The sequence below is a fragment of the Salmo trutta genome, chromosome 36, assembly GCF_901001165.1.
Source record: "Salmo trutta chromosome 36, fSalTru1.1, whole genome shotgun sequence".
In the NCBI taxonomy this organism is placed as follows: domain Eukaryota; kingdom Metazoa; phylum Chordata; class Actinopteri; order Salmoniformes; family Salmonidae; genus Salmo; species Salmo trutta.
The window spans coordinates 20,917,160-21,061,338 of NC_042992.1; the positions used below are offsets into that span (position 1 = coordinate 20,917,160).

Here is a 144,179-nt window from a genome sequence, read left to right on the forward strand (position 1 = left end):
GGATGGTGACTGGGATTCCCAATGCTGGATGGTGACTGGATTCCCAATGCTGGATGATGACTGGGATTCCCAATGCTGGATGGTGACTGGGATACCCAATGCTGGATGGTGACTGGGATACCCAATGCTGGATGGTGACTGGGATATCGCAGAGTCAGGCAAACATAATGACAGATGAGGCCAGCTATGACCAGCTGAGGCCATCTCTTGCCAAAAATCACATTTGATTCAATCTGTTGAAGAAGTGTCAACACTTAAGGTGAATGCACCAATTTGTTAGTCATCTTCCATTCTTAATGATTTTCCAATGGCTGGATGGTGACTGTAAAAGTATTGTTATATGAGTGAATCAAACCCTACTCCTCTCATTTGCCCCTCCTCTCAAACCCTACTCCTCTCTGCTCTAAATAACATCACAATGTGTTCAAATCCATTCAAAGATGACATGTGACACACTTTTCCCCTTGTTGTACATAACACTCTAATCTGTTTATTCAAAATCTTTCAAAAGATGCTGCTTGACACACTTTCCAACCTTTGCCAAATTTCTGTTTGTTTTGTTTCTCTATTGACCTTTTCTCACAACACACCAGGGCCCATATTCATCAAGAGTATCTGAGTAGGAGTGCTGATAAAAGATCCGTTTAGCCTTTTAAATCATAATAAGTAATATTATATGGACAGGGGGACCTCTGATTCTAGATCGGTACTCCTACTCTGAGATGCTTTGTGAAAACAGGCCCAGTTATCAAGTTCCATGGAATCAGCCAGCCAATATCTAGTATGTTTGCTTTCCCTGTGAAATGTTAGCTTTGGATTGTACAGAGGATTGAAAAGAACCCACAAGATGTGTTTGCTACATGAAACATATTAGTTCCCTCAAGATATAAGATGACTAACTCGTCAAACATTGAAATGTTTCAATAAAAAACACATTTTTATTTCGATGCAATTCCATGGAATGAACAAGACTGAGGTAAAAGATACACCAATGTAACAAGTCTTACTAACCTCCAAGTATCTGCATGCTTTAATGATTACAATAACAAATGGCCTGTGAGCGATACTGTTTGTTCAAATTCATGGATTCAACACCAGGGCAGGGAAGCTGTATTGCGTCAATGTTCGTCCCGAATTGCACCCTATTCCATATTTAGTGCACTAGGGCCCTTGGTCTAAAGTAGTGCATTAAATAGGGAATAGGGTGCCATTTTGGACATAACCACTATTATTATTATTATTTTTTTTTTTTTTCTTCTTTCTTTTACCCCCTTTTTCACCCCAATTTCTATGTTGAGTGATGATCCATGGCACAAAGCCTCCAGTGATGATCCATGGCGCGGAACCTGTAGTGATGATCCATGGCACGGAGCCTGCAGCGACGGTCCCCGGTCCGGAACCTACAGCGACGGTCCCCTGTCCGGAGCCTCCAACAACGCTCCCCAGTCCGGAGCCTCCAGCGACGGTCCCCAGTCCGGAGCATCCAGCGACGGTCCCCAGTCCGGAGCCTGCAGCGATGGTCCCCAGTCCGGAGCCTTCAGCGACGCTGTCCAGTCCGGAGCCTCCAGTGACGCTCCCCAGTCCAGAGCCTCCAACGACGCTCCCTAGTACGGAACCTCCTGAGACGGCCTGCAGCCCGGAACCTCCTGAGACGGCCTGCAGCCCGGAACCTCCTGAGACGGCCTGCAGCCCGGAACCTCCTGAGATGGCCTGCAGCCCGGAACCTTCAGTGACGGCCTGCAGCCCAGAACCTTCAGCGACGGCCTGCAGCCCAGAACCTCCAGCGGCGGTCTGCAGCCCAGAACCTCCAGCGGCGGTCTACAGCCCAGAACCTCCAGTGGCGGCCTGCAGCCCAGAACCTCCAGCGGCGGTCTGCAGCCCAGAACCTCCAGCGGCAGTCTGCAGCCCAGAACCTCCAGCGGCGGTCTGCGGCACAGAGCCTCCAGGGATGATCTACTGTCCGGTTCCTCCGATGACGATCCACGGTCCGGTGGTACTGAAGCAGAGGGATCAGCGGGTGGAGCGGTGGTTACGCCCCGAACCGGAGCCGCCTCCTCTGCTGGAGGATCCGCTGGAGGATAAGGTTATGTGGACTGCACTAGAGCCACCATAGACAGGAGTTACCCACCCTACCCTCCCTTTTGTGTTTTGTTTTTTTGGGGGGGGTTTGTTGTTGTGTTTAGGTACGGTCGGAGTCCGCACCTTTGGGGTCAGGACATACTGTCACGTCCTGACCATAGTAAGATGTTATTTTCTATGGTAGAGTAGGTCAGGGCGTGACAGGGGGTGTTTTGTGTTTTTCTATGTTTTGTATTTCTATGTTTGGGTTCTAGTTTTCTATTTCTATGTTGTTGTTTTTTGGGATGATCTCCAATTAGAGGCAGCTGGTCCTCGTTGTCTCTAATTGGAGATCATACTTAAGTAGGGTTTTTTTCCACCTGTGTTTGGTGGGTAGTTGTCTTCTGTTTAGTTTTCTGTACCTGACAGAACTGTGCGCTTTCGTTTTCTCTTTGTTATTTTTTCTTTAGTGTTCTGAGTTAAAATAAATATTTATCATGAGCAATCAACACGCTGCGCTTTGGTCACCTCTCTACGACAGCCGTTACACCTTCAAAACATGACCTGCCAAACTGCGCTTCTTAACTCCCGCCCGCTTAAACCGGAAACCAGCCACATCAATGTGTCAGAGGAAACACAGTTCAACTGACGACCGTTGTCAGCCTGCAGGCGCCCGGCCTGCCACAAGGAGTCACTATAGCGGCATGAGCCAAGTAAAGCCCCCTCCAGCCAAACCCTCCCCTAACCTGGACGACGCTGGACCAATTGTGTGCCGCCCTACGGGACTCCCGATCACGGACGGTTGTGACACAGTCCGGGAATGAACCTGGGTCTGTAGTGACACCTCACACACTGAGATGCAGTGCCTTAGACCGCTGCGCCACTCGGGACATAACCACCATTGCCTCGATATCAATACAGCAGAAATGAATGAATGGGTTGTAGAATGCGTCAAGGCATAGAACAGAAGCATCAGATAATGTGGATTGAACAGCCATGGAGTCCATTGTACTACATGACCTGTTTAATCACCAAAAAGGCAGCCATGATTGTTTTCTGAATGGCATGGAACGGCACATCTTATTTCCATATAGGCTGAGAATGGGTTTGTGTCCCAAATGCTACCCTATATAGTGCACACATTTTGACCAGAGGGTCAAAAGTAGTGCATAGGGTGCCATTTGGGATGTAAAATGGACCTCTATTACAGCAAGGACATAAAATAAAACAATTGCTATCCCTGGGATATAAATGCTTTCTCTTTCCAGGGTTATAGTAGTAATATGCATTTCAATTTTCTTTCACAAAGTGGATGAGAAATCTATTCGGTTATCAGCGGTGGGGCAGCTTTGCCATTCTCATTTGCAAAGTGGAAGGCAAATCAATTGCGCAGAAAAGTCCAAAAGGGACAGACAGATCCTGGTTTAAAGTAGGGGAAACAGTGCCACCGTCTGCTCCACGGTCATTGTTATTGTTTTGTTGATGAAGCAGAGTTAGGGAGCGTTGCGCATTCAAGGGAGAAAATAATTGCAGTACTTATACTGTTCTTCTATCGTGCGTGCAATGATGACTGAGACAGTGTTCGCTGTTCGCAGTAACTTCTTTGTTGCTGTAATGTCGCAAACTGACCTGGCAGTTTAACCATTAAGGACTCCAACTTTCACAGAGGATTTGGTGAACAGAAAGACTAAAAGTCAGCAACATCCATGTGTGAACTCAACTTTTTAAATGATTCTCTAATGGCCAGTTTTCCAGGCACAGATTAAGCCTAATCTTAGACTAAGAAGAACTTTCAATGGTGACTCTCCTTTGAACATGATTTTTAGGCTTAATATATGTGTCCGGGAAACTGGACCTAATAGTTTTAGCCAGGACTTGTATTGGACACAGTGTTACATTCTGTTACAAGAGCCCACTCAACGAAGCTATTTATATCCACCATGGTCAAATACTATGTACTATATTCAGTACATTAAATAATGCAAACATTTACATTTCATATTTTTGTTATGTTCTTAACCGCAGGGCTACCTACCGCCTGCATACGCTTGTATATCACATTTCACAACACGTTTACAATGATTTCACATATTCAGTGTCTTAGATCAGCACTAACAAAGAAACATAATTATTTACCAATGAGGTTTTCCTCATTGAATAGGGCCTTACCGCATCAATGACCCAGTTGCATAGAACTCACCATAGAACTACAGTGAATGGCAGCCAGGTGTGCCCACAGACCTAAGTCTGTGTCCCAAAAGGCACTCTATTCCCTACATAGTGCACTACTTTTGACCAGTGCATGGTCCAAAAGTAGTGTCGTATGAAGGGAATAGGCTGCCATTTGGGAAGCAGACCTCGTTTCCTGACCAACATTCATTGTCCTACTGTATCTATTCACGTACAACCTCAGGCAGTAAAATATATCAGAACTGTAACAGTGTTCTTAAATAGATCACTTTACTTCCTGGATTACTTCAGAGACTTTAAATAGAAAGACTATACTATACTATAGGGGGATGGAGACACCATCATCATCACCATCATTAGCGTAATATCCCCCAATTAAAGGTGGACTTAAAATCCTGGTGTTGTACTGCTCAGGTGACTCAGGTGCGCTCTAGTGTCATAGAGACCAGGCCTGAGTCCCAAATGGCCCCCTATTTCCTATATAGTGCACTACTTTTGACCTGGGCCCTGGTAAAAAAAAATAGTGCACTGTGATGGGAATAGGGTGCATTTAGGATGCAGACTAGGTTCCCTCGGGCAGGACTCCCATACTCACGGGAACCGTATCCTGACACCTGCTATTGTTTTGTTTGTGGCTCTCTGGTAGATAAAGGAACAGGTGAAGGGGGGTTGAGAGGGGGACAGGTGCGTCACACTTCTCTGGTTTCGCCTCTTTGGTTTCATCAGTTCAGCCAATACTGCCTGGGAGAGAGGGAAACACAGAGAGAGAGAGAGCGAGAGAGAGAGAAAGATAGGGAAGTGCGATGAAGGAAAGGATTTGCTGGTCTTGTGAATTGCAGAGTCGAATTCTTTCAAACGGTGCTGCAGAGACATAGAGAGGGGGATATTACTGAGGGAGAGGAGCTGGAGACAAGATTACATCATTCATACGCACACAGAGACATACACTGGAATATTACTGCTTCAAACACACACACACAGAGAGACAGACACAAATACACAAAAAACACTGCACCTAAATAGAAGAGGACATGAAGACTGGCAAAAAATCCTTCATAGGTAGGAACCTTTTTCATTTCTTGTGTGATAATAAGCTTTATCTGGCAACGCCTATCCCAGGGGTGACATGTTTGAGGCCATTGTTGTAGGTCTAGAACAAGCGGAGTTTAAATTTGGTTAAATATAACTTTTCATGCTTATTGTCTTCATTCAACTGTTTGTTTCTCTCTTTCAGTCTGTTCCATCATCTCTTTCAGATTCTCTTTCCTTCCCTTTTTTTACGTGACTTACTTCTTATGGTGTCTCTCTAAATAATTTAGTCAGGGAGAGAGGCAGGATTTCATATCACCTCCTGCTCCATCTATCTATCAATCACACCTCTATCTGTCCCATCACAGGTGACATAATCCACTTTACTCTGTATAATCACTTATAATCATCACTCACCTGGGTGGTAGGGAGCAGCCAATAATCACTAAACAAGCTGAGATTATGTACGAGGGAAAAGAATGTGACAGGAAATATCAGACAGACAGAACACTTTGTTTAAACACACTCTGTTCTTTGAATGTAAGTGCATTCCAGCCAGCTACCCACTCATTCATTGCTTAATTCCCATTTACACATCTTTAATCATGATCCATCCATGTATGGATTAGTGAGCGAGAAACAGGGTCGTTCCACAAAAAGAGTGCCTTTTGCATCTCTTTGATATTTTAAGTAGAAATTGTCCACCAATATTGCATTTTAAAAGACTGTTATATTAAATTACTTGCCTTTTAATATAGACCGCATGGATTATTCAATAAATCAGATTTTTATGAAGGCTTGCTAAAGTGTCCATGCGGCAACCCTGTGTCACTTCTAGGAATATGTCAATTCCTTTAACCCCAACATTTCTCCAAGTTTCAACATCATTGTAAAGCCCAAGTTATTTCGTTTTTCTTGACAAAGTAATTTCTGAAGATTATTATTTATTTCATGTGATTAGTCTGTCCCTCATTGTAAGGTCAACACTGTTACGTGAACTGAACTCTCGTTATAATATGGTAAAACTGTTCATTTTTTTATATTTTTTTCAAAAGAAACAATGAATATCTAATAGTCAAATCATTATGCAAAGCAGATTAGCTGGTTCTACTCTTTTTGGCCATTTTCTGGTGTTTTTTGGAATACTTTTCGGGTCGAGTATAATACGCCAACGCTGTTACCCATAGATATACAGGTTAGAAATGCTTTAGGAATTTGATTATTTTTTGTGAAGCCTGCATTCAATTGCACCTCCCTGTTGCACAAAATGAGATTCCATTCCCCGTCATGAGGGGATTTATGGCTGCTACTGTTACAGTTAACCCTGTTACTTTCTCTGGCACTTAATATAGTATTGTTTTTATTTTACATCTTTTTTTATTAAGTTGAACATGTGCTCTTTATGCCAACATTTTTAAATTAGGTGAAATCACAAGGTTTTTTGACCAAGTTACATTTCTCAAAAGTCACCAAAATTGGTGGAACGACCCAACAAAGGAAGGGGGAAGCAGCATCTTGAAGAGAGAACTTGTCACAACACTCCCCATTGATTCATTTATTGATGCTTGTAAACATGAGTTGTGTTGTTATTTTGAATGAATGTGAGTGGTTGTTCTGTGGTAAAATCCCTAGCCGCTCCCCTGTACCATCCACTGAACTGTATTGAGCTAGGTAATGCTGTGGAAGTCAGTAGAGCGTGACAGGCCTGTTGTAGAGTAGTCACCTGGCTCTGGCTGCACCAGCGGGGTTGTATCTATTTCCCTTTTTAGTGCACTTCTTTTGACCAGGGCCCATGGGGCTCTGGTCAAAAGTAGTGCACTATGTATGAAATAGGGTGCCATTTGGAACAACCTAAGAGAACAGACTCAGGGGGGAATTTGGCTTTGCCCATAATACAATGGCTATTGGCATTGGTCAAATTAAATATTAATTTAGAACGAATAGTAGTAGCAGTAGCTAGTGAAAAGTACTAGTAATTATACTAGCGGGAGCAATATTTGAATGTGCAGTTGTGGTAGGCCTGGTACAGTAGGTTAAGTTAAAGTTATGTAACAGTTGGCTTAGACATCAATGTAGAAGCTTGAAGGATGTTGCTAGTAGAGTACTTGGTGATAGCGCCAGAATCGTTACATAAACTCTCACCTAAAGTGAGCTTCCGTGGCTCTTAGCCATTGAGTTGATGTTGAGTCATTGGGACTCAAAGGCACATATCCGTATCCCAGCTGACTGTGATTTGAATATCAGTCATCTCTGTTTCTGGGAATTGTAGAAGGAAATGGAGTTGTGCGTAATGCTGCCGTACAGATTGTGCTGGGATGATGAGTTAACCCTCCTACTCACTCGGACCTGAAGCTGCACTGCAGTGTTCATTGTTCAAGGACCCCAACACCTCCAGTACTCTAGTCTCTGTGGGTCGACGTTGAGTAATGCCAAAGTGCCCTGAGCATAGACAGAATGGACAGCACAGACGTGGATAGGTACAGAGACAGAGCAATAGAAGGGAAGAGGGAGGGGTGGGATGATTCTCTCGAGGAAATTGAGAAAAAGGGCAATCGAGAAGCAGTAGAAAAGGCAAAAATGACGGACGTGGAGAGAGATGGGATGTAGCAGGTGAGAAATTCTAGGGAATTACACTGGAGGTTCATTACTCAACCAGGCGACTCACACCAGGTGGAGGGGGGGAAATCAATGGAGCTGCTGGCTGCATAACTGTGGGGGCAGGACGTCAAAGCCCTGGGCTGCATCCCAAATGGAACCCTATTCCCTACATAGGGTAGTGCACTATGTAAAGAATAGAGTGCAATTTGGGATACAGTCCTGGACACTACCTCCCTCTCTTAGACAGTCAGAGTGAGAGGGAGAGGCTGGCTCCCCCACCCACTACCCACTCCTCCCCAGAGCCATGACCCACCTAGAGGGAGCGGTGCGGGGGAGGCCTGGATGTGCGCCCCCTCCCCTGGTGGTTCCTTCAGCCCAGCAGTAGCAGCAGATTAACCAGCCAGGTGGGGGTCTAGCTGATTGTGTGACTCATCACTGCACAGCAGGCCCTGCCTTCCCACCAGATCCATCCAAAACAGATGCAAATGGAACCCTACTCCCTTTGTGCACTGGGGGCCCTGGTCAAAAGTAGTGCACTACAAAGGGAATAGGGTGCCATTTGGGATGCAACCATGGGGACCTGAACCAGCAACACAATGCCTCGGATGTAAATACTAAACTCAAACATCCGTAGGAGCAGAACGTAGAGAGGTAGCCAAGACAACGCGAAGTAGTGACGTAAAAGAAGACAGTCAGGCTGGGGACTGGGTTTTATTACAGATAGTACTAACAGAGGCATTTATCAGCCGCTGCTGGCGAGGACAGGGGTCCTTGGTGAGTAGTGACTCATCATGGGTAGTATTCACCAGTGGAAATGTTGCCTATACTACCACCTGTCTGCTTGGCATTAATCAGACAAAGAGATGGTGGCAAATTAAGGGGCTTTTTTTTAGGATTGGGAGGATGCTAAATATAAGCGTTAAAGCAGTTATGTGGCAATGCTGGCACTGAAGTGTTGTTTAATGAAATAGAGAAAGGTCATTTTCGACTGTTAAACATGCAAAGCTTTTAAACTGTAGATTCAGCACCTCTGATTCACCACACATTGCCTTAAAGCATCTCCAAAAGCAGACTGAACACAAGACGCAGGCTTTGAATGACTAATTTGTCAGAAGGAGAAGGAACAGGATCGGATTGCAGCCAAACCTGGATGGAAGGGAGTTCCCCCATCTACACATTGTAATCCAGATACTCTCTTTTGGTCATTGTAATGATGTGCGTACACACTAGGAAACCTCGTGCTGGCATTATAGTAGATGACAGATGGGCAGGGTCTAAGCATTATTTGATTTTGGAAAATACATGGACATCAGAACTTTTGTGACACAACACAGTGGAAAAATATATGGCAATTAGAAATCCAAAATATACTGTTTCCGTAAAATGTATGTATAAACTGGAAGTAGAAGTCTAGGTGTTTTTGTCCATTAGTTTACTCTAATTAGGGGAGGGGTGGTAGGGTTAGGGAAAATAATAAAGGAAAATATATTTTAAATAATAAATATATATGTTGTAGACATACAGTACAAGTCAAAGGTTTGGACACACCTACTCATTCCAGGTTCTTTATTTTTTACTATTTTCTACATTGTAGAATAATAGTGAAGACATCAAAAATATGAAATAACAAATATTGAATCATGTAGGAACCAAAAAAGTGTTACAAAAATCTAAATACAGTATATATTATAATTGAGAGGTTCTTCAAAGTAGCCACCCTTTACCTTGATGACAGCTTTGCGCACTCTTGGCATTCTCTCAACCAGCTTCTGGAATGCTTTTACAACAGTCTTCAAGAGTTCCCACTCATGCTGAGCACTTGTTGGCTGCTGTTCCTTCACTCTGCGGTCCAACTCATCCCAAACCATCTCAATTGGGTTGAGGTCGGGTGATTGTGGAGGCCAGGTCATCTGATGCAGCACTCCATCACTCTCTTTCTTGGTCAAATAGCCCTTACACAGCCTGGAGGTGTGTTGGGTCATTGTCCTGTTGAAAAACAAATGACAAATGATCCCACTAAGTGCAAACCAGATGGGATGGCATGTTGCTGCAGAATGCTGTGGTAGCCATGCTGGTTAAGTGTTCCTTGAATTCTAAATAAAATCACTGACAGTGTCACTATCACACCTCCTCCTCCATGCTTTACAGTGGGAACCACACATGCGGAGATCATCCGTTCACCTACACTGCGTCTCACAAAGATACAGCAGTTGGAACCATAAATCTCAAATTTGAACTCATCAAACTAAAGGCCAGATTTCCACCGGTCTAATGTCCATTGTTCGTATTTCTTGGCCCAAGCAAGTCTCTTCTTATTATTGGTGTCCTTTAGTAGTGGTTTCTTTGCATCAATTTGACCATGAAGGCCTGATTTACGCAGTCTTCTCTGAACAGTTGATGTTGAGATGTGTCTGTTATTGAACTCTGTGAGGTGCAATCTGAGGTGCAGTTAATTGCCAAATTCTGAGGCTGGTAACTCGAATAAATGTATCCTCTGCAGCAGAGGTAACTCTGGGTCTTCCTTTCCTGTGGCGTTCCTCATTAGAGCCAGTTTCATCATAGTGCTTGATGGTTTTTGCGACTGCACTTGAAGAAACTTTCAAAGTTCTTGAAATTTTCCGGATTGACTAACCTTTGTGTCTTAAAGTAATGATGGACTTTCGTTTCTCTTTGCTTATTTGAGCTGTTCTTGCCATAATATGGACTTGGTCTTTTATCTTCTGTATACCAGGTGTGCCCAAACCTTTGACTGATACTGTATATATTGAACAAAAATATAAAATGCAACATGTAAAGTGTTGGTCCCACTTTCTATATGCACAAAAATCTTATTTCTCTCAAATTTTATGCACAACTTTGTTTACATCCCTGTTAGTGAGCATTTCTCCTTTGCCAAGATAATCCATCCACCTGACAGGTGTGGCATATCAAGAAGCTTATTAAATAGCATGATTATTACACAGGTGCACCTTGTGCGGGGGACAATAAAAGGCCACTAAAATGTGCAGTTGTCACAACACAATGCCACAGATATCTCAATTGGCATACTGGCATACTGCAGTTGACATATTCACTACAGGAATGTCCACCAGCGCTATTTCCAGAGAATTGAATGTTCATTTCTCTACCATAAGCCACCTCCAATGTACGTCCAACCGGCCTCACAACCACAGATCATGTGTATGGTGTTTGTGTGGGCGAGTGGTTTGCTGATGTTAACGTTGTGAAACGAGTGCCCCATTGTGGCGGTGGTGTTATGGTATGGGCTGGTATAAGCTATGGAGAACAAACACAACTGCATTTTATTGATGGCAATTTGAATGCACAAAAATACTGTGACGAGATCCTGAGGCCATTTTTTTTTATGGTATCTGTGACCAACAGATTCATATATGTACTCCCAGTCATGTGAAATCCATAGATTAATTTTATATTTAACCTTTATTTAACTAGGCAAGTCAGTTAACAACAAATACTTATTTACAATGACAACCTACTGTGGAACAGTAGGTTAACTGCCTTGTTCACGGGCAGAACAACATATTTTTATCTTGTCAGCTCAGAGATTCAATCCAGCAACCTTTCAGTTACAGGCCCAAAGCTCTAACCACCCAGCTACCTGTCTAGATTAGGCCCTAATGAATTTATTTCAATTGACTGATTTCCTCATATGAACCATAACTCAGTAAAATCAATGAAATTGTTGCATGTTGTATTTATATTTTTGTTCAGTTTATATATTACAAAAAAAATAAAAAAATACAACACGTGCACATGACAAAAGCGAGGTGTCTTTACTGCAGTACAAACACACAACCAGTTCTGCAGAGCCGGCATTTGTGCACAAAATAACTTGTGTTAAATTATTTTAAAGTCAAGCAAAACTGAAAAAGATTCAACTGTGCGTGGGAACTTGAATTTCCCTAGCTGTTTTCAATCGTTTGTGGTTACAAATGTTCCCTTTAAAGTGTTGATATCACACTAGCATGACAGAGATGAGGTTATGTGTGTGAATAAGGGCTTGATGAGGTCAGGAAATAGCCTCTACCTAAGCTCCTAACAAGGGTTATGTCCAAAATGAAACAGCATTTGAAAAGTATAACCTCCATAGGCAGTTTAAAGTTCTCACTGAAAAAACGGCTAAATAGTGGAATGTCTCAAAAGTGAGTCATAAGACTACTACAAGGGTGAGAAGAAAATGCCCGGGATAACATATGGTCTGCCTTTTGGTGCCTATTGGGATTGTCTTGTATATATATATATATATATATATATATATATATATATATATATATATATATATATATTAGGGATTGATTGTTTTATATATTAGAAATTGATTTATATATTAGGGGTATGTGAGACAAGGGAGATATACCTGTTCGTCGTTGTTTATTATGAAATGGAACTGTACTAATTAGCTCATTTTATGAAACAAACAACAATTGTCTGCCATTGTTTGTTGCCACTACAACTGCTACCTAACCCCCCCCCCCCCCCAGCCCCCCCCCAGCCCCCCCCCCCCCCCCCCCAAAAAAAAGGACTACAATGGAAATAGGCTTTTGAGCTTGGTGTTATCCATGATGATTTTCTTAAATTACATGTGGAGTCTTCACCAGCTGGAGCGCCCTTATGTATGTATTTTTTACAATTACATTAATGGCACCCTATTCCCTGTAGTGCACTACTTTTGACCAGTTGTGCACAATATAATGTAGGTAATAGGGCCCCATTTTGGACACAACCCAGGTGTCAATGTCGTGCCATCTGATCCTGACAGTGTGTAAATAGATCTTTGCTGGGAATGTATACTACCATAACCTGACATGACACGATTAGCTGTTGTCTTCACACCATTTTGCTTCTTCATGTACTTAGCTTGGCAGCATGCTTCCTCTTATATAGTAGGAACTATCGGTCAAATTCAGTCCCGAGATGGGACATCCTTCGAAGTATGCATGACTATCACATGCCATTGAGCAAGCAAAACATCCCAAATGGCACCCTATTCCTTACATAGTTCACTACATTTGACGAGAGCTCTATGGGCCCTGCTCAAAAGTAGTCTGCTCTGTGGGGAATAGGGTGTCATTTGGGACATAGCCTAGGAGTTACCCCTGACAGTTCTCTGTTTTGATCCTGCGGTTTGTTTTAATGTTTTGATCTGCACTGTCACTGTATGCATAGGTCCATAACTGGGCCTTATGTCAGGGAAATGGAGAGAAGCCATTTTGTAAACACCAGGGTTAGGATTTGATGGTGTATTGTAGAATATAATGTCTTGCAGAATATAAAAGAAAATCACTTTTTTGTTGGCATATTTTCACCTGCATTTGAATGTTCCTTGCATTGACTTGCTTCCATCCTTTCATAAGAACATATTGGATATTTGCTGATGATGCAAACAGGGAATTGGCTACAGAAGTTTAAAAAGTTTAATCTTGAAATGCCTTTCTCCAAAAATGGGCCTCAGGATCTCGTCACGGTATTTTTGTGCATTCAAATTGCCATCAATAAAATGCAATTGTGTTTGTTGTCCATAGTTTATACAAGCCCATACCATAACACCACCGCCACAATGGGGCACTCGTTTCACAACGTTGACATCAGCAAACCACTCACCCACACGACGCCATACACATGGTCTGCGGTTGTGAGGCCGGTTGGACGTACTGCCAAATACTCTAAAACTACGTTGGAGGCGGCTTATGGTAGAGAAATGAACATTCAATTATTTGGCAATAGCTCTGGTGGACATTCCTGCAGTCAGCCTACCAATTTCAGTGGTGTAAAGTACTTAAGTAGTACTTTAAAGTATTTTTACTTAAGTCATTTTTTGGGGAATCTGTACTTTACTATTTATATTTTTGCCAACTTTTACTTTACTACATTCCTAAAGAAAATAATGTACTTTTTACACCATACATTTTCTCTGACACCCAAAAGTACTCGTTACATTTTGAATGCTTAGCAGGACAGAAAATGCGCCAATTTGCACGCTTATCAAGAGAACCTCCCTGGTCATCCCTACTGCCTCGTATCTGGCGGACTCACTAAACACAAATGCTTTGTTTGTAAATTATGTGTTGGACTGTGCCCCTGGCTATCCTTCAATAAAAATCAAACAAATACAATTGTGCTGTCTGGTTTGCTTCATATAATGAATTTGCAATGGCATATTTTAGCAATTCCATTTACTTTTGATACTTAGGTATATTTAAAATCAAATACTTCTAGAGACTTTTACTCAAGTAATATTTTACTGGGCGACTTTCACTTTTACTTGAGTCATTTTATATTAAGGTATCTTTACTTTTACTCAAGTATGACAATTGAGTACTTTTTCCACCACTGGCCAATTGCACATTGTGTTGTGTGACAAAACTGCACATTTTAGAGTGGCCTTTTATTGTCCCCAGCACAGGTGCACCTGTGTAATGATCATGCTGTTTATTCAGCTTCTTGATACGCCACACCTGTCAGGTGGATGGATTATCTTGGCAAAGGAGAAATGCTCGCTAACAGGGATGTAAACAAATTTGTGCTCAACATATTTTGAGAAATAAACTTTTTGTGTGTGTGGAACATTTATGGGATCATTTATTTTAGCTCATGAAACATGATGTGTTTATATTTTTGTTCTGTGTGTTTATATTTTTGTTCTGTGTGTTTATATTTTTGTTCAGTGTGTTTATATTTTTGTTCAGTGTGTTTATATTTTTGTTCAGTGTGTTTATATTTTTGTTCAGTGTGTTTATATTTTTGTTCTGTGTGTTTATATTTTGGTTCTGTGTGTTTATATTTTTGTTCTGTGTGTTTATATTTTTGTTCAGTGTGTTTATATTTTTGTTCTGTGTGTTTATATTTTTGTTCTGTGTGTTTATATTTTTGTTCAGTGTGTTTATATTTTTGTTCTGTGTGTTTATATTTTTGTTCAGTGTGTTTATATTTTTGTTCTGTGTGCTTATATTTTTGTTCAGTGTGTTTATATTTTTGTTCTGTGTGTTTATATTTTTGTTCTGTGTGTTTATATTTTTGTTCTGTGTGCTTATATTTTTGTTCTGTGTGTTTATATTTTTGTTCTGTGTGTTTATATTTTTGTTCTGTGTGTTTATATTTTTGTTCAGTGTGTTTATATTTTTGTTCTGTGTGCTTATATTTTTGTTCAGTGTATTTTTGAGGCTGGTGACAGAAATCTGTGTAGGATCAATGCACCTGTTATTCAATTTTTCATTATAAATTATCCAGAGTGCCTTTAATGCTTTCGGTTCTAGCGAGATTGCAGCCATCCGTATCTTTCCATTGGTAGAAAAGGGGGTTGGAGGAGCGATGTTCAATCTAGCGTGCTCCGCCTATGCGCTGCTGCGCGCCTCCTGTCATTCCCCGCCTCCTGCAGGCAAGAGATTGAGCTGCGGAATCCCGTGACATCACTGCCTCTGACAGTTGCTTAGTAACCACGTGACGTCAGTATGCCGCTCCTCCTAAAATCACGTGCTCTGTATATAACGCCTTGCCGCCCAGCGCCCTGGATAGGTATTTTGAACTGATCGTGTTCGCAGGCAGGACTCTCTGTAGCTAGTGCGCATGAAGTGGAGAAATTGGTACTAGAGCGAACAGCGTGTCTTCTCCATAAAGGAGCTTTCTACTGGCGCTGTTTTACAAGTGGATACATATTTTTATTCACCATGGCTGTTACCAAGGCTCCATGTGACTTGTCTTATTGCAAAATGAGAGGAATTGTGTCAGTGCTCACTGGTAGGCATATTAAGCAGTTATTTCTGTTAATCTAAATTCAATTATTTTATTTTGAATTTAGCTTCTACATTGTGGTGTTTAATAGTATGCATCAATATTCTTTAGATTATGATTTGTAGATGGACTGTAGTCTATTGGTGTGTGGCTCCTTTACTCATGTCCATGTTTATGATATAGGCTTTGAGTGTTATTTTTCACTATGCGACGCGGGGGTTCGCCAAAGGAATAGTAATATTTTGTTGCATAACGACTAAATTTGGCACATAATGCGTTATAACGGGATCCATTCCAAATCATTTTTGAACGTCTGGAACATTTTAAAATGAAAGTTTTGAACAGATTTAGTATAGGCATACGGCTATAATTTCTAGACTGTTCACCGCACTGTGATGAAATGTAAACTGTTATCCCAGGCAGATAGTAGAGGCCTATCCATGGCCCTAGTTCTGCAATGGTGTAGCTTAGGTCTGATGAAGGGCTGTGTTAAATCTATGACGTTGTGTTCTCTGGGCGCCCGCTGACATAAATGCTTATTTCTGATTTGCAGCTTTCATCAAGGAGAGGAAAATTGGACTTAACGACTTCATATCGAGGCTGGTGTCAAACCCACATATGTGTCAACAGTAAGTATTATATGGAGCACTTGTATGGCCAAATGAGATATTTAGATACTATATATGAGCTACCAACTGCCAATGAAATATGATAATATTATGACAAATGACCTTTTCTGAAAGTATAGATATTTATCAAATAGTCGAGATATATGATAGGTGCGTACACAATAGGCCTCTGTGCTACATTTCATCTGCTTCCCATGGCATTAGATTAGGTCTATGTTTTTATTTATAATTGTATAGGTCTACCTAGGTCAGTGTAAGCTACTGTACGTTTCCAATCCAATCATCTGCACGTCACTATTCACATTCTGAGTCAAAGCAGTAATCTGGGGCCAAGCAGGCAAAGCCAGCACAAGAATAGTTATGTCATGTCAAGTGTGTTCCCGCCATGGTCTCTTCAGTTCTTAAGCACCTTTTCTGCAAATCCCCTGTGTCCCCTTGACTGGGATAACCGGGTAATTCAATTAAGCGCGCACCACACAATATGGTTTGTACGCAACAGCCTAAAAAGGGGCCAGGTGGGGGTCTAGCTCAGTGGAAAATTCCCAAACACCTTGGGCTCCCGAGTGGCACAGCGGTCTAAGGCACTGCATCTCAGTGCAAGAGGTGTCACTATAGTACCTGGTTTGAATCCAGGCTGTATCACATCCGGCCGTGATAGGGTGGCGCACAATTGGCCCAGCGTCATCCAGATTTGGCCGGAGTAGGCTGCCATTGTAAATAATAATTTGTTCTTAACTGATTTGCCTAGTTAAATAAAGGTTCAATAAAATATACAAAAATGAAATACCCTCTTCAGGTGCTAGGTTGTTACAGCAGTCAAATTCTGGGCTGTTTGTGCTAGTCATGTCTGATCCCCTGGCTTAGAACTGCTTTTCAAATGGTGCTGCAGGCTACATGGTGTATAGGTCAACAACAACTGAATAGTCTCTCAGGAGTTAGAGGAGAGACCCTTATTTAAAGTCTTGGCCGGTTTGTATCTCATTTGGGTCAGTTATGACAAATGGAACGTTCTCTATCTAATTACTCAATTAAATCACTGTAAAACTCACCATTTTACTGCAATGTCCAACTTTGAAAAATAGTATGAATCGTAATACTGGCCTGTGATGGCAATCTAAGTATTAGACTACTGTTATAATTTAAGCACTCTATAAAATACACTGTCAACTTTGAGAGGTCACTCATCCCTATAAAATCACAGTGGCAATGAGTGTATCATAAGTGAAGGAGGATTCCATTCTAACATTCTCTGTTCATTCCTCAGCTCTGAAGTTGACTTCCTCAAGATCGATGAGAACCAGAATGAGAAGCTGGACAATGCTGAGCTCTTAAATCCGGTGAGCATCAGCATAACACATGCCTTGGCCACTGGGACAGACTTAGCCAAAAGGAACCCTATTCCTTATATAGTGCACCAGTTTTTAAAAGAGCCCTATGGTAGTGCACTATATAGGGAATTGGGTGCCATTTGATTTACCAGTGTGAACTGAAAATAGATAATTTTATCCAGAGCCAAGATGGTCATTCTTAGCTCCTTCTCTCCTCCTCTGTTCTTAGATGTTACTGACCTCCCCCAGAAGCTCACTAGCTGAAGAGCTGGCGATCAAACCATGTGATTTCGACTACCTGAAAATCATTGGCAAAGGGAGCTTTGGGAAGGTGCTGCTGGCTCGACACAGGGAGAGCAACGAGTATTACGCCGTCAAGGTTCTACAGAAGAAAATCATCTTGAAGAAGAAAGAAGTGAGTCTTACTCTACTGATCTTCACCATAAAAACACACAGTCAATACTCCAAGCAAGCTGCAATAGCCACAAACACATACAACCACTCAGTTGCTCGCTCAGTTGCTCTAATTTAAGTATTGCACTGATGTCATTGTGAGTGGTATGCTCATCTTCCTCTTACTCCCTCATCTAGCAAAAGCATATAATGGCGGAGCGAAGTGTCCTGATGAAGAATATCAAACATCCTTTCCTGGTGGGGCTGCACTATTCTTTCCAGACTACTGACAAGCTGTACTTTGTGCTTGACTACGTGAACGGAGGAGAGCTGTTTTATCATCTTCAGAGAGAGAGGGTGTTCCTAGAACCCAGAGCCAGGTTCTACGCTGCAGAGATTGCCAGTGCTCTGGGATACCTCCACTCCCTGCATATTGTTTACAGGTATGAACTAAGATCCTATCATACACCACCATCTGGTGGTGACTATATGTCATAGCACATGACATATTTTTACATGTGTAGTCTGGTCCAGTGAATAAGGGCCAGTGGTTTAGAGGAAGGTAAACGCACGTAAACACTGTTTATCCACCTTTTGCGTAAAAATGCATTAAGTATAGGGAGAGTTGCACTTTCCTAACCCTCTCCCTTTCTCTTCTCCTTCACAGAGATCTGAAGCCTGAGAATATCCTGCTAGACTCTGCGGGCCACATTGTCCTGACAGACTTTGGCCTTTGCAAAGAGGGCCTGGCGCCCACTGGGACCACCACCACCTTCTGTGGAACCCCAGAGTACCTGGCCCCCGAGGTGCTGCAGAAGCAGGCGTACGACCGAACCGTGGATTGGTGGTGCCTGGGATCCGTGCTTTACGAGATGCTCTATGGACTGGTGAGGCATTACTGATCACTGCTCTTTTCAGCATCTCTTTCATGGTTCAGTTTTCACAATGCATTTACAATAGTTATGATAACCACTATCAATGCACCCCCAATGGCACCCAATTCCCTATATAGTGCACTTCATTTGACCAGAGCTCTATAGACTCTGGTGGGACACCGTATGTCACAATGTCAGTTATATATAAGGAATGTCAGTATGAATCACACAAGTACACTGACAATCATGGTGCGTGGTGTGTATGGAGTTTGGCCAAGTAGCATGTACTGATTTTAGCTATCTCTCTCCATAGCCCCCCTTCTACAGCCGCAACACAGCTGAGATGTACAACAATATCCTGAACAAGCCTCTCGTACTGAAGCCCAACGTGTCCAACGCAGGCAGAGAACTGTTGGAGGGGCTCCTGCAAAAGGACCGCACTAAGAGGCTGGGAGTGAAAGACGATTTTGTAAGTACCCACACACACAGACATAGACAGAAAGAGCAATCCATGTTCAACAAACAAATACATTATATGAATAACACACGAAAAAAATACTACTAAGGTGTCAGTATTGTTCTGTACCAATAGATTGATGTAGTGTTTTTATCTGCCTCTAGATGGAACTGAAGTTCCACACCTTCTTTTCACCTATCAACTGGGATGACCTGATGGCAAGGAACATCACACCACCCTACATTCCCTCAGTGGTAAGTACATCTACCAACAATGTATACATGTAGTCTTCCAGGTTAACATGTGAGAGAAGTACAAATGTACCTTTTCTTGTTCACTTCAAGTAGAATTTTTGTTTTACTGAAATGGTCACAAACTGGATCCCAAGGACAGCAATGTATATATTTAGAGGCTGTATGGGTGTGAAATGTGAATTTGATGCTTGTGTTTTAGAGCACGTCTCTAATATACTGCTTTGGTTGGCTTTCACAGAGCGGGCCTACGGACCTCAGGCACTTTGACCCAGAGTTCACCCACCTCCCTGTGACCTCATCTCTGTGCAACACGGACGGCCTGCTGGTGACTAGCAGCATCAAGGAGGCAGCTGGAGCCTTCCCAGGCTTCTCCTATGGACCCGCTGACAGCTTCATGTGAAGGACTCCTCTATCCACCTCGATCCTCATCCCCTCCACAGTCGAGAGGGGGAATAGGAACAGACAGACACTGCCTGGGACAATGACCACGCACTGTTAGAGCAGCTTAGGAGGTTTGCATGGCCTGCTAATGGAAATCCTGAGTGACATGCCTAAGAGGCATGAAAAGGGGGTCCAGAAACTCCAGATCTTGTTGGATTGTTGCATGAGGGGTGTAGATTGCATGGGACTCTTATCTTCAACACCAATGGCCCTACCTACTCACCCACCCCAAAACGGATCCAAAGTGTGCCAAGGTGGGAAACAGAGATTATGTTTTGTACTACAGGGAGAAAGGACATTTCTCTCAAATCGATGTGGACTACGACCACTGTCGGAGATAAGAGTGAAGTGCCTGAAGTTTCAAGGCAGTGAGAACAGTACTGTACCCACAGAGCTAGGCAAGAAGAGCCGGCTGCATCAAACCCACAGACTTTCCAGTCTGTTTGGACTTATGACCCTGGCGCTAGCTGTAGAGAGGTCCATGCCTTCCTAATCTTTCTGCATATATTGAAGATTTACATGTCTGTCCGAGTCACAATGCATTTGTTATCGGTTTGTTATGTGAATGGTCGATTGCACTTGAGGAAACAAGGGTAAAGAAAATATTTGCATTGCCTAAGCATCCACTCTGTCTCTTGGTTAGCTGCATATCTTTTCACCCACAAAATAATCTCAAACAAGTAGGAAAACACCAGAGTGGATAATGAAATTTCAACAATTTTGTTTGGACCAAATAGCGTACTATGGTACCATCTGAACCAAATTCTACTGGTGGATAATTATCGTCCACATACTGATAACAGAGCAAATGAATGCCACTGCATAGAAAGCAGACATGGAATATGTTATTTTACAAGAAATCTGCATATCATGTCATGGCATAGTAATTTAATTCAAATCTTACCAAATAATGCATTGGTTTACTATTTTAATGGTACTGTTCATTTTACTACAGTATTTCAGTTTGAGAAATTACAAAGTACTCCTTTTAAAAACACATTTTCCACTTGAATCTTTAACATAAACCATAGTAATATATTAGGAAGCTCTAAATGTTTAACTATTTATACTCCCTATGTGAACAAAATGTTCTTGCCTTTGTTCTTCTAATACCTGCACTTTTACCCCCCTGAGACTGTGTTGACATAAATGTTTGTAGATTCATTAATATATTTTTTATCATAAATACAGAAAATGGAGTATACAGTTTTACCAGCAATAATAGGTCTTCTGCAGTAATAACACATATCAATCATTGTTATTCTTGCGAGTGAAAGTGATTGCTGTTTTGCTGGCAAAACACTCTAGAGAATCCATTATATTGTTATGTATATCCATTTGCATTGTGTACAGAACTCCTGCTAGATTGATATAGAAAGGAACTGTACATGTATTTCGTTTTGTAAAGTGTGCCTGTCTGTTCCAGCCATGTTACAGTAGGATAGGTAGGCCTGATCCATTTGTATCTATTTCTTCTCTGTTATCCTCATGGTCTGGAGACCACGACCTGAAAAGCTGTGCTGCTGCAATGACGAGAGCTGACTGAAATGACTCTTTGTAAACAGCGCTAGCGCCGTTCATTTACTGATGGCCCTAAATAGCGCAATAACATCGCAGGCTTGGCAAGAATCACCTTTAATTGACCAGAGATATATTTTTCCATTAGTCATCATGCCTTAAAAAATCATCCTCTAAAATGACTGAGATTATGGAAGATCAGTGTTTACCAGATGTCAGAAGTCAAAATAGAAAGGCATGAACTGATTTTATTTTATTTGGCCTTAACAGATATGATAACCTTGTAATGGCTGACAGAACAAATATCTATTCATGATGAAAATCACGTACGTTGTTTTTTTATATAGTGTAAATTGATAAAGGACTGACACTTAATTTGATATGTCACTTAAACTTCCTTGATCCTGCCAAGTCTGGAAATGTTGGTCTGCAAAGAAGTGTTGACCCTGCAGTGAATATCTACAGACCATTCTGTGGTACTGCTTCCTTGTAGAAAATTACAAACAACGCAATACAGTTATAGGTGATTTTCTTCCATATTTGGAAGCTTTACATATGTTATTTGTTTTTGTATTTTATTTCTCCATATATATTTATTTACGTCATGACACATAATGTACTGTATGTATAAAGACCAGAGGACAAATTCCTAGTATTGAAAAATTTAAATATTGAATTGTAATCTCTGTTCAAAATGGTAAATAAAATGTATTGACCAAATTCAAATGGAAGTGTGAACCAAGTGATTTTCTGGAGGCCAGTTTGATACTGAATTGAGGAGTTTTAAGAAAATATATGTCTTGGTAAGTAGTATGCTAAAATAGTAAGTAGTCAGTTTTAGCTGACTACATTCTATTCCAAGGAACACGTTCCCGTACATTTTGATATCAATTTAAAAAATCACCACACACCTGGTACATTTTGATTATTGGTGCTGGTCTCCTGGAAATATAGGCTACATTCAATTTTATGCACTGAGTGTACAAAACATTAAGAAAACCTGCTCTTTCCATGACAGACTGACCAGGTGAATCCAGGTGCTATGATCCCTTATTGATGTCACTTGTTAAATCCACTTCAATAAGTGTAAATGAAGGGAGGAGACAGGTTAGGATTGTTAAGCCTTGAGACAATTGAGACATGCATTGTGTATGTGCGCCATTCAGAGGTTGAATGGGCAAGACAAACTATGTGCCTTTTAACGGGTATGGTAGTAGGTGCCAGGCACACTGGTTTGTGCCAAGAACTGCAAAGCTGCTGGGTTTTTCATGCTCAATAATTTCCCATGTGTATTAAGAATGGTCCACCTCCCAAAGGACATCCAGCCAATTTTACTCAACTGTGGAAAGCACTGGAGCCAACATGGGCCAGCATTCCTGTGGAACGCTTCGACACCTTATAGAGTCCATGCCCCGACAAAATGTGGCTGTTCTGAGGACAAAAGGGGAGGGGCAATTCTATTTTTTTCCACACTATTGGTCTGAACATTTTCTGATTTGAAACGATCTGATGTGATTGGTCAAAATACCAATTATTGGGGAAGGGGGATACGAATTCCGCTGCACGACACGCGTAGTTAGTGCAATCCGGGTTCCTTAGGACGTCCCTACCCTAACCACAAACCTTTCCTAACCCTATAGGGGTATTTTGGGATTTTGGCAATGATGCCCTTTCCCCCCAGAGTCAGATTAAGTTATGGATACCATTTTTATGTATCGGTGTCCAGTATGAAAGAAACTGAAATTCTCGGTGGAAATGATGTGCATATATATATATATATTGATATAATAACCATCATATCAAAATAAATGTAGAGTCATGCGATGATGTGTGGTCGTCCCACTATGACTCGTTGGGGAAGCATGCAGTTTATTAGGCTACAGATTAAATCAATTATGATGACGTTCACAGGGTGGTGAAAGTGTAAAATGATGATGCAGGTGCTTCTACACCTGCATTGCTTGCTGTTTGGGGTTTTAGGCTGGGTTTCTGTACAGCACTTTGTGACATCAGCTGATGTAAGAAGGGCTTTATAAATACATCTGAATGATTGATTGATGAGTTTGACGCTCCTTTCCAATAAATATCAAGGGTCTTATTCTGATGACATGATCATTGACGCTTGGCTACAGTTTGACAAATAACAATATAATCTCGCTCTTTTATCCATAATAATCTCATTGTGTAGGTTATATGTGCGCTCTAGCCGCACTGTTGGCTAGAGCGCACATGCCTATACCAGAGTGGGCAAACTTGCTATATAAAGCAACAACAAAAAGGAGAAAACCATTAGAGTTGAAAATGCGATGGAAACCCATTTAACTTGTCTTTTATTCGGTACATGGGAATTTAACCGCAAAGGGTATGTTTATGTGCCATACATCATCATCATGCACAGCCTTATCTGCGACAAGTCAGTCAATTTGATGGAAACATATCTAAAGTATCCCTTAACCAACATTTCAGCTTCAATGGTGGGTAGTGACGTCCCAAAGATCCCGGATTCCAAGGACCGTGCACACCGCTTACCATGAATAATCAAAACTTCCTGCTAAATAGTGGTCTAACAACAGACAAAGCGGTGTGGATTCAGTACGAAGACATTCGACTAAAGCAAAAATACATTACACCAATGGTAAGGTTAAGTTTGACTAACTCAAATATAGACCTATGGTCTACGGCGGTAACGATTTCAAACTTTGGAAGGGAAGTTCCAACACGTTGCGGTAATACTCCGTTAGCTAGCATAGCATCTCGAGAGAGTTGGCTAGCTAAAAACAATGAAGTTTGCTATGCGCTAGCTAACACGTTCTAGTAAGCAAGGTTCCCGTTACTCAGCTAATTGCAATATATAAAACCATATCTATAGCTTTCCAATGCCTCTTAGTTTGCTAAAATGAGAAGTCCGTTGGCTAAGTAACGTAGTAATTTGGCTAACTTAGCGGTTAGCTAGATATCTTATTTGCTAGCAATAACTGGACTTCACCTTCACAAGCTGTCCTTGACTCTACAAATGTAGAATGTTCTAGTAAGCGTGCCATCGCTAGCAACACTTAATCGTGTATACAGTTCCTGGATAAAGATGAATAGCAATTTGGAACCAGTGTTGGATTCAGTGTTGTGCGTGTAGTAGTTAACATTAGCACACCTGTTTTGGGCATGCTAATTACTTATTAGTCCCCCCACTCACTTGTATAGGATTTGCCTAGGAGGCAAAATTGGCTAGCTATTTTACTATCTGCACGCTTATCATTCAACATGTATTGAAATGACAGTCTAAAGTCAGCCTCAGACACCCACCACCATAGCTGCTTTTACAAGGCTAGTATTTACACACTAAAAACAGCTACCACCAGATGTCATAATTATCTTGTAAAAAAACGGAATAGTCCGCGGGAAGCCTGAAGTTAATTACGTTTAAATTTACTCTGCCGGTTGTCCGTAGTGTTGGTCCTTATGCAGGGGGATTGAGAAAAACTAATTAACTGGACATTCCTAACGTGGGTCTATTGTAGACCCACTTCCTCTCTGTTTACCTAGCTATATCTTAATATCTGTACGTTTTATGTGGATCTGGGGAAGAGTAGCTGCTGCATGTGCATTAGCTAATGGGGATTCTAATATACTAAACCTCATGTCAAAATCCTACACGTGCGCCATTCCTGCACACGTAAAAGCAAGAACTTGTGTGGTACTTTCTTATTTTGACATGCCCATGAGGTAAGCAAAGAGAAACTGCATGGGTCTACAACAGACTCACGTTTGTTCCATTTAGATATTTTTTCTCAAATTCCCTCGACAGAGTACGTTGAAATGTAATTTTCCGGCGGACTGTTTTTTTTGCAAGCTAATTCCCAGCAACGCTACTAGTAACGTTAGTGTGTAAATACTAGCGTTGTTAAAATCAGATAGCTACCACCACCACAGATAATGGCATGCTGCCAGCGTGTCATTGGTTTTTACCTGCGTTAGCTAGCTACTACTATGAAGGTCAAAGCTTATAATTGAGTAGCTTTTTATTAAAATAATTTTATTGAAACCATAGCAGGATGTTATCGCAATCCAGCTAGACATTAGGTTATTTGTTACCAATAGTCCACGAGTCACAAAGAAGCAAGAACAGAATCCAAAGGTACATCAGTTCTCAATGGGCTGGTTTCCTTGACACAGATTTAGCCTGGCCTTGAACTAAAAGCATGCTGAGCTTGCTTTTTTTGTTGTCCAGGACTCGTTTTAGGTTCAGGCCTAATCTGTGTCTGGGAAACGGGCCCTGTATGCTATCTTTAATATGAATCAAATCAAGCTCAATGAGCTACGTTATTCAGAAAAAACGCGGACAGTTCCTTCAGAAAGTATTCATGCGCCTTGACATATTCAAAAATGTGTTGTTACAGCCCGAATTCAACATGGGTTGAATATTTTTTTCTCTCGCCCATTTACACACAATGTGTCTTTAGAAATGTTTGTAAATGTATTGATAATGAAACACAGAAATATCTAATTTACATAAATATTCACACCCCTGCATCAATACATGTTAGAATCACGTTTGGCAGTGATTACAGCTGTAAGTCTTTCTAGGTAAACTTCTGAGCTTTGCATTCTTGGATTGTACAATATTTGCACATTATTCTTTAACAAATTCTTCAAACTCTGAAGTTGGTTGTTGATCATCGCTAGACGGCAGATATATATATTTTTAAAGTCTTGCCATAGATTTCAAGACTATTTAATAAAAAATTGTAACTAGGCCACTCAGGAACATTCAACGTTGTCTTGGTAAGCAACTCCATTGTAGATTTCGCCTTGTGTTTTAGGTTATTGTCCTGCTGAAAGGTGAATTTGTCTCCCAGTGTCTGGTGGAAAGCAGACTGAACCAGGTTTTCCTCTAGGATTTTGCCTGTGCTTAGCTCTAATCAGCATATTTTTTTTAAATCTTAAACTCCCTAGTTCTTGCCAATGACAAGCATACCCATAACAGGATGCAGCCACCACCATGCTTGAAAATATGAAGCGTGGTTCTCGTGCTGTGTTGAATTTATCCCAAAAATAACACTTTGTATTCAGGACGTAAATGTAATTTCTTTGCCACGTTTTTTAATTTTTCTTTTCATTTTTACTTTGGTTCCTTATTGCGAACAGAATGCATTTATTTATTTTTTTCTGTACAGGCTTCCATTTCACTTTGTAATTTAAGTTTGTATTGTGGAGTAACTACAATGTTGTTGATCCATCCTCAGTTTTTTCCTATCACAGCAATTAAACTCTGTTTTAAAGTCACCATTGGCCTCATGGTGAAATCCTTGTGGCTTCCTTCCTCTGGCAACTGAGAGGAAAGACCATTGTATTTTTGTAGTGACTGGGTGGATTGATACACCATCCAACGTGTAATTATTAACTTCACCATGCTCAAAGGGTTATTCAATGTTCAACTCCCTGGTCTGTGGTTGCATCAGTTTGAAATTCACAGCTCCACTGAGGGACCTTACGGAGATGAGTTAAACACTATTACACACAGTGAGTCCATGGAACTTATGTGACTTGTTAAGCAAATTTTTACTCCTGAACTTATTTAGGCTTGCCATAACAAAGGGGATGAATACTTATTGACTCTAGACATTTCAGCTTTTTATTTCTAATTAATTTGTAAAAATTCCTAATCATAATTCCACTTTGACATTATGGGTTATTGTGTGTAGGCCAGTGACACAAAATCTCAAATGTACATTGTAACACAACAAAATGTGGAACAAGTCAAGGGGTGTGAATACTTTCTGAAAGCACTGTAGGGCTGGTTTTCCTGGACAAAGATTAAGTCAAATCAGCACAGTGCTCCTGTAAATGTCACAATGTCTTATTAGAGGAGGCAATAATAGCAGTAAGATCATCATACACACAATGTTTGCTTCTCAAGACAATACTCATAGGCAGCACAGAGACATCCCAATTTTAATAAAATAATAAACTTACATTTTCATTGTTGGACATAAGCCTGTAAAAACACCAGGAAAACATGTATTTTAATTTAAGAAATCTGTTCCCAAGTATTGTATACAAATGTAAGCAAAGCTTGAAATTATTTTATTTTAGCCCAACATTTGTATTTGTAATTATGTTCTTGCCCCGCGACCATCTGCTCAACAAAAAAATCCACCCACAGCTGAATCTAGTTAATGATCCCTGAAGTAGACTACAGTATAGCCTATTTTAAAAATAATTATAAATAAAAAATTCATACCTCCGTGTCTGTGGAGCAGGTAGGCTTGCTTCATTGTTTTGCATAAAGCGTACTACAGCGCCTGTGTGTGTTGTGATTCAGATGGCTAGAAGTTTAGTGACGGTTCTGAGAACTGGAAACACCATAGGGTAACATCAGCTGATCACTGTGTACAGCACAGGTACAGCAGGTTACCTATGTCGACAGCAGGTGCAGTGAGTAGTTCGAGCTTTTGTATGGTTGTCAGGACAACCGAGATTGTATTGGGTTCACAATAGTCTCACAAGCCAGATCTTAACACTGTATTAGTTTATAGAGGCCAGATTCATAATATGCCTAAATTCAATAGAAAATGCCAGGGCTGTTTGCAAATCTTTAAACCATCAGATTAAATTCATATTTAAAAGAGGAATATTTTAGACTTTTTATTTAGTCAAAGGTGCCCTCATTTGAAATCTTCAGCTTTGCCTTTTGGTCTTAGTACTACTGGGCAATTTTAGCATTATGGACGTTACATTTGCATGCAATATCACAACTTTACTGTCTCAGAGAATGCACAAAATATAAAATTAAACTTTTAATGTGTGTCTATAGTACCCCTTGGGGGGAGTGTACAGTGCATTCAGAAAGTATTCAGACCCCTTGACTTCTACATTTTATGTTACAGCCTTATTTAGGGTTGCAAAGTGTCTGAAACTTTACGGTAAATTTCCAGAATTTCTCCATGGGAAGTTAAGCCTGGGAATTTTGCTTAAATTCATCAAAAAAGTTAGCTTAACAGTGAACCTTTTTTTGTGGGATACACAAGGCAATTCTAGGTCTTGTGGCATATTTTGGTTAAACTATCCCCAATTCAATGGAATTGCAACCCTATGCATGCACAGTGCATTCTTCCATCACATGTGCAACTGATTCTCAAGATTTTTCACACTAATGAGATTCTATTGAACCCACACTACTACAATGTCTGAGCCAAGGACTACATGCTTTCTGGTAAGTTTTGATTACAATACTGGGTGGGGTGAATATATTTTGTATAACATACATTATTTTTTTGTTAACTAGGAAATAGTAGCCTACAGCAAAGTGTTTAAATCATTTCTAACTTGTTTACAATTTCTGCTAGTTAGTTTTTGCTACCATGTGGGTTTTAGCTTGCTTGAGCCTGCTCACTGAGTGTTAATTCACCTGTTTCCATGTTTCATTTTAAAACATTTATCTTACAAAAGTTGTTTAATCTAACTATTTATCTGTACATGGAATTGTATTTTTAAAAAAACAACTTTTTCTCTCTCTTTTTCTAATCTTTACAGGAAAATGCCACGGGCACTATCTGATGTATGGAGACATTTCACTGCAGCTAATGTAGATGGAAAAGCTATATAAATGTGGAAATACTGTGCCAAATCCTATGTAAAGAATGCAACAAAAGTGCAGAATCCTCTGGCCAAGTGCATAAAGTTCCCCCAGCGCTCACAACAAGCAACCTCTGACAAAAGTCCCTCTACTTCTATTCAAGGTGAAAATGATTAATCAGACACCTTATCGATAGCAACAGCTCATGGTCCTCCTGGAATCAGAAGTTTTTTTGACTCGATGGAGGAACGTAGTTAGAGAAATGCTGATGAATGTCTTGCTCGAGCTGTATATGCAACTGATTCACCTCTGATGCTCACAGGCAATGTGTATTGGAAGAGATTTCTGAATGTTGTTCAACCAGCATGCACCTTCCAACCAGGCATGCTCTATCTACTCATTTGCTGGATGTTCAAGTGAAGGTCAAGCAAATCATAGAGAAAGCAGACTGTATTGCAATCATCTCTGATGGGTGGTCGAATGATCGTGGGCAAGGAACAATTAACTACATCTCCACCCCTCAACCAGTATTCTACAAGAGCACAGACACAAGGGACAACAGACACACCGGTCTCTACATTGCAGATGAGCTGAAGGCAGTCATCAATGACCTTGGACCATAGAAGGTATTTGCACTGGTGACAGACAATGCTGCGAACATGAAGGCTGCTTGGTCTGAAGTGGAGGAGACCTACCCTCATGTCACACCCATTGGCTGTGCTGCTCATGCATTGAATCTGCTCCTCAAGGACATCATGTTACTGAAAACAATAGAAACACTACAAGAGAGACAAGGAAATGGTTAGGTATGTGAAGGGTCATCAAGTTATAGCAGCAGCTTACCTCACCAAGCAAAGTGAGAAGAATAAGGGCATCACATTGGAGCTGCCCAGCAACACCCGTTGGGGTGGTGTTGTCGTCATGTTTGACAGTCTCCTAGATGGGAAGGAGTCTCTCCAAGAAATGGCCATATCACAGTCTGCCGATATGGACAGCCCCATCAAGAGGATCCTCCTGGATGATGTATTTTGGGAGAGAGTGGTAAGCAGCCTGAAACTCCTGAAACCTATAGCAGTAGCCATTGCACGGATTGAGGGAGACTGTCTGATGTTCAGACTCTGCTTGCAGATGTAAAAGAAGAAATCCGTACTGCCCTGCCCACTTCACTAACTGCAGTTCTGAAATAAATCAAAAAGCATGAAGACTTCTGCCTGAAGCCCATACACGCTGCAGCGTACATGTTGGACCCCAAGTATGCTGGTAAGTGCATCCTGTCTGGTGCAGAGATCAACAAGGCCTATGGTGTCATCACTACCGTGTCTCGCCACCTTGGCCTGGATGAGGGCAAGGTTCTTGGCAGTCTGGCGAGGTACACTTCCAAGCAAGGGCTTTGGGATGGAGATGCAATATGGCACCTGGTGGAAGGGACTTTGTGGATCAGAGGCTCTTTCCCCTGTTGCCTCCCTCATCCTCCAAATCTCACCGACATCAGCCGCCTCAGAGCGCAACTGGTCCTTGTTTGGGAACACACACACCAAAGCACGCAACAGGCTGACCAATACAAGGGTTGAAAAATTGGTGGCCATCCAGGGAGATTTGAGGCTTTTTGAGCCTGACAACGAGCCATCCTCAACAAGGTTGGACAGTGAAGATGAGGCCTCAGAGTCTGATGTTCAAGAGTTGGACATTGAGGAGGTCTAAAGAGAAGACATGGAAGCCTGAGAGGAAGACAACCAAAGCTTTAGTTTCTAGACTATTAGTTTACAGATGTATGTTGAAAACAGTTTTGGGAGATGCGCTGAATCATTGGGGATTGTTCAATATTTCCTTTCTTTTGTTCAGTGAAATCATCCCATGTGAAGAGTCAACTCATGTAAGGTTCAATTTGTAACTAAATAGATTTTTTTGTCTATTGGAAGGATTTAATAATTTACAATTGTCTACTTAGAAACATAAACCTGTCTCCATATGATATGGTAAATATAAAAAAAGAATTTAAATGGTATTAATATTAATTTGCATATATTCCCACGGAAAGTTTCCACCTCTGAATATTCCCAAAAATGTGCAATCCTAGCCTTATTAAATTGCTCATCCCCCTCCTCCTCAATTTGCACACACTACCCCATAAGGACAAAGTAAAAACTATTTTTTAGAAACGTTTCCAATTGTTGCATTTTTGTTACCCCCATTTTCTCCCCAATTTGATCTTCACATCGCTGCAACTCCCGAATGGGCTCAGGAGGCAAATGTCGAGTCATGCGTCCTCCGAAATATGACCTGCCAAACCGTGCTTCTTAACACCTGCCTGCTTAACCCGGAAGCTAGCCGTACCAATGTGTCGGAGAAAACACAGTTCAACTGATGACTGAGGTGCGCCCGGCACGCCACAAGGTGTTGCTAGAGCGCGATGAGCCAAGTAAAGTCCCCCCAGGCCAAACCCTTCCCTAACCTGGACGACATTGGGCCAATTGTGTGCCGCCCTATGGGACTCCCAATCAAGGCTAGTTGTGATACAGCCTGGGATTGAACCCGGGTCTGTAGTGACGCCTCTAGCACTGCAATATCACAACTTAGATCACTGTGCCACTCGGGAGGAAAATGTTTGCAAGTGTATATATAAAAAAAACGGAAATGTCACATTTACATAAGTATTCAGAACTTGACTCAGAACCTTTTGGCAGCGATTACAGCCTTGAGTATTCTTGGGTATGATGCTACAGCTTGGCACACCTGTATTATTTTCTCCATTCTTCTCTGCAGATTATCTCAAGCTCTGTCAGGTTGAATGGGGAACTTCGCTACACAACTATTTTCAGGTCTCTCCAAAGATGCTCTGGCTGGGCCACTCAAGGACACTGATACTTGTCCCGATGCCACTCCTGTGTTGTCTTGGCTGTGTGCCAAGGGTTGTTGTCCTGTTGGAAGGTGAACCTTTGCCCCAGTCCGAAGTCCTGAGTGTAGGGCTAGTGCCAGGTTTCCTCCAGACGTGAAGCTTGGAATTCAGGTCAAAGAGTTCAATCTTGGTTTAATCAGACCAGATAATCTTGTTTCTCATGGTCTGAGTCTTTAGGTGCCTTTTGGCAAACACCAAGTGAGGTGTCATGTGGCTTCTGTCTGGCCACTCTACCATAAAGGCTTGCTTGGTGGAGTGCTACAGAGATGGATTTCCATCTTGAAGGTTCTCCCATATCCACAGAGGAGCTCTGTCAGAGTGACCATCGGGTTCTTGGTCACCTCCCTGGCCAAGGCCCTTCTCCCTCAAATGCTCAGTTTTCCTGGGTGGCCAGCTCTAGGAAGAGTCTTGGTGGTTCCAAACTTCTTCTGTTTAAGAATGATGGCAGCCACTTTGTTCGTGGGGACCTTTAATGCTGCAGAAATGTTTTGGAACCCTTCCCCAGATCTGTGTCTCGACACAATCCTGTCTCGAAGCTCTACAGACAATTCCATTGTTTCGCCGTTTTGAATCCAAAATAGGTGACCTACGTGATTCGTGTATATCCGATGAGAAGTTTGGGGGTGGGGGGGCTTTGGATGACTACTGGCTGTAAGCGAACGAGTGATGCGCGTTTGGAGCAATACTGTCTGTATCCAAGGCTCAGCCAATCATTCACATAATAACAGAATGCATGTCAGTTACGGCAGCGTGTCCCCTGAATGATAACGAAGAGCGAACATTAGCTGAGAAGCCTGACCACGGAGACGGGGATGAAGCGTACTTCATGAGCTGTAACTGAAACACAACTGGCATTTGGAAAGTTTGTGGGAGAAAGTGTGGTGGAACAAGTATTAGCCATGTTAAGTATCTTGCTAGCTGGATCGAATTCTGTTAGCTAGCCAAAGAGATTGTTAGCAACATTAGTCAACTCTGATCAAATAATTGAGTTTATGGTGTGAGAATTAGCTTGATAATATAGTCAGACAGCTAACGTTACATCGGGTGATGTCACTTTTGCCAGAATTCCCCCCCCCTTCACGTTCTTCATTGCTGCAATTTGCTTGCTAGTTGAGATTTCTGCTCTTCACTCCATTGTCAGTTTAGCCTACATTTCACTGATCTTATTAGCAGAAAGCATTTTTGTCTGCAGTTTTCGGTTTGGCTATTAGTTTCAAGTGTATGTGGCAGTTCTAGCTTGTATGGCGCCCTGAGCGAACTGCCCATGTCGCTCATATCTAAATCCGCTACTGATTTGAATTAGTCTATAAATAAATCTCTTTGCCAAAATTCGTCATCTCGCCCATGTCTTATTCGACTAGTATTTTTGAAAGTGTAAGGATAATAATTCAGCCATAGTTGTTCTGAAATGTTTATTTCTTGCAAACATTTACCTCCCTCTGTGTTTAATGTAACACACATACATTAATTATTCATTTTGGTTGCCTATCCTGACATGAGTTTGTTCTTTAGAAAGTATTTGACTCTGTGTGCCACAGAAAGTAATTGACTCTAGTCACAAAATTTAAGGAAATTAGAAGGGGGCGATAATTCTGGCAGGGGGGAGATTTTCAGCAAAACACCGTTCCTCAAAGTTGTAATGCGTTAGTTGCTTACTGGACCCTGGCAATCTGTGAAATGTTAACTAGCTATCAAACTAACCACTATCTGTTAACTAATGTTTTCCCTCTACAGTATGTGGTTAATTTTCAGAATTAGTTGTAAATGAGCCGATGCTTGTTAAAACTTCTTAGGGATATGGGGTGGGTATTTTCCTCTGGATGAAAAGCGTGCCCAAAGTAAACTGCCTGTCACTCAGGCCCAGAAGCTAGGATATGCATATAATTGGTAGATATGGATAGAAAACACTCTAAAGTTTCTAAAACTGTTAAAATAATGTCTGTGGGTATAACAGAACTGATTTGGCAGGTGAAACCCCGAGGACAAACCATCCAGGGGAAAAGAAAATTGAGGTCATAGTATTTCCCATTGGTTTTCTATTGAAAGCCCTATTTAATTGGAACCTGGTTGCAGTTCCTATGGCTTCCACTAGATGTCAACAGTCTTTAGAAATTGGTTGATGTTTTTCTTTTGAGAAATTAAGAAGTAGTCCTATTCTTTGTGTCACTCAGATGGTCTCTAGTCTTTTGGTGCGTGTGAATTGGAACGCGCGTCACGTATTTATCCGGTATTGAACACAGTATATCCCGTCTTAAATTTTATCGATTATTTACGTTTTAGGATACCTTAGGTTGGATTAGGAAAGTTGTTTGAAATGTTTGGACCAAGTTTACAGGTAACTTACTAGATACTTTGTAGTCATGTTGGGCGAGTTGGAACTGGTGTATTTCTGAATCAAATGCGCCAAATAAATTGACATTTTGGGGATATAAAGAAGGACGTTATCAAACAAAATAACCATTTGTGATGTTTCTGGGACATTTTGGAGTGCCAACAGAAGAAGATCATGAATTATATCGTTATTTCTGACTTTTGTGTCGCCACCTGCCTGGGTGAAAATTATTTTCATGTGTCTGTATGCAGGGTGCTTTTTGAAATCTGACACTGCGGCTGGATTAGCAAGAAGTTAAGCTTTATTTTGATGTATTACACTTATATTTTTGGTTATCTTGAATATTGATATTTCTGTAGTTTGAATTTGGTGCTCTGCAATTTCACTGGATGATGTCAAATCGATTCCGCTAAAGGGATTGGCGCGCGAAGGGATCACTAACAGGTTAAACAAGTGGATTCAGGGATCAAGTGTAGCTGGAGCTGGACCTGGCTTAAGCTGGATGCCACTATAGAGGTGAAAGGAACACCACACACTTTCCCTCTTTCTCACTTTTGCTGGCACATTGTAGAACAGATGTCCACAGGCAGAAAGTGTACAATGTAATAATGTGCAGTGTAGCCCAAAGATATTACTTTTGTTGTGTTGAACTTGACAGTAACATGTGAGTGAGAAGGGGGGATTATCTTCTCTTTTTTTTATTCAGTGAATGTTATTTTTGCACACATGTAGCCTTGTGCACTTAATCGATGTCTATAGTGGCCACTATAATAGAGCAAAAATAGAATGCCTGTTTCATTCTATTTCTACATAAGATGTTTTTTTCCCCAAGTGCAATATTTATGTGTGGTCACAAGCATTCTATTATAAAGGCTGTCATGGCTAACTACAATATTAGTGTATTGTTTTCTTTCTCAAGACTTGAGTGTCATTTGCAGTAAAGTCTAGGCAACAAAACATTGGATTGCTTTCTTTACATTTTTTTAGCTGTGAGTTAGGTTCACTTCAACCACTATTTTACACCCAAGCTGATCATGTAGATAATATTCTTTGTTTTAATTAGTTAAAACCTGCATTTCCTCCTAAGCAGGGATTTTTTGCATGTTTCAGTGGGGGGAAATTAGTGTCACATTTTTGGGCCCTCACCAGTTTGCATCCCTGATGCAAGGCACCACAACCTAATAGGGGTTTTCTTCTCGTTTTGATATATCCAAATGAACCTTAACCAATTGAAGGTAAACACCAGGGTTCCCCAACTGGCAGGCTGAATTTGGCTGTGGTTTTATTTCGAACCCTTAGTTTTCTGAGCAAAAAATGATTATAAATACATTTAAATGTTGGACACAAGACTGTAAAAACATACATTCAATACAGTGCAGCCTGCCACTTACACCCTTAGCTCTCGCCCCATCCTTTCCACAAATATGCACTTCAGTACTCTTCCATCACCCAGGATTTCTCTGCATATCACAACTTCTTATCAGTCAGGAGAGGCCTTGAGTTATAGGGAGTACACATTACTGCAGGCCACTAAATAATTACTTCTCATACACAAAGAGCTTGAACTTATCATTGAAATTAATCTCTAAGGATATATAAAAACAATCTATTCATACTAAAATATAAAACGGATTTATAATCTAACACCAATTTTTTTTTTCTGATACTTTTTTTCTGATACTGTTTGCATACAAAATATGCAAATGATACATGTACTAATCCACTTTTCAGGACACTGGATGAAGTCAGTATGTTTTGGGTCACTTTAATTAGAAAAATACACTCCCAGGACTATTTTAAAAGATCGTTGATAGAAATATGTGTTTATCTGAAATAAAGAACAGTACTGCTACATATGAGAAATACATTTTAGTGTGTATTTTCTAATGGAATCTTAGCTAAAACACATTTTCAATATATTAACAATTGCTTCAGTAAAAGTCTGAAAAATAAATCTCAGAACAAGCGCACACAATGTGGTGAATGCACAAGCTTCTGAAGCTATGAGCCATAAATGTCAAGACTTAGATGTTATGGATATCAATGCTGAAAATGGATGGGCCTACTGACAATGAAAAGAGAAACCAATTGTAGAATATATGAAACCTTGACAAAAGTTAGCTTTACAGAGAAAGTTGCAAGATGATCTGACGTAAGCTGCATGGTGTACAAAAACGGTTCCTAAAAAATATGTAGTGGTCCATTTTACTAGGAAGAATGGCATAAGTGTTTTTGGGACACGTGCCTCGATTATGCCTATAATTCAGGTGGCTGGCATCCTGTTCATGTGCACGGTTTTCTTTAACAAGTGCCTGATAAATTAGGTCAGGTGGGAAATTCTAAAATACTATTTTCTCCCTTCTCTTCCCGCAAATGCCAGTTAGATCAGGGCTCTATGGCCAGGGCACACAGAGAGGAGGCTAAAGGGGGCGGCCGGTGGCTGAAAATGAGGTTAGATCTTATCCAGTGGACCACCTGTTGATACGACAGCTTGCATCTGAACACCTAATGCCGCTCATATAATCCGCAGAGAATACATTTCCTCAAATGTAGGCTAGGTCATGTAAGGAGGCACGCTCCCCTTAATCCAACTGTAAACACTGGAGTGGTGGGGCCACGCTGCACGTGCCTCGCCTGCCGCTCCCCTGCAGTAGATTAGGCCGACCGTGCATCACTTCTTCCCCAGTAGGCGACATCATGCCTCACTGTTGATAAACTCCTACGATAGTATGGTGGGCGGGGGGCACCGGAGATGCGTCAGGGGGGAGGGGATCATAGCTGGCTACTTAAACCAGTGGTCCTGTCCACTCACCCTGGGCATACCGTGTTTGTGTGAAGCAGGGTCCGGACAGCCTCCACAGACGAAGAGAGTGAAGATATGTCAGGAGGACGTGGCTCAGCAGACATGGATGACTTGCAGGACCTGCCTGAACTGCCGGTGAGTTGAGACTCAAGACATTCACCTTAAAGGAATGGCTCACCGATTTTGAATGTTACATTTGTTTATTTTACATCTCTGTGGGATTTTCTATTGATTCCCTGGGTCATTTCATGTTTTTTCATGGGTATCTGAGTTATTGGCGTTCAAGCAGGCAGAAATCCTGCCGGTATGACGTAGCACCGTGATAAAGTCTCTCTCACTACACTGAGAGATAATAGGAATATGACTCTTAGATCACGAAAACGTCTATCATACATGTCAGATTTCAGTACAGGCCAATGTCATAACTCGGGAGGATATCTCCTCTCGAATGAGCCATTGTTCATATTTTTACTATATTACTACCTCAAGAAAGGTGTAATTTAACGGAGGGTCTAGCACATTTTTCCAATTAGTCTGCCTCTTAAGTCCAGTGCGCATTGCATGGTGCCGTTGCCAGAGATATTATAGAAAAGAGATAGGAATATGTCAAAACGTGCCTATTTTCCTCGAAAGTACGTAATGTCCCGATTCCAAATCTATACGATACTACAGATAGCAAGTTAATTATCTCACATCTCGGAAAAGATTTGTAATATACATCTTGTTGACAGAATTATTGCCAATGTTGGGTTTTTGAGTGGATTTTCCTTTAACATCACTTCACAACTTGCCAGACACAAAAGTTGACACTACCTGATTGACTGTCATAATTTAAGTGTTTTGAGACATAAAGAACGGTTAACATGTCATTCATGTGTGTTTTACTTTCACAGATCAAGAAGGCAAGGCATGAGCTCAACGTTGGACTGGATAAAGAGCCACGGTCAGTTTGTTTATTTCTAACATGCTTTTTAACATGGCCCATTTTGTCTCTAGAAAGCCACTTCGGATGAATGAGATCTATGTTCTGATAATAGGTGACTGAAAGAGCAGACATTTACAATTACAATTTAGTCATTTAGCAGACGCTCTTATCCAGAGCGACTTACAGTAGTGAATGCATACATTTCATGCATTTATTTTTTTGTACATTTGAGAGGGTCTGTCAGCTTTTTCAGCATTCTCACATACACTAGAAGATCATTTTGTGATTGTTTGCTGTTGTGGGTCATACAGTGGTGTTTGTTCTTATTAATGGCCTTTCAAAGATTCTATATGGTGGTTAGACTGAAATGTATTACTGAGTAGTTTGATGGTTCAGTTTTACTTGACTCATTAGCACAGGTAGTGCTGTCAGTGGGTAGTAAATAGGCCTGTGATATTTGGTAAATGGATCTTTTTTTTTAGGGGATTGGGTGGTGATGACCAAAGCCCCCCTACTCTCTTGGGCTCAGGAGATCAGGATGACTCCTTCTCCTCCTTGTCTAATGCCCAGCTTAATGGAGGTGAGTTGAATAAAAGAAAGCCTGTGAAATAAATGTCTCTAAAAAAAAAAAAATATGCTCATCCATCTCTTGCAGGGCCTAAAATGTACACTGCTCAAAAAAATAAAGGGAACACTTAAACAACACAATGTAACTCCAAGTCAATCACACTTCTGTGAAATCAAACTGTCCACTTAGGAAGCAACACTGACAATAAATTTCACATGCTGTTGTGCAAATGGAATAGACAACAGGTGGAAATTATAGGCAATTAGCAAGACACCCCCAATAAAGGAGTGGTTCTGCAGGTGGGGACCACAGACCACTTCTCAGTTCCTATGCTTCCTGGCTGATGTTTTGGTCACTTTTGAATGCTGGCGGTGCTTTCACTCTAGTGGTAGCATGAGACGGAGTCTACAACCCACACAAGTGACTCAGGTAGTGCAGCTCATCCAGGATGGTACATCAATGCGAGCTGTGGCAAGAAGGTTTGCTGTGTCTGTCAGCGTAGTGTCCAGAGCATGGAGGCGCTACCAGGAGACAGGCCAGTACATCAGGAGACGTGGAGGAGGCCGTAGGAGGGAAACAACCCAGCAGCAGGACCGCTACCTCCGCCTTTGCGCAAGGAGGAGCAGGAGGAGCACTGCCAGAGCCCTGCAAAATGACCACAGAAATACGTGCCTTAGGTCATTATATGGTAAAATCCAGAAACTATAATTTAGAAAACAAAACGTTTATTCTTTCAGTGAAATACGGAACCGTTCCGTATTTTATTGAACGGGTGGCATCCCTAAGTCTAAATATTGCAGTTACATTGCACTACCTTCAAGTTATGTCATAATTATGTTAAATTCGGGCAAATTAATTACGGTCTTTGTTAGGAAGGAATTATCTTCACACAGTTCGCAACGAGCCAGGCAGCCCAACTGTTGCATATACCCCGACTCTACTTGCACTGAACACAAGAGAAGTGACACAACTTCCCTAGTTAATATTGCCTGCTAACATGAATTTATTTTAATTACATATGCAGGTTTAAAAAAATATGCTTGTGTATTGAGTTTAAGAAAGGCATTGATGTTTATGGTTAGGTACATTTGTGCAACGATTGTGCTTTTTTTTTAGTGAATTCGCTTTTGTTAAAACATCACCCGTTGGGCGAAGTTGAAGTAGGCTGTGGCTGTGATTCGATGATAAATTAACAGGCACCGCATTTATTATATGCAACGCAGAACAAGCTAGTTAACCTAGTAATATCATCAACCATGTGTAGTTAACTAGTGATTATGTGAAGATTGTTTTTTTTATAAGCTAAGTTTAATGCTAACTAGCAACTTACCTTGGCTTCTTGCAGCCACAAGGTCCTTTTGATGCTGCACACGCGTAACAGGTGGTCAGCCTGCCACGCAGTCTCCTCATAGATTACAATGTAATCGGCGTCCAAAAAGGCCGATTACCGATTATGAAAACTTGAAATCGGCCCTAATTAATCGGTCGACCTCTAGTGGTCATACTTGACTTTTGAATATTTTCACATTTGCGAATGTACTGCTCTCACTGTAGAGCCCATGCAAATTGACCACCCGCCAAAGTAGCTGGTGAAATAGACATTCTTACCCGCAAATACCTAAATCTACCCACATTTGGTAGGTGTTCATTTTATGCCCTGATCTATTGTGTGTGTGGGCATATAAGGAATAGATTAAACTTGTAGATGGCATCAGTGAACATAAGTGGTAGTTCACTCATTGGTGTAGATGGTTGACTGTTGTCTTTTTGATTTCAGGGAGCAGGGACCAGTCTGGTTCAGACAGAGGAGGAGCAGGGCCTCAGGCTTGTGACGAGTCCATGAACCCCTACACACACACTGGTATGAGCACAACATTTTACACAGGGTTTCCCAAACTCTGTCCTGAGGACCCCAAGGGGTGCACCTTTTGGGTTTGATTATTTGAATCAGCTGTGTAGTGCTAGGGCAAAACCCAAAAGGTGCACCCCTTGGGGTCCCCAGGACAGAGTTTGGAAAACGCTGCCCTGCACACGCCGGCACGAGCACAACTCTCCTTGGGTCTACACAAGCTTTTAATTTGTCATAGTGAGGCCATGTTTTGTAAAACGTGTTTAAGCTGAGGCTTGGCTACCATTGTTCATGTTTTTCCAGCGGTGACCTGTAAAGAGCTCACCATGACAACAGCCTCTGAATATAACTCCCACATCTACCATGGAAGCAGGTGAGTATTGTCTGCTGTCATAGGTTATTCAGTGTTTTCTGGTCCTGGAGACCCAAACGGGTGCTTTTTTTTTTTTTTTATTCCTAGCACTAACACACCTATATAGGCTTGATGAGGAGTTGATTTGTTAAGTCAAGTGTGTTAGGGATAGGACAAAAATGTGTATATCTTTGGGTTCCCAGGACCAGGATTGGGAAACACTGGGTTACTTGTATGTTGGGACTTGCATGACAGTTCAATTCAAACTTTATTGTTCCCACAGGGAAATGCTTTGTGCAGACAGAAGTAATCAGTGTGTGATGACTTCTAGTTCTACTGTATAAATATTAATGTAAGAATCTGTCTGTGGAAACTCTAGATATTAAAAAGTTCTGGTCAGGACCCATATTTATCAAGTGTCTCAAAGTAGAAGTGCTGATCTAGGATCCGGTCCGCCCTGTCCATAATAATCTGAACTATTATGATCTAAAATGTTAAACTGATCCTAGATCAGCACTATTTATCTGAGACACTTGATAAATGGGGGCCCAGGGACCATATTCACAATGCGTCTCAGGGTATGAGTTCTGCTCTAGGATGAGTTTGGCCTTTTAAATCATCATGCATCAGATTACATGGACAGGGCGGACCTGATCCTAGATCAGCACTTCTACTCTGAAACAATTGATCAATGCGGGCCCAGCTCTCCACTGCATGCTATTGGGAAGATAGTTTTCCTCCAGTAGGTCTCACAGTCCCGTCTGTCCCACAGCCCAGCCGTCACGTCGTACAGCAGCCAGGTGGCCTTCCCTCCTCTGACCCAGTCCACTGTGTACACCGCCTTCCCCCAGGCAGGACAGACCTACGGCCTCCCACCATTCGGTCAGTCCTTGATCTCGCTTTCTCTCACACACACACACACTATTCACCTCCCTGGTCTTCTCCTAACGTCACCTGCACAATAACCCAACACTACGCTTCTGTTCGTTCATTATTACGCTTGTTACGCTTCGTCAAGCTTTTGCACTGATTCAAATGCCCTAAAATTTCCAATAAGTTTCACCCCTTTGACTGAAAGGTCTTTCTAACTCTTTTCCTTCTCTAAATCTTTTTTTAATTTCCTTTTACACCTCCCTCTCCTACCTTTTGCTCCCTCTCTCCCCCTCCCTCTCCCCCTCTCTCTCTCTGTCCATCCCTCCCTCAGGTGCTATGTGGCCAGGTGTTAAGACAGAGACAGGGCTGCCTGATGCAGTGCCTTCTGTTGGCCAGCCTGGGTTTCTCAGCTTCAGCTCTGCATATACCTCAACCCAGCCAGGCCAGGTGCACTATTCATACCCCAGCCAAGGCAAGCCATCGCCATCTATCAATCTCACCACCTTGACTCACATCATATAACCTAACGTAGCAGATGTAGGCAGACGCCTGAGAGGATTCCCTACTTCTGTTATTCAGGGCAAACGGAAGTTAGGTTGAAAATACTGTGTTCCTGAAAACCAGAAACATCTGCTTTCTGTCAACGCCAATAAGTGCACCTCATATAATAATATTTCCAACCAATGCTTGTTTCACACTACAGGGCCAAACTGAGCCAAGCTGTGCTGGGCTGGCCTGGCCTGGTTACGCATCCACAATAGTTGCTCTAACTGTTCTGGAAAAGGCAATGTGGAAGGACAATATCCAAGCCAGCACATTATGGTTCTGAACAGTCCAATAGTGCAAGTCAGGCACATGCTTACTGGACAAGAAAATCGGTGCTACGATTTATGCAGATGTGTTTTTGCACTTTTCACTACTACGGTTACTGTGCTCACTAGCGTGAATGATCTATTCATTGAAATGGATTGAGATGAAGTATTAATTCTTGTCTGTGTTTTTCCAATGTTTTGAGGTGTCTGTTTTCTCTCCGCCAGGCTCCAGTTTCACTACATCCAGTGTGTACACTAACATCCCCTCAGCTACCACGGCTACACCTACAGTGACTCACCAGGTAAGGACTAGCTAGCTTTGACCAGGGAAATTAGGGCCTCGAAAAGCAAAAAAATCCATCTGAACGGTCTCTGTTAGGGCTGTCGGGGTCATGACATTTTGGCAGCTGGTTATTGTCATGCGAAAGTCTGCTGGTCTCACAGTAATTTACCATTAATTAACATAAACATGGTTAGCATTTCCAGGTTCCACTCATACAAGCAGCATACAAGCCACTGATATGTGCCTTTTTGGAACATCTACATTTAAAGTCTAATAAATCAATTTAATATACACCATCACAATACATTCATTATTTATTTTAGGTGGTCTAAAGAATTTTTTATTTTTTTTTTCAGAACAGAATATTTTTATTTCGTCTTTATTTAACTAGGCAAATCAGTTGAGAACAAATTGTTATTTACAATGACGGCCTAGGAACAGTGGGTTAACTACCTTGTTCAGGGGCAGAACGACAGATTTTTACCTTGTCGGCTCGGGGATTCGATCTAGCAACCTTTCGGCTACTAGTCCAACGCTCTAACCACTAGGCTACCTTTATAGTATGAATAATATAATTGAACTTAGCTAAATAAAATGGAACGGATATTTTTCCGGAGCGAGAGTGCTGAGTGTAAAAGTGAGAATTTGAAACAGGTCCTATATGCTAGATGTAGAGTTTATTTTTTAAAGATTTTTTGGGGCAACTTGAGTCATAAATGATACAAACATTAGAAGGCCTTAGCAATCCAAATATATTTGGGCTGCATGATGCAGCTATAGGCTATTGATCATTTTGAGAAAGTTACAAAAAAAGTTTGCGCTCTGTTCCTTGCCTCAGGTTGCACGTACTGTTCTCTCATCAAGTGATCATATTTTCACCCATCAGACTATTCTCCATTTAATCTTGTTTTTACCAATATGTAAAATATATTTAGATTTAGAATGGCCCATTATCAAATGGGCAGGAACAGGGTCAAGACAAAAAAGACATGTCATCCTTATGCACTGGAATAGCGAACGGAGGCCACTTTCCCCGACGGTACGTTTTTCACTCATGTTGGGTGGTCAACTCTGGTTAATTCGCTGCTCAACAGGTGATATTCCGCCCAAACTCTGTATGCCATGGGCTCTCCAGCCCTGTTCTAGCAGCTACCCATTGCTTAATTTGAGAAACCAAGTGAAATCTGTTGGGGAACATCGATAGTAACATGTTTTCACAAAACATTTTTCATTAAACTGTTGACAGCCCCTCTCTGTGCGCTGGAGAAAGGAATGAAGGAGATGGCAACTCAGTGGTGAGATATTCTGTAGCTAAAGGTAATCTGTCAATCTATTAATTATTCAAATAAAAATCCCTATTACTAAGTTATTCAAAATCTTAAACAAATTTACTATAAGTGTAGGCTAAATCAGAATTGGTTTAATGTAGGCTAGACCATGTACCAAAGATATCTTGAATCAGTATTTTTTTTTAAATGTTTTTCTGCCATGTGTATTATTCGTTGGTTATGTATTGTATAACGGCCCAATCGTTTTTTTTGGGGGGGGGGGTGGGGGGGGCTTGGGCTCATATAGGCCTATGCTTATTAATAAGCTCTAATATGCGTATGGGTATTTTTGAATGAATCGTCTCCTTAGAAAGCGCTGTCCATTTTTTTTAGTTGTTAGGCTTTGAAACAACATCCCGAATGGCCAACCTATTGTTGAACTTCTTTCTTCGAATTTATCAATCATAATGAGGTGAGTTTTTGATGTGATTTTTCCATTGTCAGTGGTTAGAGGGACAATAGAGCCCCGAGTAGCAGGCCATTAGGACCTGATGGTCGTTAGCCAGTTGGATAGGCTACTACTGAGGCATGTCCAGAGTGCATAAAAGGAGATTACCGTGACTCAACTTTCATGTAGAATTTTACTGCGGTCATGACTGCCAGTGTGACGCTAATATGGTCACTGCAACAGCCCTAGTCTCTGTAGCAAAACGTCACTGGAGCATATGTAAAGTTGCAACCTACGGCAACACACAAATCTCTACACAGAGCCTTCAGTGCGGTGCAGGGTCAAGGCACAATGCATTTACGGAGTATGTCTAATGGAGTATGGCTGCCTCACAACTGCCATACTTTTGACCAGAGCCCTGTGGGACACAGCCTGTAAATCCATCCTTGATTGTTTCATGTCCCTTCTCTGTATGTGTCTCTCGTGCTGCAGGAGTTCAGCTGCTATAACTCTCTGGGCCAGGCCCAGTTCCCTCAGTACTACGCCCCACCTCCTAGCTACGTGCTCGCCGGCCAGCCCAATAGCGAAGGGAATGGATCCAGTGTGGGTGTGGCTGGCTATCCAGCCATCAAGACGGAGGGCAGTGCCTCCGCTGGACTGCCCAGCACTACAGGTACTTCAGCTTTACCTCATAACAATAGCTAGTACTGTCATAATAAACAAGGGTACACATGATCCAGGCATGGAGTGTGGCATCCCCTGCAGGGAGTTACAGGTAATCAGAAGAAACCAATGGGATCATGGTGAGCTTTGGGAGTCTGTACGCCATGAAGCTCCAGTTTCCCACCAGCGTGAGGTAGAGTTCTATGGACCCGCAGGTGCACAAATTCATCTCCACCAACATGGACTTTAATGAAGAAGTTGGTCCCAGCTACTGGTAGTTAACGTAATTTTGGTAATTAACAGAATCAATAGCAATCTATGGTAACTTTGGTAATTTATACTTGAATAACTTTTAACAAATGTATTCTTGTATAGTATTCATTGTTTATCAGTGTCCATGAGTTTTTCTAGTAGATAGGCCAATATGATTCAAGAGAAAATATCCTAATTAATGGAGAAAAAAATATCTAATCAACAATTTCATTATTTTCAATTAACTCTGCAACTCTTCCATTGATTGACGTTTTTCACTAGTGCCACCAGTTTGACACCAAAACATTGACGACTAATACATATTAAAATAAATATAAATAAAAAATATAAAGGATATTAAACACCAATGGTTTATATTTAGGATAATGTTAACAGCTTTGTCATTATATTTTGTTAAAATCATCTTGTTTAATTAAAATAGTTTACATGTGATAAGGCCACATAGTGGGCCATAGATCATTAGACACCTGTAAAAACCTGAAGTACCCAAAAGGGCCATTAGATTTCTTGTGATAGATTACATAAAATTCTTGAAAGATGCCAACATTCTGGTAGTTTACTGGTAAACCTCGAAAGTTTCCAGTAATATACCCTCCCTTTGCAACCCTAGTCTTACCTTAGGACCATGCAGGTATCTATAGGTACTTCTGATAACTCCCGTTATCGGTGTCACACTGCCTTACCGGATGAATGTCAGTTCCATGTTTAGAATATAGCTGGATGGATAACACTGGGATCCAGTAGTTAATGTGTTATCAACATTGCTTTGATTACAGGCTTATTAGGCCATTTAGGCTGAGGTGTTCAACATTCAGAAACATGGGAGATTGTGTCAGTGCTCAACTGAATTGTGTCAGTGCTCAACTGAATTGTCAACTATCAATCCACAACCTGTCTGCCCTCTCCCTCAGACGCGTCTCCACGTGAGAACCTCCCGACCGGAGTGGCCCTCCCGGCAGGCGTGGCTCTCCCCACGGGGGCCCGGGACCAGGATGAGGCAGGGAGGAGGAACCCTGCTGGCAAGGCCAAGGGGAAGGCCAAGAAATCAGACAGCAACCAGCCCACTGACAACGACCTTGAGGTAACTATAGGACCCACATGAACAGAGATGCACAACCACTTACTCACTCAGTCATATACACATTTACCAGCTACTCAGATGAGGTTATTTTTAAAGTAACTTTCCAGTGAAAATCTCACTTTTTAAAAGTTGTCTGTTGATTCGTACCCAAATAATGTTGTTGACTCATCCTATCCTCGTATTTGTGGCCAAAGCATACATTTAAAAAACACTTTAAAAAACCCCACCTCAGACTGTTTAAAAAAATGCAGTCATTCATATACAGACTTACAAATTAACCAGCTACTCAGGTGACTGGTTCTTTAATTGTCTTTGTTATTTATGTATCTGCTCTATAACATGTTATTTTGTTTTTACATGTTCATGTAATTTTATAAATTGAATAATTTCTGATTAATCGCACTCTTTAGTTACTGACTCATTCCTCTCCTGTCTCTTTCAGAGAATCTTTCTCTGGGATCTGGATGAGACCATCATAATTTTCCACTCTCTGCTCACCGGCTCCTTCGCTCAGAAGTTTGGCAAGGTGTGTCTTTAGGAATGAAGATGCATTGGGGAAATCACAAGCGCTGTAATCTATTATTTTACACATCTGTATAATAGAGAGAATTTCTCTGTTGATATGTGGTAAGATTTCTATTGATATGAATATAACCTCTGTCCTGTTGGGGTTGTGTAGGACCCTGCCACAGTACTGAACCTGGGCCTTCAGATGGAGGAGCTGATCTTTGAGCTGGCAGATACACACCTGTTCTTCAATGACCTGGAGGAGTGTGACCAGGTCCATGTTGAAGACATGGCTTCTGATGACAATGGACAGGATCTGAGGTATGGACATGTCTTCAGTTATGGTGCTGCTGGAAACAACCAGTAAATGCAAAAGGCCATACTATTTAGCTAAATAATGATGATTTGTGATGCTTATATCAGGAAACGGTAGAGACTCAGTAACCCTAATTTCCTCGCTCGCCACATACAATCCTCTCATCCTCCTCCTCTCAGCACCTATAACTTCCTGGCGGACGGCTTCAATGGCCCCAGTGGTGGAGGGGCCCCAGGGGCCACCACTGGAGTCCAGGGTGGGGTGGAGTGGATGAGGAAACTGGCCTTCCGCTACCGCCGTCTAAAGGACCTCTACAATGGATACAAATGCAACGTGGGAGGTGAGATGTGTTTGTCTTCAAATTCGGACTAATCACCGGACTGTGACTTACTGGGAAACCCTTAAGGCACGGCGTCCAAACACTGATGACATCTGAATATTAATATCCACAATATTACTTTGAGACGTTAAAAGTTGATGCATTGTTCAAATAAAAACGCTATGCTTTTGTGTACTCTTGCCCTGTCATAGTATTGCCTGGGAGGAATATTCCTGTTTGTGCACAGTCATTTTTTTGTGTGCAGCATCCTGGAATCTAGAATTTAACCAGACATTGATATAACAGCCAGATCAAAAGCCAGATACCAATAGATGGAGAAAAAAACAAGGGCGATGGGGAGGTTGTAAATGTGTTCCTGCGCCATCTCCTGGTTGCTGTGGTAATAACCTTTAAACGCCCTGCTCTGATGGTATTGTTTTTATATATGGCATCAATGCAAGAAATTAGTGATGCTATAATTGTGTTATTGGGCCTTTCCTGGTAATAACACATCTAACTCCTTTGCTCTCCTATAGGCCTGCTGAGTCCCATGAAGAGGGAGCTGCTCCTTCGACTGCAGTCTGAGATGGAAAATGTGACGGATGCCTGGCTCAGTACGGCACTCAAATCCTTGCTGCTCATCCAGTCCAGGTCAGCACAGTGAGTTTGACATTTTAGACAATCTATTTTCTTATTTTACAGTGTTTATTATTATTTTTTTACTGAAATTTGGAAGTGTATAGTAGTGGAGTTTGTGTGTGCATCCGTGTCCACAGGGGTAAGTGTATGAATGTCCTGGTGACGACCACCCAGCTGGTGCCTGCTCTGGCCAAGGTGCTGCTCTATGGCCTGGGGGACGTCTTCCCCATAGAAAACATCTACAGTGCCACCAAGATAGGTAAACTAAACCACTAACACACAGACTTTAACCCATGTTCTCCATAGCCGTGGGGTTTAAAGGATTTGTATTTGATCCAAGGTGGATGAAATTGATTAAAGCCATTTGAGTATCTCAGCTGAAAGTCAATCTACTAGTGTGTGTCCTTGTGACTATTTTCTTATGATTTTGCTGTGGTCTTTCTGTAGGGAAAGAGAGCTGTTTTGAGCGCATCGTCTCTCGCTTTGGGAAGAAGGTGACCTATGTGGTGGTAGGAGATGGCCGTGATGAGGAATTTGCCGCAAAACAGGTAGGCCTATGTGCATTTGGGTATCGGCTGCATATTACAAGGTATTAAGACTGAACAAACAGCCGGCAGTAATTCTTATGTGTTGCATACAGTATGTCAAGTACTTCTGGTATTCACCATTTACACTCAACACTGCAGGAAATTAGTCTTGGTGTATTGATTTGACTGTTGGTATCTCTGCTCTGTTTTTGTAGCACAACATGCCTTTCTGGCGTATCTCCACCCACGGGGACCTAGTATCCCTCCACCAAGCTCTGGAGCTAGATTTCTTGTAGAGCGGAAGGGATAGAGGTCTGACACAGAGGGAAACAGTCAGTCACACCACTGTTCGCTTGTGGAGTGACTTCTTCTTTTCTTTATTATTATTATTATTATTATTATTAGGTACTCGGCTCCACCCCAGCCCTCTGAAATACACACACATACACACCCTTACACACCTGCTGGCCCTAGTGAGTTACTCTTGCCCCAGTGTGATGGCCATGGACTGAACTGAGGTGGACTTGGGGATGGCAGTGGTTGGGAAGCAGACTGGACAGACATAGTCTGATGCAGGGCTCCTGCCCAGCAGCACTCTCCCTATGGCAGCTATCCTGGCACTGGGGCACAGCAGTCAGAGAGGACACAACTAAAGGGAAGAAGACAAACCTCTGGGTTCATCCCAAATGACACCCTATTCCCTATGCAGTGCACTACTTTTGACTAAGTAGTGTTCAAAAGTAGTGACTATATATGGGAAAGGGTGCCATTTGGGATTCACACACTCTCATTCGTGGATCGACCAAAGCAAAGGTCTGTAGCACTGTCGGGCATCACGGATGGACGCTTTGGATTGTTTTAGAGCCCTCAGTAGCTATACATGAAAGGATAATGTCACAAAATGAATTATTTTTATAATTTTTTGGTTATTTTGCACTCATTCCAAAGCTTGAAAACAGAATTCAATGTTACGAGGCAGCATTGATGGGGGTTGGTAATTGTTTTAGTTTTTCTAAGCATATGATGAGATGGCTACTTAGGAATGACCTTCAATTGCCTTCTGGATGTAACCTTTATACAAGTTATACTCTAGTACTGACAATGTCCTCCATGGAGATAGAATGTTGTGCTCATTATAAAAACCACCCTTCTCTCAGCTGTCCTGACCTCTCCACTGTGTCAGACTTCAACAGCCTAACAGTCTTCTGTGGTCTTTTTACATAAACTGATGTGTGGCAATGACTCAATGAAGAACCTAGCCTGTATTTCACTGCATGATATCTATGGACCCCAGGTTGCTGTATATTATTACCTAAGATAAGCCAAACCAGGCCTCTCTGTAAATTTACTTTAAAAGTCCAAGGATAGGCCTTTGAAACAATGTGTAATTTCTTCAGCATTGTGCTGAAGTTCAATGTGTGTACATGTATACATAACCTTTAGAAGCTGTCCCCACTGGGCTAACTGTTCCTCAGAGCACAGCCCTAAGTGTCCTTGAATTCCTGCAAAGGGACTTAAACTTGACAAATAGCATTTAAAAGCAGTTCGCTGAAAGGAATGGCAAATCGCACAATCCAATCACATGTTTAAGATACAGTGCAATTGTTATGTTATTGTTCAATACTGGAAATGTTAGACCAAGTCACAGGAGGTTTGTCTGGTCAATATGGTCCTGATTACCTCACATGACATATTTTCCATCACAAAGATCAACTGCATGAGTCATTGATAAATGGAAATGTGTGTAGGTCACAATTGTAAAATCATTCTATAGTTGATTTGCATGTGTTTTTTATTTTTTTGCACACAACCCCAGATACCATTACTTCAATGTGGTGGGTAACTTACCAAAAATATGTGTTGATTTATTTCCCAGGAGTGACATCAGTTTCCAAATACCACAGATTTTCCTATAGTCACATTTTGAATAGAGAAACAGCAGCATACAAAGATATGTCCCCAAGTTGGTAATTCATCAGTGAACTAGCTGGGGTGCCCAAGAAATATACAGCCGCTGTCTGTTTGCAGTGTAGTCAGTCGATCTACCCTCGTCATTATACATATTGGGGGGGGAAACAGGGATGACCGTGCAATACAGTTCTGATCAGTGGTAATGGTATGCCTGTTATTAACTGGTCTATATTTCAAGGGACATTTTGTTGCCACATGTAGCTAGCTGGTCAAGAGAGTTGATTAGAGGGTTGATATTATTAAACCCTGGTCTGTGAGATTATGACTAAACAATACTGAGCCTGAAGAAGATTTGGCAATTTTACACACCCCTGCAGCTTGACCGTTAAGAATGTGTTCTTTGTGTATTTGTTTGCATCTTTCTAGAGTGTCTTGTACATATTTATATTGTGCCTTTTTAGCCATCTATATTGTATATGAATATATCATCTCTAAGGGAAATACTTAAGTTGTGTTAAATGCATTATCAAACATGGTTGTTGTTACACTTTAGTTTAAGTGTTATTTTACTAACACCTTTTACCGTCATTAATCGGTGCTGAAATCTTTTATTTGTAACTATCAGTAGCACTGAAAAGCTTACTGTATGTGAAATGTATTTTTTCCTTTTCAATAAGTTTTATTTTCTTGTTTTTATTGTCCTGCCGATGACAAATGTTACAGCGGAAATTCTCTCCTTTTAAAGACGATTCGCAGCTTTGTTCACCAAGTCATAGCATCCTTCCCTTTGTTGAAAACTGAATGCCAATGCTGTCACCTAGCATTTGAGTCGCTGTGACTGGCTTTTACTGCTTAGACAATCAAATCTGTATCACATGGTACTTTGAATGGTGCCCAGATCCACCTCCTATGGTGAAGCATGTATATAGACTTGCAGTATGTTTGGTGTATGTTCTCCTGAAACAGTACATGTTACTACCTAATGGAGTTAAGAGGAAATGGATGCATTGTAAAATTATGAATTAGATCCTTTAGAATGGAAGGGTGTCCTGGACATGGCGTTTTGTGAAGTTGACACACATTTGGAAGTCAGCATACCCAAACCAAAATCCCTTGTTTTGTTTTTTATTGTTGAACTGATCATTAGATCATCTTTAGTTTTGTTTGCCTTTCACCCTTTTGGTTGGTATGATTTTAGTTTGTTAGGTGTTTACGGTGCATGTATTTCTATCAGTGATAGTTTCTGATTTAAAAGTACTCTGTTGCTAACAAATTATGATTGTTAAAATAAAGCTGGGTCTGCTATTTGCATTTCCCTTGGATTTGTGTTAAAGGCTAAGAACTATGTACAATTTTATAAGTGCATTTTGACCAGTCTCTGTTGGCTGTCATGTAGTGTTTTACATTTCAACTGTCAAATGCAAGGAGCTATGAAGGCACAGCTTTGTAGGGACATATCTGGCTCAACTTGATCATGTTATTTCTTGAATACTCAGCTAGTGTGACGATCTTCTGTAGAAAAAAAGCCTTGACGATAAAACATTTAAGGGACTTGTTTCCCCACCCCACTTTTTTGTCTGGGACCGGAACACTGTTGAAGGCCCAATAAGGTTGTCCTGTGTATAATAACACTCAAGGCAATTGTAAATACAAATAAAATGACTCTGAAAGTGCCTGGTTTTCATTGTCTTTGTACATTTTATAGTCATGTTTGCATACAAAGAACAAAAAACGCAAATGTACACCATAAAGTGCTTCTGAACCTCTCGCTAGCAGCTGTATGAAAATGATTGTGTGAGAGATGACACTTATTAAATCCCCTGAGGTTATTACCATCTAATCATAAAAATGTCCACGCTGGAGGCCCTAACATTTCAGTATGTAACCCTGATCAGCCGTGGTCATGAGACTGCAGTAGTAAGAACTTCATGACAGTGATATGTAGCGGGTCTGTTATGCACCACAGGAGAACCAAGAAATGAAGAGCGACACTACGGCTGTCTTTTAGGCTTTTATGTTGATCTGCAATAGTATTGTGAAAAGACAGGACAGGAACACATCAGTCTCCAATGCACCACCTGACAAGTTGTTCTTTCTGTGTTTTCTCGGACTCACACAATCACACTAATACATAAAGCCATAATGTATAGTATAAAATAACCATTCCTTAATACAAAGAATGTATAATCTTAATTCTTAGACAATAGAACCATACCTGCAATAGTATTGTGAAAAGACAGGAACACATCAGTCTCCAATGCACCATCTCACAAGTTGTTCTACACAGGAGCATGAAGAAAGGTAAAACACATATCCTGTCTCACATCCCCAATACATTGCTAGGTGCTTTCAATACCAAAATACAGCAACTCATGTACAAAAACACTGCAACACAAACAAGTTACAGCGTGAAATCGCCTTTATTCCATTCAGACCTTAGGGCCAAAACTACATCTCCCATAATGCAACACCATCACCAGTCGGCCGCCCAGCTAACCGTCTGCATCACAGAAAGGCATGCTAGCTAGCAACACTTTTAGCACTCTGTAAACTATATTAATAACAATAAAACTCAAAGTTACGTGTTTCAATAGTCTCACACTCCCTTATAACAATACCTACAGCATTAACCTTGGGATGTTTTATTTATTTCACTTTATGGACTTCTACAAAGGAGTAATCTGCAACACATACCTTTCTCAGTGTTTTCTCGGACTGAGGAGAACTGGAGCTACGGGTAGTACCAGGGTGTTAGGTGACGTAAGCACCCAGATTAAATAAAATACATTTAATGAAACAAAACCCGAAGATGTTAACATCATTCAGCTACTGTAGCTGCCTACCTAACATCAACAGGCATCACCAGTAGCGCAACAATTAAAATTAGAGACCAAAAGTAAAGTTCCTGGCGATCATAGCGATCTGACTCCCCCCATCTGTCTGAATTTGGAATATTCCTGTTCGCGGGTTTTGGCCACTGACCCTCAAACTGGTTGTTCTGTTCTGCGTTGTGTACTATTCTAATAATTTGAAGTTTGATGGAATAACCATTTTAACTCTACTACAGATACACATTTCTGGAATGTTTACCGTGCTATGGGAAGCTCAATTCGTCTAACAGTTTGCCCCGATTACTTCAGAGGCTCTGTCCCCTTCCTCTGGTGGAATGTACCACCGGCCCGGTTCAAATCGTCGGCAGCTCAAAGATCAGAAATGTTTAGATTTCTGGATTAACAACCTTGTGCTATCTTGGGGCACAAGGTTGTTAAGGCTATTACTCAGTGGCTTTCTTTCATGCTATGCAGCGGCCTGGGTCTAACGACTTCAAACTGCCTAATTCGGAGATGCTAAAGCAGGATTTTAAAGAGCTGATCACTTTGAAAGACTCAAGACAGCGGTCAATCATCGTCTTTGCAAATGTGATCACTGTCCTATTGCATGTATTAAAACCCTTTGATGTATACAATCACATATTTGTGATCATTGTTGTGTGCACGGTCCCTGCAGCGTACCATCACGAATGTGATTGGAACAGTAGCAACAGAACGTATGGTGCAACAAACGCGTCTAAACTATCAATATCTGAAAAGCATCCAAATAATGTTTTGTACTAATTGGAAATAAGTCTTCACAACTTTATTCCTCAATTTCATATTTTATTGTAAAAGATAAACGCGAACATCATCCAAGCATCATACCGAACACATCCACAGCCAAACTCATTCCATAAACCAGTCTAAATAACAGGTTGCGCTGACCAAAACATAAATTAGTGACCGAACAGTTAGACTTATTTACAATGTGCCACATCTCTGGTGAGCACAAGGGAGAAATGCAATATTGTTTAGAAAAGAGATGTGTGTCAGCTAAATTAACAGCAGTTCAACTCTTTATGATGGCAGCCATGTTTGTCTGACAAGTAAATACTCCCTAATCCCAGAATGCCATTCACTATAAAACGCAAATAAACAAAGTCAAAGATGGCTGCGCCCATTGCCTGAAAAATATGAACTTAGTTTGGCCACTTTTCAGCATATTACAAATCTTCAATGTACTAGTTATAGTGTATACAAGAACTGGAGGACATGACTTGACAAGTCATTTACAGTTTTTGACAAATCACAAAGCAAATAAAATGTTATCACCTCACAGATCATCACTCCAAATAGAAGCCTACTGCCTAGCCTAACCATACGCGAAAGTTTCCAAATAATGTTAGACAATATTTTTTTGTTGAGAGGATTGAAAATGGACTGTTTCTCCATGTAACCCACATACAAATTATCATAGTTAGGAGCCTTAGTGGATCCCATAGCAGTACTCTTCGTATGAATAAAGAAATCATTTAGAAATATGAAATAGTTGTGTTCGAGTACTATTTCAGCCAATGTTATAATACATGCACTGGAAGGTAATTAATTAGGGTCACGTTGCAGAAGAAAATGTTCCATGGCTTCAATACTGCCCTCGTGTGGAATATTTGTGTATAATGACTCAACATCAAAAGTAACTAACAAAGTATTTTCAGGGAGAGGATCAAGAGATTCACTAATAGAGATACTGCTGGTGTCCTTTACAAAGGAGGGGAGCTGTTCTGCCAGTGGTCTAATAAAAAGTCAACAAAAGTCGATAAAAGGGGCCGTTACTGCGTCAATGCCCGCTACAATAGGGCGCCCTGCAGGTTTTGTAACAGTCTTGTGTAATGTCAGCAAAGTATAGAAAGTGACACTTTTAGGGTGTTGAATAACCAAAAAGTTGTGTTTTTTTTGGTGATCTGACCAGAATTTAAATACCCATCTAGGACAGTCAAATCAAATCAAATTTATTTATAAATCCCTTCTTACATCAGCTGATATCTCAAAGTGCTGTACAGAAACCCAGCCTAAAACCCCAAACAGCAAGCAATGCAGGTGTAGAAGCACGGTGGCTAGGAAAAACTCCCTAGAAAGCCCAGAACCTAGGAAGAAACCTAGAGAGGAACCAGGCTCTGAGGGGTGGCCAGTCCTCTTCTGGCTGTGCCGGGTGGAGATTATAACAGAACATGGCCAAGATGTTCAAATGTTCATAGATGACCAGCAGGGTCAAACAATAATAATCACAGTGGTTGTCGAGGGCGCAACAGGTCAGCACCTCAGGTCAGCACCTATCCTATCAATAGATTGCTAGAATATGCATATTGTTCCTTCCAGCGAGAGAGGGCTCGACAGAAACTTAAATGAAAAGTAGCCTAGTTAATATGATTATGAAGTGGACAAAGTAGTCGGCTGAAAATTTGTCTAACAAGCTGATTAGGTGACACTAATGGAAAACACTGCATTTAAATAAGATTCAAGACTTAAGAGAACAAAATAAAAGTAGGAACAGTAAAGATAGTGTTCTGAAATTAGGAAGTGGGGTCACTTCTGAGTTTCTTGTAAGAGGTGTTGTCAAGTGGTTGTCTATGACACTCCTTTAGATAAACTGAACTATCCATGAGTATAACCGACCCACCCTTATCAGCAAATCAAGCAAATCTTGTTTTTCATTCTCTGTTAAATTATGGAAGGATGTGTACTCCTGTTTTGTTCTGAAGGAGATTACCAACATATTTTTCAACAAGTCTGCAATATGTCTCAATAGAGTGATTGCGATTAGCTGGAGGTACAAAATAACTCTTACTTCTAAAATGAGTCGGAGTATGTGCAGATGAGCAACCTACATGTTCAGTTGAAATATCACGATTAGGGGAGCTGAAGTATTCCATTAAACAGATGTTCCAACAACAAATAAACACTGCTAGCCAGTACCTCGCCTAAACAGGTGTGCGTTTCTTTCGCCTCCAGATTCATCTGTAAAAGAGCCCTTGGTCTCAGCATGACTCCCTGTCAAAATAAAGATTAAATATTTTTTTTAAAGGAACTTGGTATTTTCACCAGTGTGGGAAGCGCTCACACAGCCATCTGTCATGTGGATTCCATCTCCACATGTGACAGACCATTTAGTCATTGTGGGTAAATTGTGACTGAATGACTCATTGAGACTGACTGCAATGTTGGCTGCAATGTCAAACAAGCCCATACAGCCTTCTCCATGTGTAGGAGGTCTCTGATGATCCATTCAGGAGTAAAAGTTATCAGCTAAGTTCCTCATCCTCTTATTGACTCTGATGACCGGGTCTGGAGGGTCTGATAAGGTTTTGACTGGTTCTGTAGGACCCATTCTATGGCTCATAAGCCTACAGTCCACTTCGTCATGGGAATCTGAGGTGAGATCCTCTGGCTCAGACCTTGGCTCCGGTTCGAGGCAACACTCGTCTTCTCTCAGCTGTGTGATCTTTGGGTGACTGTACTTGTAGTATATCACCTTAAGACCGAGCCCAACAATGTAGAATGAGATCATAATGCCAAGGATAACATAGGGATCTAGTGGCAGTTCAAAATATGGAGGGTTCTTCTTCATCTGCCACACCCAAAGACCACAAAGCATACCAATATCCACTCCTATCCAGGTGTGGTAGAGGGTGCTCTGGCACCTGGTGTCCCCCTTTATAACATTGAACCAGCTGAAATACCAGATGAGTCCTATAGTGGCCCGGTAGAGCCATTCTCCACCGGCGCTGTCCATGAAGTCTGTCTTGAGTCGCCAGGCGAAGAAAAAGAGAACCATCCAGGAAGACAGGAAGTGGGCAGTGATAAAGCAGGGGAAGGCTGAGGCAAAGAGGGCGACTGCTGCCACACGTGGACCAATAAGGAGCAGGTTCCACAGGAAGTAGACCACGGAGGAGAACCATCCCTGCTTGGCCTTGTCAGGGAGGAAGGAGCGCAGGGAACGGTGATACATGGTCACACTGACGGCGATGGCAGATGCTGAACCAAGTGCCTTCAAGACTGAGGGAGAGAGAACACCAACACAGGAAGTTAAATAACAGAGACTGATCAACTAACTGACAATGGATGAAATGATAAAAATGTATCATAATGTTTGGAGTCTACTCTTAGATTATGAGTAGGGTCAGGAGAAAACTCTGAAGCCTAGTTACAGGGCAATACCAGCCACAATGCGTCATACCTCTTGGACTGTGCCACATTTGGAACCCTATTCCCTATTTTATGCACTACTTTTGACGAGGGCACATAGGGCTCTGGTCAATGTTGTGTATGATATAGGGTGTCATTTGGGACACAGTCTCTGTCTATACATGTATGTACTTGTGATGGGCTCAACCTCTCCCCTCTGGACAATGATAGTGATCATGAGGACAAGCTGTGGGGTGCTCTCAGAGAAAGCCTCGATGAGGCGCAGCAGGCTCAGGTCATGGGTCAGATACACAGCATCGCCATCCATGTAACGCTTTCCACAGCAGAAGCCACATATCGAGATCCTCACCACACCAGCATATCTAGAATGACAGCCAAGCAGTATGTGTAACTTGAGACTTTAGATTTTATACACGATATTCACCATCTTAATTCTATAATACAAAGAAGTGTGGTTACAAAGGTGTTTCTGCCTTGAGATGAGTGGGAAACTCTTTCAGAGAACTGACTACTCATTTACTTCAATGATGTACTACTCCATGAATGTACAACTCTGACAATGTACTCTGGAATGTTTATGTATCATTTCAAACATAGTATTAGGCAATTGCATTTGCTGTACTTTTCCTGTCAGCCGGGACTATTCCTTTTAACTGCAACACAATCAGTGGAGCAGAAAGGGAAACAGAAAAGCAGGAGAATTCTTAAAGGAGCCTTGCTTGCCAGAATAACAAGGACTCTGAAAACAACCTTTTTAGATTATAAACACAGCCTGTGCTGTTTCCAGTTCAACACCAAGTAAACACAGTTGAACTCCACCTGAGGTAGACTCCCATCTGGAAAAAATGGAGGATCTTGAGAGAGCAGAGGTTCTTCACAAGGCTCTCAGTCCTGGTCTCAGTCCCATCCTTGTCATAGTGGTACCACAGCCAGCTGAAAGCCTGGACCAGGGCCGAGGAACCTAGGAGTAGGAACACCAGCAGTCCCATGAACACATAGTCCTCTTCCTGATAAAAAGACACCACCGCCCACGCGTCCAGTCCCACGTCCAGGAGAAAGAACACCAGACCACCGACTGTCAACAGGAAGTCAGATACTGGATACTTGAAGAGAGGGCTTCCCCTGTCCTCCTCCATGATGACCGAGTAAACCTCAATTCCACACGTTTGCGGTTGCTCTAGCATTTAACCACCAAATGGAAAAGAGAAGAAAGCCGCAGCCGCTACTTGTGACTCCTGCTCACTGAGTGACCCATCGACTGTGAAACTGAAGGTATGCAAACAGCAAAGTCCAGACAGTTTAAGTACACACACTTCCAAACAAATCACCACGCCTCCAACATGTTTTGTGGAGGGAGAAGAGAAATATGTAAAGCACATTGACATACAACAGAGAGTATTTCAAGTTGTACACAATCTGAGCAGATGATAATAGACAAGCAAAGTAACAAAGTTACTGAAGTCCCTATGGATTCTCATGTAACACAGTTAAAGTACAAAAGTTCCATACTTGCTACTACACTTCAATTTACATGTTTGAAGACCAAGGCGTGTGAGCATTACTCATATGCCCACACACAGCCTGGTCTCATAGACTAGACGTAACAGATTTAGTTTACTAAGACACTCAAAATAGTATGAGATATTATATTTGGTATGGTTACATAAAAAAAGGCAAAATGTAACATTTTACTAAATTGAGTGTCTCAGATATACATACAGAATAATGCAAAATGCTCTGAGACCAGGTTGCCAAACAATATGAGATTATAGTATAACGGGCCCTAACGTCAGGTTCAGCAATTTACCCATCTAACATCAGCTCGCTTGTCCTGAGGTGGTGGAGGGGTGACAATATTTGAGGTGCGTCCTTAAAAAAATTGACACAAAATATGTATCATAAAGTTGTGGGTGAGTTTCCCATTTTCACTTGGTTAAATGGGCAGTGAATTCGCTGTACCAGACAGACTTTCTCTCTAGATATTATTTTGAAGACACCTGTAAGTAAACACGAGTCTTATTTAGTTGATAGTCATCTGTTTGTATTTTGCATGTCATGTTTTCCATGTACATTGTTATTGTTTGAGTGTTTATTCTTTCGTGACTAATACATCTTATTAGTCGATTTGAGTAAATGCATTCCTCGTTTATAGAGTACTCTTTGATTGACTATACCTTCATAATTTAGTAGGTATTTTGGTAAATGTTTGTAGAAAAAGCCCATGGAGTTGGTGGAATAGCCTTTAATTCATTGCCACTTACTCAGCTGGGCCAGGGGCGCTTTAATTAGGTCAGGTGGAAATGTCCGACAGATCTCCACTCCATAAAAGGAGGAAATCACCATCGCCTGATCGCGCTGCTTTCTCTTCCTTCACTCTGTCAAATCCAGAAGTTCTGTGCGTCCATGAATCCACCGACTCTGTTACCTTTCATCTGAACTTTCATCTGAACTATCTGTTGCGATCGGGAGAGTGGGCGGAGCGCACGCTTCAAACATTTTGTGTAATGTGAATGGTCAATGGTAGGTCAATTATGTAATTGGTATGGTTAATATGTAATGAAATTACGTGTACGCATGTAGACACTTGAAGGGGTGAAATAAGAAAGTCATTGTTTGTTCAACTGCTCGGCTCTGATCCAACTAATGGCGATTTATAGATTGAATAACCGATCACTGTTTGTATTATTCTTTCATGATTTATGATAAATAGTTACGAGCCTAAATTACTCACCGATGATTCCTATTGACTTATTAATGAACTGGATTGTTGAATTCCCTAAATGATGTTAATAATGAATGATTGTTATGATTAGATCTTTGATGATGGATTTGATTGGATACACGTTATTCTGTTTCCTTTGTTATGCAGCACAGACTACTCAGTAAATATACCACTTTATGGTTAAAGGAATTCCTGCCTGTCTCATCCATTCCTCTGTCACCTGACCCGTGACCACCTGTTCACCCTCACTGTCAGTCATCCTACCTGTCCAGCTACCCACACAGATTCCACAAATCTTTCAATGTTATTTACACTATAGGCTACACATAGCATTATGCATAGGCTCCAACTTTACATCTCTGGCTAGGATAGATTTGATCAATTAAAGAACGGACTGTGGTCACTTAACAGTTCATACAGTGGCTTATGAAAGTATTCACCCCCTTGGCATTTTTCCTATTTTGTTGCCTTACAATCTGGAATGAAAATTGATTGGGGGGGTTTGTATCATTTGATTTACACAACATTCCTACCACTTTGAAGATGCAAAATATTATTTTGTGAAACAAACAAGAAATAAGACAAAAAAAAACAGAACTTGAGCGCGCATAACTATTCACCCCCCAAAGTCAATACTTTATAGAGCCACCTTTTTGCAGCCAACAAATTTTCTATAGGATTGAGGTCAGGGCTTTGTGATAGCCACTCCAATGCCTTGACTTTGTTGTCCTTAAGCCATTTTGCCACAACTTTGGAAGTATGCTTGGGGTCATTGTTCATTTGGAAGACCCATTTGTGACCAAGCTTTAACTTCCTGACTGATGTCTTGAAATGTTGCATCAATATATCCGCATAATTTCCCTTCCGCATGATGCCATCTATTTTGTGAAGTGCACCAGTCCCTCCTGCAGCAAAGCACCCCCACAACATGATGCTGCCACCCCCGTCCTTCACGGTTGGGATGGTGTTCTTTGGCTTGCAAGTGTAACCGTGTAGGTTCCGTCCCTCTCTTCGCCCCAACCCGGGCTCGAACCAGGGACCCTTGCACACATCAACAACTGACACCCAGCGAAGCATCGTTACCCGTCGCGCCACAAAAGCCGCAAGGGGAAATCCTACTTCAAGTCTCAGAGCGAGTGACGTCCCCGATTGAAATGCTACTAGCGCGCACCACCGCTAACTAACTAGCCATTTCACATCTGTTACACTCACCCCCACTTTGACCTCCTCCTTTTCCGCAGCAACCAATGATCCGGGTCAACAGCATCAATGTAACAGTGTAGGTTCCGTCCCTCTCTTCGCCCCAACCCGGGCTCGAACCAGGGACCCTTGCACACATCAACAACTGACACCCACCGAAGCATCGTTACCCATCGCGCCACAAAAGCCGCGGCCCTTGCGACGCAAGGGGAAACCCTACTTCAAGTCTCAGAGCGAGTGACGTCACCGATTGAAATGCTGCTAGCGCGCACCACCGCTAACTAACTAGCCATTTCACATCGGTTACACAAGCCACACCCTTCTTCCTCCAAACATAACGATGGTCAATACAGCCAAACAGTTACATTTTTCTTTCTTCAGGCTAGAGGACATTTCTCCCAAAAGTACGATCTTTGTCCCCATATAGTGGTTTTGGAGCAGTGGCTTCTTCCTTACTGAGCAGCCTTTCAGGTTATGTCAATATAGGACTCGTTTTACTGTGGATATAGATAATTTTGTACCTGTTTCCTCCAGCATCTTCACAAGGTCCTTTGCTGTTGTTCTGGGATTGATTTGTACTTCCCGCACCAAAGTACGTTCATCTCTAGGAGACAGAACGCGTCTCCTTCCTGAGTGGTATGGCGGCTGCGTGGTCTCATGGTGTTTATCCTTGTGTACTATTGTTTGTACAGATGAACGTGGTACCTTCAGGCGTTTGGAAATTGCTCCCAAGGATGAACCAGACTTGTGGAGGTCGACAATTTTTTTTCTGAGGTCTTGGCTGATTTCTTTTGATTTTCCCATGATGTCAAGCAAAGAGGCACTGAGTTTGAAGGTAGGCCTTGAAATACATCCACAGGTACACCTCCAATTGACTCAAATGATGTCAATTAGCCTATCAGAAGCTTCTAAAGCCATGACATCATTTTCTGGAATTTTCCAAGCTGTTTAAAGGCACAGTCAACTTAGTGTATGTAAACTTCTGACCCACTGGAATTGTGATACAGTGAATTATAAGTGAAATAATCTGCCTGTAAAGAATTGTTGGAAAAATGATTTGTGTCATGCACAAAGTAGATGTCCTAACCGACTTGCCAAAGCTATATTTTGTTAACAAGAAATGTGTGGAGTGGTTGAAAAATGAGTTTTAATAACTCCAACCTAAGTGTATGTAAACTTCCTACTTCAACTGTATATTATTTTATACTAACACAAATGCTAAGAGAAAGAAATGTTGTTTAACAAGTAATCTTTTTTATCTTAAAGATAGGGGTAAAATGATTGGCACCCCTGTTTTCAATACTATCCCTCCACTTGCGAGGAAAACAGCACTGAGCCTTTTTCTAAAATGTTTTATGAGATTGGAGAACAGCTTTAGAAGGATCTTAGACCATTCGTCCATACAGAATTTTTCCAGATTCTTGATAACCTTCATCTCCGCTTATGGACTCCCTCTCCAATTCAAACCACACGTTTTCAATGGGGTTCAAGTCCAGGGACTGAGATGGCCATTGCAAAATGTTGATTCTTGTGGTCAATTAACCATTTCTTTGTGGATTTTGTTGTGTGTTTGGGGTTATTGTCTTGCTGGAAGATACACCATGTTTCAGCTTCCTGGCAGAGGCAGACAGGTTTTCGGCTCAAATGTCCTGGTACTGGATAAAGTTCAAGATGCTGTCAATCTTAACAAGGACCAGTGGAAGCAAAATAGCCCCTTAAATTTTACATGACATTTTAGTCATTCAGCAGACGCTCTTATCCAGAGCGACTTACAGTTAATGCATTCATCAAAGATCCACTATATTTTACAGTAGGTATGAGGTACTTTTCCGCATGTGCATATTTTTTCACGCAGAAACCACCACTGGTGTGCGTGGCCAAAGAGTTATATTTTCATGTCATCTGATCATAGCACCAGTTCCAATGCCGTTTATCAAACTCTAGGTGTTTACATTTGTTAGAGAAAGCTCTTTGGCCACACACACCAGTGGGGGGTTTTGCATCAAGTGAAACATTTGATCTCTTATTTAAGTCAGTTAAGAACATATTCTTATTGTCCATGACGGCCTAGGAACAGCGTGTTAACTGCCTTGCTCAGGGGCAGAACGACAGTTTTTTACCTTGTCAGCTCGGGGATTCGATCTTGCAATCTTTCGGTTACTAGTCCAACACTCCAACCACTAGGCTACCTGCCGCCCCATGCAGGAAATAACCCCATACCTACTGTAAAATATGGTGGTGGATCTTTGAGGTTATAGGGAAATTTTGCTTCCACTGGTCCTTGAGCTTTCGGACAAGTAAAAAAAATTGGCCTACTTGTCCGAAGGACTTGTGGCTAAAAAAGTTAATCTCAATTCCGGCTGAGTCAGTGTCTCTGTTACACTGACACCATGGTTGTGTCCCAAATGGCACCATATTTCCTATCAGGTGCACTACTTTTGATCAGGGCCCATAGACCCATAACTACTATGGGGCCTGGTAGTGCACTATATTGGGAATAGGCTGACATTTGAGCCCATATAAAAACAATTATTTCATCTTTATTTAACCAGGTAGGCAAGTTGAGAACAAGTTCTTATTTACAATTGCGATCTGGCCAAGATAAAGCAAGCAGTTTGTCACATACAACAACAGAGTTACACATGGAGTAAAACAAACATACAGTCAATAATATAGTAGAAAAATAAGCCTATAAACAAAGTGAGCAATTGAGGTGAGATAAGGGAGGTAAAGGCAAAAAAGGCCATGGTGGCGAAGTAAATACAATATAGCAAGTAAAACACTGGAATGGTAGATTTGCAGTGCAAGAAAGTGCAAAGTAGAAATAGAAATAATGGGGTGCAATGGAGCTAAATAAATAAATACAGTAGGGGAAGAGGTAGTTGTTTGGGCTAAATTATAGATGGGCTATATACAGGTGCAGTAATCTGTGAGCTGCTCTGACAGCTGGTGCTTAAAGCTAGTGAGGGAGATAAGTGTTTCCAGTTTTAGAGATTTTTGTAGTTTGTTCCAGTCATTGGCAGCAGAGAACTGGAAGGAGAGGCGGCTGAAGGATGAATTGGCTTTGGGGGTAACCAGAGAGATATGCCTGCTGGAGCGTGTGCTACAGGTGGGTGCTGCTATGGTGACCAGCGAGCTGAGATAAGGGGGAACTTTACCTAGCAGGGTCTTGTAGATGACCTGGAGCCAGTGGGTTTGGCGACGAGTATGAAGCGAGGGCCAGCCAACGAGAGCGTACAGGTCGCAGTGGTGGGTAGTATATGGGGCCTTGGTGACAAAACGGATGGCACTGTGATAGACTGCATCCAATTTATTGAGTAGGGTATTGGAGGCTATTTTGTAAATGACCGCTGAATTCGAGGATCGGTAGGATGGTCAGTTTTACGAGGGTATGTTTGGCAGCATGAGTGAAGGATGCTTTGTTGCGAAATAGGAAGCCAATTCTAGATTTAACTTTGGATTGGAGATGTTTGATGTGAGTCTGGAAGGTGAGTTTACAGTTTAAATACCTAGGTATTTGTAGTTGTCCACATATTCTAAGTCAGAACCGTCCAGAGTAGTGATGCTGGACGGGCGGGCAGGTGCAGGCAGCGATCGGTTAAAGAGCATGCATTTAGTTTGACTTGTATTTAAGAGCAGTTGGAGGCCACGGAAGGAGAGTTGTATGGCATTGAAGCTCATCTGGAGGGTAGTTAAGTGTCCAAAGAAGGGCCAGAAGTATACAGAATGGTGTCGTCTGCGTAGAGGTGGATCAGAGACTCACTAGCAGCAAGAGCGACATCCTTGATGTATACAGAGAAAAGAGTCGGCCCAAGAATTGAACCCTGTGGCACCCCCATAAAGACTGCCAGAGGCCCGGACAACAGGCCCTCCGATTTGACACACTGAACTCTATCAGAGAAGTAGTTGGTGAACCAGGCGAGGCAATCATTTGAGAAACCAAGGCTGTTGAGTCTACCAATAAGAATGTGGTGATTGACAGAGTCGAAAGCCTTGGCCAGGTCAATGAATACGGCTGCACAGAATTGTTTCTTATCGATGGCGGTTAAGATATCGTTTAGGACCTTGAGCGTGGCTGAGGTGCACCCATGACCAGCTCTGAAACCAGATTGCATAGCGGAGAAGGTGCGGTGGGATTCGAAATGGTCGGTAATCTGTTTGTTGACTTGGCTTTCAAAGACTTTAGAGAGGCAGGGTAGGATATTTATAGGTCTGTAGCAGTTTGGGTCGAGTGTCCCCCCCTTTGAAGAGGGGGATGACCGCAGCTGCTTTCCAATCTTTGGGAATCTCAGACGATATAAAAGAGAGGTTGAACAGGCTAGTAATAGGGGTTGCAACAATTTCGGCAGATAATTTTAGAAAGAAAGGGTCCAGATTGTCTAGCCTGGCTGATTTGTTGGGGTCCAGATTTTGCAGCTCTTTCAGAACATCAGCTGACTGGATTTGGGAGAAGGAGAAATGGGGAAGGCTTGGGCGAGTAGCTGTGGGGGGTGCAGTGCTGTTGACCGCGGTAGGGGTAGCCAGGTGGAAAGCATGGCCAGCCGTAGAAAAATGCTTATTGAAATTCTTAATTATAGTGGATTTATCGGTGGTGACAGAGTTTCCTATCCTCAGTGCAGTGGGCAGCTGGGAGGAGGTGTTCTTATTCTCCATGGACTTTACAGTGTCCCAGAACTTTTTTGAATTTGTATTGCAGGAAGCAAATTTCTGCTTGAAAAAGCTAGCCTTGGCTTTTCTAACTGCCTGTGTATATTGGTTTCTGACTTCCCTGAAAAGTTGCATATCATGGGGGCTGTTCGATGCTAATGCAGAACACCACAGGATGTTTTTGTGTTGGTTAAGGGCAGTCAGGTCTGGAGAGAACCAAGGGCTATATCTGTTCCTGGTTCTACATTTCTTGAATGGGGCATGCTTATTTAAGATGGTGAGGAAGGCATTTAAAAAAAAAAATCAGGCATCCTCTACTGACGGGATGAGGTCAATATCCTTCCAGGATACCCGGGCCAGGTAGATTAGAAAGGCTTGCTCGCTGAAGTGTTTCAGGGAGCGTTTGACAGTGATGAGTGGAGGTCGTTTGACCACTGACCCATTACGGATGCAGGCAATGAGGCAGTGATCACTGAGATCTTGGTTGAAAACAGCAGAGGTGTATTTAGAGGGCAAGTTGGTTAGGATGATATCTATGAGGGTGCCCGTGTTTACGGCTTTGGGGTGGTACCTGGTAGGTTCATTGATAATTTGAGTGAGATTGAGGGAATCAAGCTTCGATTGTAGGATGGCTGGGGTGTTAAGCATGTCCCAATTTAGGTCACCTAGCAGCACGAGCTCTGAAGATAGATCACATATGGTGTCCAGAGCACAGCTGGGGGCAGAGGGTGGTCTATAGCAGGCGGCAATGGTGAGGGACTTGTTTTTAGAGAGGTGGATTTTAAAAGTAGAAGTTCAAATTGTTTGGGTACAGACATGGATAGTAGGACAGAACTCTGCAGGCTATCTCTGCAGTAGATTGCAACACCGCCCCCTTTGGCCGTTCTATCTTGTCTGAAAATGTTGTAGTTAGGGATGGAGATTTCAGATTTTTGTGGTCTTCCTAATCCAGGATTCTGACACGGCTAGGACATCCGGGTTGGCAGAGTGTGCTAAAGCAGTGAATAAAACAAACTTAGGGAGGAGGCTTCTAATGTTAACATGCATGAAACCAAGGCTGTAACGGTTACAGAAGTCATCAAAAGAGAGCGCCTGGGGAATAGGAGTGGAGCTAGGCACTGCAGGGCCTGGATTCACCTATACATCACCAGAGGAACAGAGGAGGAGTAGGATAAGGGTACGGCTAAAAGCTATGAGAATTGGTCGTCTATGACGTCGGAACAGAGAGTAAAAGGAGCAGGATTCTGGGGGCGATAAAATAGCTTCAAGGTATAATGTACAGACAAAGTTATGGTAGGATGTGAATACAGTGGAGGTAAACCTAGGCATTGAGTGATGATGAGAGAGATATTGTCTCTAGAAACATCATTGAAACCAGGTGATGTCATCGCATGTGTGGGTGGTGGAACTGAAAGGTTGGATAAGGTATAATGAGCAGGGCTAGAGGCTCTACAGTGAAATAAGCCAATAAACACTAACCAGAACAGCAATGGACAAGGCATATTGACATTAAGGAGAGGCATGCTTAGCCAAGTGATCAAAAGGGTCCAGTGAGTAGTGAGGTTGGTTGCGGTCACGGCGATTCAGACAGCTAGTCGGGCCATGGGTAGCAAGTTGGCAGAGGATGGTCTGTTATTAGCCACCTCGTGCGTTTCAGTCGGTAGATTAGTGGGGTTCCATGTGGTAGAGGGGACCAATCCAATTGGCAAAATAGTTATAGTTATAGTGGCCCAAGAAAATTGGCCGATAGACCTATTCAGATAGCAGGCGATAAGACAGCTAACGATTAGCTGGCCGCAGATGGGCGTTCAGGTTACGTCGCGATGGAGGGGCCAGTTGGATAACTCACTCGGGCAGATAACGTCGGTAGTCCAGTCGTGAAGGCCCGATGGGGCTCCGCATCGGCAGTAAAACTGGTCCGGATAGATGATTGTAGCCCAGGAGTGGCTGATGGAACTCTTCAGCTGGCTAGCTCCGGAATAATTGATGTTAGCTCCGGGACCGACGTTAGCCAATAGTCACTCGGTTAGCAGCTAGCTAGCTGCAAGATCGAGGTGTAAATGTCCAGAGCTTGCGGTAGAAATCCGGGGATATGGAGTGAAAATGGGTCCGGTATGCTCTGGTCAGAGTCGCGTTGTACAAAACTGGCGATAGCTTTTCGAGTTAAGGGACAGCTGATGACCGCCTATCGTGGTTAGCTGAATTCTAACATTAGCTAGTGAGCTGGCTAACTTCTGGCTAACTTCTGTTGTGGATTTCAGATTTGAGGTAAATAATATTTTAAAAATGTTTTTAATTGGTGAGGCGGTTTGCAGGAGAGTGTTTTGAAGTTGAATTTTTAGAAGAAAACAAAATAAAAACATGCGAAGAAAATATGTAAATATATATATATATATATATATATATATATATATATATATATATATATATATATATATATATATATATATATATACACACACACACACACACGGGACACGACAAGACGAGGACAAAGGACGTCTGACTGCTATGCCATCTTGGAAAAAAAGATGACTGGAACAGAGCAGTCTGCAGCATCCAGAACAGCATCACTCCAGGGCTGAACTGACTGTGGACCTTTCAACATCAGCATGTCAGGAAAACACAGCAGACTTTTTGTCTTTTCATAACAAAGATAAACATTAATAAAAATGTGGTCTCTAATTTGTCTAAATTGGCTTGCTGATTATAGCTGGTTTATCTCTTTACTAGGCTACAACTACAATCAGGTTTTTATGATCAACGTACTGTACAGTATCACAATGAAGTTTGCTTTGAGTATAAAAAAGGCTACAAAAATACAGCAACTTTCAGTATAAACACATAATGTGAAAAATGTAAAACCTTTTGGATTGACTTGACTGGTCTGATGCACATATTTACATCTGTTTTGTCACAGCGGTCGATGAAAGGGGACCAAGGCGCAGCGTGTAGAGTGCTCATTCTTACTCTAATTTAAGAGAGCACTTAAACAAAAGAACAACACGACAGCTGACAGTTCCGTAAGGTACTCAGACAAAACGGAAAACAACTACCCACAAACCCCAAAGGAAAACAGGCTGCCTAAGTATGGCTTCCAGTCAGAGACAACGAAAGACACCTGCCTCTGATTGGAAACCATACCCGGCCAAACGTGGAAAAACAACACATAGAAATAGAAAACTAGAACACTCCCACATAGAAACAGAAAACCCAAAACCCCACACAAAACAACCCCCTGCCACGCCCTGACCATTTTACTATGGCAAATGACCGCTTTACATGATCAGGACATGACATGTTTACACATTCATGTCCTCATTTTGTAAATTACTTATATTCTATATTTACATTTTGCACATAACTTACACATATTCCATATTAACATTATGTACATTACTTGGCTGTTTACCTAGACTAGAACAACCATAATATTGTAATAAATTACACTTAACTTGATAGTTATCTAGAATGAGAAGTTCTTCACAATGTGGGAAACTGGTGGAGGAATATACTGTATAATACCTAAAGAATTCCATGTAGGAAAATACAAATGAAAACTGGAGGGAAAGGGTAGACCACTAGTTGGAATGACATCCCTGAATGTAATGAATCTACCCCATGTTTCTGGTCCCCACTAGTCTCTCAGTGTTCCTGGTAGTTGTTGCATGACTCCCTGGTCCTCCTCCTGTTTAACCAGACAGCAGCCAGGAGGACCGCAAAAGTAGCAGCAGCTTCCACACTCCCAATGATGAAATCTGCATTGTCATCCTCTGGAACTGAACAGAATTTAAAAAAAATAAATTATGGGTACTTGTTTAGGCATTGGTCTTAGTATGACATGACATAAGTTAGGGACACTCCTCCACAGCTTCTCAGTGCTTACAAAGATCGTATTACAGTTCTTATCATAAATGTTCATGAGAAGATGGTAATTGGCTATGCAATTTGAAGTCAATAGTGGAGACATTAATTGCAAGTTATGTAATTATGATCTGTGGCATTCCAACTAGTTTTGGATTAAAACTCAACTGTGAAATGTTTTCCAACATTTGGCCATTAATGAGTAAAAAACGGTCCCCAAAATTGGACTTCATTGGCCAGGAAAGAGGACACCTCTCCACACAGTAAATGCTTTATCATTGAGGTAATTCGTTTTTATTGTGTACGTTTGGTATGCTAAATTTGAGAATTTGTGGTTTATGAGGTAAAAATAAATTAATAGCCTATGACTATATGCATAGAATTAAATGTTTTACCAATATTCAAAGGCAAAAATGATCAATTAACATGACGGAGGTCCTTTTTGTGGACTGAAAATGTTAGCCTCTCTACATAGTATGCCGTAACATTCACAGTTTCTCTGTATGATCATAATTACTAACTCCAGTTGGTCTTGACCACCTGAGTGTTCCAGTCTGATGGTGACTTCATCCTCAGGGTATAACGACACAGGGCGAGACCCAGATGCAGACATAGGAGGCAGATGGTTTGAGTCTCTGATATTTATTGAACAACCAAGGGGCAGGCTAGAGGCAGGTCGAGGACAGGCAAAAGTTCATAAACCAGGTCAGAATCCAAACGGTACAGGGCGGCAGACAGGCTCGAGGTCAGGGCAGGCTGAACGGTCAGGAAGGCGGGCTCAGTGTCAGGGCAGGCAAGAGATCAGAGTCTAGTAAAAAACAGGAACTCAGAAAACACGCTGGTAAGCTTGACAAGACGAATTGGCAACAGATAAACAGAGAATGCAAGTATAAATACACTGGGGATAAAGGGGAAGATGGGCAACACCTGGATGGGGGTGGAGACGAGCACAAAGACCGGTGGAACAGATCAGGGTGTGATACAGGGTTCTTGTTGGACCATACAGCTTTAGGTGTTGTTGTTGTCCCACTCCTTAGGGTCCACCGTCAGACGAGACCTCATCTGGAAGGTCCCGACGTGGTTGGGGAGGGTCTCTCCATACTTCACATCATCATAGATATCCTGTTCTCCTCTCGTCCACATCACCATGACTCCTCTGGGGTAGAAACCTGTAGCATGACATGTCACTACTGGAGAGGAGGGGGTCTTCTGGAGGATAGACACTGGGGGAGAGAAATGGGTGTGGAAAGAAAGGATGGAAGAGAGAAGGATGGGACGAGAGAGAGTGGAGTAAAGAGACAGAGATGGTAGAGAAAGAATGACAGGGAAAAGATGCAGAGCAGAATAAGGAAGTTATTAACAATGCAGTGTTAACAGTATTGTGACTTATGTACAATTCAAATCACACATTTAAAAACTCAACAGTATTAAATAAGAATTGTGTATGTAGAAGAAATTGTCCCAGTATTTCTGTACCTATCCTCTGCAGAGTACTCTTCCCATTCTGCAGATACTTCTTGAGAAAGGTTATACACCTCTGGGTGAGGTAATGCTTTGGAGCGACCAATGTCATTGTCTTCAGGTCAAATGAGATGAAATCCTCTCTATCATGACCATACTGGAACAGCACATCAGTGATGCCAGTCTCTTCATCCCACTCAGTACCATACTACATTACCTGGGATATGTGCACACCTGAGAGCAAGAGAAAGGCAACGAGAGAGACCGAGTGAGGTTCAGAGTAAGAGTTGTCGAGATATCGTCACAGCGCACTGCTTTCTGTGTTCGTTGTTTTCTTTGATTTTTCTTTGATTAAGACCTTAAGGGGGACATGAGCTACTATCTGGAATACTGTGCACATGTAAATGTGGTCAAGCTAATATCAATAAATGAGAAATTGAATAATGATTTGATTATTCAAATGTTGTTTTAAATTGTAGGTTCTGGTTCAACCCTTGCGCCTTATGTTTTGGCCAATTAATAGCTGTGGCTTGCTGACAACACAGAAAATTATAAACGGGTTGTTCTTCATGTTTTTGATCTGCTTAAGTAATCAAAATAACAGATAAACATTATTTAACATGGGCAGGCAGCCACTTAGACAACATAACCACATGGGCAGGCCGCACTCCAGTGAAATTCACACATCATGACCAATGATCTATATAGCGGTCATGACCGATGGACAATAGTTTCTAGTTTTGCCTATGCCAGGATCTGCCCATTTGTCATAAAACTATAAGCTAAATCAATAATTAGTTATGATAAAAAAACTGAGATCTGTCCACGAACCTATAGCACATGACACATCTTTGAAACTCTGATATGCAACCGTGCACTCTTAGAAAAAAAGGTTCCAAAAGGGTTATTTAGCTGTCCCCATAGGAGAACCCTTTTTGGTTCCAGGTAGAAAGCTTTTTGGTTCCAGGTAGAACTCTCTGTGGAAAGGGTTCTACCTGGAAACAAAAAGGGTTCTTCATAGGTGTCACGATTGTCGTAAGGAGTGGACCAAAACACAGCGGGAAAATGTATACTCATCTTTTTTTATTTGAAGAAGGAAAAACAAAATAAACACGTATACAAAACAAACAACTCCAAACAGTCCCGTCAGGTGCAACAAACACTAAACCAGGAAATAACTACCTACCAACCCCCATAGAACAAACACCCCTATAAATAGGACCTTCAATCAGAGGCAACGAGAGGCAGCTGCCTCCAATTGAAGGTCAACCCAATAAACACCACATAGAAATGGACCAACTAGAAATAACATAGAAATACACTAACATAGAACATAACCCAAACAACCCCGAAACACCCTAAACAAACACCCCCTGCCACGCCCTGACCAAACTACAATAACAAACAGCCCCTTTACTGGTCAGGACGTGACAATAGGGCTTGCCTATGGGGACCGCCAAAGAACTCTTTTAGGTTCTAGATAACACTTTTTATTCTAAGAGTGTGCGTAAAGACCAGATCCCAAAATCAGGGATTCTATGGTTCTAACGATGAACGAAGCCTTAAGATGCTTTTAGGAACCCTGGCCCTTAGCCAAGTTTTCCAGAGCCTTCGTAAGCGTTAAGATCATGTTGTGGAAATTCTTACACAGGGACACTCAAAGTCAATCTTAAGTGAATCATTGTTTATTGTCAGCATGCTGGAGAGGTTCCAAACAACTCAATGCACCATAGTACACATGTCAATCAGGAGCTCTCCCTGGGCAGTCCCAGCAGTTGTCTTATATACGGCTATACACAGACAAGTTATATTTGCATGATTTATCATAATTCATTAATCATTACCCTTTTGTTTCATTCATGTGACCGACCAATACTGTTTCATAACATGTGACAGACCAACTCCTCACGAGGCTTCTTTCTCTCTAAGCTGAGACCTTGAAACTGAGATATCTTTAGTTCATTCTCAAAACAACGTCTGGGCGTACCGCCAAATTGCAGCTACTGATAAGTGAGGGTTTGTACAGTCAGCCACCTGCATGAACACAGAAATTGGTTCTTAGAACAGCACATGAAAAGAACACAGAAATTTGTTAAGAAAAGCACAAACATTAAAATTCCCATGACAATCATTAGAAACATCTTACGATAGATCTTTAGTAGGCCGAGGTGTTTCCCAGAGCTTTCTTAACTCTTAAAAATCTTTGCACATCTATGAGTGATCCAGACCACGCGTAAAGCAGTCAAAGTGCATCATTAGGCTTATTTTCTGCCTTACCTCACAAGATATGGTTAAATTGTTTTGGGGGGGTGAATGAGCATGATTATACGATGATAACATTTCATTTTGGTAATGTATAGTATCTATTGTAATATTAGAAATATGCACTTTGTCTAGCTTAGTTTAGTCCCAAGTTTAATCTTATCCGGTACAAATTTGAAACACCTGGAATACTATAAATGCCAAGCCATTGTCAGACGTCAGCGGAATAACAATAATACAGCATATGACTGCTGTTCAGCGGACTGTTGCTCTCTAACATAACTGCTGGCCGTGCAGTCGGTTGGTGTATATAAAAGTGCAATAATTGTGACCCATTTTAGCAAACTAGGCGTATGTTGCACGTCAGTACTTCACAGGAGGCTTTGAACTGACTTTTTCTTATCAATATGCGTTTTTTGGCAGAAATGCCTTCTGGAATATGGCAACTTTCATGTGCCTTAATAACAAACTTGTATGCCATCTGTAAATACAAATAAAATGGTTAAATTACGAGCCTAGTTGGTTGAGCCACGGAAAAAGACAGGAACATTCCCGCTAGCCATGATTTGCTGAGATAATGGATGGGCTGGGCATGCCGAGAGATGAGTTCGGATTGGTCTGCCATGTAGCATGCTTCTGTTTATAATGTGAGCTGCTCAGTATGTGTAGATAATCCTTGCCACCGCGGCTTTTTTGAAAGATATAACGTTAACCTTGGAGAACTTCAAAAGTGTTGCTACTGCTCTCAACAACATTGCTGCCCCGAATTTAGCAGGAGCTATCGAGCAGCGGAATAACAATAATAATAACAATAACGGTTCTAATTTTGTCAGAAAGTAATTTACATTGCAAGTTTAAAGCGTACTGTGCGCTAGCTAGCGAACATTAGCTTGCTGGCTTGCTAGCTAACGTTATGTGTATAATCTGTAGTACCTAATATTATTTGTATCTCAGAAATCCATATGCATTGCTAGTTACATTTACATTTAAGTAATTTAGCAGACGCTCTTATCCAGAGCGACTTACAAATTGGTGCATTCACCTTAAGATATCCAGTGGAACAACCACTTTACAATAGTGCATCTAAATCTTTTTTTGGGGGGGGGGGTAGAAGGATTACTTTATCCTATCCCAGGTATTCCTTAAAGAGGTGGGGTTTCAGGTGTCTCCGGAAGGTGGTGATTGACTCCGCTGTCCTGGCGTCGTGAGGGAGCTTGTTCCACCATTGGGGTGCCAATTAGTTATAGCCTAATGTTAGCTAGGTAGCTAATATTGAACCTAGTTGTTTACCTTTACCTACCTGCAGATTCATACTACAGCATTTCATGCATAGTGGCTAGCTATGACCTTTATATATACAATCTATGGCTATGACAATCGGTTTGTATTGCTAATAGAATGGGTTGGGATTATGGTTCATTGTTTAGCTAGCGAGCTTGCTACATGTCTAAACAAAAGACTCCACCTCGTCAGATGATTACATGACCCATCAAGTTAGCCAGGTGTATCTTTTGGTGATTATGGCCATCTATTGTATTTCATGAACATGTGTACATGTCTAGACAACAATGTAAGTGGCTGGGGAGTGGTTATAGCATTTCTTTCACAGGACCCATTCATTTAGACCCTGGTAGGTGTGTGTCGACATGGCCATACTCGTAATCGTATCCATAAATTGACAGTTGATAGTCAGATTGGATGATTTTAATATGCCTTATATATGCCACCAGATTTAGCTAACAGCTCATTTCCATCTGTAGTCCCTAAAACATCTAGACGTAGGGGAACATATAGACATGGAAGCATTAAATGCAAAACAGAACAACATAAATGCATCATACAGTTAAAAAAAAAAAACAGATCAGGGCCTGGTTTCCCAAAACCATCTTAAGGCTAAGTTCATCATTAGAACCTTCTTAGGAGCGTTGTTAAATCTCAGAGATGTTTCCCAAAACCATTGTTATTAACTTTTCACTTGAAAAAGCTTGTACTCTAAAGCCTGCCTCAGACCACTTGTAGAACAGCTAAGTAGTTAATGCATTTTTGCCCTCCCGCACCACTTTATATACAGAAGATCACAGCTAAACATAGAATCACATGGGTTATCCATCTCTCTGTGACTGCGATAACTTCCTAACAAAGTTGACTACAAATACAAAGTTGTCAATGTCTTTGCAATTGATACAAACAAGCAACGTATAAAAATATGCTTCAAATGAAAACCGAGATGACTGCATTCAAATATAAACAGTAGGCTAGTGTCTTGATGCTGTATTGTTTGTCCTTCATGTTCTAATACTTTAATGTTACCCCTTCCTTGTGTTTTTTGTAATAAATAATAATTTTAAACAATTATTTAAAAAACAGTAGGCTATGCATGCCTCTTTCAATCATATTTAAATACATTTAATGTTCAATCAATTGAGTGTTCAATCAATTGAGTGTTGCTAGGCTACTGTCTGCAATTTGTCTCAATATACTTCATTATGTGTAGCTAACATTTTCATTGGGTAAGCAATCAATATTTACAGCCATAGGTTGTCATATCTCTTTAGGAGCTGATCCGTAGTCAGTATTGTGAGATAACTCTAATGTTAATGAAAGATTTGAATGGAGGACGCTGATCCAAGAGCAGCACTCTCTTTCTTTTGATCCTATCAGTATGGACACATGCTTCAATGACGCACTAAACAACCGTTTTATCTGCATTGTGTTTTTGGAAATGCATGTTACATCTTCGGTCATTGTAGAAAAGATGCATCATTAAAGCAATTGTAAGCCTCCAAAGTTCCAACGCTATCGGAAAACTGGGCCCAAGTCAAAACAAGAAGAAGACCAGACTTCAAATCTTGAAATCAATTAACATTACATGACGAAAATGGTTAGTTTGTATATTATGGAGTTATTATTATTTTCATTAATAAAATGTAGTCTTCTAAATGTATAGGCCTAGCCTACGTTTCATATGAAATGTAGGCTATTAGTGGCCCCCCCTTAACTGGATTATGTACAAAACAAAACATGCCCCCAACTGCCTCTTACAAGTTAATGCTCTGTGCTTGTTTGGGAAACACTTTTAAAAAGTTGGATAGTAAATAACTATGCATCTGGTACATTATGACCATCATAATGCTTAAGTTACATCACAACTGGGAAACCAGGTTCTGATCCGTCGGTCTCTCCTGGACTATGTCACCTTCAATGTTCTCCAGACAGTCCCAGGGAAAAGGGCCTCACACTTAGAAAAACAAATTGGCAGTTGGCTAGGCTATGGTTTACAATGTTTATTTGTCCAATTGTGTAAGCGACTATGCAGAGGCACAGAGCAGCTTGACATATAAGACCTACAAATCCACGCTTCCCGAATTTTCAGGGACGTTATGAATAGGCCTAATAGTAGGTCACTCACGCCAAAGTTTGAGGTAGGCCAAATTGGAAGGTCGTCCCTTCAGGCCAAAATGTATGGTGCACAGTTTGAACCAGAACTGATCATTTTGTTTCAGTCAAAGCATATATACTGCCTAGTGGCACACTGTTTGGCCACATAAAAACATTTATTTGACTATTCAGCTTCAGCTAACCATCCTAAAATCTCATTACAAATGAGGTGTTTTTGGTGTAACAGTAAAGTTATAGGCCTACTGTGCTACAGTATGCTATTTTATTCGGTTCTGTTACGTAAAATATAATTCATCATTATGTGATCTTGCAGTAATTGATTCAGCTTCAGAAATGATTTTCCAGAAATATTTTAACCTGCTCTGTGTATTCTCAAATTGAAAAAAATGAGGGCGCACTGCTCCCTCGTGCTCCTACATCACTAAACCCCTGAACGTAATGTAACATATCATACTAAATGTGTGAGTGTTGCTGATTTAAGTACATGATAATACGAATTGCCCTGACACCATGTTGCCCTAGAGTCTAGACCAACGAGCCAGATTAACTCCCTTTCAAAAATCTCATAAGTGCATCACTTTTAACTCAAGTGCCACATACGTTGGTGTAGGATTCAAGCTCTGATATCCCTCAAGTAACAGCAGCAGTACTTCCCAGCACCACCTGATGGTAGAGTACTACCAGTAAAGAATCTAAGTTGACAATACGTTGTATTTATCTTGATTTTAAAGCCTGTTTTCATGTGTCAAGGACTCACTCGTTGGTCTAGGTGTATCATTCTTGCTTAGAGGTCCCGGGTTCAAATCCCGGACGAGCCCTGGTTTTAGGGTAGGCCATCCAGTTTTGAAATAAAGTGAGGTGTAAAGCCTGTTCCGTGGGCCTTTTCCCTAGTAGCCTGTCGCCACTAGATGTTGTCATATTGCTGGTGGAAGAAATATACTGCTCAAAAAAATAAAGGGAACACTAAAATAACACATCCTAGATCTGAATGAATGAAATAATCTTATTAAATACTTTTTTCTTTACATAGTTGAATGTGCTGACAACAAAATCATACAAAAATAATCAATGGAAATCCAATTTGTCAACCCATGGAGATCTGGATTAGGAGTCACACTCAAAATTAAAGTGGAAAACCACACTACAGGCTGATCCAACTTTGATGTAATGTCCTTAAAACAAGTCAAAATGAGGCTCAGTAGTGTGTGTGGCCTCCACGTGCCTGTATGACCTCCCTACAACGCCTGGGCATGCTCCTGATGAGGTGGCGGATGGTCTCCTGAGGGATCTCCTCCCAGACCTGGACTAAAGCATCCGCCAACTCCTGGACAGTCTGTGGTGCAACGTGGCGTTGGTGGATGGAGAGAGACATGATGTCCCAGATGTGGTCAATTGGATTCAGGTCTGGGGAACGGGCGGGCCAGTCCATAGCATCAATGCCTTCCTCTTGCAGGAACTGCTGACACACTCCAGCCACATGAGGTCTAGCATTGTCTTGCATTAGGAGGAACCCAGGGCCAACCGCACCAGCATATGGTCTCACAAGGGGTCTGAGGATCTCATCTCGGTACCTAATGGCAGTCAGGCTACCTCTGGCGAGCACATGGAGGGCTGTGCGGCCCCCCAAATAAATGCCACCCCACACCATGACTGACCCACCGCCAAACCGGTCATGCTGGAGGATGTTGCAGGCAGCAGAACGTTCTCCACGGCATCTCCAGACTCTTTCACGTCTGTCACGTGCTCGGTGTGAACCTGCTTTCATCTGTGAAGAGCACAGGGCGCCAGTGGCTAATTTGCCAATCTTGGTGTTCTCTGGCAAATGCCAAACGTCCTGCACGGTGTTGGGCTGTAAGCACAACCCCCACCTGTGGACGTCGGGCCCTCATACCACCCTCATGGAGTCTGTTTCTGACCGTTTGAGCAGACACATGCACATTTGTGACCTGCTGGAGGTAATTTTGCAGGGCTCTGGCAGTGCTCCTCCTGCTCCTCCTTGCACAAAGGCGGAGGTAGCGGTCCTGCTGCTGGGTTGTTGCCCTCCTACGGCCTCCTCCACGTCTCCTGATGTATTGGCCTGTCTCCTGGTAGCGCCTCCATGCTCTGGACACTACGCTGACAGACACAGCAAACCTTCTTGCCACAGCTCACATTGATGTGCCATCCTGGATGACCTGCACTACCTGAGCCACTTGTGTGGGTTGTAGACTCTGTCTCATGCTACCACTAGAGTGAAAGCAACGCCAGCATTCAAAAGTGACCAAAACATCAGCCAGGAAGCATAGGAACTGAGAAGTGGTCTGTTGTCCCCACCTGCAGAACCACTCCTTTATTGGGGGTGTCTTGCTAATTGCCTATAATTTCCACCTGTTGTCTATTCCATTTGCACAACAGCATGTGAAATTTATTGTCAATCAGTGTTGCTTCCTAAGTGGACAGTTTGATTTCACAGAAGTGTGATTGACTTGGAGTTACATTGTGTTGTTTAAGTGTTCCCTTTATTTTTTTTGAGCAGTGTATTTGGGATTTATTTATCCTTTATTCATAATGGTGATCCCTCTGAAATGATCACACTGAAATGAAAAAAATATACTGTATATATTTCAGAGGAGAGATCTTTCCCAGGAGAAAGCAATCAAACATATGTTTTGAACTATGAACAATACAGAACACATTCAATCAAACCCAGTAACATGATTTACAGGATAAGTAAAAAACAACAACCACAGCATTCTTCCACTGCTGTCTACATTTTTATTCCTGCTCTCAGAACCATATTTACAGTCATGAAACAAAAAGAAACTTGGAATTCAGGCAAACTTTGCATGTGTAGGTAAAGGGAGGTTGTTTTTGACTCCTCCAGGAAATCCCGAAGGTGGTTTTGATTGAATTGCACCCTGGTGGTATGGAGGAGGAGCTGTGGTGTTCAATCAACAGGACACTGGCAGCCACAGGCAGAGATGTCTGGCTTTGTTTCAGTATCCGCACTCCTTTGAAAATGCCTTTTGGCCCTGAATTAGGCTCATCTGTATGTGAGAGTAGGTATGGGGGCAGGCCGACAGATGTGGGTTTCAGTCTGAATTTGTGTCATAAAAAATGGCTTACCAAAGCTATTTATAACTATCCCAAGTCAGTTAATATGTGTTGTTTATAGTGGGAACAAATGAAGCATAGTGGGCAGAAATAGCCAACCTGGAGCTAGCTAGATCCTATTAGCGCGTTGTAGCATGTATTTGCATTTCCATTAGGGAACGCCGCCTCTGTGAAATGCGCATCGGCACAAACTCAATTCGGCCTTGCACTCCTTCTAAACAACGCAGTTTTTTAAAACTTTGGCAAAGAGTAGTCTATCAAATTTAGCAGAGTGTTCGTAACAGATTCTAGTTTTGGGAACAGACAAATGTATTGAGATCAGATGTTTCATCGATAACAACATTAGCAGAATGTAGGACCAGTTTCACCTAGCTCCATCCTCCCCCACTACCTGTGACTGGATTTCCTCTCACTACCATACAGTGAGGGGAAAAAGTATTTGATCCCCTGCTGATTTTGTACGTTTGCCCACTTACAAAGAAATGATCAGTCTATAATTTTAATGGTGATTTTATATGAACAGTGAGAGACAGAATAATAACAACAAAAAAATCCAGAAAAACGCATGTCAAAAATGTTATTAAATGATTTGCATTTTAATGAGGGAAATAAATATTTGACCCCTCTGCAAAACATGACTTAGTACTTAGTGGCAAAACCCTTGTTGGCAATCACAGAGGTCAGATGTTTCTTGTAGTTGGCCACCAGGTTTGCACACATCTCAGGGGGGATTTTGTCCCACTCCTCTTTCCAGATCTTCTCCAAGTCATTAAGGTTTCGAGGCTGACGTTTGGCAACTCAAACCTTCAGTTCCCTCCACAGATTTTCTATGGGATTAAGGTCTGGAGACTGGCTAGGCCACTCCAGGACCTTAATGTGCTTCTTCTTGAGCTACTCCTTTGTTGCCTTGGCCATGTGTTTTGGGTCATTGTCATGCTGGAATACCCATCCACGACCCATTTTCAATGCCCTGGCTGAGGGAAGGAGGTTCTCACCCAAGATTTGACAGTACATGGCACCGTCAAATGATGCGGTGAAGTTGTCCTGTCCCCTTAGTAGAAAAACACCCCCAAAGCATAATGTTTCCACCTCCATGTTTGACGGTTGAGATGGTGTTCTTGGGGTCATAGGCAGCATTCCTCCTCCTCCAAACACGGCGAGTTGAGTTGATGCCAAAGCGCTCCATTTTGGTCTCATCTGACCACAATACTTTCACCAGTTGTCCTCTGAGTCATTCAGATGTTCATTGGCAAACTTCAGACGGGCATGCATATGTATTCTTGAGCAGGGGGACCTTGCGGGCGCTGCAGGATTTCAGTCCTTCACGGCGTAGTGTGTTACCAATTGTTTTCTTGGTGACTATGGTCCCAGCTGCCTTGAGATCATTGACAAGATCCTTCCGTGTAGTTCTGGGCTGATTCCTCACCGTTCTCATGATCATTGCAACTCCACGAGGTGAGATCTTGCATGGAGTCCCAGGCCGAGGGATATAGACAGTTCTTTTGTGTTTCTTCCATTTGCGAATAATCGCACCAAATGTTGTCACCTTCTCACCAAGCTGCTTGGCGATGGTCTTGTAGCCCATTCCAGCCTTGTAGCCCATTCCAGCCCTCATTAAAATGCAAATCAGTTTATAACATTTTTAACATGTGTTTTTCTCTATATTTTTGTTGTTTTTCTGTCTCTCACTGTTCAAATAAACCTAACATTAAAATTATAGACTGATCTTTTCTTTGTCAGTGGGCAAACATACAAAATCAGCAGGGGATCAAATACTTTTTTCCCCCCACTGTATTTGGTAGTAGTAAACAGTTCTAAACGGATGTTTGAGCTTTATAGCCCCTGTGACGTGTCTGGGTTACGCCCTCTGTCTGTGCCCTTTCCGTATGATGCAAACACAATCCATTTACTCATTATAAGTGGTATGTTAATGTGGCTATTGGAACACACTACAGGTAGAACTGTGTCGGAAAGAACCTGCCAGGAGGAATAAATCACATCAGCCACTCCTGCCTTTACCACAGGCTCTGTACCTTCCTACAGTATAGCCACAGATTCAGACAGAGGACAAGATGAGTTTGAGTGATTTTGAGATTCGCCTTGCCAGGGAGGTTAGGAAATACCCAAACATTTACAATTCAAAAGATACAAGTAAAAATGATAATGATTGGATTCAAATCGCACGTATTGTCAGCAAAGGCAAAAAAGAAATAGACTTCCGTTTTTGCAGAACAAAATGGAAAAGGCTGAGAGAGAACTATGCCAGGGAGCATAAGATCAAGTTCACGAGCAGGAATTCAAGTGTTGGACCAGAAGATCCTGAGATATTACAGAAGTTGGACTGGCTCTCCTCCTTCATAAAACACAAAACCCAACCGACCCAAGTTCCAGGAGGCAAGGTGAGCTGTGTAGCCTATTTGATTGAAGTAAGACAATTTAGAATCACCCAGAACATTCAGAGGACTTTATTGTGACTTTATCGTATTTTCTTCTGATTTGACATAATATAATCCCCACAGATAGGCGGGACCTAGTGGTTAGATGAGATGCTAGGCCTAGGTTGACATGTAACTTCACAACGTTTATCTGTTCAACTCTCCTTGAGTTAGAATTTCACTTGGGGGGTGAAACATTGCAGTGGAAACACACCAACTCATTTATTGATGTTTTGAAAGAATAATAAATATAATATTTAGTTAGAAATTAATTTGTGTATGTTTTATCATTTCAGGAAATGTCATTTGAATATACAACTAAGCTTTATAGACCCTCCTTGACAAGCTATTAACATGAAGGAGTTTTCTCCTTCTCACACTGATGTCACGGTGTGTGTTTGCGTCTATTAATGCAAACCTTTGGTTTCTTATTATGCCACCAAGATTCTGTCAGGGAAAAGACAAGGAGAGACTGGAGGCAGTCGAGGCTGCCGTTTCACCCCCTTGTCCACCCCTGCAGCAGACAGCACCTTTACCTCTCTTGTGACCACACACCCCAGATCCTACAGACCCACATCTACCCGGACACAGTCTGGGGACAGCCCCTCTTCATCTAAACCAAGCTCCAGCTCTACCAGTGGACCAGCCCAAACAAGGAAGAGGTCACATGACAGAGTAGATCAAGGCTCCAGTAAGAACCCTAAAAAGGCTGATAATACCAGAGAGCATAGGGTCAGTAGTATGGGAGGTAGTGATGATGATGCCTTACTTGGCCAAATGATAACTTCAACGATCCACAAATTGCCACCTGAACTGAAGTCCCAAGCTAAATCAGAAATACTTAAACTGCTTTCTGTAATGGAGGAAAAGCACTCCCAGACCCAGCATCATAGTCCAAGTAAAGAAGAGTACCATCAGTCTATTAACAAAAACTATATTTAACACAAATATATATATAGTTTTTTGAAAACTGTAGCATAGGTGTTTATATTAGCATGCATGATAGGCTAGAGTAGGTAAAGCATGTTTGCCAGTGTCACGTCCTGACCATAGTAAGATGTTATTTTCTATGGTAGAGTAGGTCAGGGCGTGACAGGGGGTGTTTTGTGTTTTTCTATGTTTTCTATTTCTATGATTTAGTTCCAGTTTTCTATTTCTATGTTGTTGTTTTTGGGATGATCTCCAATTAGAGGCAGCTGGTCCTCGTCTCTAATTGGAGATCATACTTAAGTAGGGGTTTTCCACCTGTGTTTGTGGGTAGTTATTTTCTGTTTAGTCTCTGTACCTGACAGAACTGTGTGCTGTCGGTTTTTCTCTTTGTTATTTTGCTTCAGTATTTTGAGTTATAATAAATTATTATCATGAGCACTCAACACGCTGCGCTTTGGTCCCCTCTCTACGACAGTCGTTACATCCAGCGTAATTTCAGATGTACACTATGTGCAACGTCTTTTACAATTGAACATGTACTGTAACTCACAGCCAATGATGCTCTCCGAGCTAATGCCTAAGCTTTAGCATATAGAGAAAACACCATCTTGTTTTGAATAGGTGGGTATAACCCCAATCAGTCATATAAGAACATATGTTTGGGGTTTCAATTGGGAAATGAAATTCAAATCAAACTGAAATTAGTATGTAAAAGGGTATTGAATCTGTTTACTTGGTACATTTATCAAAGTCATCTTGAACCACCAATACTGTGTAAATAAAACCATACCGATTTGCACCTCTACCTGCCTGCCTACTGCTGAATCTTTGTCCATACAACTACTACAAGCTCCCTATTTTACATTTGGTATGCAAAAGGGTGACTATGCAAAAAAAGTGTTGTGCCGAATACAACAGGTGTAGACATTACAGTGAAACGCTTCGTTGCAAGCCCTTAACCAAAATGCAGTTTTAAGAAAAATAAGTGTTAAGAAGGTATTTACTAAAATAAACTGAAGTAAAAAATAAATAAAGGAAAAAGAAGAAAATAGAAAAATAACAAATAATTAAAGAGCAACAATAAAATAACAGTAAAGAGACTATATACAGGGGGTACCGGTACAGAGTCAATGTGCGGGGGGTACATTGTAGTTTTCGGTTCTAATTTTTCAGAGTAAATAACTCAGACACTAGAGAAGCTTAACCAAGTTTAATTCTTCCCAAAGGGTTGTTACAGCTGTAATTCAGACAAAAACATGTTCTCACCATCACAAGTATATATACTCCACTTTGGACACTCCTCCTTCTCTCCAATCCTTACATCTTATGGTTCGACTGGAAGAGGGTAATAGGATAATAAACCCTTATTACTCCCTTCAGGGGTTCTGACCTGACCTCAACCCCTCCTTCGCCTAATCCACAGATGTCCATCTACTTCCTCTATAGCAATCCTGTGATCTCCTCCCGTCCACCCAACACATTCCAAAGCCATCGGTCTTTCTACAGAGACCCATTACCTCCTGACATTAAACCCAGTCTCTTTCACTCCTTATACACTATGCGTCTGATCGATCATGTCTTTAATATTTCAATGTTCAAAGTTTACCCAAATCCAACAGTCCCCACTCTTGAACAATAGCTCCTTAATGTTCAATTTACATAAACTTGGAAATGACTTATAAATGGACAAACAATGATAATAAAACGTGAATAAAAAAACAAATTATTATAAATGAACAAACAATGATAAACTCTCTGTGGGTATACCAAATCAGAAACATATGTCCTCTGTTCTATGATCCCACCATACACAATTTAATTTCCATCTCTCATCACACAACAAAATGACATTCCAACTGAATCTGCTGTCTTGTTCCATGTCAGCTAGAGCGGCCTTTTGTTTCTCCACCACTTTCTCCTTCAAGTTCCTAAGAGAGTGATAGAACAAGACTTGGAAAGCAACACAAATACATACAACTTAACCTCTCTAGGGTCGGCGGGACGAAATCGTCCCACCTACGTAACAGCCAGTGGAATCCTGTGGCGCGTTATTCAAATACCTTATAAATGCTATTACTTCAATTTCTCAAACATATGACTATTTTACACCATTTTAAAGACAAGACTCTCGTTAATCTAACCACACTGTCCGATTTCAAAAAGGCTTTACAACGAAAGCAAAACATTAGATTATGTCAGCAGAGTACCCAGCCAGAAATAATCAGACACCCATTTTTCAAGCTAGCATATAATGTCACAAAAACCCAGAAGACAGCTAAATGCAGCACTAACCTTTGATGATCTTCATCAGATGACACACCTAGGACATTATGTTATACAATACATGCATGTTTTGTTCAATCAAGTTCATATTTATATCAAAAACCAGCTTTTTACATTAGCATGTGACGTTCAGAACTAGCATACCCCCCGCAAACTTCCGATGAATTTACTAACAATTTACTAAATTACTCACGATAAACGTTCACAAAAAGCATAACAATTATTTTAAGAATTATAGATACAGAACTCCTCTATGCACTCGATATGTCCGATTTTAAAATAGCTTTTCGGTGAAAGCACATTTTGCAATATTCTAAGTAGATAGCCCGGCATCACAGGGCTAGCTATTTAGACACCCAGCAAGTTTAGCACTCACCAAAGTCAGATTTACTATAAGAAAAATGTTATTACCTTAGGTGTTCTTCGTCAGAATGCACTCCCAGGACTTCTACTTCAATAACAAATGTTGGTTTGGCCCAAATAATCCATAGTTATATCCAAACAGCGGCGTTTTGTTCGTGCGTTCAAGACACTATCCGAAAGGGTAAAGAAGGGTGACGAGCACGACGCATTTCATGACAAAAAAATTCTAAATATTCCATTACCGTACTTCGAAGCATGTCAACCGCTGTTTAAAATCAATTTTTATGCCATTTTTCTCGTAAAAAAGCGATAATATTCCGACCGGGAATCTGCGTTTAGGTAAAAAGACGAAAGAAAATAAAGCATGGGGTCGACTCGTGCACACGCCTAAGCCCATTGTCCTCTGATCGGCCACTTGCCAAAAGCGCAACTGTGTTTCAGCCTGGGGCTGGAATGACATCATTCAGCTTTTTCCCGCCTTCTGAGAGCCTATGGGAGCCGTAGGAAGTGTCACGTTACAGCAAAGATCCTCAGTCTTCAATAAACAGAGGTAAGAAGCTCAAGGAATGGTCAGACAGGCCACTTCCTGTAAGGAATCTTCTCAGGTTTTTGCCTGCCATATGAGTTCTGTTATACTCACAGACACCATTCAGTTTTAGAAACTTTAGGGTGTTTTCTATCCAAAGCTAATAAATATATGCATATTCTAGTTTCTGGGCAGTAGTAATAACCAGATTAAATCGGGTACGTTTTTTATCCGGCCGTGTAAATACTGCCCCTACCCCCAACAGGTTAACAGCATTAATAACATGTGAAGATATGCACAATTATATATGCATGACAACCCAAAGTTTGAAAACATGACAATTCCCACTCTCTCTTAGCCTGACTATGTCTTCAGGAAACTTTTCTGCTGAGGTTGGCATAAATGAAAGCTCGAAAAAGCTTCCTCATGCTTTCGCCCAGTCTTCCCTGTCAGACTACAGGATCCAAGACGTGTTCCCAAGCCATGTCATTCTCACTTTGCTCCCCATCATCTTCCTCCATAGCCACCCAATATATTCGCTAGCCTTAATCAATTTTACCTCATCTTGAGGTAACTCATCACTGTGTTGTCGTTTTAACGTCAATGCCCTGAGCACATGATATCCACACACTATCACCAAAGTAACCCCTGCTATTACTAACACTGCTCCTGACGCATATCTCACAATACCCTCATTTGCGCAGTAGTCCAGTTCCATGCTGTCAATATAGCATCCTGCGCTACTAGTCCTGCTCCTTCTTTTACTGTCCCTACAGCGACTGCCATGAGAATAGCTATCGCTCGGAATCCGTCTCATGATCTCCTATTATTTTCGTGGCTTACTGATAGGCTAGGACTGAACCTTTCAGATGCTCCCTACCTGTCTCCCAGTTCATTCCCTGGTCCTTAGCCACCAACATTTCCAATGACCTGTGTTCTGCTACAGTTGGTACCTGTGAATAATACTTTCCTGTGCTCACGTTAGGTACACATTTCTCATCCCAAGGCCGATCTACCACCCACCCTTTTGTGAGCACCCTTGTTACAGTGTAGACTTTGGGCCCTAAAGGTTGATAAGCAGCCACCTTCTGACACGTTCCGTTTACCATCACTTGGTCCCAATCTTTTGGGAGGTATGTCAAGTGTTTACTAGCGGTCATAATTGGGGGAGAGATTAGTGGCGTTGGAAGAGGATCCAACCGTACAAAACTCTGAGTCACATGTTTCTTAATCACACTCTGCAGGAGATGTGATGCTATTATCACAACAAACTTTCCTTCTGGTGATGTGGCCTCCTGTATACAGGGATCGGTTGCTATTCTTTCCAGTGTTATGCCTTCTGTGACAAACTCATTTCTGAAAGTTGACAACAGTGTCTGAAATGACAATATCTCTGCTACTTTCATCATGATCTGGGTATGTGTAACGTTCAATTCATCTTCGTAATAGTCCCTATATTGTACACAACTAGCTGTCCTCCCTTTCCTACGAGCTATTTCCTGTAACAATATACATAGAGGAGTGGTATCGTTCCCCAGAGACTCTAGTACCCACTTCCTTAAATTACTAGCCACACAAACTTCCGCCCCAGTCATATTAAATTCTGCTCTCCCAATTCCCTCCAACATTAATGCCTTGGTTTTTGGGACTCCATAGAATGCACTGATATCGGTCCTTCCAGAATCTGCAACTAACACTCTGTAAGACTGACCCTTGACCCCTCCATCATACCATGAACATTGATGGATGTCTGTCTCTGTCACTAGTTCAGCCCCTAAATGAGTCTAAGTATTCCTTCATCTGCTCATATGCATCTTCTTCCCCCTGTCGCTTGACAGTATGAATAGTTTGGTTCCCATATTCCCCCCCTAGGATGTTGTCCAGAGTGTAATTACCACAACAAGCTATCTTTCCCCAGGTTCGTGGTCTACTGGTGTCCAAAACATTCCCTGACCACTTCACTCCCCTAGTTGCTGTACCAAAGGGCATTACTGGTGAATACAACCTCCTTTTACGAGAGAGCACTTCCCCCACACAATCCTTTGCTGCTCCATCATCAGCAATGGTTGTGTCCACTCTATCAACCTCCTGAAATGTTTTGAGTTGTGGTAACATTCATCTGAAAGTTATCGACTGAGCTTCAGCTGATCTTGAACCCTGGCACATGACATCCATCTGTGGCGATAGAGAAAATCTAGTTTCGGTCTGTAAACTCTCAGTCTTATTACATTCCTTCCACACTCCTGTCTGTAATAAAACCACACCTTGTTTAGAACAACCTATGTCCAATGTGCTAGTTCTGTTATCAAGTGGCTCCACCCATATCACCACACCTATGTACCACCATACCTTTCCATAAATAAAAAAGTCTCTCACTGTTGCTGCTTGTTATAGACCCCCCTCAGCCACCAGCTGTGCCCTGGACACCATATGTGAATTGATTGCCCCCCATTTATCTTCAGGGTTTGTACTGTTAGGTGACCTAAACTGGGATATGCTTAACACTCTGACCATCCTACAATCTAAGCTAGATGGCCTCAATCTCACACAAATGATCATGGAACCTAACAGCTACAACCCTAAATCCATAAACACGGGCACCCTCATGCCTCTCCTTAATGTCAATATGCCTTGTCCATTGCTTTTCTGGTTAGTGTTTATTGGCTTATTTCACTGTAGAGCCTCTAACCCTGCTCATTATACCTTATCCAACCTTTCAGTTCCACCACCCACACATGCTATGACATCACCTGGTTTCAATGATGTTTCTAGAGACAATATCTCTCTCATCATCACTCAATGCCTAGGTTTACATCCACTGTAGTCACATCCTACCATACCTTTGTCTGTACATTATACCTTGAAGCTATTTTATCGCCCCCAGAAACCTGCTCCTTTTACTCTCTATTCCGGATGTCATAGTTGACCAATTCTCATAGCTTTTAGCCGTACCCTTATCCTACTTCTCCTCTGTTCCTCTGGTGATGTAGAGGTGAATCCAGGCCCTGCAGTGCCTAGCTCCACTCCTATTCCCCAGGCGCTCTCTTTTGATGACTTCTGTAACCGGTATAGCCTTGGTTTCATGCATGTTAGCATTAGAAGCCTCCTCCCTAAGTTTGTTTTATTCACTGCTTTAGCACACTCTGCCAACCCGGATGTCCTAGCCGTGTCTGAATCCTGGCTTAGGAAGACCATCAAAAACTCTGAAATCTTCATCCCTAACTACAACATTTTCAGACAAGATAGAACTGCCAAAGGGGGCGGTGTTGCAATCTACTGCAGAGATAGCCTGCAGAGTTCTGTCCTACTATCCAGGTCTGTACCCAAACAATTTGAACTTCTACTTTTAAAAATCCACCTCTCTAAAAACAAGTCTCTCATTGTTGCCGCCTGCTATAGACCACCCTCTGCCCCCAGCAGTGCTCTGGACACCATATGTGAACTGATTGCCCCCCATCTATCTTCAGAGCTCGTGCTGCTAGGTGACCTAAACTGGGACATGCTTAACACCCCAGCCATCCTACAATCTAAGCTTGATGCCCTCAATCTCACACAAATTATGAATGAACCCACCAGGTACCACCCCAAAGCCGTAAACACGGGCACCCTCATAGATATCATCCTAACCAACTTGCCCTCTAAATACACCTCTGCTGTTTTCAACCAAGATCTCAGCGATCACTGCCTCATTGCCTGCATCCGTAATGGATCAGCGGTCAAACGACCTCCCCTCATCACTGTCAAACGCTCCCTGAAACACTTCAGCGAGCAAGCCTTTCTAATCGACCTGACCCTGGTATCCTGGAAGGATATTGACCTCATCCCGTCAGTAGAGGATGCCTGGTTATTTTTTTTAAATGCCTTCCTCACCATCATAAATAAGCATGCCCCATTCAAGAAATGTAGAACCAGGAACAAATATAGCCCTTGGTTCTCTCCAGACCTGACTGCCCTTAACCAACACAAAAACATCCTGTGGCATTCAGCATTAGCATCGAACAGCCCCCGTGATATGCGACTTTTCAGGGAAGTCAGAAACCAATATACACAGGCAGTTAGAAAAGCCAAGGCTAGCTTTTTCAAGCAGAAATTTGCTTCCTGCAACACAAACTCAAAAAAGTTCTGGGACACTGTAAAGTCCATGGAGAATAAGAAAACCTCCTCCCAGCTTCTGAGGATAGGAAACTCTGTCACCACCGATAAATCCACTATAATTGAGAATTTCAATAAGCATTTTTCTACGGCTGGCCATGCTTTCCACCTGGCTACCTCTACCCCGGTCAACAACACTGCACCCCCACAGCAACTCGCCCAAACCTTCTCCACTCACACCAACTCATTTATTGATGTTTTGAAACAATGATAAATATAATATTTAGTTAGAAATTAATTTCTGTATGTTTTATCATTTCAGGAAATGTCCTTTGAACATACAACTAAGCTTTATAGACCCTCTTTGACAAGCTATTAACATGAAGGAGTTTTCTCCTTCTCACACTGATGTCACGGTGTGTGTTTGCGTCTATTAATGCAAACCATTGGTTTCTTATTATGCCACCAAGATTTTGTCAGGGAGAAGACAAGGAGAGACTGGAGGCAGTCGAGGCTGCCGTTTCACCCCCTTGTCCACCCCTGCAGCAGACAGCACCTTTACCTCTCTTGTGACCACACACCCCAGATCCTACAGACCCACATCTACCCGGACACAGTCTGGGGACAGCCCCTCTTCATCTAAACCAAGCTCCAGCTCTACCAGTGGACCAGCCCAACCAAGGAAGAGGTCACATGACAGAGTAGATCAAGGCTCCAGTAAGAACCCTAAAAAGGCTGATAATACCAGAGAGCATAGGGTCAGTAGTATGGGAGGTAGTGATGATGATGCCTTACTTGGCCAAATGATAACTTCAACGATCCACAAATTGCCACCTGAACTGAAGTCTCAAGCTAAATCAGAAATACATAAACTGCTTTCTGTAATGTGGGCTATACTCGGCCTTGTCTTCGGACGGTAAGTTGGTGGTTGTAGATATCCCTCTAGTGGTGTGGGGGCTGTGCTTTGGCAAAGTGGGTGGGGTTATATCCTGCCTTTTTGGCCCTGTCCGGGGGTATCATCGGATGGGGCCACAGTGTCTTCTGATCCCTCCTGTCTCAGCCTCCAGTATTTATGCTGCAGTAGTTTATGTGTCGGGGGGCTAGGGTCAGTCTGTTACATCTGGAGTATTCTCTTGTCTTATCCGGTGTCCTGTGTGAATGTAAATATGCTCTCTCTAATTCTCTCTTCTCTCTTTCTTTCTTTCTCTCGGAGGACCTGAGCCCTAGGACCATGCCTCAGGACTACCTGGCATGATGACTCCTTGCTGTCCCCAGTCCACCTGGCCATGCTGCTGCTCCAGTTTCAACTGTTCTGCCTGCGGCTACGGAACCCTGACCTGTTCACCGGACGTGCTTGTTGCACCCTCGACAATTACTATGATTATTATTATTTGACCATGCTGGTCATTTACGAACATTTTAACATCTTGACCATGTTCTGTTATAATATCCACCCGGCACAGCCAGAAGAGGACTGGCCACCCCTCATAGCCTGGTTCCTCTCTAGGTTTCTTCCTAGGTTTTTGGCCTTTCTCTGGAGTTTTTCCTAGGGAGTTTTTCCCAGCCACCGTGCTTCTTTCACATGCATTGCTTGCTGTTTGGGGTTTTAGGCTGGGTTTCTGTACAGCACTTTGAGATTTCAGCTGATGTACGAAGGGCTATATAAATAAATTTGATTTGATTTGATTTGATTTAATGGAGGAAAAGCTCTCCCAGACCCAGCATCATAGTCCAAGTAAAGAAGAGTACCATCAGTCTATTAACAAAAACTATATTTAAAACCTCTTGAGGATACAATCCCGATAACGGGATTGGTTGGACAACAGCCAGTGAGATAGCACCTGCGCGATATTCAAAACAAAATAATCTCAAAATTTAAATTCAAGTATTATACCGCATTTTAAACATACTCTACTCATTAATCCAATCACATTGTCCGATTTCAAAAAGGCTTTACGGTGAAAGAAAAACATTAGATTATTTTAGCATAGCACCTCAGCAATTTTCCAAGCACGATAGCCATCACAAAACCAGATATACAGCTAAAATGAAGCACTAACCTTTGACAATCTTCATCAGATGACACTCCTAGGGTATCATGTTAGACAATACATGCGTTTTTTGTTCGATCAAGTTTATATTTATATCCAAAAACCCAATTTTTACATTGGCGCGTGACGTTCAGAAAATGATTTCTCCCTATAACTTCCGGTGAATAGGCACATTTAATTTACGGAATAACTCATAAACGTTGAAAAAATGTATAACAATTATTTAAAAAATTAGAGATAATCTACTCCTTTATACAACCACTTTGTCAGATTTCAAAATAACGTTACGGAAAAAGCACATTGTTCAATATTCTGAGTACAGAACTTAGCCTTCAATGCTAAGCTATACAGTTAGCCTACAACCACGGCGTCGACAAATCTCTAACAATATGTTCGAAATATTTACTTACCTTTGCTGATCTTCGGCGGAATGCACTCGGATGGGCACCCACTTCCACAAGAAATGTTCATTTGTTCTGCAAAGTCCATCATTTATGTCCAAATACGTCCGTTTTGTTGACCCATCATGAACACTTTACAGTGCCATGTGGCGTGGACGCAAATCCATAGCCTAAATGCTCAAAGTTCCATTACCGTTTGTAGAAACACGTCAAACGATGTTTACAATCAATCCTTTAGGGTATTTTTTTTACGTAAAATTGCGATAATTTTACAACCGGGCAATAGCTATTCATCCCAGAAAAAAAATATAAAAATGATGACGTCATGTATATGCGCATCATAAGACACCTCTCCTCAGACTGGCCAATGATTGACTGAGCCAAAATGATCTGCCCGGTAACAGATGACGGTTGAAACCAGTTCATAAAGATTGTTGACAGCCAATGGAAGAGTTAGGAGGTGTAACGTAAATCCTATGTCACTGTAGTTTTCCAAGGGATTCAAAACAAAAACTACATTTCTAAATTCTCCCACTTCCTGATTCAATTTTTCTCAGGTTTTTTTGCCTGCCATATGAGTTCTGTTATACTCACAGACACCATTCAAACAGTTTTAGAAACTTCAGAGTGTTTTCTATTCAAATCTTCTAATAATATGCATATTCTATTTTCTGGGCCAGAGTAGTAACCTGTTTAAATTGGGTACGTTTTTCATCCGGCCATGAAAATACTGCCCCCTAGCCCCTAGAGGTTATTAACACAAATATATATATATTTTTAGAAAACTGCAGCATAGGTGTTTATATTAGCATGCATGATAGGCTAGAGTAAGTAAAGCATGTTTGCCAGTGTCACGTCCTGACCATAGTAAGATGTTATTTTCTATGGTAGAGTAGGTCAGGGCGTGACAGGGGGTGTTTTGTGTTTTTCTATGTTTTCTATTTCTATTTTTTAGTTCTAGTTTTCTATTTCTATGTTGTTTTTGGGATGATCTCCAATTAGAGGCAGCTGGTCCTCGTTGTCTCTAATTGGAGATCATACTTAAGTAGGGGTTTTCCACCTGTGTTTGTGGGTAGTTATTTTCTGTTTAGTCTCTGTACCTGACAGAACTGTGTGCTGTCGGTTTTTCTCTTTGTTATTTTGCTTCAGTATTTTGAGTTATAATAAATTATTATCATGAGTACTCAACACGCTGCGCTTTGGTCCCCTCTCTACGACAGTCGTTACAGCCAGCGTTATTTCAGATGTACACTATGTGCAACGTCTTTTACAATTGAACATGTACTGTAACTCACAGCCAATGATGCTCTCCGAGCTAATGCCTAAGCTTTAGCATATAGAGAAAACACCATCTTGTTTTGAATAGGTGGTTATAACCCCAATCAGTCATATAAGAACATATGTTTGGGGTTTCAATTGGGAAATGAAATTCAAATCAAACTGAAATTAGTATGTAAAAGGATATTGAATCTGTTTACTTGGTACATTTATCAAAGTCATCTTGAACCACCGATACTGTGTGAATAAAACCATACCGATTTGCACCTCTACCTGCCTGCCTACTGCTGAATCTTTGTCCATACAACTACTACAAGCTCCCTATTTTACATTTGGTATGCAAAAGGGTGACTATGCAAAAAAGTGTTGTGCCGAATAAAACAGGTGAAACGCTTAGTTGCAAGCCCTTAACCAAAATGCAGTTTTAAGAAAAATAAGTGTTAAGAAAGTATTTACTAAAATAAACTGAAGTAAAAAATAAATAAAGGAAAAAGAAGAAAATCGAAAAATAACAAATAATTAAAGAGCAACAATAAAACAACAGTAAAGAGACTATATACAGGGGGTACCGGTACAGAGTCAATGTGCGGGAGGTACATTGTAGTGTTCGGTTCTAATTTTTCAGAGTAAATAACTCAGACACTAGAGAAGCTTAACCAAGTTTAATTCTTCCCAAAGGGTTGTTACAGCTGTAATTCAGACAAAAACATGTTCTCACCATCACAAGTATATATACTCCACTTTGGACACTCTTCCTTCTCTCCAATCCTTACATCTTATGGTTCGACTGGAAGAGGGTAATAGGATAATAAACCCTTATTACTCCCTTCAGGGATTCTGACCTGACCTCAACCCCTCCTTCGCCTAATCCACAGATGTCCATCTGCTTCCCCTATAGCAATCATGTGATCTCCTCCCGTCCACCCAACACATTCCAAAGCCATCGGTCTTTCTACAGAGACCCATTACCTCCTGACATAAAACCCAGTCTCTTTCACTCCTTATACACTATGCGTCTGATCTATAATGTCTTTAATATCTCAATGTTCAAAGTTTACCCAAATCCAACAGTAGATATCCTGGTCCCATAGACTACTTTCAGGGAAGTGGTAAAATAGTGAAGATATCTTTAATTGCTGGGCTGTAGCGCTCTTCAGTGGCTAAATTGCAGAAATGCATGACCTCTTTAGTATGGTACTGTATTATTATATTACAGAGTGAGACCATCAGGTCATATGTGATGTTTTACAAAAACACACACTCAATAAGTTAAAGTAGTAACTACTTTATTTCAGGAAATCAACAATATTTACACATTATAAATGTACAAAACAATTCCTGAGTGTATTACATTAGTCTCAAACTGCCTACCAATAAAAACAATTGACATCACACAGAAGATAAAATAACTCCTTCCCATATGTTATAAAACGGTTATTATTAGCAGCAATGCAATAATTCAAAATCACATCAAAAACAGATGTGGTATTTTTAATGACTCAGATGTGCATTTGGATGAACATCAGATTCCTTAAGAAAACAGAGGAGATGGTATTTAACCCCTGTGGTTGTTCACAATACCATCATAGCGCAGATTAGCTTTTACAAGTACCTGGGTCTACATATGGGCAATGTACTAAGCTGGAAGGTTCAAGAAGAGAGTGTCTGCTCCAGAGTCCAGAAACGCCTCTATTTCCAATAGACTTAAGGTGTTCGGAGTTGACCAAAATAATGCTCCTGTTCTACCAAGGCAGTCATAGAGAGTATTCAGAGATATGCATCACAGTCTGGTTTGACAATTTCTCAGTCCAACTAAAATCTCAAATTGCCCGCCTGACACAAACTGTCATGAAGGTCATGGGTGTGAAGCAACATTCCTCCCTGCAGACTATTTGTGAACAGCCCGTTATCAGACAAGTGCAAATAAAAAAATCTGACTCCTCCCCTCAGACAGACACTATAGGGTCCCTACGTGTAAGCTGAACAGTTTTAAGCACTCCTTCATTCCCATGTCCATCAAATACCTAAACAGCAATAATGAAAGCTGAACTGTCTTAGTACGCCACTGACTGAAAGGGAAATGTGCAATATGTATGTGGCTATACAAGACCTGCACAATGTGAATGACATGGGTAATGTTAATGTATTGTTATGTTGAGCGTGTAATGTACAGTGTCTATATTGTAAACAGCAGTACTGTGTTTCAGACAATTTCCCCCTCTGGGACATTCAAGGTCATCCTATTACAGAACTAATTCATGATTTGTATTACAGTACGTTTTGGCGATCCCTGATCCCCACAGTGCTGCCGGTACAGAGATCTGTCTTAGTGGATGACTTTGACTAGGAGACTTTTGACTGCCTTCCATCTTCACCTGGTCTCTGACTCTCTCCTGGGAAGAAAAACAGAAGTACAACATGCTACTTTATAAAGACAACAATGAACAACCAACACTAAAAACCTCCAACTTTCTCGAAAATCACCATGTATTCGAGTCAATGGGGGACAAGTGAGGGAGTTGGCGATATGTACCAGAGATACTGTAGACATGGTGAGAGACTCCCCTGTTTGGTTCAGACAGAGAAACCTCAAGTCTTGATGCTGGACTAGTCAGAGGCATCATCAGAAGCATCTTCAGAGGCTACCAAGACAAAAGACAAACCACTTAGTTTCACTGTTGTTATCAAGCAATCAACCAATGAATGAATGAATGAATGAAATAATCAATCAAATAGTCCTGAATGCCAGACCTGAGTCAAATATACTTTGAGAGGTGTGCTTTTTTGTAGCTTGGAGTTTGCATTTTTGGAACAATTCCATTGGCTCCATTGTACCAGGAAAACAAAAAATATTTGACAAGTTGACGTGTATTTGACCCAGGTCAAGTGAATACCACATTCTGTAGTGATGGACACAGTGAAACAAAATACTGTATATGTCACGGCTGTCGTAGGAAGGAGCGGACCAAAGTGCAGCGTCTGTGCTTGTGCTTGTTGCTTGTTGCACCCTCGACAACTACAATGATTATTATTATTTGACCATGCTGGTCATTTATGAACATTTTAACATCTTGACCATGTTCTGTTATAATATCCACCCGGCACAGCCAGAAGAGGACTGGCCACCCCTCATAGCCTGGTTCCTCTCTAGGTTTCTTCCTAGGTTTTTGGCCTTTCTAGGGAGTTTTTCCTAGGGAGTTTTTCCTAGCCACCGTGCTTCTTTCACATGCATTGCTTGCTGTTTGGGGTTTTAGGCTGGGTTTCTGTACAGCACTTTGAGATTTCAGCTGATGTACGAAGGGCTATATAAATAAATTTGATTTGATTTGATTTGTGTCATTACACATTTTATTTTCACTGTGAAACTATGCAATACATACACATAAACCAAAGAACACAAAACAACAAACCGTGACGCAGAGGTGAAACTCAAAAACAACCTCCCACAAACCCAGGTGGGAAAAACACCTACTTAAGTATGATCTCCAATTAGAGACAACGATGACCAGCTGCCTCTAATTGGAGATCATCCCAAACAAAACCCAAAATAGAAATACAAAACTAGAACATGACAACATAAAAAAACTAAACTAGAAAACCCCCCTGTCACGCCCTGACCTACTCTACCATAGAAAATAACAGCTTTCTATGGTCAGGACGTGATAGTATATCCCAAAAAGACACATTTCCTCCAGTTTCAGTGTTCCTTTGATCATTTGTCAATTAATACATGTAGTTACTATTGGTCAAAGTAAACTCTGAAATACAAAGATGAACATGAAGTTGTTAATGGTTTTGCTAGATTGGTTTGGTGGAGAGTATCACCAGAGCAATATTGTACTGAAACAATATCTAGTATCATCCTTCTATCCACCTCTCCAGCAATGAGGCTAATGGGGAAAGGCTCTGGCCCTGTCATGATCAACACAGAACAATCAGACTGGAACTGGTTGTCACATTAGCAATCAATCAGTCAGTTACTCTGTCAGTCAATTGATCGATCAATCGATCGATCGACCAACCAACAAACCAACGAACCAAATGTATTTTTTTTCCTTATTTTTACAAATACATTAGCCGCAAAGTGCTTTCACATACAGCCAAGTCCAAAATTATTGTCACCCTTGATAAAGATGAACAAAAAAATACTCTATACAATAAATAATACAAATAACGGGCTATATTGCATGCTACAAAAAATGAAATACTAATACAATTGCTCAGAGAAAGAGATTTTGTTCAACAAGTAAGACAAAAAGAATCTAAAAAAGATAGGGGTCAGAATTATTAGCACCCCTGTTTTCAGTGGCCAAATTGCTGCCAAATTGCTGACTTCCCAAATACGCATAGGTCTACGCATTTGTGATTTGAAACAATCCACAGCTATAAAGAAAAAAGAAAAGAAAAAAAGCTAATGTCACATGCGTCGGAAGGAGCGGACCAAAACGCAGTGTGTTGAGTGCTCATCTTCTTTTATTTACGTATAAAGTGAACACTTAAACAAAATAACAAAACGACAATCGCCAGTTCCGTAAGGTACACGGACTATACGAAAAACAACCACCCACAACCCACAGGAAAAAACAGGCTGCCTAAGTATGGCTTCCAATCAGAGACAACTAACGACACCTGCCTCTGATTGGAAACCATACTCGGCCACACAAAGAAAAACGAACATAGAAAATTAAAACTAGAACATATCCCCTAGGAAACAAACAACCCCAAAACACACAAAACAACACCCCCTGCCACGCTCTGACCAACTACAATGACAAATTACCCTTTTTACTGGTCAGGACGTGACAGCTAATGATTCTCAGTGTCTAAATCAAGCTCTCTGCTAAAGTATTTTGATTGATTTTATTTAGACAGGAGTAATTACATAATTTTGGCAAAACATAAATGTACTTTAGGGGAAGCCAGCATCCGAACAGTGCACTGTGCACCCGCCAATTTCCCATTCTAATTCGCTGAAACCAGAGATCTGTAAAAATTATGAGATGCTCATGTCTCTGCCCTAACAATGCGAGTCATTGTCCCAAAGGTGGGAATGCAGGAGACAAGTTTATGTCTGCATAATATGCTCATAGAAACGCATTGGGTTTCATTCAAGACAGATTGTGGCGAGAGTGAGCCCTGTCGCTTCGTAACTTCCTCTCTGCTGAAACTGGCAAGCAAAACAGCACCCCTCTATCTTACTATATGTAGCCCATGTATCTGATGCTGTCTGGACAGAAAAAGTATGACATGCCATACTCCTTTTGTCCACACAGTATCAGATAGATGGTGTACACATACGGAGACAGAGGAGCGCTGTTCACCTCGCTCGGACGATTTATCTGAGATTGATGGGTCTTTCTGTGTGCGCACGTTTTGGCAAATAAATGATCAATGTTTCAATATTTAATTTAGTCGGGCAAGGAGGTATGGTAGGGTGGGCCAGGCCTACTAGGCCCTGCCCATAATGCCAACCCTGATTGGGAGGGATCTTACACCATTCCTCCATACAGTGCCTTCAAGAAACTATTGATACCCCTTGATTTATTCCACATTTGTTGTGTTACAACTTGAATTCAAAATGGATTAAATAGATTTTTTCCCCATCCATCTACACACAATACCCCATAATACAACACTTTGTATCTGGACAAATAGTGCATTTCTTTGCCCAATTTTTTTTGCAGTTTTACTTTAGTGCTTTGTTGCCAACAGGATTAATGTTTTGGAATACAGGATTCATGTTTTGGAATATTTCTATTCTGTACAGGCTTCCTTCTTTTCACTCTGTCACTTAGTTTGTATTGTGGAGTAACTACAATGTTATTGATCCATCCGCAGTTTTCTCAGCATTGGCACTTGGATTGAAACCTGTGCTAATTTTGTATTAGTATAAAAAAATACAATTTGCCCTTTTTTGGGGGGGGGGGGGGCTAATTTTGTATTTTTTTTTAGCATACAATATAGCTCAGTATTTGTATTATTTATTTTATAGTCTTTTTTGTTCATCTTTATCAAGAGTGCCAATAATTATGGATCTGACTGTAGTTGTAGATGCTATATCTCAATCAACCCTAATAGAATCTCTGTAATTTTCAATGAGATCATATTGCCTGTGGTCACTTTGAATACGCTACACTACACTACACAGATCATTTGATAGTATGTATATACTCTGATTTTACATACACTATATATACACAAAAGTATGTGGGCACCCCTTCAAATTAGTGGATTTGTGATCTCATGCAATCTCCATACACAAACATTGGTAGTAGGATGGCCTTACTGAAGAACTCAGTGACTTTCAATGTGGCACCGACATAGGAGGCCACCTGTCCAACAAGTCAGCTCGTCAACTTTCTGCCCTGCTAGAGCTGCCCCAGTCAACTGTAAGTGCTGTTATTGTGAAGTGGAAACTGAAGCAAGTGCTTAAAAATCGTCTGTCCTCAGTGGCAACACTCACTACCGAGATCCAAACGGCTTCTGGAAGCGACGTCAGCACAATAACTATTAGTCGGGAGCTTCATGAAATGGGTTTCCATGGCCGAGCAGCCATGGAAACCCATTTCATGAAGCTCCCGTCCAGAGGCTGCACCATGCCTAAGATCACCATGTGCAATGCCAAGTGTCGGCTGGAGTGGTGTAAAGCTCACCGCCATTGGACTCTGCAGCAGTGGAAATGCCTTTACTGGAGTGATGAGTCACGCTTCACCATCTGGCAGTCCGACAGACTAATCTGGGTTTGGCAGATGCCAGGAGAACGCTACCTGCCCCAATGCCTAGTGCACACTGTTAAGTTTGGTGGAGGAGGTATAATGGTCTGGGGCTGTTTTTCATGGTTCAGGCTAGGCCCCTTAGTTCCAGTAAAGGGAAATCTTAAAGCTACAGATTACAATGACATTCTAGACAATTCTGTGCTTCCAACTTTGTGGAAACAGTTTGGGGGAGGCCCTGTACTGTTTCAGCATGACAATGCCCCCATGCACAAAGCGAGGTCCATACAGAAATGGTTTGTTGAGATCGGTGTGGAAGAACTTGACTGGCCTGCACAGAGCCCTGACCTCAACCTCATCGAACACCTTTGGGATGAATCAGAATGCCGACTGCGAGCCAGGCCTAATCGCCCAACATCAGTGCCCAACTTCACTAATGCTCTCGTGGCTGAATCAAAGCAAGTCCCCACAGCAACATTCCAACATCTAGTGGAAAGCCTTCCCAGAAGAGTGGAGGCTGTTATAGCAGCAAAGGGGGGACCGACTCCATAGTGTTAGGGTTAAACTGGATATTTGTTTGCATAATCTATATAATATACCGGGGAAGCTATGCTACAATATTAAGTATATAAACTACGGATAAGTCAACTGCTGAAGACAAGAACTACAACCGGCGACAGGAAGTGCGTCACGAGGCTGGGACCAGCCTGCACGCCGACGATAGGATGAGCAAGTTTAAACCACGCTCCTCCTCCCTCTGACAGGCCAGCATTGAGCGGGAACTATCTCTGTCAGAGTATATAAGAGAGAACAATAGGATGTGACGTTCTCTTCTCTGTCTGCCCTGCGTGGTGTCACAGCGAGACTGTATATATATATACGAACAACTTATTTACCATACACGTGTTTGCAATAATTAAAGGACAAAGAAAACTTGAGTTACTCTTTGCTAAATCATTTCCTCCTATACCAGATTTGAATTTACGCGACTTTACAATAGTAATGCCCATGATTTTTGAATGAGATGTTCGACGAGCAGGTGTCCACATACTTTTGGTCATGTAGTGTGAAGGACCTCGGCGTTACTCTGGACCCTGATCTCTCTTTTGAAGAACATATCAAGACTGTTTCAAGGACAGCTTTTTTCCATCTACGTAACATTGCAAAAATCAGAAACTTTCTGTCCAAAAATGACGCAGAAAAATTAATCCATGCTTTTGTTACTTCTAGGCTGGACTACTGCAATGCTCTACTTTCCGGCTACCCGGATAAAGCACTAAACAAACTTCAGTTAGTGCTAAATACGGCTGCTAGAATCCTGACTAGAACCAAAAAATTTGATCATATTACTCCAATGCTAGCCTCCCTACACTGGCTTCCTGTTAAGGCAAGGGCTGATTTCAAGGTTTTACTGCTAACCTACAAAGCATTACATGGGCTTGCTCCTACCTATCTTTCCGATTTGGTCCTGCCGTACATACCTACACGTACGCTACGGTCACAAGACGCAGGCCTCCTAATTGTCCCTAGAATTTCTAAGCAAACGGCTGGAGGTAGGGCTTTCTCCTATAGAGCTCCATTTTTATGGAATGGTCTGCCTACCCATGTGAGAGACGCAGACTCAGTCTCAACCTTTAAGTCTTTACTGAAGACTTATCTCTTCAGTAGGTCCTATGATTAAGTATAGTCTGGCCCAGGAGTGTGAAGGTGAACGGAAAGGCTGGAGCAACGAACCGCCCTTGCTGTCTCTGCCTGGCCGGTTCCCCTCTTTCCACTGGGATTCTCTGCCTCTAACCCTATTACAGGGGCTGAGTCACTGACTTACTGGTGTTCTTCCATGCCGTCCATGGGAGGGGTGCGTCACTTGAGTGGGTTGAGTCACTGACGTGGTCTTCCTGTCTGGGTTGGCGCCCCCCCTTGGGTTGTGCCATGGTGGAGATCTTTGTGGGCTATACTCGGCCTTGTCTTCGGGCGGTAAGTTGGTGGTTGTAGACATCCCTCTAGTGGTGTGGGGGCTGTGCTTTGGCAAAGTGGGTGGGGTTATATCCTGCCTGTTTGGCCCTGTCCGGGGGTATCATCGGATGGGGCCACAGTGTCTTCCGATCCCTCCTGTCTCAGCCTCCAGTATTTATGCTGCAGTAGTTTATGTGTCGGGGGGCTAGGGTCAGTCTGTTACATCTGGAGTATTCTCTTGTCTTATCCAGTGTCCTGTGTGAATTGAAATATGCTCTCTCTAATTCTCTCTTTCTCTCTTTCTTTCTTTCTCTCGGAGGACCTGAGCCCTAGGACCATGCCTCTGGACTACCTGGCATGATGACTCCTTGCTGTCCCCAGTCCACCTGGCCATGCTGCTGCTCCAGTTTCAACTGTTCTGCCTGCGGCTACGGAACCCTGACCTGTTCACTGGACGTGCTTGTTGCACCCTCGACAACTACTCTGATTATTATTATTTGACCATGCTGGTCATTTATGAACATTTTAACATCTTGACCATGTTCTGTTATAATATCCACCCGGCACAGCCAGAAGAGGACTGGCCACCCCTCATAGCCTGGTTCCTCTCTAGGTTTCTTCCTAGGTTTTTGGCCTTTCTAGGGAGTTTTTCCTAGGGAGTTTTTCCTAGCCACCGTGCTTCTTTCACATGCATTGCTTGTTGTTTGGGGTTTTAGGCTGGGTTTCTGTACAGCACTTTGAGATTTCAGCTGATATACGAAGGGCTATATAAATACATTTGATTTGATTTGATTTAGATTTGATTTGATTTTGATTTAGTGTAGCTATCAGCAAAGTTACTGCTAGTGGGGGGGCATTCAACACCATAGTACCCTCAGCATTCAACGCCATAGTACCCTCCAAGCTCATCATTAAGCTTGAGGCCCTGGGTCTGAACCCCATCCTGTGCAACTGGGTCCTGGACTTCCTGACGGGCCACCCCCAGGTGGTGAAGGGAGGAAAAAACACCTCCACTTTGCTGATACTCAACATAGGGGCCCCACAAGGATGCGTGCTCAGCCCTCTCTTGTACTCCCTGTTCACCCGTGACTGCGTGGCCATGCACGCCTCCAACTCAATCATCAAGTTTGCAGATGACAACAGTAGTAGGCCTGATTACCAACAATGACAAGACAGCCTACAGGGAGGAGGTGAGGGCCATGGATCGTCAGGACCTCCACCAGCCGAAGCTAAGTAGTAACATTGACATTATGCCTTCTAATTGCAGTCGCTGTACTCATAATATACAGGAGAAGGATCGCCTTATGGCGAGGATAGCCGTGCTGCAAGCCCAGCTTCAGACGCAATCGTTAGGCAAGTGTAATATAAGGTTAGGAACGGATGAAACGGCGTCTGTGCCACCAATAAGTACAGATAGTAGTATGAATCTCCTCGCACAATCCCCGCAGCCGGACAATTTTCTCATGGTTTCTGGAAGGATATGCTGTAGGAATGCTCAACCGGTGTCGCTCATTCAGCCGACAGAAACTTTCAACTGGTTCTCCCCATTAAGCAACGGGTCGGAGTCAGAGGCCGAGCCTTCTCTGGTCTCTCCTCTTCCCGTTATGGGGTCTGAGACGCCAAAGCCTCCCACCATTAGCTCTGACAAATTGAAAACCCTAGTCATTGGCGACTCCATTACCTGTAGTATTAGACTTAAAACAAATCATCCAGCGATCATACACTGTTTACCAGGGGACAGGGCTACTGATGTTAAAGCTAATCTGAAAATGGTGCTGGCTAAGGCTGAAACTGGCGAGTGTAGAGAATATTGGGATATTGTTATCCACGTCGGCACCAATGATGTTAGGATGAAACAGTCATAGGTCACCAAGCACAACATAGCTTCAGCATGTAAATCAGCTAAAAAGATGTGTCCGCGTAATTGTCTCTGGCCCCCTCCCAGTTAGGGGGAGTGATGAGCTCTACAGCAGAGTCTCACAACTCAATCGCTGATTGAAAACAGTTTTCTGCCCCTCCCAAAAGATAGAATTTGTAGATAATAGGCCCTCTTTCTGGGACTCACCCACAAACAGGACCAAGCCTGGCCAGCTGAGGAGTGACGGACTCCGTCCTAGCTGGAGGGGTGCTCTCATCTTATCTACGAACATAGACAGGGCTCTAACTCCCCTAGCTTCACAATGAGATAGGGTGCAGGCCAGGCAGCAGGCTGTTAGCCAGCCTGCCAGCTTAGTGGAGTCTGCCACTAGCACAGTCAATGTAGTCAGCTCCGCTATCCTCATTGAGACCGTGTCTGTGCCTCGATCTAGGTTGAGCAAAACTATTAATGGCGGTGTTCCCCTTAGCAATCTCACTGGAATAAAGACCTCCTCCATTCCTGTCATTATTGAAAGATATTGTGATATCTCACATCTCAAAATAGGGCTGCTTAATGTTAGATCCCTCACTTCCAAGGCAGTTATAGTCAATGAACTCATCACTGATCATAATCTTGATGTGACTTGCCTGACTGAAACATGGCTTAAGCCTAATGCATTTACTGTGTTAAATGAGGCCTCTCCTCCTGGTTACACTAGTGACCATATCCCTCGCGCATATCACACAAAGGCGGAGGTGTTGCTAACATTTAGGATAGCAAATTTCAATTTACAAAGAGAAACGACTGCATTTTCGTCTTGAGCTTCTAGCCATGAAATCTATGCAGCCTACTCAATCACTTTTTATAGCTACTGTTTACAGGCCTCCTGGGCCGTATACAGCATTCCTCACTGAGTTCCCTGAAATCCTATCGGATCTTGTAGTCAGGGCAGATAATATTTACATTTTTGGTGACTAATATTCACATGGAAAAGTCCACGACTCAGTGGGTTTTGTCCAACATGTCTCCGGACCTACTCACTGCAGTAGTCATACTCTGGACCTAGTTTTGTCCCGTGGAATAAATATTGTGGATCTTAATGTTTTTCTTCATAATCCTGGACTATCGGACCACCATTTTATTACGTTTGCAATCGCAACATATAATCTGCTCAGACCCCAACCAAGGATCATCAAAAGCCGTGCTATAAATTCTCGGACAACCCAAAGGTTCCTAGATGCCCTTCCAGACTCCCTCCACCTACACAAGGACATCAGAGTTCAAAAATCAGTTAACCACCTAACTGAGGAACTCAATTTAACCTTGCGTAATACCCTAGATGCAGTCGCAGTCCTAAAAACAAAAAACATTTGTCATAAGAAACTAGCTCCCTGGTATACAGGAAATACCAGAGCCCTGAAGCAAGCTACCAGAAAATTGAAACGGAAATGGCGCTACACCAAACTGGAAGTCTTCCGACTAGCTTGGAAAGACAGTACCTTGCAGTATCGAAGAGCCCTCAATGCTGCTCGATCATCCTATTTTTCCAACTTAATTGAGGAAAATAAGAACGATCCAATATTTATTTTTGATACTGTCACAAAGCTAACTAAAAAGCAGCATTCCCCAAGACAGGATGGCTTTCACTTCAGCAGTGATAAATTCATGAATTTCTTTGACAAAAAGATCATGATCATTAGAAAGCAAATTACAGACTCCTCTTTAAATCTGCGTATTTCTCCTAAGCTCGGTTGTCCTGAGTCTGCACAACACTGCCAGGACCTAGGCTCAAGGGAAACACTCAAGTTTTTAATACTATACCTCTTGACACATTGATGAAAATAGTCATGGCCTCTAAACCTTAAAGCTGCATACTGGACCCTATTCTAACTAAACTACTTAGAGAGCTGCTTCCTGTGCTTGGACTAATAAATAGGTTTTGTTCGTGTCTTGAACGCACGAACAAAACACCGCTATTTGGATATAACTATAGCCTTCCCTGTAGCTCAGTTGGTAGAGCATGGTGTTTGCAACACCAGGGTTGTGGGTTCGATTCCCACGGGGGGCCAGCGCAGGGAAAAAAAATGTATGAAATGTATGCATTCACTACTGTAAGTCGCTCTGGATAAGAGCGTCTGCTAAATGACGTAAATGTAAAATGTAAATGTATTAGTGACATGTGTGTTAACCATTGGAAGAGTTCACTGGGGATTCCCCTTCACGTGTTGCACTCTGAGTGTCTCCTATGTCGCTGTTGTCAAGGGTAATTTAATTGGTTAGGTCTCTAACCTTCTTACTGATTGTAGCTGGACTGACTGTTGCTGGTATTGGTACTCAAGGGGACCAGTTATCCTACCGATTTATTCTGAAATATTATCTACCAGAACACATGATTGGAGCATTTTACTAGTTGTATTGTAGTTGAACCTATACATGGCAAGGAATGATTATTGTTTTTGTTTTGGAGGTGGACAAGTCCACTGGACTTCCTTTACGACCAGTGTGGTACACCTCAGTACTATCTTATATGTGTTCTAACTCCCCTATGCTCCTCACTGTTGTCATAGGGGAGTTTACAACTAGATTTGATTTATGCTCTGGCGGCCTCGTACGGTGTTGTCCGTAGTCTCGACCCCCCCACCAGCCTCGATGAGGCTCATCATGGGTCTGGGCTACTATTCCCCCCCTTTGTGTCTCGGGACCCCCCCACCAGTGGGTGGTGTTGGTGTCCGAGGCGCAAACAAAAAGGTCGGACCCTATGTACGAGTTGTCAGCGGCCGTGTTATGAGAATGGCTGTAACCTTTCAACCAAATCTCCTGGTGTTTGTGCTTCAAAACGCTCAGTGGCTGTCGAGGCATGTCAGTCACCACCGCGTCCGCGTGTGGCAACCTCTTCAGTACCTTCGAACTGAGACGAGGATATCGGTGTGTGATATCGCAAAGTGTTTCACCAGTGGGAGTCATCGGGTCAGTTGTTGGACTGACGCCATTAGTGTCATTGTAAGGGGTGACAGTCCCCAACAAAGCGGAAGGTGTATCATCAGAAGCAGAGTATACTCTGCGCATCAATGTTTTTCTTGATGAGAAGGCCGCAGTGCTTGCGGAAGTGTCCGAAGGGCAAGAGAAGTTCATCTCAACTATCGTATTGCACGACTGCAAAGAGGAGGGAAGTTGCTTATTCACAGAGACAGCTGGCTCGAAATCATGAAAAGAATGGTCAATCATGTTGGCTGATGGAATGTGTCGAGATATCGTAATATCTCCTTGGATCGGATTCTGTACCAAGAGGTTTCTAAACGTCTTTTTCCCAAGGGGTGCTTTCGACAGATACCCCTCGTGAATGACTGCGTTGCAGCTAGCATTAGGGGAAGACAGTGTGGTCAGTGGAGAAGGCACTGTGGCCTGTGACCATACCTGGTTGGTTTTCCAATCCATCAATGGGAGTAATCGATCCATCAAGTCTGCTCCAAGTAGCAGGGGTACAGCTTCGAGGCTGGTAACATACACGGGGTGAACGAGCGATACGTCCTGGAAGTGTAGTTTCAGCATGACTCTCAATGTGAGAGGCGAGGTAGTCTGAGTGACCCCTCGAAGTTTAGTGTCGCATCGTTCCACTTTTAGTAACCAACATTTAGTTGGCTTCAAAGCCCTTTTGAGATCATCGAACAATGTTTGAGAGATGAGTGATATTGTCGCACCCGAATCCATTAGCAGTCTTCCAGGACTGTTTCCAGGTATGGCCGTTTAGATTCGTGGTTAGTGGACATATTCCCCACAAAGTGGAGTGGTCGTTCGCAACGACGTGATGTGCCATTTCTGTTCAAGGTGGAAGCAGATTGACTTTTCCGATTTTGAGTGGGCTTGGCTTTAACGAAGCGGTTGACCTTTTTCTTCACAACCTTTGTATCAGAGTCTATAGACAAAGCCCGGGGGCTTGTTTCTTGATCAAGCTGGCCCTGGATAGGGTCTTGAATGAGAGCGGGAGAAATTTGAACTTTAACGTCCTTGCTATGGGTGTTAATTTCTACGGACCTGGTGTCCGGTAATTCCCCATCTAGTCCTTGTGACTTATCGTTTACCCTTTTCTCAAATTGTTCTCGCTTTAGTTCTTCCTGTAGTGGGACTTCTGGAGAACATTGGTCTACGTTTTGATCGTCCTTCAACCCTTTGTTACCCTTGTGCTCTGACACTTTTTGTGGGTTGGGTGCAGGAACGTAGCGAACAGGTCGATTGTAGCGGTAGTCATGTTGATGGCTACGTACTTTACAGTTATTTCGACCGCAGAGGTTATTGGGATCAAGGTTTCGTGGTAGAAACTGTTGTTGTGCGTCATCAGCTCCCAGATCACTGCACCTGTACATAGCCCATCTATAATTTAGCCCAAACTACTACCTCTTCCCCTACTGTATTTATTTATTTTGCTCCTTTGTACCATATTATTTATATTTTAACTTTGAACTTTCTTCAAATAACAAATCTACCATTCCAGTGTTTTACTTGCTATACTTTATTTACTTCGCCACCATGGCCTTTTTTGCCTTTACCTCCCTTATCTCACATCATTTGCTCACATTGTATATAGTCTTATTTTTTTCTACTGTATCATTGATTGTATGTTGTCTTACTCCATGTGTAACTCTGTGTTTTTGTATGTTGTCGAACTGCTTTGCTTTATCTTGGCCAGGTCGCAATTGTAAATGAGAACTTGTTCTCAACTTGCCTACCTGGTTAACCTGTTGGGGATAGGGGGCAGTATTTGCACGGCCGGATAAAAAACGTACCCGATTTAATCTGGTTACTACTCCTGCCCAGTAACTAGAATATGCATATAATTATTGGCTTTGGATAGAAAACACCCTAAAGTTTCTAAAACTGTTTGAATGGTGTCTGTGAGTATAACAGAACTCATATGGCAGCTATGAGACTTACATCTAAATGGTTGTATAAAATTAATGAATAAGGATAAACCTATTTGGAATATGTTGGGATGCTTGTAAGATGTTAATGTGAGAGAATTGTATTTTCTACATAAAGTTTTACCAAGTCACCGGCACGCCCCCAGGGACACAGACAGGACAAGGCGTCATGTGACAGCCTTTTCTACGTTAAGTATATGAACCCCCACCCAGGGTTTCTTTCTTTAGACCAGCTTACCTCGAGAAGAGAGGGCCAAGGTTTGACCATGCATTCTTCGTTCTGAACTTTAACCACACCACGTGGTTAAATAAAGGTGAAATAAATAAATAAAATAAATAAATAAAAATCTCTCAACGCTCCAATACCTGATAATGCACCCTCTAACTGGAGTGAGTGCTCCTGGTCAAACTTCAAAACCGAGTGGTCAGGGCTCTTAGCGTTGTGAACTTTTGATGCCTCAAAAGCTGTGCTTGCAAGCTCTCTGAGTTGTAAAATAGGCAAGCCAACGTGGGCGGCAGGGCCCAAGTAGGTAATGAAAGTGGGATACATGTTCGACAGAAACATTTGTTTGAATGGTAACAGCTCTTCCATTCCTGTTTCAGTGAGTAGGCCAAAGTAAGCTGAACAAAGCCTATGATAGTAAGCTTGTGGGTGTTCGTTCCGAGCTTGTTTGACGGTGTTAGCCAGTAAGCTATCGTGTTTGCGAGTCGCAGAACCACTGAATTCTAATTTCAAAGCTGTGGCAAGTTTAGCGTAGTCATTTAGCATGTGTTGCTGTTGTAGACGAATGAACCTTGTCACGTGTCTATTCGACATTCGCTTCAACAGGTAAACCCTGTCAGAACCCGTAGCGTTCGGGTAGCCATCCAACACATCCTCTATGTCAGCTAGGAATGTCTCAATATCGTTGGCTGACCTGGAACGGGGTCAAAGGTGGGGAAATTCTTGACGAGTTTGTCAAGGTATTCCTCGCCAAGCGGGCAGAGAGGGTTGACCTCATCCTGTGGAGAGATTGGGGCCGAAAGGCCAAGAGGAGAAGCCAAGCCTTGTTGTTGTTGGTCAAGAGGCGCCATATTACTCAGTGACGAAGGGCCAAGAGGAAAAGACTCAAGGACACATGAGGGAGGCAAGGTCTGAAACCTATTGTCTTTACTCCTGTGAGTACAGGGCTCCGGTTGCTTGGATGGGTAGTCGCGCTGTAGAGCGTGACCATTCTGGATTTCCTCCAGATGGTACCTAAGGGTGGTATTCTGCTGCATTGCAGAGTCCACTTGAGCACTTAGAGTTCTCATTTTGGACACGTGAGTGTCACACCTGCTCCTTTCGGTCTCAAACTTATCTGTCATGGTTTGCAGATAGAGGTCTTGAGTACGGAGCGAGAGATTCAGTGATGAGATTTCATCTGCTTGCTTAGAAATCAATATTTCCATCCTCATCACCTGAGTTCTCTCATCATTCATTTGGTCAGCGACTTCAATAAGTTCTGCTGATTTGTCATCCAACTTTGTCATTGTGTTCATTAACTGATCGTCTTTGGTCTGCAGCGCTTTGAAGAAAACCGTGTTGTTTTGAGTAACATTCAACAAAACAGCATGCATGTTGTCAAGTTGAGCGCTCCTGTTTGTAGATAACTCTTCAGATTTATCTAGTTTGGCGTGGACATCATCGTATTTAGTTTTGGCTAAATCGAGTTATTCCTGTAGCATATGATTTTGTTTCTGTAGAAAACGATTTTGTTGAAGAGCTTGTGCTTGTTCCTGTAGAAAACGATTTTGTTGAAAAGCTTGTGCTTGTTCCTGTAGAAAACGATTTTGTTGAAAAGCTTGTCTTGTTCATCATCATATGTTTTTGCAATTACATTTAATTGTTCAGTTTTCAAGCGCAGTTCCATAGCTTGCAGAATTTTTCCCTTTTCTGCATTTGTCATTAGTTTCCCGGTTCTCTCCACCTGTCCCTTTATGTCTACCATTACCTGCTCGTGCTTCAGCTGTGCACTGCGGTATTGGACAGATGCCAATCTCGGATGGCAAGACATCAGAGCTAGACTGGAGAGAACCTTTACGAGGCCTGCGCCCTGTTAGGTTGCGTCAATCGAATCTGGTATTGGAACAGAATATGACCCGGAGTCACCATATATAATTTTAACCTTTATTCTGGCGAATAGTACAGCGATAAATGGTAAATGCAATCTTCATGTACACGGGCTCACTGTAACACCACGCAGGGCAAAACAGAGAACTGATTGTTCATGCACAACATTCTTCTTTAATACTCTGACAGAGATAGTTCCCGCTCCAAGCAGGCCTATCAGAGTAGAGGCTGAGCGTGGTTTAAACTTGCTCAACCTGTTGTAGGTGCTCAGGCTGGTCCCAGCCCCTTCGCACATTCCTGTTGTCAGGCGTGGTTGTTTTACAACTTATCTTCGTTTGCATCAGAAAGTCAGCGACCACAAACATAGTTCCTGTTTTCATACTACAGTTATTTTCCACTCTAACAATTCCTTACATACCCATGCCCTGACCTCTCTGTGTGTGTCTGTGTTACAAGACTAGCTCAGCCTACACCCCAGCTGCATACCAACCTTCCAGTTAGTCAGGTTTATTATATGTTGCTCAATTTAGGTCAGCACAATGCAAACCTGTGTGTTAAACATTAAGGCCTTCTTAAACGTATGCGTCACATCAAGTTTAATAAAATATATCCCCACAGCCCAATGGTTGATTTTGGAAAGCGACGTCTGCTTTTCCACTAATAGCATAATTAGGGTTGGTTTCGCTGTTGAGGTCAGAGATCAATCCTTTTATGGGTGGAGGTTCACTAATTAGCGGGCGAGTGGGGACTACCCCCTCTGATAGCTTGCACATTATTGGAACATTTGAAAGAAAATGTTTTTCCTAATTTTCCAAAATGTGGTTTTGGAATGTTGGGAGCTGCAAAGACGATTTTAATCTATTTATAGACGTTAATGAACCATCAGTGCTGTACAGTACTGTGGAAGTGAATGAATTTGCAAAAGCAAATTGAATTAATCAATGCCAATGATTAATCCTACCTGGGTAGGCTATCTGGGTATTAAACTTGAATTACCCGAGAGGTTGCTTCATCCAGGTTAATATGCAAAGTTTAAGTTGTCTCATTTAATTGGAAGAACCTAGAAAGGTATGTTTGACAATTTAACTTATTAAATTGAATGAGATGATAATCCATACAATCTCCATTGATTGGATATCATAAGTGTAAATGGTAGCTCAAATGTTGGGAACCTTCACCACTAGCGTACACTTCTCCCTTGGGCCGAAGCCACATGGGATTCACTACCGTCAGTAATGGGTTTTACTGAATGTGCTTTGCTAAAGCAGATTTGACTGATTCATCTATTTATGATAAATCAAACCTGTATAGGCTATCTGGGAATTAACTTTCAGTTAACCTGAGAGCTTTGCTTCATCTAAGTGTGGAAAAGGTTAATCATGTCTCATTGTAGAAGCCCAATCAATTTGGATATTATTTAAAAGATCCACTTGGAAAGGTAAATCTGGCAATTTCACTTGTTAGTTAAATTGAATGAGACGTCGATATCCAGTCAATTGCGATTGGCTGGATATCTTACCGTGATCCACGTTTGGATTTCCCCATGTACTTGCGATTCTTCACCACCAGGATGCAGAATGCTGAAATTAAACGGAAGTACAAAGGTTGGGACTTCTGTCGCGCCAGGCGGAGGAATTTAAAGTGGCACAGGGAGAGGAAAATGTTCCCTCTGTTAGCTTGCACGTAATGCTAAGCTCTTCCTACTTTGTTCAGAAATATCACTTCCAAGCACCAAAATAGGGTCCTCTCACAATGGAAAGGGTGGGTTTTCTAGTGACGTCTCACCTTAACCCATTCGGCCTACTTTACTAGCGTTTATGTTGACCGGAGCGACACGGTACTTAAATACAGATACGTATACGGTCTGCCCACACTGTCTTAGTGCGGTAGGCGAATAAACTAGTTCGGCTCGGTCACCGAACAGATATCTGATCATTTTTAACCTTACTCTAGAAGTTAATATTGATTGACAGAAATAGTACAGTTTGGCCTAACGGACTAAATCTGGAATTTATCCCTCATTGCTATCGACATACTCCGACCTTTGTTCTTCCGAGGCTACTCTAAATAGCTTGTTCCAGTGGAAATACAAACACACAATTTGTATAGATAGCAGGCAGTTTGTACAATTCTGTTTGCAACATTGATATATAGAATTCCACAGCGAAGTCCAATTCTATCTTAGATTCCTCGCACGGGGGCTACAATATGTTGTGTCTTTGGCCATCATTAAACTGAAGACATGTTTATCAAATAACTCTCTGTAATTATTATTATGCGATTAACTGATTAATCGTATAACTGTAATTAACTAGGAGATCGGGGCACCAAGGAAAATATTCAGATTACAAAGTTATAATTTCCCTAATATAACTTTCAGATATTATAATATCTGATCGATTATCTTCTGATTTAATGATGTATTTTTACCTCGCGTCAGTCTCATTCCAAACGTTGTAAATTGTTGTTATCTGCATGAACCCAGTCTTCACTAAGTCATCCATACATCAATTGTCTTAAAATCATTTATTTACTAAATTAAGTAATTCACAGAAAGCATACAAAACAGTAGGTATCGTTACAAAGAAATGGTAGAGGAATGTGCCCTAGTGGGCTAAAGCGGCATGGCGGCTTGTTAAACAAAAGAGTAGTTTGGTTCTGTTGGAGAGTTTCGTCCTCTCTCTCTCTCTTGGTTAGAATGGATCTTTCAAAGCGACATTCATTAATGTCGTTATAGAATGGATGTTTCGTCGGTCTTCGCGTTCAATGATACCGAATTCCTAGCTGCAGGCTAGTAATTAATATCAAAGACTTGTTGTTATTCTGTCGGTATCAATAGTCAAAGAGTTTAACCACGTGGTGTGGTTAAAGTTCAGAACAAGGAATGCATGGTCAAACCTTGGCCCTCTCTTCTCGATGTAAGCTGGTCTAAAGAAAGAAACCCTGGGTGGGGGTTCATATACTGAACGTAGAAAAGGCTGTCACATGACGCCTTGTCCTGTCTGTGTCCCTGGGGGCTTGCCGGTGACTTGGTAAAACTTTAAGTAGAAAATACAATTCTCACATTAACATCTTACAAGCATCCCAACATATTCCAAATAGGTTTATCCTTATTCATTAATTTTGTACAACCATTTAGATGTAAGTCTCATAGCTGAGGCTATTATATAAACATTATTATGGTAATATGGCCGTATTGTCTCTCATGAGTTTCACAACATTGTACCAAACGGACCAGTTCGTAGCTGGATTCTTCACCGATCTTTTATACCTTCTCCAGAACATAAATGTCGTTCGGTTCCCCCGTCCTGTGAGGTGGAAGAATTCCTTTGTCTCTCTATGAAACCACTCTGTCTCAAAACTGTGGCCATGAGGCAGGACATTCCCTTTGGAATGAAAGTGGCCTTCTGACCACAGCAGCCTGGGTGTAGGAGACAGAGGGAGATGGTGCAGAAGGAGGGGGTCAGCTGTGCTCGCTGTACTCAGAGGGCAACGTCATGACAATATCTTATTTGTTGGAACGGTATCAGTTTGTGTCTGTAGATGGTTTGTCCTCTGACAAATCAACAGTACATTTTGGTGTTCCTCAAGGCTCCGTTTTGGGACCACTATTGTTTTCACTATATATTTTACCTCTTGGTGATGTCATTAGGTAACATAATGTTAACTTTCACTGCTATGCGGACGACACACAGCTGTACATTTCGATGAAACATGGTGAAGCCCCAAAGTTGCCCTCCGTGGAAGCCTGTGTGTCAGGCATAAGGAAGTGGATGATGGCAAATTGTCTACTTTTAAACTCGGACAAAACAGAGATGCTAGTTCTAGGTCCAAAGGAACAAAGAGATCCTCTGTTGAATCTCACAATCTTGATGGTTGTACAGTCGTCTCAAATAAAACAGTGAAGGACCTCGGCGTTACTCTTGACCCATATCAAGACTGTTTCAAGGACAGATTTTTTCCATCTATGTAACATTCGACTCATCTCTTCAGTAGGCCCTATGATTGAGTGTAGTCTGGCCCAGGCGTGTGAAGGTAAACGGAAAGGCACTGGAGCAACGAACCGCCCTTGCTGTCTCTGCCTGGCCGGTTACCCTCTCTCCACTGGGATTCTCTGCCTCAAACCGTATTACGGGGGTTAAGTCACTGGCTTACTGGTGCTCTTCCATGCCATCCCTAGGAGGGGTGCGTCACTTGAGTGGGTTGAGTCACCGACGTGATCTTCCTGTCCGGGTTGACGCCCCCCATTGGGTTCGTGCCATGGAGGAGATCTTCGTGGGCTATACTCGGCCTTGTCTCAGGATAGTAAGTTGGTGGTTGAACATATCCCTCTAGTGGTGTGGGGCCTGTGCTTTGGCAAAGTGGGTGGGGTTATATCCTGCCTGTTTGGCCCTGTCCGGGGGTATCGTCGGACAGGGCCACAGTGTCTCCCGACCCCTCCTGTCTCAGCCTCCAGTATTTATGCTGCAGTAGTTTGTGTCGGGGGGCTAGGGTCAGTCTGTTATATGTGGAGTATGTCTCCTGCCTTATTCGGTGTCCTGTGTGAATTGAAGTATGCTCTCTCTAATTCTCTCTCTCTTTTTTTCTCTCTCTCTCTCTTTCTCTCGGAGGACCTGAGCCCAAGCAAAGACCATGCCTCAGGACTACCTGGCCTGATGACTCCTTGCTGTCCCCAGTCCACCTGGTCGTGCTGCTGCTCCAGTTTCAACTGTTCTGCCTGTGGCTATGGAACACTGACCTGTTCACCAGATGTGCTACCTTGTCCCAGACCTGCTGTTTTAAACTCTCTAGAGACAGCAGGTGCGGTAGAGATACTCTGAATGATCGGCTATGAAAAGCCACCCGACATTTACTCCTGAGGTGCTGACCTGTTGCACCCTCTACAACCACTGTGATTATTATTATGTGACCGTGCTGATCATCTATGAACATTTGAACATCTTAGCCATGTTCTGTTATAATCTCCACTCGGCACAGCCAGAAGAGGACTGGCCACCCCTCATAGCCTGGTTTCTTCCTAGGTTTCGGCCTTTCTAGGGAGTTTTCCTATCCACCGTGCTTCTACACCTGCATTGCTTGCTGTTTGGGGTTTTAGGCTGGGTTTCTGTACAGCACTTTGTGACATCAGCTGATGTAAGAAGGGCTTTATAAATACATTTGATTGATTTGATTGGAGTGTGGTGCCAGGAAAATAGGAGGCTGAAGAAATTTGGCTTGGCACCTAAAACCTTCAAACTTTTACAGATGCATCCTGTCGATTTGTATCACCGCCTGGTAAGGCAACTGCACCATCCACAACCGCAGGGCTCTCCAGAGTGTCGTGCGGTCTGCCCAGCGCATCACCGGAGGTAAACTACCTGCCCTCCAGGACACCTACCTCACCTGATGTTACAGGAAGGCCAAAAAGATCATCAAGGACAATAACCACCTGAGCCACTGCCTGTTCACCCGCTATCATCCAGAAGGCGAGGTCCTTACAGGTGCATCAAAGCTGGGAACGAGAGACTAAAAAACAGCTTCTATCTCATGGCCATCAGACTGTTAAAAACTTTTAAATAGCCATCACTAGCACATAAGAGGCTGCTGCCCTATATACATAGACTTGGATTTCACTGGCCACTTTAAAAATGGAACACTAGTCACTTTAATAATGTTTACATATTTTGCATTACTCATCTCATAGTTTAAGTCGGAAGTTTACATTCACCTTAGCCAAATACATTTAAACTCAGTTTTTCCCAATTCCTGACATTTAATCCTAGTAAATATTCCCTGTCTTAGGTCAGTTAGGATCAACACTTTATTTTAAGAATGTGAAATGTCAGAATAATAGTAGAGAGAAGGATTTATTTAAGCTTTTATTTCTTTCATCACATTCCCAGTGGGTCAGAAGTTTACATATACTCAATTAGTATTTGGTATCATTGCCATTAAATTGTTTAACTTGGGTCAAACGTTTTGGGTAGCCTTTCACACGCTTCCCACAATAAGTTGGGTGAATTTTGGCCCATTCCTCCTGACAGAGCTGGTGTAACTGAGTCAGGTTTGTAGGCCTCCTTGCTCACACACGCTTTTTCAGTTCTGCCCACACATTTTCTATAGGATTGAGGTCAGGACTTTGTGATGGCCACTTTTTTGTCCTTAAGCCATTTTGCCACAACTTTGGAAGTATGCTTGGGGTCATTGTCCATTTGGAAGACCCATTTGTGACCAAGCTTTAACTTCCTGACTGACGTCTTGAGATGTTGCTTCAATATATCCACAAAATTTTCCTTCCTCATGAAGCCATCTATTTTGTGAAGTGCACCAGTCCCTCCTGCAGCAAAGCACCCCATAACATGATGCTGCCATCCCCGTGCTTCACGGTTGGGATGGTGTTCTTCGCCTTGCAAGCCTCCCCTTTTTCCTCCAAACATAATGATGGTCATTATGGCCAAACGATTCTATTTTTGTTTCATCAGACCAGAGGACATTTCTCCTAAAAGTACAATCTTTTTTATGGCGGTTTTGGACTAGTGGCTTCTTCCTTGCTGAGCAGCCTTTCAGGTCATGTCGATATACGACTCGTTTTACTGTTGATATAGATACTTTTGTACCTGTTTCCTCCAGCATCTTCACAAGGTCCTTTGCTGCTGTTCTGGGATTGATTTGCACTTTTCGCACCAAAGTACTTTCATCTCTAGGAGACAGAACGCGTCTCCTTTCTGAGTGGTATGACAGCTGCGTGTTTCCATGGTGTTTATACTTGCGTACTATTGTTTGTACAGATGAACGTGGTACCTTCCGGCGTTTGGAAATTGCTCCCAAGGATGACCCCGGCTTATTTCTGAGGTCTTGGCTGATTTTCTTTTGATTTTCCCATGATGTCAAGCAAAGAGCCACTGGGTTTGAAGGTAGGCCTTGAAATACATCCACAGGTACACCTCCAATTGACTCAAATGATCAAAAGCTTCTAAAGCCATGACATAATTTTCTGGAATTTTCCAAGCTGTTTAAAGGCACAGTCAACTTAGTGTATGTAAACTTCTGCCCCACTGGAATTGTGATACATTGAATTATAAGTGAAATAATCTGTCTGTAAACAATTGTTGGAAAAATGTCTTGTGTCATGCACAAAGTAGATGTCCTAACAGACTTGCCAAAACTATAGTTTGTTAACAAGACATTTGTAGAGTGGTTGAAAAACGAGTTTTAATTACTCCAACCTAAGTGGATGTAAACTTCCGACTTCAAATGTAGCTCTGTAGCTCGATATGGCAGAGGTTAAAACGCCATAACACATACGTTTTCTCAACAACAGGTTATGGCCAATAATGTCAAAGGCTTCGCTGAAATATAGCAGTACAGCTCCCACAATACTTATCATTAATTTATTTTAACCAATCATGAGACATTTGTGTCAGTGCAGTACATGTTGAGTGCCCTTCTCTGTAAGCATGCTGAAAGTCTGTTGTTAATTAGTTTACAAAGAAATAGCATTGTATTTGGTCAAACACCATTTTTTCCAACAGTTTGCTAAGAGCTGGAAGCAAGCTGATAGGTCTGCTGTTAGAATCAGTAAAGGCCACTTTATCACTCTTTTTTTTGTTTATGTTGTTCATAGTTTGTTTGATAGCTGCAATATTGCTACCTACATTTAATATAATATAGCATCATTCATTTCGGACTCGGGCCGGATCCGGCTGCCAGACCAGGGCCCGCAGTTTTAGATCCGGCATGCCGAAATCAGGCCAGAAGTGGGCCAGACGTTTGTGCTACCTGGGGAGTAGTTAGTATCCAGCATCAAACACTACGTCTCCATCTAATCACTAGAATTGTTTTACTTACACCAGTCAGGGTCTATAAAGCTTCTCATCACTGAGTCTGTGTCTCTGTTACACTGATAGTTATATCTGTTACACTGATGGTTGGGTCCCAAATGACACCCTATTTCCTATACAGTGCATTCAGAAAGTATTCAGACCCCTTGACTTTTTCCACATTTTGTTACGATTTAATTACTTTTTTCCCTTATCAATCTACACACAATAACCCATAATGACAAAGCGACAACAGGTTTTCAGAATGTTGTGTAAATGTATTACATATTTTTTTTTAAGTATTTCCGTAAGTATTCAGACCCTTTGCTAGGAGACTCAAAATTGAGCTCAGGTTCATCCTGTTTCCATTGGTCATCCTTGAGATGTTTCTACAACTTGATTGGAGTCCACCTGTGGTTAATTCAATTGATTGGACATGCTTTGGAAAAGCACACACCTGTCTATATAAGGTCCCACAGTTGACAGTGCATGTCAGAGCAAAAACCAAGCCGAGGTCGAAGGAATTGTCTTAAAGCTCCGAGACAGGATTGTGTCAAAGCACAGATCTGGGGAAGTGTACCAAAAGATTTCTGCAGCATTGAAAGTCGCCAAGAACACAGTGGCCTCCATCATTCTTAAATGGAAGAAGTTTGGAACCACCAAGACTCTTCCTAGAGCTTGCCACCTGGCCAAACTGAGCAATCAGGGGAGAAGGGCCTTGGTCAGGGAGGTGACCAAGAACCTGATGGTTACTCTGACAGAGCTCCCGATTTCTGCTGTGGAGATGGGAGAACCTTCCAGAAGGACAACTGCTTCTGCAGCACGCTATCAATCAGGCCTTTATGGTAGAGTGGCCCTGACGGAAGCCACTCCTTAGTAACAGGCACATGACAGCCTGCTAGGAGTTTGCCAAAAGGCACCTAAAGGACTCAGACCATGAGAAACAAGACTCTCTGGTCTGATAAAACCAAGATTGAACTCTTTGGCCTAAATCTGCAAAGACGAATGGGAGAAACTCCCCAAATACAGGTGTGACAAGCTTGTAGCGTCATACCCAAGAAGACTCAAGGCTGTAAATGCTGCCAAAGGTGCTTCAAAAAGGTATTGCGTAAAAGGTCTAAATACTTATGTTAATGTGGTATTTCCGTTTTTTACTTTTTAAACATTGGAAAAAAATTCTAAAACAGTTTTTGCTTTATCATAGGATATTGTGTGTAGATTGAGGAAACAATTTAGTCCATTCTAGAATAAGGCTGTAACTTAACAAAATGTGGAAAAAGTCTAGCGGTCTGAATACTTTCTGAATGCACTAATAAACAAATATACAAACATTTATTATTGTGGCACATATTCAGTCTATGTGCTTTTCAATAGTCTGAAGTGATGAGAAGCATTATAGACCCAAGCCTTGATCTCATCTGCTCTTATCTGAGAAAACAGGACACTGACAGGTAGAAGCAAAATGGGGGATATCTTCAGGGGACTTGCTCTCACGAGCTGTTCTTTCATGTCAGTGCAGATGAAGGAAAGGTGATGAGGAGAGAAAGCATGAAGCTACTGTAGACTATTGAGGTGCACCCTAGCAGCTCTGAGAATTAGCCTGAATTAACTAGAAAAAAAAGTATTGTTGTTCTCCTGTTTGAAGTCTTCACTGTTGCATTAAGATCATCCACTGCATTTCACACAACTGTATATATTTATTAATTCATGTATTTAGCTACTTTATTACCTATACTTAAGCAGGTAGATCATATTTTAGACCCTGCCTATGGGGAGCAGACACCAGAAAATATGTTAACATATACACTGAGTGTACAAAACAGAATTTGCACCTGGTCTTTCCATGACATAGACTAACCAGATAAATCAAATCAAATTGTATTTGTCACATGCGCCAAATACACCAGGTGTAGACCTTACAGTGAAAGGTCTGGGTAGCCATTTGATTAGATGTTCAGTAGTCTTATGGCTTGGGGGTAGAAGCTTGGACCTATACTTGGCGCTCCGGTACCTCTTGCCGTGCGGTAGCAGAGAGAACAGTCTATGACTAGGGTGGCTGGAGTTTTTGACAATTGTTAGGGCCTTCCTCTGACACCGCCTGGTACAGAGGTCCTGGATGGCAGGAAGCTTGGCCCCAGTAATGTACCGGGCCGTACGCACTACCCTCTGTGGTGCCTTGCGTTCAGAGGCCGAGCAGTTGCCATACCAGACAGTGATACAACCAGTCAGGATGCTCTCGATGGTGCAGTTGTAGAACCTTTTGAGGATCTGAGGACCCATGGCAAATATTTTCTTGGTCTCCTAAGGGGGAATAGGTTTTGTCGTGCCCTCTTCACGACTGTCTTGGTGTACTTGGACCGTGTTAGTTTGTTGGTGATGTGGACACCAAGGAACTTGAAGCTCTCAACCTGCTCCACTACAGCCCCGTTGATGAGAATGGGGGCGTGCTCGGTCCTCCTTTTCCTGTAGTCCAGGTGAAAGCTATGATCCCTTAAATTATGTCACTTGTTAAATCCACTTCAATCAGTGTAGATGAAGGAGAGGAGACAGGTGAAACAATTATTTTCAAGCCTTGAGACATGGATTGTGTATGTGTGCCATTCAGAGTGTGAATGGATGAGATAAAAGTTTTCAATGTTGTTGAACGGGGTATTTTAGTAGGTGCTAGGTGCACCAGTTTGTGTCAAGAACTATAAGACTGCTGTTTAAAAAATATGCCCAACAGTTTCCCTTGTGTATCAAGAATGGTGCACCACCCAAATGACATCCAGCCAACTTGACACATGGTTAATTAAGGTGTCGTTAATTTTTTGTACACTCAGTGTAGTTATTCAATAGAGCTGTTTCTCAAACAACATTAACTTAATTATAGGAATTTGTTGTAAGAACTGTAAAATCAATTCTGGATTAGGCTATAGGACGAAAGGCGTAACCATCAATCAAATATGAAAAGTCGGCACTTAAAGTCAGCACACATCTATTTCTTGAATTCTTACTGTAAATCACGTGATGGTGACTAAACGACTGTTTAGCTGTTGACTTTAATTTTCATCTTTGCAACTTCCTCAAAAATGGTGAGTAGCTTTTTTTGCACCGTCTGTTGAGAAGACATTAATAAGATAGGCCTACACAGCAAAAATGAACAATTGAACACACTATATACTACTATTATTATTATTATTATCGATTTTATTATCGATTTTGCCAAAACAACTCGAAATCCATTCAAGAGTTTTGACGCGCAGGAACGAGCGCACGTAAAAGGCTATAAGGATTACCTGCAAAACCAAATTTCATTTCAGAATTGGTTAAAATTATGTTCGGATCAGGGTTTAGATAAGGTAAGGGTCAGTATTATGTTTTGTTAAGTCGTTTTGCAGGTCAGAAGTGTCCTAATAGCCTCTCCCCGTGCGCAGACACGTCTATGCAAATATTAGGTGTAGTCTACAATATTTGCTCAGTCCTCTTAATTAAAAACGTAGCTATTTCAGTAAATAATTTGGCTAATTTCAAATTAATGAACCTTCTAATGAGTTTTCATAATAGCAGTATCAGTTATTGTATAAGCCAAGTGATCTATTTAATGATTATGACGTCATCTTTCTCATGACAGGACGCTAAACAACAGAAGTAAGCCTTAACATATTCACCATTAACATGAACTCTTCTTTTGATATTTCAATATATTAAATAATTGCACACTTATTTATTTAATAGAAATCTTGTTCTTTCATAACTGACAAAAAATATATATTTTAGGGCAGAAGAATTTCTATTGGCTGAAGCAAGTTTTATAAAAAATGCCTTCAGGATCATCGATGTAATGATTAAACTATGCAAAGTCAAGCCTGGCTGTAAGGTGCATGTGGATGAGGTATGGATGCATTTGAAGGTGTCATTCTCTACAATTGGATAGTTTTATCTTATTTTCCTGCATAAAACTACTTCAAGAAAATATGAATGAATGGATGATGGATGGATAGAGCCATCCAGAAATTAGGGTTATGCATCCAAAGAGACAATCATTTTATTTGTACTTCTCATAGCAAACCTGTGTTTGTCTCTAAGATTCTCCACAGCATCTTCTTCTTAGGTTTCATTCATAAACCCCAACAAACCCCCAAGGATATTCTTGGTGAACTTATGCCTAAAGTGGAGGAGACTTTCCCGAGACCATTTGTGAGTTACAAATTTGAACTGCCAAAACGGACTCCGTTCTCCTCAGTGCTGGATATGGTAAGTGTTGTGTTGATGAATGCTTTTTATTATTATACAGTATAAATTCAACAGAGAAGGGACAAACCTTCAATGACATCAATGCTATATGCAGCAACAATGTCATACTCGTTTGGACCAGACAGCATCAGATAGATGGCATACCAGTAGAGAGACAGAGGGGCGATGTTTTACTCGCTTGGATGCTTTCTTCTGTGAGATACTGTACATTCAGCGTCTTGCGAATTGACGGAAAATTCTGAAACACAGAGAGAAGTCTGGCTTCCTTTGGTATCCATGAATACACACCACGGCCCACAAGGGGCATTCCTATCCTACGATGTCTACAGTTTGTAAAAAAAAAGGTGGACAGTATATTGCGGAGAAACTTTTGTCAAGTATTCACAAAAAGATGTGTGACCTGCTCTAACATAATATATTGATCTGCTCCTATCTGTATATATTTGTGTAAATCATTGTGTGAATAGCAATAAGGTTTCTCTGCAATATACAGGCCACTCTTTTTTTCTTTTTTGGGATTCTACCTGACCTCTTTTTTGACGTCTGTTGTCCTCTACTCCCAGGTGGTCTCCTTGCATGGACCAGACAATGAGATCGACATACTGAAGACTCTGCAGAAAATCGCCATAGACATGTCAGAACCCAAAATGAAATACCAGTTCACCTCCTCAACCATCTGTGTCTCTCAAAGGAAGGAGGTTCAAGGAACAAATCGTTACTATGGAGCGTCCATGTCCTGCAATGGGAGGCAAGAAGGACAGATCATGGTTGCTGTGTCCTGTCTGCGTACCTGGAACTGCCGTGTATCCAATGCCGTGATGACATACGACCCAATCACCAAGGAGAAGAGAAATAACTTTGACCACACCTTCACACTACCAACAAATGTCAGGTGCCAGGCTTTCAATGTAAAGACTAGGAACGAGATGTCTCCTTGCAAATCATGTCATAATCTGTTTGGCCTTGAGACAACGGAAACTAATATCTGGCCCTACGGGAACTGCGCCGAGGCAGAGAGCTTGAGCAAACTGTTCAATGGAGAGACATTTGATGATGCGCAAGTAGTAAATGACGAGGTGCGAATGCAGGTGATACAGTCGGTAAGCACTGACCTGCAAAGAAAACTCAGGTCTATTAAATATGAATGGAATGGTAACTATTACATTCCACAATAGATTGTCAAAGATTATGGTGAAGCACATCCATACACACACGTACGAACACATACATACACACACAAGCACTTACACGCTTTACACACACACATATATATATACTCTTACTGCAACACACTGAGATCCAAAACATGAAACATATAATCATATCTTGGTGCAGGGCTAGCAACGTGTGATTTGTGGCTGACAGCTAGCGTTGAAACATTGCCAAAGCAGTGAACCACTCTGTGCATGTAGTATACAGTATAACTGCTAGGCTATAGCTATCAGCGCTTATTAATGACATCTGTGAGGTAGATGGTTCTTTTAGAGTACCTCATGGAGAGACTGTATAATTCACAATATGCCTGTAATTTAATTTAATATTCTAGTCTAGACTAAGCATTTAACATATATATATATATATTTTAAAGATGATTTTAATTGGGATTTTAAGCTTTACTTCTGTATACTGTAGTTATTAATGCACATTTTACTAATCTGTAACAAATTACTAATACTGTGAACGTTGATGTGAATTCATGTCTAGATTGATTTATATCTATGTGAGGAATTCATCTAATAAAGGAACTTACATTGTAATCATTGTAATGTAGCCTATGTTGTAATTTGTGTGTGAGAGAGAGAGATTTTCAGTGCTTACTGTTTTTAGTTTGCAAATGGAAGGGTGAAGAGAGTTGAAATAGCAGAACAGAAAAACAGGGTACTGAAAAGTGAAGTGCAAGTATTCATGGTATATTGTATATTGAAGTGAATATACTGTATGTGTGTGGGAAGAGAAATGTCCTAGGATTAATAAAAACATAAGGTTAACGACCTGCACGAATAAATATGAAACATGAATATGGCAAGACCAAGGGCTTTATTTTCGGCTGCCGCTGAGGTGCAAGTGTCAAACGCACTATAGTTTGCTATTTTATCAAGTAAAAAGTGGCGCACTGGCATTTTCCACCCTTTTCGCCAGGTTCGGCAATTTCCCTCCCTCAGTCTCCCCCGATTCTGTTCCTCCATCTCTGTACCTCTCCCTCTTTTCTTCTTCCCTCTCTACCCTCATACTCTCTTCCTCTCTCCCTATCAGCTCTCTACCTCTCACTTTCTCCCTCCGTAACTCCTCCCCTGTGTCAAAGAACAGTCATATTTGGGTTTCCAATCTCTCCAAAAGAATGTGGTGATCGATGGTATCAAAAGCGGCACTAAGATCTAGGAGCATGAGGACAGATGCAGAGCCTCGGTCTGACGTCATTAAAAGGTCATTTACCACCTTCACAAGTGCAGTCTCAGTGCTATGATGGGGTCTAAAACCAGACTGAAGCGTTTCGTATACATTGTTTGTCTTCAGGAAGGCAGTGAGTTGCTGCGCAACAACTTTTTCTAAAATTTTTGAGAGGAATGGAAGATTCGATATAGGCCGATAGTTTTTTATCATTTCTGGGTCAAGATTCGGCTTTTTCAAGAGAGGCTTTATTACTGCCACTTTTAGTGAGCTTGGTACACATCCGGTGGATAGAGAGCCGTTTATTATGTTCAACATAGGAGGGCCAAGCACAGGAAGCAACATTTATTCCATGGGACAAAACTAGGTCCAGAGTATGACTGTGGCAGTGAGTAGGTCCAGAGACATTGGTCTACATGGACAAGTTCTGGCCTGGTTTAGATCTTATCTGTCGGAAAGATATCAGTTTGTCTCTGTGAATGGTTCGTCCTCTGACAAATCAATTGTAAATTTCGGTGTTCCTCAAGGTTCCGTTCTAGGACCACTATTGTTTTCACTATATATTTTACCTCTTGGGGATGTCATTCGAAAACATAATGTTAAATTTCACTGCTATGCGGACGACACACAGCTGTACATTTCAATGAAACATGGTGAAGCCCCAAAATTGCCCTCGCTAGAAGCCTGTGTTTCAGACATAAGGAAGTGGATGGCTGCAAATTTTCTACTTTTAAACTCGGACAAAACAGAGATGCTTGTCCTAGGTCCCAAGAAACAAAGAGATCTTCTGTTGAATCTGACAATTAATCTGGATGGTTGTACAGTCGTCTCAAATAAAACTGTGAAGGACCTCGGCGTTACTCTGGACCCTGATCTCTCTTTTGAAGAACATATCAAGACTGCTTCAAGGACAGCTTTTTTCCATCTACGTAACATTGCAAAAATCAGAAACTTTCTGTCCAAAAATGACGCAGAAAAATTAATCCATGCTTTTGTTACTTCTAGGCTCGACTACTGCAATGCTCTACTTTCCGGCTACCCGGATAAAGCACTAAACAAACTTCAGTTAGTGCTAAATACGGCTGCTAGAATCCTGACTAGAACCAAAAAATTTGATCATATTACTCCAGTGCTAGCCTCCCTACACTGGCTTCCTGTTAAGGCAAGGGCTGATTTCAAGGTTTTACTGCTAACCTACAAAGCATTACATGGGCTTGCTCCTACCTATCTTTCCGATTTGGTCCTGCCGTACATACCTACACGTACGCTACGGTCACAAGACGCAGGCCTCCTAATTGTCCCTAGAATTTCTAAGCAAACGGCTGGAGGTAGGGCTTTCTCCTATAGAGCTCCATTTTTATGGAATAGTCTGCCTACCCATGTGAGAGACGCAGACTCAGTCTCAACCTTTAAGTCTTTACTGAAGACTTATCTCTTCAGTAGGTCCTATGATTAAGTATAGTCTGGCCCAGGAGTGTGAAGGTGAACGGAAAGGCTGGAGCAACGAACCGCCCTTGCTGTCTCTGCCTTGTCGGTTCCCCTCTTCCCACTGGGATTCTCTGCCTCTAACCCTTTTACAGGGGCTGAGTCACTGACTTACTGGTGTTCTTCCATGCCGTCCATGGGAGGGGTGCGTCACTTGAGTAGGTTGAGCCACTGACGTGGTCTTCCTGTCTGGGTTGGCGCCCCCCCCTTGGGTTGTGCCGTGGCGGAGATCTTTGTGGGCTATACTCGGCCTTGTCTTCGAACGGTAAGTTGGTGGTTGTAGATATCCCTCTAGTGGTGTGGGGGCTGTGCTTTGGCAAAGTGGGTGGGGTTATATCCTGCCTGTTTGGCCCTGTCCGGGGGTATCATCGGATGGGGCCACAGTGTCTTCTGATCCCTCCTGTCTCAGCCTCCAGTATTTATGCTGCAGTAGTTTATGTGTCGGGGGGCTAGGGTCAGTCTGTTACATCTGGAGTATTCTCTTGTCTTATCCGGTGTCCTGTGTGAATGTAAATATGCTCTCTCTAATTCTCTCTTTCTCTCTTTCTTTCTTTCTCTCGGAGGACCTGAGCCCTAGGACCATGCCTCAGGACTACCTGGCATGATGACTCCTTGCTGTCCCCAGTCCACCTGGCCATGCTGCTGCTCCAGTTTCAACTGTTCTGCCTGCGGCTACGGAACCCTGACCTGTTCACCGGACGTGCTTGTTGCACCCTCGACAATTACTATGATTATTATTATTTGACCATGCTGGTCATTTACGAACATTTTAACATCTTGATCATGTTCTGTTATAATATCCACCCGGCACAGCCAGAAGAGGACTGGCCACCCCTCATAGCCTGGTTCCTCTCTAGGTTTCTTCCTAGGTTTTTGGCCTTTCTCAGGAGTTTTTCCTAGGGAGTTTTTCCCAGCCACCGTGCTTCTTTCACATGCATTGCTTGCTGTTTGGGGTTTTAGGCTGGGTTTCTGTACAGCACTTTGAGATTTCAGCTGATGTACGAAGGGCTATATAAATACATTTGATTTGATTTTGATTTGATTTTTGATTTGATTTGATTCATAAATAATTCTAGCTTGTATAAAGAACTGAAGTTGAGAGTCTGTTAGACCATTTTTACTTTCTCTATTTGTATGTTCTCCTTTCCCTGTCTCTTGATCTTTAGGTAGAGATCACATTATGGGACTCCGGCTGATTGGAGACGCATAGTCACACACGCATACACACGGTGCTCAAACTTCGTTTCTATTCCAAAAAAAGGATTGAGACCATACCATGCCTTAGTGCTGGCAAACACAAAGCTCAATGTGTCTGTGTCAAAAAAATATATATGTGTCTGGATCTGCCTTTTTGTCATGGCATCCTGGAAAGGGAATTTCCTGTTGGAGTAGAAGGGAGAGTGCTGATTGACTGGCTTGTCTGGGGGCTCGACCAATGGAGTTCTGCGATTGGCCATTTGCCTCAGCACCCTTCCCCCTCTCCCTCTCTCTACTTTCTCCATCCCTCCCTTTCACTGTTCTATTCTCACATTCCATCTCTCCCATACAATTTTTACAGAAAAAACAATGATCTACCAAGTATACACCAGTCTTCTATCCCAGTAACAGTCAGTAGAAATAGGAACGCTTGGTGAAAACTACTGTATAGAGAATAAGAGGGAAGAAACAAAACTACACTACCCTAGTAAAAACATCCTATAGGACTAGTGATTTATAGGACGAGTGATTTTTTTTCCAATAGAATTCTATATAATTCTCACAATCCTACAGGATTTTGTGTCACCTGTATCAGAATTGGACTACTTCTTTTCCTATGTGAAATCAAAACTAATCCCATTGGAACCTCTAGTGTTTTTTTACTATTTATTTTTATTCCATTTTTTCAACAGTACAAAACATGCACATACAAACGCTCACCAACATCCACAACATTCCCCTTGCCCAGACCCACCTGCTCACATAACCCATCTCCAGCGCCCATATCACTCTCTGCCACATGGCCTCAAACTGCACCATTTTCTTTCTCTCCATCGCCCATGCACTTTCAACATTTAGATAATAAAGCATTTGACCTTTCCATTGTGGAGGGTGGAGGATTGGTTGATTTACAGTTTTTAAGTATGTTTTTCCTGCTGATTGATGAGAAGAGTATCATCCAGCCCATCAGGTATCTCACTGCACCCTCATATGCCATGTCTTGAAATATGCAGACAGACAGATTAAAAGTACATTTATTCTATAGGTTTTTGATAACTCTTGTAGGATTTTGTTAGCCCAATCAGAATCCTATTATAACTTTTTTCTTAATTGAACCCATTGAATTATAATTTGTTGTCCTTAGTTCCAGCACAATACAACAACATTAATTACCAAATTTTCGTTGATCGGAAAAAACAGTTCTATATTAATTTCTGTTTAATTCACCTGTGAGAAAGCATGTCCCTTTAAGAGTGACTGATGACGTCAAAGCTAGCAGGAGCTTGCGGTGTTAATTAGCCAAATTCAGCTCGCCACCTGTGTCTGTGCAGAGAATATCTGGTTTTACAGCGTTATTATTAACCGTTTTATCCTTCACTTTGCGTGAATGCAAGAACTGTGAGTACAGTAATTTTCCTTATGTTTCTTGACGAACTTGTCAATGTTTTAATCATTCTACAGCATTTTATGCACTAGGTTTTACGCTAGCAAAGAAATTACTGTTAGACACATTTTGCCTGTCGACTGACTAACTGTGAACTGACACTATATATACAAAAGTATGTGGACACCCCTTCAAATGAGTGGATTTGGCTATTTCATTCAATACTGTTGCTGACGGGTGTATTAACGCGAGCACACAGCCATGCAATCTCCATAGACAAACATTGCCAGTCGCGTGGCCTTAACTGAAGAACTCAGTGACATTCAACGTGGCACCGTAATAGGATGCCACCTTTCCAACAAGTCATTTTGTAAAATGTCTGCCCTACTAGAGCTGCCCCAGTCAACTGTAAGTGCTGTTAATGTGAAGTGAAGTGGAAACGTCTTGGAGCAACAACGGCTCAGTCTGATATCTTAACTTTCTCTATGCCACAAAATCTGAAGGTAGAAATGTCATGCTTTAGGTCATTAAAATGTACTGCGACTGGATAATCCCTGTCGTTTCTCCTGATTGAATTATTATGTTCACTAATTGTCTGTTTGAGAGAGCGGGAGGTTTTACCGACATAGCAGAGCCCACATGGACATTTAATAATGTAAATAACATGGGTTTGGAACATGTAATAATGTCATTTATTTGGAACTGTTTTCCTGTGTGTGGGTGGCAGAAATATTCACACTTCATCATATTGTTGCACTGTGCGCATCCTCTGCATTTATAGCTACCATTTGGTAGAGGGCGTAAAAGAGCCTGGCAGATTGTATTTTGTGGCTGGCAGTTGGCATGAACCAATTTATTGCGTAAATTGCGACCTCTCCTATACACAATAAGAGGTGGATTTTTAAATTCAGCCGGCAAAGCTGGGTCCGATGATAAAATATGCCAGTGTTTCATGACCACACCTCCCACTATTCGCGAGTTCAAAGTATATGTGGTTGTGAACATTACGGAGTGTTCTTAAGTTTTATCAGGTCTTTTTTTGTAGCAGTTCATCTCGTGTTTTCTCTAATGCCAAGTTAAGAGCTTCATCCTCACATTGTGGCGAATAGCCTCTTAGAAACCTAATGCTCATCTCTGCTGCTTTTTCTAGATAATCCTCTGTGGAGTGGCATATACGGCGCAGTCTGAAAAATTGGCTTCTTGGAAGTCCTCTTTTTAATGGCTCAGGATGGAAGCTGTCCCCCTGTAATAGAGTATTTCTGTCTGTTTCTTTTCTATACAGAGTTGTAAACAGGGTTCCATTTGATTTCTCAATCCACATATCGAGGTAATGAACATGTTGAGTGTCACATTCAATAGTGAATTTGAGATCGGGGTCAATGTCATTGAGTAGTGCCATAAAATCTGCCAGCTCTTTTTCAGTTCCTTTCCATATGCAAAAAATGTCGTCAATATATCGATACCACTTCAGGACTTTATTCAAAATTGGATTTTCGTTTTCATTATTAGCAAAACGTTCTTCAAAAAGACCCACATAAAGGTTAGCGTAGCTCGGCGCGAATGTGGAACCCATCGATGTTCCATTCGTTTGGAGGTAGTATTCATCATCAAACCTAAAATAGTTATACGTCAAAACATATTCAGCTAGTTCTAGAATGAAGTTTGTTGGTGAATATTCATTGGTATCTCTGTCTCCCAAATAGTGTGCTAGTGCTGCCAGCCCCCCCACATGGGGAATGCTGGTATATAGACTCTCCACATCTAATGTGACCAAAATACAGTCTTCTTTGAAACCCGTTATTGGTGAGATCTTGTTTATGAAGTCTATAGAGTATTTTACATATGATGGCAATGCTTGCACATGAGTTTTTTTAATAAAAGAGTCTACAAAGTTCGACAATGGCTCTAGCATTGAGCCTATTCCTGCAACCACTGGTCTGCCTGGATAATTGCCTTGTGTTTTAGGTTTGTGTAATTTTGGTAAAATGTACAGGCATGAACGTATGGCACATTTGCAGCAAAGATATTCATATTCAGCTTTTGAGAGAGGGTGGTTTAATAGGGCTCCAGATTAGAGCATATATCCCTTTGGAACACCTGTGTGGGATCAACACTCAGTTTTCTATAGAAACGTTCATTACTGAGTTGTCTCTGAATTTCATTTTTATATTTTTCATAGTCTAAAACAACCACAGCACCCCCCCTTGTCAGCAGGTTTAATAACCAAAGATGAATCTTTAATTAAGTGCCTGTTCTAGTGAGATTATTCTGAATGTGGTTTGTTTGTCTCGTATATACTGACATGGCTTCTTGTTCGACTAACCTACAATAGGTATTAATCGAGGAGTTGTTAACCATGGGCCACACAAGCTCACAGAACGGGACCGCCGAGTGCTGAAGTGCATAGAAATCATCTGTCCTCACTACCGAGCTCCAAACTGCCTTTGGAAGCAACGTCAGTATAATAACTGTTTGTCGGGAGCTTCATGAATGCTACCTGCCCCAATTAATAGTGCCAACTGTACATTTTGCTGGAGGAGGAATAATTTTCTGGGTCTGTTTGTCATGGTTCGGCTAGGCCCCTTAGTTCCATTAAAGGGGTATCTTAAGTCTACAGCATACAATGACATTCTAGACGATTCTGTGCTTCGAACTCTGTGGCAACAGTTTGGGGAAGGCCCTTTCCTGTTTCAGCATGACAGTGCCCCCGTGCACAAAGCGAGGTCCATGCAGAAATGGTTTGTCAAGATCAGTGTGGAATAACTTGACTGGCCTGCACAAAGACCTGACTTCAACCCCATCGAACACCTTTGGGATGAATTGGAACGCTGACTGCGAGCCAGGCCTAATTGGCCAACATCAGTGCCGACCCCACTAATGCTCTCATGGCTGAATGTAAGCAAGTCCCAGCAGCAAATTTCCAACATCTAGTGGAAAGCCTTTCCAGAAGAGTGGAGGCTGTTATAGCAGCAAAGGTGGAGACCAACTTCCTATTAATGCCAGTGATTTTTGAATGAGATGTTTGACTTGCAGTTGTCCACATACGTTTGGTCATGTAGTGTAGCTATTAGCAAAGTCACTGTCAAGGGGGGGTCAGAATGTGATTCAATCAAAATAGTTTATTGCAGGACTAACATAATTATGTTAGTAACCAAATATCAACAGTCTGCTAAAGCTCCTTTGACATGATGCTCTTGTTTGTCTCCCTGCCAGCAGACTCTGCCAGCCTTCTTGTTTGTCCCACTGCCAGCAGACTGCCAGCCTTCTTGTTTGTCTCCCTGCCAGCAGACTCTGTTTCTCCACCCTCAGCCTCTCTGACAGACTGTCTCCACCATGCGCCAAATAGTCAGACTGTTCACAGCCAGAAACGTCTGTGAACAGTCTGTGTGAAACAGTGGACAGGCAAGCCAGCCCTGAAAGCATGGTGCTGAGGTCATCATTTTAGGTAGGTTTTTAATGCATATTTACAAGTAAATTTAAACTGAAATGTTATCCAATATAATTAGGGGTTCAACAGCAAAGCTGGGTGAAATCTTATTGTATTTGTTGGCTTTCATTAGGGCTTCAAGCAACAAAGCTGGTGGAACCCTATTGTATTTCTTCTGGTTCATTATTAAAATACTGGTTCTTCTTGCGAGCAAAATTAACATACAAATTCCTGTGAGATGGTAAGGCCGAGTTGGGTTAACCTTGACATGATGGTGAAGGCCAATAGTCCACACCCTCTCATGCAATGCTTTGCCAATTGGCCACAAGGTGGCACTATAATAGGGGATTGAAATTGCAAACTTTGAAAGGTCACGCAGAGACCTAGAGCGGGGATGGGCAACTTTGATGGGGTTGGGGTCAAAAGTAATCTGAACTCATCATGAGGGTCCACAGTTGCTCGCAGGTCTGCGTACACACATCCATACACACATAGCAAGCAAAACATTTTAGTGGTCCTCTCTTGATAGTGGAGAGAAATGTAAGTTTTACAGTTAATTTCATGCGATTCTACACATTTTGCCATAGGGTGGAGAGAAATGTTTTTAAAAAATGTATGATATTTGAGTGACACTAAGTAACAAAATCTATGGGGGCCACTCGGCCGGTAATTCGACTATGATAACAAGTTTAGATAGATTGCTAAATTAGTTTAGCGGCTAGCTAAAAAATGTTAGGTGACATGGGACTAACTATCAGTGACTAACATAACAAGAAAAAACTTCTGATGCACAACCAAATTTCAAAATTGCGTCTTGTGTATTCTACTATTTTAACTCGCAACAATAAATTGAGATGCTTTTCCAACACTCTGCAGTCCAACTCATCCCAAACCATCTCAATTGGGTTGAGGTTGGGTGATTGTGGAGGCAAGGTCATCTGATGCAGCACTCCATCACTCCTTGGTCAAATAGCCCTTAAACAGCCTGGAGGTGTGTTTTGGGTCATTGTCCTGTTGAAAAATAAATGCAAGTCCCATACCGTGAACCAGATGGGATGGCTTATCGCTGCAGAATTCTGTGGTAGCCATGCAGGTTAAGTGTGCCTTGAATTCTAAATAAATCACTGACAGTGTCACCAGCAAAGCACCATCATACCTCCTTCTCCATGCTTCATGGTGGGAACCACATGTGGAGATCATCAGTTCACCTACTCACAAAGACAAGGCGGTTGGTACCAAAAATCTTAAATTTGGACTCATCAGACCAAAGGACAGATTTCCACCGGTCTAATGTCCATTGCTTGTGTTTCTTGGCCCAAGCAAGTCTCTTATTATTGGTGTCCTTTAGCAGTGGTTCCTTTGCAGCAATTCGACCATGAAGGCCTGACTCATGCAGTCTCCTCTGAACATTTGATGTTGAGATGTCTGTTACTTGAACTCTGTGAAGCATTTATTTGGGCTGCAATTTCTGAAACTGATGTTTTTTTTGACTGCACTTGAAGAAACTTTAAAAGTTATTGAAATTTTCCAGATTGACTGACCTTTACATGTTAAAGTAATGATGAACTGTCGTTTCTCTGCTTATTTAAGCTGTTCTTCCCATAATATTTTTTACCAAATAGGGCTTCTGTATTAACTTTCTTTGGGCTTACTACATGATTCCATGTGTTATTTCATAGTTTTGATGTCTTCACTATTATTCTACAATGTAGAAAATAGTACAAATAAAGTAAAACCCTTGAATGAGTAGGTATGTCCAAACTTTTGACTGGTTCTCTATGTATTAATTACACTACATGACCAAAGATGTGGACACCTGATCATCGAGCATCTCATTCCAAAATCGTGGGCATTTAATATGAAGTTGGTCCCCCCCTTTGCTGCTATAACAGCCCCCACTCTTCTGGGAAGGCTTTCCACTAAATGTTGGAATATTGCTGTGGGGACTTGCTTCCATTCAGCCACAAGCGTTAGTGAGGTCAGACTCTAATGCTAGGCGATTAGCCCTAGCTCACGGTCGGCGTTCCAATTCATCCCAAAGGTGTTCGATGGGGTTGATGTCACGGCTCTGTGCAGGCCAGTCAAGTTCTTCCATACCGAAATCAACAAAGCATTTCTGCATGGACCTCACATTGTACATGGGGGCATTGTCATGCTGAACCAAGCAAGGGCCTTCCCCAAACTGTTTCCACAAAGTTGGAAGCACAGAATCGTGTAGAATGTCATTGTATGCTGTAGCTTTAAGATTTCCCTTTGCTGGAACTAAGGAACCTAGCTCGAACCATGAAAAACAGCCCCAGACCATTATTCAAACTCCACCAAACTTTACAGTTGGCACTGTTCATTGAGGGAGGTAGTGTTCTCCTGGCATCCTCCAAAGACAGATTTGTCCGACGGACTGCCAGATGGTGAAGCGTAATTAATTCATAAGATCAGCCATGATGGGTTTTCCACCATTTTTGAATTTTGTGAAAAACACCTAAATTACATCTCCTCCGGAACCACAGGGCCGATCTGAATGGCACGACAATGGGCCTCAGGATCTCATCATAGTATCTCTGTGCATTCAAATTGCATTCATAAAATGTGTTCATTGTCCATAGCTTATGCCTGTCTGCTCATACTATAACCCCATCGCCATCATGGGGCACTCTGTTCACAACGTTGACATCAGCAAACCGCTCGTCCACACAACGCCATACATGTGGTCTGCAGTTGAGAGACCGGTTGGACATACTGCCAAATTCTCTAAAACGATGTTTTATGGTAGAGAAATTAACATTACATTCTCTGGCAACAGCTCTGGTGGACATTCCTGCAGTCAGCATGCCAATTCCAAACTTGATACATCTGCGGTGTTGTGACAACTGCACATTTTAGAGGCCTTTTATTGTCACCAGCACAAGGTGCACCTGTGTAACGATCATGCTGTTTAATCAGCTTCTTGATATGCCACACCTGTCAGGTGGATGGATTATCTTGGCAAAGGAGAAATGCTCACAAACGGGTATGTGAACAAATGTGTGCACAAAGTGAGAGAAAAAAGCTTTTTGTGCGTATGGAACATTTCTGGGCTCTTTTATTTCAATTATCTCTTGATCGGTTTGACTCAGTGTTGAAATTGAAAACCTCTGGTTGTTGTGTTGATATTTGAGGTCTGGATTGTGATTCCTAGGATTTTTGTGGTGTCAATCTGACTAGCTGTTGTAACTACTTCTTTTGCTCTTTTTTTGTTCCTGTTTTTCAAAGGTGCTGTCAGGAGAAACTTTCACATCCAAGGCTACAGATGGAGAGACGGAGAAGTTTGTCATAAGGTGGCTGTAGCTTGCGCCAGACAGAGGCAGAAAGGAGAGGACCGAACACGCAGCCAGGAGAGGGCGGATGGACCCAGAGACATGGATGCATTTACATACACACACACACATACATTTTAATGGATAAACGCTGACACTTTGTACATTATCTGGATATAATGGACTACTTGGTACTGCCCGAGTTTATTAGCTCCAGATGATGTACAGAGCGGCGGCGTTGATCCTGCTTATACGATGGTTGCCAAAGAAAACAACCACACATTTACCGGTAAATGTTTTCATTTATATTTTAAGAAGTAAATTCATACTATTTCATCCTTTCACTAAATCTGGTTGTTAGTTCTATCAGTTAGGTTGCTAGAGAAGCGGGCTGGTTGTTCATTCCCTTTGTTTGATTGCTAAGCTGGCTGGCAGTGTTCTTATCCCTTGCTTGCTAGCTAGCCAACTACGTCTAACACAGTCACGTCAACTCAACAGATAGAATAACATCAAAGTAGCTGAATTTGCGTTTAAGCTGTTTTCTAGTGACATTTATTTGGATTCATCCATGCTACTATACATACGTAGTGCCTGTTGAGGGATGAGTGTTTCCTTCCAGTTCTCTGCTGCCAATGACTGGAACGAATTGCACAAATCTGAAGCTGAAGTCTTATATCTCCCTCTCTAACTTTAAGTATCAGCTGTCTGAGCAGCTTACCGATGGCTGTGTACAGGTGCAGTGAATCTGTAAATGGCACACCCGACCTCATCCCCATATTACTTACCCTCTTGCTCTTTTGCACCCCAGTATCTCTACTTGCACATCATCTGCACATCACTCCAGTATTAATACTAAATTGTAATTATTTTTGCCTCTAGGGCCTGTTTATTGCCTACCTCCCTACTCTTCTACATTTGCACACATTGTTCATAGAAAAATCTATTTATTTTGTGCTATTGACTGTACGTTTATGTCTAACTCTGTTTTTGTCGCACTGCTTTGCTTTATCTTGGCCAGGTCGCAGTTGTAAATGAGAACTTGTTCTCAACTGGCCTACATGGTTAAATAAAGGTGAAATACAATTATTTTTTTCAAGTCAATTTCATCTAGTCTTAAAATGAGTGTCATGTATTTTTTGTTTGTTGTTCATAGTTCGTTTTAATAGCTGCAATATTACTACCTACATTTTAATATAATAGAGTAGATTTGGGCCATTGCTGGGAATATTATAGTCCTAAAATTGTAGCTTTGGCTCAGTTCAGGCTCGGGCCTAGTCTGTACCGTCATTCATTTTGGTCTCGGGGTGGATCCGGCTGCCAGACCCGGGCCAGCAGTTTTATATCTGGGGTGCTGGAATCTGGCCAGATGTTTGTGCTACTTGGGGACTAATCAGTTTCAGGCATCAAACACTACATCACAAATGACACCCTATTTCCTATATACAGTAGTTCACTGCTTATGACTAGACCCCTATGGGCCCATATAACTGGAACAAAGCAGTCTTCAGCATCAGTTAAGACAACACCTGTATGTGTTTGCCACCAGAGAAGCTAGCATGAGTGTTTAGCATCAGTATTTGGAGTTACTGAGTGTGACCAACAGTTTGAATGCAATTCTTCTGCATACTAGACAATGGTGTTAGCCCCCTGAACAAAAACCAAGGCATTTGTTTAGTCAGTTTCAGCATCATTCCTGTACTGCGCTATTTGTGAGGCATTTTATAGGCTAGCAAACTGACTGTGGAGCTTTTACTATTGCTGAACTATATCTGAGTCATGAACAGTTCATGGTCTACTTTTTAGGGGCACTTAATGTGTAATTCATTGCTGCTCTTCTGATGCAGGGCTCCCTTTGCAAAAGAGACTTTAGTCTCAGTGGGGCTACCTGCTTAAATAAGTCTATCCATGTCCTCATCTTTTATTTACCATCAGACTGAGAGAACCTTGATATAATTGAATAAATCCTACGGCTACATTTGGGGCCAGGGGTTATACAATGGGCATCTTCTAGCCGCTGTCTGTTCTTACCATAATATATTTTGTGTTCTATTCATTTTACCCATAAACTTAATGTTGTTCACCTGACTGCCACCTCTGTTTTCTTGATTGTGTGCATTAGAATTATCCCCAGGTTATGGAAATTGTGGCATCTAAACCTTTTGTTATTGTTCTATTTACAACTAGAATGTCTGGGTGGTGCTCTAGTGGCAGAGTTTGTGGTATTTATAGTAGGCCTACTGAGCAAATGGTTGACACTAGCTGCTGCTCCCCATATGGACACGTTAGGCTCATTTAGGTGGCAGGTCATGAGAATTAGGTTAAGGTTAGGAAAGGGTTAGGGTTAAATAAAATACTCTCCTAGCCTGTTACGAAAGGTCACTTCTGGTCGTACAGTAGTTGTACTCTCTCTAGTCACAACCACCCTTCAGTGTTCAAACCATAGAGAATGATTATAGGCACAGAGTTTCTAAACCCATAGAATCACTTGCGAAGCAGACTAAGTAGACCAGGCCGGGGTTTGAGTTGTTCATTTTCTCGAAATCTAAAGTCACAACCTAGATTCGAGCCAATTAAGATTTTGAACATGTTATTACTCCAACTTCGTGAAAGTGACAAACTGACACGTTTTTGTTTTCGTCAAAAACGACGTCATACTGTATCCAAGGAGTGCCTTTGATTTGACCGCCTGCACTTGCGCAATTCAGTGCGAGACGATCATTAGACCCGATGAGGTGTGTCGGCGCATGAGTTTAGCTAGCCAACGTCGCCCATGTCATAGGCTAAAACTGCCTCTCCAATTGAAATCCCTATCTTCATACTGTAGTGTCTTTGATAGAGGCCTCTAGTGGCCAAAAGGCCGTATACATTTTTTATGTAGTCAAGTGGGTGTGACTGGATGTCCAACCGGGTCATCAGGAGGGATCAGCCAAATATTGAAGAAGAAAATGGACAACTTCAAAATGGAGATTGCCTCAATGGCGCAGCCCATACTGTCACAGAAGCTGGCTCAGATACAAAGATGAGTCCTCTACATACAATCTAGTTAAAAAACACCATAGACTACTAGCCTAGTGGTTAGAGCGTTGGACCAGTAACCGAACGTTTGCTAGATTGACTCCTCGAGCTGACAAGGTAAAAAATCTGTCGTTCTGCCCTGAACAAGGCAGTTAACCCACTGTTCCTAGGCCGTCATTGTAAATAAGAATTTGTTATAACTGACTTGCCTAGTTAAAGGTTCAATAAATAAATATACTATACTATACTATATCAAAGATTGTTATAACTAATCCAAGATAGACCATAGCCTGCCATTTCCAACGTGAGCAAATGAGTCATAGTGGGCAGAACAAGCAAGGAGGGGGGCAGAGCCAAGCACGAGCTAACGAGATCCTATTGGCGCGTTCAAGCATGTATTTTCATATTTCCGTTAGGGAACTCAACTCTGTGAGGTATGCGTGTGCAATAACTAAATTCGCCCTTGCACTCCTAAACAACGCAATTGTGTTTAACTTCGGCAAATGGTAAAATCTACAAAACTTAGTCCACTCTAACAGATTGTAGTTATGGGAACAGAAAAGTGTATTGAGATCAAATGTTTCATCGATGAGAAAATGTATATAATGTCGGCCAAAACTCATCTCGCTCCATCTTCTCCCACTGCCGGCCACTGGGTTTCCTCTAGTCAACATATTTGGTAATGAGCGGAAACTTCAACCGGATGCTTCACACTTGTACATCCTGTGAATCATCTGGCTCATCTGTGACATTATGTTCACTTCAAACGCGGAAAAGCAAGCAGAAGACAATTCTGTGCGTCGCGAATTGCGCAGCTGTCCATTCTCTCTTCGTGTCTACAGAGTTAGGATATAAGCGTCATACTTGCCAATTCACGACATTTCTTCACAAGAATAGTGGCAGGTAGGCTTAATTAAATTGGTGAAATAAATTATGATTGCGTATGTTGGTTGCATTTCATGTTGTTTTTGTGCTCAATAGTTTCACTTTCACTTTTGATAGCTTTAAGGGTATTTTTATGTCTGTGTTTTAGAACATTTCTTTCAAACCTTTTCTTTTAGTAGATCTAATTATATCAAAATATGTTTGACCTTTTATGTTACTTGAAATTAGCAGTTGAACAAGCTGTCAGACAATAATAGCAGTTGATGTCTGCGTTTTTTGTTGTCCAAACGTTATGCAACATGAGTGATGCTCTAATGGTGACTGTTCAGGCGTCCTGTCTTTATATTCTGTTTCCTTCCTCCTTCAGAAAACTTCAACTGCCCTTGACCAGGCTACAGCACATACTGAGATGGCGTAAGGGATTTATTCAATTGAGCAGACTCACTAAAATGTATCTAGTTAGTGTGTTGTAATGACACTGCAATAAATAATGTGTGGTGGGGTTGAAATCATTAGAGAACTGTACACACAAATCCAGTGTTAATCTAATAAAAATTCATGACGGTTTGTCTCTGTTGGTCTGTATCCCATACAGATCTGCAGGCTATCAGGACATTAAGAACAATTTCATAAAATGTGGAGAAACACGAGGTACCTATTGATTTGTTGACTTGGATCATACCTTGGCTTTGGTCACTCAACGGTTTGAGATAATATGGTAGCTGCAAAGCAGTTGGTTAGCCTACAGCAGCAGCTTTTGTCACCAGTAATATTATTATATGCCACAGCGTTTAGAATTGATTTTAAGAAACATGTTTTGGTCAGAGTTTTAACCCTAATGAAGAAATATTGACCAAAACGTTGCCTTTAAGATCTATTTAACGTTGTGGAGCATAGACCTAGCATACAATAATACGTTTGGCTAAAACAAAAACCTGCATATATTCGACACCGGCTCTCCAGTAATTGAGTTTGACACTTTTGTTTTACAATATCGTCAACAGATGTAAAGAAATACCAAAAACTGGTCTCTGACACAGTGTGCAAACATCGCCATGCGAGTATTACTCTCAAGAAGCCAGAGAAATCAGAGTGGAAGATTGGGGGCCTGGATGACACGTGCTACAAAGGAGAAGAGGAAGTTAAGGAGTGGGGGAAGTTCTACCTACCAGACAGTGTGATGATGGAGGTGTTAGGAGCTGTGGAAAACCTCCCCTACCCGACAGAGAGTGGCCAGCTGGTCATAATGCTGTGTGAGGACCGTCAGGTGTATGCTTATGATGGAGAGGAGATGCACCTGGTCGCTCTGAGCCTGAAGGAAGTCTTTGACTCTGGGCTTCAGTATCCTGGCTTCAAGTCCTTCTACAGAGGGGAGTGCTTTAAGGACATGGTGAGAATCAATCTGTAGTGAATCAAACAGTAGTTATAGCTGGTAAGAATTAAAATGTAGTGATTCAAGTAGAGTAACATTTATTATTATTAATTTGGTATAGTTTTGTTAATATTGATATTGATAACAGATCAGGTGTATTTACTAATCTTGAGGAGTGATCATGCTTGATATCTAACCCTTATGTTGTGCTGTTTTGCGTTGCATTCTGTTGTGTAGACGAAGGAAGACTGGGACATGGTAAGACGGGGCAGTGTGGGGAGGAGACTTGAAAATGAGCACCAGGAGTTACTGAGACAAGCCAAACCCAGCTTCCTGAGTTGTCTTAACTCCATCGAAGGAGCTAGCCGCACAGGTGGGCAGGTTTAATGTGTAGCACATCGACAGAGCTCATTATTTGTGTGCCCATCCATTGTGATCAATGATAATAAAAAGTTAAGAGATTTAACTGGTTTTATACTGTTACAGTAATTGCTGTTTAGAAAAGTTGCCGTTTTTGAATTTACTCCTTTCTTAACAAGCACCTTTGCCCTTCCCTCACAGGTGCCTGTAGCTATCCCGAACCAGTGGAACATCCAACAGTACTTGTTTAAGAAGCGATATAATCACTACTTATAGACCCATAGTGACAAAAACTGGGAATTATTTCAAGTTAACGTGTATGATGGTGTTAGTAGGGCTGTGGTGGTCATGAAATTTGGATTGTTAATGCAAATACCTGCCGATGTCATGGTATTTGACTGTTATTTAACAAACACATTTAGCATCTCCTGGATTCCACCCATAGAATGCATCTACATTTTAAATAGTCTAATAAATCTATTTAATATAGCCTACACCATCACAATACATCTATTATTTTGGGCAGGTCTAAAGAAACAATATGATATGAAGAAAATGTAGCCTATTTCAGAAGAACAGAATAGCATATTCTGAGTTGTCCTTATGTTAGTCCCTGATCTGGCTATGCCATATGGTTCTGGGTTACGCTAGTTCATTTAGCAGACAATAATTGCTTATAATTCCCGTGGCATTAAATTATATTATTTTATAGTGAGAACAATAAAATGTAACATAGCTGAATAAAATAGAAAATATATGTTTCCCCAAATGATTTCCAAGGGAGTGCAAACATGCGGCTATTCTGTGTTGAGCGTTTAACAAAGAAACAGAACCTATTATATGCTTAATTTAGAGTTATTTATGCAACTTTAGTTGTGATACAAACGTTTGGCTATATGTTTTGATTTCTAATACATTCTAAGGCCGCATGAAGCGAGTAATGATGAATAGAAAAAAAGTTGCATGAAAGGCAAGCACTTTGCTCTGTTTCTTGCACAGGCTGCACACATTTCATCAGTCTCTCATTGCTAATATTCTCACCCATC

General features: G+C 41.8%; 5 protein-coding genes, 1 long non-coding RNA gene and 1 pseudogene across 15 annotated transcripts in view; 5 read left to right on the plus strand and 2 right to left on the minus strand.

Annotated features, from left to right (window-relative positions):
* The first annotated feature begins 5,008 nt into the window (after positions 1–5,008).
* LOC115175621 (serine/threonine-protein kinase Sgk1) lies at positions 5,009–22,245 on the plus strand. 2 transcript variants are annotated; one of them, XM_029735005.1, is made up of 9 exons: positions 5,009–5,307; positions 16,178–16,253; positions 17,518–17,590; positions 17,811–17,996; positions 18,173–18,417; positions 18,642–18,861; positions 19,163–19,318; positions 19,471–19,560; positions 19,799–22,245. In XM_029735005.1, the coding sequence occupies exons 1-9, from the start codon at positions 5,280–5,282 to the stop codon at positions 19,958–19,960; spliced, it is 1,236 nt and encodes a 411-aa protein (XP_029590865.1). In that variant the 5' UTR covers positions 5,009–5,279; the 3' UTR covers positions 19,961–22,245. The 2 variants fall into 2 exon arrangements, with proteins under 2 accessions (XP_029590865.1, XP_029590864.1); XM_029735004.1 differs by lacking the exon at positions 5,009–5,307 and adding an exon at positions 15,385–15,630.
* A 1,749-nt stretch (positions 22,246–23,994) lies between these two features.
* On the plus strand, positions 23,995–52,410 carry LOC115175622 (eyes absent homolog 3). Of its 4 annotated transcripts, none has more exons than XM_029735008.1 (18): positions 23,995–24,154; positions 37,159–37,258; positions 38,017–38,066; positions 38,531–38,628; positions 40,394–40,477; positions 40,769–40,838; positions 41,590–41,699; positions 42,022–42,162; positions 42,728–42,804; positions 44,994–45,174; positions 46,349–46,518; positions 46,961–47,044; positions 47,198–47,346; positions 47,521–47,681; positions 48,197–48,320; positions 48,437–48,558; positions 48,747–48,847; positions 49,042–52,410. In XM_029735008.1, the coding sequence occupies exons 2-18, from the start codon at positions 37,199–37,201 to the stop codon at positions 49,120–49,122; spliced, it is 1,863 nt and encodes a 620-aa protein (XP_029590868.1). In that variant the 5' UTR covers positions 23,995–24,154; positions 37,159–37,198; the 3' UTR covers positions 49,123–52,410. The 4 variants fall into 4 exon arrangements, with proteins under 4 accessions (XP_029590868.1, XP_029590867.1, XP_029590869.1 ...); XM_029735007.1 differs by having other exon boundaries at positions 37,162–37,258; XM_029735009.1 differs by having other exon boundaries at positions 37,162–37,258; positions 48,197–48,311.
* Positions 52,411–55,839: 3,429 nt separating this feature from the next.
* LOC115175623 (XK-related protein 8) lies at positions 55,840–59,014 on the minus strand. Its single transcript, XM_029735011.1, has 3 exons — positions 58,573–59,014; positions 57,925–58,115; positions 55,840–57,603 (listed from the first exon to the last, which is right to left on the minus strand). Exons 1-3 carry the CDS (start codon positions 58,935–58,937, stop codon positions 56,834–56,836), a joined length of 1,326 nt encoding a protein of 441 aa, XP_029590871.1. The 5' UTR covers positions 58,938–59,014; the 3' UTR covers positions 55,840–56,833.
* Positions 59,015–71,155: 12,141 nt separating this feature from the next.
* LOC115175439 (major histocompatibility complex class I-related gene protein-like) lies at positions 71,156–75,221 on the minus strand (annotated as a pseudogene).
* Positions 75,222–123,081: 47,860 nt separating this feature from the next.
* LOC115175624 (uncharacterized) lies at positions 123,082–126,345 on the plus strand. Of its 4 annotated transcripts, none has more exons than XM_029735012.1 (5): positions 123,082–123,165; positions 123,705–123,721; positions 123,851–123,965; positions 124,160–124,327; positions 124,891–126,345. In XM_029735012.1, exons 1-5 carry the CDS (start codon positions 123,163–123,165, stop codon positions 125,500–125,502), a joined length of 915 nt encoding a protein of 304 aa, XP_029590872.1. In that variant the 5' UTR covers positions 123,082–123,162; the 3' UTR covers positions 125,503–126,345. The 4 variants fall into 4 exon arrangements, with proteins under 4 accessions (XP_029590872.1, XP_029590873.1, XP_029590875.1 ...); XM_029735013.1 differs by having other exon boundaries at positions 123,090–123,165; positions 123,705–123,725; XM_029735014.1 differs by lacking the exon at positions 123,082–123,165 and having other exon boundaries at positions 123,188–123,725.
* A 4,250-nt stretch (positions 126,346–130,595) lies between these two features.
* On the plus strand, positions 130,596–137,776 carry LOC115175625 (uncharacterized). Of its 2 annotated transcripts, none has more exons than XR_003872069.1 (3): positions 130,596–130,795; positions 133,995–134,226; positions 137,458–137,776. It is a non-coding gene; the product is annotated as an uncharacterized LOC115175625 (long non-coding RNA). The 2 variants fall into 2 exon arrangements; XR_003872068.1 differs by having other exon boundaries at positions 133,998–134,226.
* Positions 137,777–140,404: 2,628 nt separating this feature from the next.
* The window catches only part of LOC115175626 (uncharacterized), a 5,914-nt gene continuing 2,139 nt past the window's right edge, over positions 140,405–144,179 (plus strand). The window contains exons 1-6 of one of the 2 annotated variants that reach the window (XM_029735018.1): positions 140,405–140,633; positions 141,769–141,815; positions 141,997–142,052; positions 142,406–142,791; positions 143,011–143,146; positions 143,335–144,179. The exon at positions 143,335–144,179 is cut by the window's right edge and continues 2,139 nt beyond it. In XM_029735018.1, the coding sequence (XP_029590878.1) occupies positions 141,811–141,815; positions 141,997–142,052; positions 142,406–142,791; positions 143,011–143,146; positions 143,335–143,384 (633 nt within the window). In that variant the 5' untranslated portion in view covers positions 140,405–140,633; positions 141,769–141,810 and the 3' untranslated portion in view covers positions 143,385–144,179. Of the gene's footprint in view, positions 140,634–141,255; positions 141,420–141,768; positions 141,816–141,996; positions 142,053–142,405; positions 142,792–143,010; positions 143,147–143,334 lie in introns of those variants that run through there. The other variant, XM_029735017.1, reaches the window with a different exon arrangement.

Coding starts and splice junctions, on each gene's coding strand:
- LOC115175621 (XM_029735004.1), top strand. CDS start 15,561: ATGGCTGTTACCAAGGCTCCATGTGACTTGTCTTATTGCAAAATGAGA. Junction 16,254..17,517: donor AACCCACATATGTGTCAACA/GTAAGTATTATA, acceptor TTCATTCCTCAG/CTCTGAAGTTGACTTCCTCA. Junction 17,591..17,810: donor ATGCTGAGCTCTTAAATCCG/GTGAGCATCAGC, acceptor CTCTGTTCTTAG/ATGTTACTGACCTCCCCCAG.
- LOC115175622 (XM_029735008.1), top strand. CDS start 37,199: ATGTCAGGAGGACGTGGCTCAGCAGACATGGATGACTTGCAGGACCTG. Junction 38,629..40,393: donor TAATGCCCAGCTTAATGGAG/GTGAGTTGAATA, acceptor TTTTGATTTCAG/GGAGCAGGGACCAGTCTGGT. Junction 48,321..48,436: donor ATCCAGTCCAGGTCAGCACA/GTGAGTTTGACA, acceptor CCGTGTCCACAG/GGGTAAGTGTATGAATGTCC.
- LOC115175623 (XM_029735011.1), bottom strand. CDS start 58,937: ATGCTAGAGCAACCGCAAACGTGTGGAATTGAGGTTTACTCGGTCATC. Junction 58,116..58,572: donor CAGATGGGAGTCTACCTCAG/GTGGAGTTCAAC, acceptor CTGTCATTCTAG/ATATGCTGGTGTGGTGAGGA. Junction 57,604..57,924: donor AGAGGTTGAGCCCATCACAA/GTACATACATGT, acceptor TCTCTCCCTCAG/TCTTGAAGGCACTTGGTTCA.
- LOC115175624 (XM_029735012.1), top strand. Junction 123,966..124,159: donor GTAAGGTGCATGTGGATGAG/GTATGGATGCAT, acceptor TTTGTCTCTAAG/ATTCTCCACAGCATCTTCTT. Junction 124,328..124,890: donor TCTCCTCAGTGCTGGATATG/GTAAGTGTTGTG, acceptor CTCTACTCCCAG/GTGGTCTCCTTGCATGGACC.